A 144,179-nucleotide genomic window follows, 5' to 3' on the forward strand; every position below is an offset into this window, starting at 1 on the left:
AGATGATGTGGAGACAAAGAGGGAGAAGAAGGCCATGTGCCTGGAATCATGCATCTACAAGCCTAGGAACACCAAGGATTGCCAGTAAACACCAGAAACTTGAAGAGGCAAGAAAGGATTATCCATTAGAGCTTTCAGAGACAGTGTGGCCCTGCTGACACCAGGATTTCACACTTAAAGCCTCCAGACTGTGAGGCAATACATTTCTCTTGTTCAAAAAAAAGAAAAAGACCTAAGAGGAAAAATTGGTGCTTTTACTTATTATAATTAATGCCAAATTTCACAGGTGTCACTTCTGACATTATTGAGAATGGCTATCTCACTGTTAATTTCATTTCTGTTTTATTCTCTGCCTTTTTCTTCTAATTCTATTGTAAAGTCTATCCTTACTTTTAAAAATTAATCATCCAGCAAAACCATTGTTCTAAATGGGACATCTTTCTTCTTAATAGGAAGTCTATTCATTTATTTTTTTCTGTCGACATTTTCTCTTTCACATCTTAATTCTTCTGTTTAATCACTATTTAGTTATATGTTCTTTTTATGTCAGTTCAGCCTGGTTCTTCTGTGCTTTACAGTATCAGTTAATTTATTTTGGTTTCCAACCTACTGTGTTTAAGGAGAGCAAAGTTAAAAACAATATTGTAGAATATTTGGGAAATAGTGCATGAAACTGTAGTAGTTAAATGATAACACTGATTTTATGGAAACACAATGAAAAAAGGAATGAACACTCATGTTATCTATGACATGTTAATAGCAGGATTTCACAGGAACTTAAGTTCCACCCATGTCTTAGAACTGTTAAAACGTCAAGCAAATATATCATAAACAATGAGCTTTAAAATTTTCAGCAATTTAAGTGGAGTTAGAGGTGAACTCATTTTTTTTGGTCATGAATTTCACTCAATATATCTAGTTGCCAACATAATTAACTCACTTATTTTCTAGTAATCTGGATATCACTGAGTTTTAAACACTTGGATCTAGATGAGATTGTCATAACTCTGTATTTTTGCTTTACAGTTGGAAAGGCTGATTGTTTATTTTTTTAGCAGTGAGAACTGAGAAGCAATGAAAAAGTTTAAGGGTCTATTTCTTGTTTTCCTTCCCCAACATCACCATGTATGAGATGATTTTCAATTAGATTTTATTAATAGATGTGTTAAAACAATTTTAATGTTTCTAGTAAGCTATTTAATAGCATATTTCATCCTTGAATTTTAGGGTAACATCAAAACATGAATAATCTGGGAAAATATCATATTATTTTATGGGAGCAGGAAAATCTTTATTGAGATCTCAGAACTAATATTTGTACCATGCACTATGCTCAGTGAAAGAAAGCATTCAAATAACAGAAAACAGAGAATATTTTCATTTAGAAAAGCTTCATTTGTTGTTCCCTCTTTGAATAATTTTCTAAGTGGAAGTAGTAAGAGTTAAATAATCTCTCTTTAAATTATATATTGTGGTGGTTTTAAAAATATATTCACAATTTTTTGATACTTCTCTGTTGAAAAGGTGGAGCATATAATTCCCCTTTTCTTGAATGTGGGTCATTTAGAAACTCTGTCCTAATGACAGGAAAACCTTACAAGTGATTGTTGATGACTTCCAAGTTTAGGTAGGTTATTAAAAGAAAATAGATTCCATTTTAAGTTTTCTCTCTCTCTCTCTCTCTCTCTCACACACACACACACACACACATTCACTCACTCTCACTCACTCTATTTCTCATCATTTGCCCCACAAAAAGCAAACTTCTATTTATGAGCAGTCCTATGGAAAGGCCACATGACAAGGAACTGAGGCCTCAGGCCAACTGCCAGTGAGGAACTCAGACCTGCCAGCAACCACATAAGTGAGCTTGAAAGTGGATTCCCCAGCTTTCATCAAACCTTGAGATAGCTATAGCCTGGCCAACAACTTGACTACAACCTTGTAAGAGACCAAGAGCCAGAAATACCTAGCTAAACCAATCCCTCAGAAAGTGTGTGAGATAATCAATATCGGTTGTTTTAAGGTGCTAAATTTTGGGATACGTTGTTACGCAACAGTAACTAATGTGTGTGTGTGTTTGCATATACAGTCATACCTCATTTTATTGCACTTTGCAGATACTGTGTTTTTTTACAAATTGAAGGCCTGTGGCAACCCTGAGTTGTCAGATGATGGTTAGCATCTTTTTGCAATAAAGTACTTTTTAATTAAGGTATGTACACTGTTTTTTTAAAAAATCATACTGCTATTGCACACTTAATAGACTACAGTAGAGTACATATGAAAGCAAGTCGCTTTATTGCAGTATTTGCCTTATTGCTATGGTCTGGAACTGAACCTGCAATATCTCTGAGGCATGCCTGTATATATAGAAAGGGACGGGGAAGGAGAAGGAGAGAGAGACAGACAGAGGCAGAAACAGAGGCAGAGAGACAGAGAGGAATATTTTTCACAAATAAAATGAGATTTTGGACAAGGAGAATTCTAAAAATACAATATGTAATAATACCTATGTCTGTTTTAATCCAGTAGATAGAGATGATCGTGGAAACAAATAGTGTGCCTACTACCTAAATATCCCTAATGAAATATGAACAATTCGATAATAAAATGATTCCATGTGGTTAGCAATGAAAGATGTTTCATACCTGAAATACCCAGATGGAAATGGTGAAATTAACATAATTATAATACTTTCAGCCTTAGAAACCATATAGTTCCATCTACTGTTTTTTTTTAATTAGGTGAAGATATTAAAAAGCATTGATGGTTTCCACTCTAAGAAATTCACTGTTTGCCTAAATTTGGACTAGGTAACACCTATCTTAAGTTTGCTCAAAACACACTTTTAGACTATTTTTATATTAATCTGTGAATAGAAATCAAGAATATTTCCATATTAAACAAATACTTACAAATATCTTGAATATAAGATTCACCAAAAATACTTGCCAGTTAGTATCTTATATTTTTAACAAAGCTAGATTTATTTTGTAATATAAATACCAGTATTTTGTCTAGATAGAATAAGAATCACCTAAAACACATTTACTATAATTTCATCAGAATAAGCCTGATTATGTAAGTGTGTAAATTTCAGTAAAGTTATAATTGAAAAACAAACATGAAAAAGGTCAAACTGTTACTATTTCCTTACTCTTCAATGTTTATACAGTTTCATGTGTTGTTTCTCTGCTTTTGCAGCTCTACCTTATGCAGACGTCTCAAGGGTTCCTACTGATGAACAGAAAGACAAAAACCCAGGGATACTATTACATTTAAATTTATGTTTTGAGTCTGAATTACTGTGGATTTCAACTCCCTTGTAAAAAAAAAAAATCTTGGAAACTTTTGTGGCCTGCTGATTTTTAAATTATTGCCATATTCATTATACATAGCAGATGTAAAAGCTCCTAATATAGATATATATTTGGAGATATATATCTCCAAACACTCTTGTTTGTACCAAACGATTCCAAAACTGCTATTGCAGATAAGTAAGAGTAATATAATTTGCAGATACAAGGTTTAATACTGTCACAGTAATGCATTACAAAATAGAAGTCCTCTGGTTCATTAACAGGATTTTGGGCTCCTTTTAGCACCTTGACATTGTGTAAAGGCTTTTCTCTTCATTAAAGTCTATGGTGATGAGTAAAATATAAGGTTTTCAAGGATTAAATATACACTAATATATCCTATCACTTCCTAAGTTATTTCAAATTTTTACTAAAAATACAATTAAGGAGATAATAAACAGGTAATCTTTATTTGAAATTCCACAAAGAGAAACTCGGTTGTTATCATTATGGCTCATTGTTTCAATTGGTTAATACTCTTTATTTGGCAAACCATAAATTTGATGGACACTAATTGTTCCAAAATAGACTTTATGGTCTGTCATGTCATTAAGAGTTCAGCACATTTCTATTAATCAGCTAGAATCCCTAGTAAAAAGCACATTAATTACATGTGCTAATGATAACGAATTGAAGCATGGAACCAGTACTAGTGACTATAGAGAATTACAACAAAGATTTAGCAAATTTAGAAGAAGGAGAATTTTAGCACTATATGTACCTATATATTATGTTTTTCCTCTTTGATATATTGTAATTTTATTTGACTGCAAGACACAATAATTAACTTAAGTGTGTGGAAGTTCATGAACATGAGAAACTCTCTCTTTAGAGTACTTTTTTCACTTTCTAGTCATTCTTTAATGGTTAATTTCCTTGAATGTTCTTTCTGTCCTATACGTGGCTTTCAGTTACTTACCCTCTTACCATTAGGGCTGCAGGTATCTTATAAAAGGTATTTGCGGCTCTCTTTTAGGGGATGAGGAAATATTTCCAAACTCAGACTTACATATTCTAATATCATTCCCATTTCCAATTTATTGTTTAGTCTGTTTTCTATATATTGGGTTTGATTCTTCATGTTGATGCCTCAAGTGGACTTTCTGCCTGAATTTCCATTATAGTTTTGTCCTGATACTGTTTTTGCATTCATTCATACATTCTTTCAGGATCCATTATTCTTTTCATTCAATTGACATATATTTATTGATTTCTATGATGTATCAGATACAGTACAAATGAAGAAGACACTAACATCAATGAACAGGGCAGAAATAATCATTAGTTTTATGACACTTCAGCGAAAAAAAAATCATTTCACAAACATAATTAATTAATTTAAGTGGTAATGTGTGCTATGAAGGAAAACAGCAGAGAAAACTGAGATTATAATGTTGGGGTAATAATCAAAATATACAAGGGAAGAAAAATCTTTACTATAAAAATGATAGTTAGGCAAATACAATTATAAGTAGTAGGAATTAACCACAGGTAGGAAATAAGGAAAGGGGAAAAATCCAGGCAAAGGAAGTAACATATTAGAAAGCCTTGGTAGGCACAAACCTGTTGGAGAAACTAAAAATTGGTAATGTGTATGAAGCATAGGGAGGGAGGGAGATAACAGAAAAAGATGAGGCTGAAGAATTACAAAGTAGTTCAGATCATGTAGTGATTTGTAGGTCATGTTACGGATTTTGGATTTTATTCTAAGTGCATTTAGCTGATGGGAGGCTAGCATAGTAAAAAATAACGTAGTTAGTAATGTTTTTTAGATTTCTTTCATAATTTACTTTAAAACTGTGATCTCAGAAAACTGCATTTCTAATGAGGATATTAAATATAAAAATAGCTAAATAGCTCTAAGGATCCAAGCCTGAGTCAGTTGCTTTGGTACTCATCTGTTACAGAATCAACGTCAGATATTTATTAAATAAACTTCAAGCATCATTGCTTATAGCAAGGTTAATATAGATAGTTTAGTGATTTTATTGGCAGTTACCATTTACAATGGCATACGTAAATTCTATAACTGTGAATAAAGATTTTTTTAAGTGTTCAAGATTTGTAAAGTATTAAGCATTTAAAAAATAAAAATAAATGGATAACATCATAGTTAATGGTGAAAAACTCAAAGTTTTCCCATTAAGATTAGAGTGGGATGTTCCCTCTTACCATTCCTTTTCAACATCATACTGGAAGTTCTAGCTAATGCAGTAAGAAAAGAAAATAAAAGGTATACAGATTGGGAAGGAAGAAATAAAAGTGTCTTTGTTCAAATACAATATCATCTGTGTCAAAAATCTGAAATAGTCAACCAAAAACTCCTGGAACTAATAAGTGATTATAGCACGGTTGTAGGATACAAAGTTAATACACAAATTAATTCATTTCCTTTATACCAGAAATGGCCCAGTAGAATTTGAAATTTAAAACACAATGCCATTCTAGCCCTCCCTGCAAAAAAAGAGAAATACTTAGGTTTAAATGTAACAAAATATGTATAGGATCTATATGAGGAAAACCACAAAACTCTAATGAATTAAATCAAAGAAGAATTAAATAAATGGAGAGATGTTCCATGTTTATGGATAGAAAGACTCAATATTGTCAAATATCTGTTGTTTTGAGCGTAATCTATAAATTAAATGCAATTCCAATAAAAATCCCAGCCAGTTGTGTTGTAGATATCTACAAACAGATTCTAAATTTCATATGGAGAGTCAAAAGACCCAGATTAGCCAACACAATATTGATGGAAAACAAAGTTGGAGGACTGACACTAATTGACTTCAAGACTTACTATATAGCTATAGTAATCAAAATACTGTGTTCTCAGCAAAGAACAGACATATAGATGAATGGAATAGAAGAGAGAGCTCAGAAATAGACCAACATATACATAGTCAACCTATCTCTGACAAAGAGGTCAGGCAATACAATAAAGACTCTTTTCAACAAATGGTGCTGGAAAAACTGGACATACATACATTTAAAAAAAAAAGTGCCTAGACACAGATTTTACACCTTTCACAAAAATTAACTCAAAGTGGTTCACAGACCTAAATGTAAAATGCAAAATTATAAGAGTCCTAGAAAATAACACCGGAAAAAATCCAGATGACTTTGAGTCTGATGATGTTTTTAGAAATGACACCTAAGACTCAATTCATTAAAAATAGAAACAAAAAAAAAAACACCACCAACAAAATAAAAATAGATAAGCTGGACTTCATTAAAATTAAAAACTTCTGTTCTGATTAAAATATTATCAAGAGAAGTAGAAGACGAGGCATAGAATGGGAGAAAACATTTTCAAAAGACACATCTGACAAAGGATGCTATTCAAAATAAACACAGAACTCTTCAAACTTAACAGTAAGAAAAGAAACAATTCAGTCAAAAAATGGTACAAAGACCTTAACAGGCACCTCCTCAAAGAAGATATAGAGATAGCAAATAAGCATATGAAAAGATTTTCCATATCATATGTTATCAGGGAAATGCAAATTTAAACAACAATGAATTATCATTATATACCTAAGAGAATGGCCAAAATCCAGAACACTGAAAAAAAAAAACAAAAAACAAATGCTGTCCAGGATGTGAGCAAGAGGAACTCTTATTCACTGCTGTTGGGAATGCAAAATGGTACAGTTACTTTGGGAGACAGTTCAGTGGATTTTCAAAAAACTAAACATACTTTTACCATACCATCCAGCAATCACACTCTTTGGTGCCCCAAAATTTGAAGATATACAACTACACAAAAACCTACACATGAATGTTTACTGGAGCTTGATTCATAAATGCCAAAACTTGGAAGCAACCAAAATGTGCTTCAGTAGGTGAATGGATAAGTAATATTTGATACATCCAGACAATAGAATAGTATTCAGGGATAAAAGGAAATGTGCTACAATACTCCTCCAAAAAACTGTTAGAACTAATAAACAAATTTAGTAAAGTTTCAGGATACAAATTGAACATACAGAAGTCAGTTGTATTTCTATACACTAAGAACAAAATATCTGAAAAATAAATAAAACAATTCCATTCACAATAGCATCAAAAACAATAAGATACTTAGGAATAAATTTAACCAAAGAGGTGAAAAAGATTTGTACACTGAAAACTACAAGACTTTGATGAAAGAAATTAAAGAAGACACAAACAAATGGAAAGATACCCAGTGTTCAGGGATCAGAAGAATGAATATAGTTAAAATGTCCATACTCCCCAAAGCCATCTATAGATTGAATGTGATCACTATCAAAATTTCAATGGCATTTCTTCACAGAAATTAAAAAAAAAATCCTAAAATTTATGTGGAGCCACAAAAGGCCTTAATTGTCAAACCAATTCTGAGAAAGAACAAAGTCAGAGGCAGAATGCTTCCTGATTTTAAACTATAATAGAAAGCTATAGTAATCAAAACAGTATGGTACTGGCATAAAATATAAACACATATATCTCAAGGTAATAAAAGCTATTTACGACAAACCCACAGCCAACATAATACTCAATGGTGAAAAGCTAAAAGCCTTCCTGCTAAAATCTGGAATAAGACAAGGATGCCCACTTTCACCACTTCTACTCAACATAGTATTGGAACTCCTAGCCACAGCAATCAGATAAGAAAACGAAATAATAGGTATCCAACTGGAAGGGAAGAGATAAAATTGTCATTACATGAGGATGACATTATACTATATAAAGAAAACCCTAAGGACTCCACACAAAAACTACTAGAACTGATAACTGAATTCAGCAAGGTAGCAGGATACAAGATTAACATACAGAAACTGGTTGCATTTCTTTACACTAATAATGAAATATCAGAAAAATAAAACAGAAACAAAAACAATCCATTGTAAAATCTCATCCAAAAAAAAAAACAAAACTTAGGAATAAACCTGACCAAGGAGGTGAAAGATTTATACACTGAGAACTATAAAACATTGATAAAGGAAATTGAAGATGGTTCAAAGAAATGGAAAAATATCCCATGCTCTTAGACTGGAAGAATTAATATTGTTAAGATGGTCATACTACCCAATCTACAGATTTAATGTGATCCCTATCAAATTATCCATGACATTTTTCACAGAACTAGAACAAATAATCCTAAAATTTACAAGGAACCACAAAAGACCCAGAATTGCCAACGCAATCCTGAGGAATAAGAACAAAGCTGGAGGCATAAACCACCCAGACTTCAAACAATACTACAAAGCTACAGTAATCAAAACAGCATGATATTGGCACAGAAATAGACCTATGGATCAATGGAACAGAACAGAGAGCCCAGAAATAAACCCATACCCCTATGGTAAATTAATCTTTGACAAAGGAGGCAAGAATATACAATGGAGAAATGGCAGTCTCTTTAGCAAAAGTTGCTGGGAAAGTTGGAGGGCCGCATGTAACTCAATGGAGTTAGAACACTACCTAACACCATACACAAAAATAAACTCAAAATGGCTTAAAGACTTAAATATAATATGACACCATAAAACTCCTAGAGGGAAGGAGTTAAGATGGCAGAATAGGAGGATGCGGAATTTGTGGCTCCTCGCAAGTACACCAAGAATACATCTACAAATGGAACAATTCTCATAGAGCACCTGCTGAACATTAGTGGAAGACTTCCGACACCTAAAAGGATGCAAGAAAGAAGAAAAAGAGAAAAGAGGAATCAAAAAAGGGACTAGCAACCCTGGCAGGAAGCTGAAGGTGAGGGGAGGTCCCCGCACTCAGAAAAACTCCCTCACGGTGGGGAAGTCAGCTGGGACAGAAAAGGACCTTTGGGGGATCAAAGGAGAACACAGCAGATGGTCTGTGGAAGGAAGCACAAAGTAAGAACTGCATGCATCATCTACACCGCAGCTCTGGCACTCCAGATTGAGTCATGAGTCACCTGTTGCGGAGGGGAACTGGGTGCTGGAACGTGGGGTTTGGAGCACGGACCCAGGGAAGGGACAGCTATTGGCTGTGAAAGGACAGCCTGAAGGGACAGGAGTAAGGAGCTCCATAACTGGGAAATTTTGCAGAAAAAGCCCAGGACACCATAGAAGAAAGGTGTCATTGTTGAGAGATGCACAAGGGGCAGAGCCACCATTACAATGCCTTTCCCCACCTGCCGGCCTCTTCAGCCTCCACAGGCACTGGGAGGGGCTCCCATCTGAGCAGGCCTGGCTGCCCCTCAGGGTGGGGTCTCCTCCACCTGCATGGGCTCTGGAGGCCTGAGTGCCACCAATCCCAAAGCCTCCTAGAGGATCAGCCCTGGGTGCCCCTGCCGGGGACAGGAGTCCTCTGATGCTGGCAGGGGTTGAGTGCTAAAATGTGGGGTTGAGAGAATGGATCCAGGGAGAGGAGAGCTGTTGGCTGCATGGATACAGCAGAGGGAACAGGAGTGAGAGGATGTGTGGTCGGGAATGCGCCAAGAGGAAGTGTGGTCTGCCTGGAAAGGGAGGCACCACTGTTGAGAGGGGCGTGGGGGTGGGGCCGCCATTGCCCCCACATGCAAGCTCCTGCCTCCGTGGACACTGGGAGGGACTCCCATCAGAGCAAGCATGCCACAGTCTGTTGCAACTGCCTGCCAGCCCCCGCCACTGCAGGCAACTCACACACACCCCAGTTGTGGCTGCCATACTAGTCCCCAGCCTGAGTAAGTGTGCCCCAATCAGCTGCTGCTTTCACTCCCTCTCGCCTGGGTAAGGAACAGACAACTGAGGGTGGCTCACAGGCAGAGGTGGGGTTAAAACCAAAGCTGAGCCCCAGGGACGGTGTGACTAAGGAAGAGGAATGAAAATCTATCCATGCAGCTGCACAAGCTGTGGATTAAATCCCCACAGCTTGGTAAATTCTGTATCTGTGGAATACCTGAATAGGCAACAAGTGTTCCCCCAATGGAGACCAGTCTAGCTTTCACAGCAGTGGACGTTGGGGGCAAGTACACACAGGAGTCGGGCCAGGTCAGAGTCTGAGCTGAGTGCTCACAGCAGGTCCAGAGAACTACCCAGAGGTACTGGAAGGCCTCCTGGGGAGGAGGGGATTGGCTCTGGCTCACTGTGGGAGCAAGGACACTGACAGAGTAGGCCTCAGGAAAATATTCTTCTTATTATTATTCTTTCTTTGTTTTGTTCACTTGTTGGTATTTTTGCTTTTATTATTTTTTATCTTTTATTTTTACTTAAAAAAATTTTTTATATATTTTTATTTTTCTATTTTTACTTTCCTTTGTTGTTGTTTTATATTTTTTTCTTGTTTTTGTTCTTTGTTTTTTATTTTATTTCTTTTTTTAATTGTTTTTATGTGCATATTTTATCTTCACTTTTTCTTGTTGTTTGCTCTTTGTTTTTGTTTTATTTTTCAGTTTTTGTTTTTGTTACTTTAGTCCTTATTCACTGTTCTCATTTTTGAATTCTTGTTTGTTTGTTCTCTTGTGGTTTTTTTCCCTGTGTTTTTTTCCCCTGTTGTTGCTGCTGTTTGCTGTTGTTTTTGCTATTTGTCTTGGGTTTTGTTTGTCTGTTTCTTCTCTTTTCTTTCTTTTTTCTCTGGCCACACTGTGTGGCTTGCAGGCTCTTGGTTCCCTGGCCAGGGGTCAGGCCTAGGCTTCTGGGGTGGGAGCGCCGAGTCCAGGACACCGGACCTACAGAGAACTCCCAGGCCCAGGGAACATTAATTGGTGACTGTGCTCCTGGAGGTATCCATATCAACACAAAGACCCGGCTCCACCTAACTGCCTGCAGGCTCCAGTGCTGGATACCCCATGCCAAACAATCAGCAAGACAGGAACAAAGCCCCACCCATCAACACACAGGCTACCTAAAATTGTATTATGCTCACAGACACCCCAAAACACACCATCTGACATGGCCCTGCCTTTCAGAGGGAAAAGACTCAGCTCCAAACACCAGAGCGCAGGCACCAGTCCCTCCCAGCAGGAAGCCTAAACAAAGCCCCTGGACCAACCTCACTCACCAGGGGGCAGACAACAGAAGCAAGAGAAATTACGACCCTGCAGTCTGAGGAAAGGAGACCATAACCACAGTAGGTTACACAAAATGAGAAGACAGAGAAATATGTTGCAGACGAAGGAGCAAGGTAAAATCCCACAGGAGCAAATAAATGAAGAGGAAATAGGCAGTCTACCTGAAAAAGAATTCAGAGTAATGATAGTAAAGATGATCCAAGATCTCAGAAATAGAATGGAGGCAGGGATCAAGAAGGTACAAGAAATGTTTAACAAGGACCTAGAAGAACTAAAGAACAAACAGTCAGTGATGAACAACACAATAACTGAAATGAAAAATACACTATAAGGAATCAATAGCAGAACAACTGAGGCAGAAGAACGGATAAGTGACCTGGAAGATAAAATATTGGAAATAACTACCGCAGAGCAGAATAAAGAAAAAAGAATGAAAAGAATTGAGGACAGTCTCAGAGACCTCTGGGACAACATTAAACACACCAACATTTGAATTATAGGGGTCCCAGAAGAAGAAGAGAAAGGGAAAGGGTCTGAGAAAATATTAAAGAGATTATAGTCAAAAACTTCCCTAACATGGGAAAGGAAATAGTCAATCAAGTCCAGGAAGTGCAGAGAGTCCCATACAGGATAAATCCAAAGAGAAACATGCTGAGACACATATTAGTCAAACTAACAACAAATAATACAAAGAAAAAATATTAAAGGTAGCAAGGGAAAACAACAAATAACCTACAAGGGAATCCCCATAAAGTTATTAGCTGATTTTTCAGCAGAAACACTGCAGGCCAGCGTTTCTGGCCAGAAGGGAATGCCAGGAAATATTTAAAGTGATGAAAGGGAAAACCTACAACCAAGATTACTCTACCCAGCAAGGATCTCATTCAGATTCAACAGAGAAATCAAAAGCTTTACAGACAAGCAAAAGCTAAGAGAATTCAGTGCCACCAAACCAGCTTTAAAACAAATGCTAAAGGAACTTCTCTAGGCAGGAAACACAAGAGAAGGAAAAGACCTACAATAACAAACCCAAAACAATTAAGAAAATGGTAATAGGAACATACATATCGATAATTACCTTAAATGTAAAAGGATTAAATGCTCCAACCAAAAGACATAGACTGGCTGAATGGATACAAAAATAAGACCTGTACATATGCTGTCTACAAGAGACGCACTTCAGACCTAGGGACACGTACAGACTGAAAGTGAGAGAATGGAAAAAGATATTCCATGCAAATGGAAGTCAAAAGAAAGCTGGGGTAGCAATATTCATATCAGACATGATAGACTATAAAATGAAGACTACTACAAGAGACAAAGAAGGACACTTATAATGATCAAGGGATCAATCCAAGAAGAAGTTATAACAATTGTAAATATTTATGCACCCAACATAGGAGCACCTCAATACATGAGGCAAATGCTAACAGCCATAAAAGCAGAAATTGACAATAACACAATAATAGCGGTGGACTTTAACACCCCACTTACACCAATGGACAGATGATCCAAACAGAAAATTAGTAAGAAAACACAAGTTAAATGACACATTAGACCAGATAGACTTACTTGATATTTATAGAACATTCCATCCGAAAGCAGCAGAATACACTTTCTTCTCAAGTGCACATGGAACATTCTCCAGGATAGATCGCATCCTGGGTCACAAATCAAGCCTTGGTAAATTAAAGAAAACTGAAATTGTATCAAGCGTCTTTTCTGACCACAACGCTATGAGATAAGAAATCAATTACAGGAAAAAAAAAAACCTGTAAAAAACACAAACGCATGGTGGCTAAACAATATGCTACTAAATAACCAAGAGATCACTGAAGAAGTCAAAGAGGAAATCAAAAAATACCTAGAAACAAATGACAATGAAAACATGATGACCCAAAACCTACGGGATGCAGCAAAAGCAGTTCTAAGAGGGAAGGTTATAGCAAAACAATCCTACCTCAGGAAACAAGAAAAATCTCAAACAACCTAACCTTAAACCTAAAGCAACTAGAGAAAGAAGAACAAAGAAAACCCAAAGTTGGTAGAAGGAAAGAAGTCATAAAGACCAGAGCAGAAATAAACGAAATAGAAACAAAGAAAACAATAGCAAAGATCAATAAAACTAAAAGCTGGTTCCTTGAGAAGATAAACAAAATTGATAAACCTTTAGCCAGACTCATCAAGAAAAAGAGGGAGAGGATTCAAATCAATAAAAATAGAAATGAAAAAGGAGAAGTTACAACTGATACCACAGAAATACAAAGGATCATAAGAGAGTACTACAAGCAACTGTATGCCAATAAAATGGACAACCTGGAAGAAATGGACAAATTCTTAGAAAAGTACAGCCTTCCAAGACTGAACCAGGAAGAAATAGAATATATGAACAGACCAATCACAAGCAATTAAATTGAAATGGTGATCTTCCAATAAACAAAAGTCCAGGACAAATGGCTTCACTGGCAAATTCTACCAAACATTTAGAGAAGAGCTAACACCCATTCCCTTCAAACTCTTCCAAAATTTCCAGAGGGTGGAATACTCCCAAACTCATTCTACAGGGCTACCATCACCCTGATACCAAAACCAAAAAAGATATCACAAAAAAAGCAAATTACATGTCAATATCACTGGTGTACACAGACCCAAAAATCCTCAACAAAATACTAGCAAACAGAATCCAAGAACACATTAAAAGGATCATACAACATGATCAAGTGGGATTTATCCCAGTGATACAAGGATTCTTCAATATATGCAAATCAATCAATGTGATACACCATATTAACAAACTGAAGAATAAAAATCCTATGATCATCTCAACAGATGCAGAAAAAGCTTTCAACAAAATTCAACAACCATTTATAATAAAAATGCTCCAGAGCGTGGGCATACAGTTAACCTACCTCAACATAATAAAGGCCACATATGACAAACACACAGCAAATGATATTCTCAATGGTGAAATACTGAAAGCATTTCCTCTAAGATCAGGAACAAGACAAGGGCGTCCACTCCACCACTTTTATTCAACATAGTTTTGGAAGTCCTAGCCAAGGCAATCAGAGAAGAAAAAGAAATAAAAGGAATCCAAATTAGAAAAGAAGAAGTAAAACTGTCACTGGTTGCAGATGGCATGGTACTATACATAGAAAATCCTAAAGTTGCCACCAGAAAATTCCTAGAGCTAATCAATGAATTTTGTAAAGTTGCAGGGTACAAAATTAATACACAGAAATAGCTAGCATTCCTATACACTAATAATGAAAAATCTGAAAGAGAAATTAAGGAAACAATACCATTTACCACTGCAACAGAAAAGAATAAAATATCTAGGAATAAACCTCCCTAAGGAGGCAACAGACCTATATGCAGAAAACTATGAGGTACTGATGAAAGAAATCAAAAGTGACACAAACAGATGGAGAGATATACCATGTTCTTGGATTGGAAGAACCAATATTGTCAAAAATAATATACTACCCAAAGCAATCTACAGATTCAATGCAATCCCTATCAAATTACCACTGACAGTTTTCACAGAACTACAACAAAAAGTTTTACAATTTTTATGCAAACACAAAAGACCACAAAGAGCCAAAGCAATCATGAGAAAGAAAAACGGAGCTGGAGAAATCAGGCTCCCTGTCTACAGACTATACTACAAAGCTAAAGTAATCAAGACAGCATGGTACTGGCACAAAAACAGAAATATAGATCAATGGTACAGATTAGAAAGCCCAGAGATAAACCCATGCGCCTATGGTCAACTAATCTATGACAAAGGAGGCAAGAATACATAATGGAGAAAAGATAATCTCTTCAATAAGAGGTACTGGGAAAATAGGACAGCAGCATGTAAAAGAATGAAATTAGAACACTCCCTAACACCATACACAAAAATAAACTCAAAATGGATTAAAGACCTAAATGTAAGGCCAGACACTATAAAACTCTTAGAGGAAAACAGAGGAAGAACACTCTTTGACATAAATTGCAGCAAGATCTTTTTTGACCCATCTCCTAGAACAATGAAAATAAAAACAAAAATAAACAAATGGGACCTAATGAAACTTAAAAGCTTCTGCACAGCAAAGGAAACCATAAACAAGGTGAAAAGAGAACCCTCAAATGGCAGAAAATATTTGCAAATGAAGCAACTGACAAAGGATTAATCTCCAAAATATACAAGCAGCTCATGCAGCTCAATATCAAAAAACAAACAACCCAATCAAAAAATGGGCAGAAGATCTAAATAGACATTTCTCCAAAGAACATATACAGATTGTCAACAAACACATGAAAGGATGCTCAACATCACTAATCATTAGAGAAATGCAAATCAAAACTACAATGAGGTATCACCTCACACCAGTAAGAATGGCCATCATCAAAACATCTACAAACAATAAATACTGGAGAGGGTGTGGAGAAAAGGGAAGGGAACCCTCCTACACCGCTGGTGGGAATGTAAATTGACAGCCACTATGGAGAACAGTATGGACCTTAAAAAACTAAAAATAGAACTACCATATGACCCAGCAATCCCACTACTGGGCATATACCCTGAGAAAACCATAGTTCAAAAAGGGTCATGTACCACAATGTTCATTGCAGCACTATTTACAATAGCCAGGATATGGAAGCAACCTAAGTGTCCATCGACAGATGAATGGATAAAGAAGATGTGGCAAATATATACAATGGAATATTACTCAGCCATATAAGGAAAGGAAATTGAGTTATTTGTAGTGTGGTGGATGGACCTAGAGTCTGTCATACAGAGTGAAGTAAGTCAGAAAGAGAAAAACAAATACAGTATGCTAACACATATATATGGAATCTAAAAAAAAAAATGGTTCTGACGAACCTAGGGGTAGGGCAGGAATAAAGATGCAGACCTAGAGAATAGACTTGAGGACATGGGGAGGGGGAAGGGTAAGCTGGGACGAAGTGAGAGAGTGGCGTGGACATATATACACTACCAAACGTAAAATAGATAGCTAGTGGAAGCAGCCACATCGCATGGGGAGATCAGCTCGGTGTTTTGTGACCACCTAGAGGGGTGGGATAGGGAGGGTGGGAGGGAGATGCAAGAGGGAGGGGATATGGGGATATATGTATACATATAGCTGATTCACTTTGTTATACAGCAGAAACTAACACACCATTGTAAAGCAATTCTACTCCAATAAAAATGTTTAAAAAAAAAGAATATTTACTTGATGTGAATATTGTGGACTACAGAGAATACTCTATTAAAAGTATCAAATGTTTTAAATTCCTAACCATAAATACAATTTTAAAGAACATGACAATAAATGATATGAAAAAATCAAAATATAAGACCACATATAAATAATGTTTTCAGAAATAGAAAGTGGTATAATATTTTATTTTAATATATTTAATTGCATTATTGTAACATTTAAATAATCAATATAAACACTTTTAAAATATTTTCACTTAAGGTACAATGGCACAAAAACAGAAATATAGGTCAATGGAACAGGACAGAAAGCCCAGAAATAAACCCATGTACCTGTGTTCAATTAATCTACGGTAAAGGAGGCCAGAATATACAATGGAGAAAAGACAGTGTTTTTTTCATAAGTGGTGCTGGGAAAACTGGGCAGCTACATGTAAAAGAATGAAATTAGAACATTCTCTAACACCATACACAAAAATAAACTCAAAATGGATTAAAGGCCTAAATGTAAAACTGGATACTATAAAACTCTTAGAGGAAAATATAGGCAAAATACTCTTTGACATAAATCACAGCAATATCTTTTCCCATCCATCTACTAGAGTAATGGAAATAAAAACAAAAATAAACAAATGGAACCTAATTAAAATTAAAATCTTTTGCACAACAAAGGAAACCATAAACAAAACAAAAAGACAACTTACAGAATGGAAGAAAATATTTGCAAATGATGCAACCAACAAGGGATTGATCTCCAAAATATATTTTACAAACAGCTCATGCTGCTCAATATCAAAAAAACAAACAATCCAATCAAAAAATGGGCAGACTATCTAAATGGACATTTCTCCAAAGGAGATATACTAATAGCCAAAAGGCAGATGAAAAGGTGCTCAACTTCACTAATTATTAGAGAAAAGCAAATCAAAACTACAATGAGGTATCACCTCACACTGGTCAGAATGGCCGTCATCAAAAAGACTACAAATAATAAATGTCCATTGACAGATGAATGGATAAAGAAGATGTGGTGTATACACACACACACACACACAATGGAATATTACTCAACCATAAAAAAAGAATGAAATAATTCCATTTGCAGCAACATGGATGGACCTAGAGATTATCATACTAAGTAAATTAAGTCAGACAAAGACAAATATCCTATGATATTGCTTATATGTGGACTCTTAAAAAAATGATACAAATGAACTTATATACAAAAGACAAATAGACCCACAGACAGAAAACAAACTTATGGTTACTGAAGGGGATAAGAGGGGAGGGATAAATTAGGTGTTTGGGATTAACATGTACACACTACTATATATAAAATAGATAACCAATAAGGACCTACTGTATAGCACAGTGAACTATACTCAATATTTTGTAATAATCTATAAGGGAAAAGAAACTGAAAAAGAAAAAAAAAAAAAATATATATATATATATATATATAACTGAATCACTTTGCTGTACACCTGAAACTAATACAACCTTGTAAATCAACTATACTTCAATAAAAAATAAATTAAAAAAATGTTTATATAAGTAGCACATATTTTTATAAATAATTTTACCTTTGAAAATTTGTTTGAATAAATTTTTAATGTGTCCATTGACATAATAAAACTGATTTTCTGGTTGATAATTTATTGCCTCCATTCATTTTCAAAAGTGTCCTACTTGTTAATAATAAATCGTATGACCAACAATATTCATTTCACTCCTAGGAAACATCTTTGGTGGTCCAGCAAAATAATGGACAAAAAAGTCATTCATAAACTTCAGTAGGGATTGGGTTTAGCCCTTGACCTACCATGTATATGCATAATCTCCAGACTCAATATAAAATTATCTAGCATTTCAAATACATTTCTGGTTGACTCTGTGGAACTGTCCTCAACCTATTATACTGCCAATCTTTGTGGTTTAGTAGAGATTTCTATGAGGGTAGTATTTAACCATACTTCTTTACAGCTGCTGTTTGCTTCTCATCTTCTAAGCACTATCAGTGAACAGGGTAAACTTAATCTGCTGGCTCTGAAGCTGTCATATTGCTAGGGTGGTATGCTTGGCCTCTTCTGCCACAGGGCAGATAATTTAGTCATTAAATGCCTTTCCTTGGAAGCAGTATCCCTTCTATTCCAAGGATAATAGAAGGAGTATTCCAACGTCCCAGTGACACTCCTGGGAGCAGAGTCCTGACTTCAGATGGAGAAATTGGGTATCAGGACACTTTGTGGACAGACCTAGTCTAGAAGAACTGGATTCTTCCTTAGCTTAAGGCTTCTCCAGTGTGGATGGGTATTGCCAAGTGACACTCACTACTGCAAGGACCACTGATCTATAAAACAAAGCCTATCAATCTCTATAAACACGTATATGTGAAAAAAACTGTTTTGAATATTATTAATATTTACTGTAATTCATAGACTCTTCTGGTTGAAAACCCATGACCACATTGTACTTAGAAAACTTGAACCAGTGACTGTAAGGGTCAATTTTGATCCAAGCCTATTCAAACTCCACATGTCTCTACAATGTTGAAATTAATGTTTTCAGTATGGCTCTGTAGGTCACCCTATCCTGTCTGACTGAGTTGACAACTGCTATATTTGGGCCATATATTCCAATCTGTTCCCACACTAAGCTACCCAAGAGCTGTCTATCACCAAGACCAATTTGGAACCTTTAAAAATTTTGTTCTTCAAACTAGTGGGTAGAGGGAGGGGGAAGGGCAATATAGGGGTAGGGGATTAATAGATACAAACTACTATGTATAAAATAAGCTACAAGGATATATTGTATAACACAGGGAATAGAGCCAGTATTTTATAATAACTATAAATGAAGTATAACCTCTAAAAATTGTGAATCACTATATTGCACACCTGAAACTCATGTAATATTGTATATCAACTATACTTCAATTTTAAAAATTTGTTCTTTATGTATTGTATGTATTATGTATTATATCTACCATAGCCTGGGAAAATCACTGTCAACTTGGAATCTCATTTATGCCAGACAAGAGGGACTGACTTACTTGATAACTTAAACCTTGTCAGTGTCTTCTCTGCTAGGTAGCAAAGCTAGTATTGGTGTAGCCTCTGTATAAAGCTCAAGTCTTTATAATTCATCCTGAATGTGCAACTTTCTGAATATAAAACTTTTCCTGGACTTTAAGGCTTGCTTGGAAGGATTTCCCCTGAAGACTGTGCCTCTCAACTTCTGAACGTGACAAAATAAGTTAATACCTCCAACCAGGACAATTGGAGGACACCTTGCCTCTTGTTACTTACCCAAGCGATAATAGACAAGGGGCCTTTATGATCTACCTATTTATCTTAACTTATTTTTCCCTACCTTTTTACCAAGGTTGTTGGTATTCTACAAAAAAAAAAACATTTAAAAATAAAGCTTCGGTAACTCAACAATTTAATTATTAAGAGGAATTCTGTGTTAAATGTCCTATTGCATTTCTTTGATAGTAAGTTAAGAAGTTTAAGGAATGATTAATCCATCTTACTGTAAATGTAAATATTTATTCAAATTGCTGAGATTTATCTTCTGTCAGGGTTCAAAAGCAAGAATGATTCTGTAATAGACTACTATTTTATTAGCATATATATTTAGTTTGTTGCTAAATAGAATAAGCTTAATGTTTTTTATTTATTTATTTGCTTGTTTATTCATTTTTATATACTGAAATGTGACTACTCTAGTGGATGTTTCAAGGGGATGCTCAGTTCTTAAATTTTTTTAGCATATTTCATCAACTGACACATGGCTTTGAGTAGTAAGCTCAGCATTGTGTGAAGAGCACTATATTTGTGGGGTCCTGGCATATGTGAAAGCCACAGGAAAGCAGTTTATTCTGTTTCTACAAGTGTATCTAAAACAGAACTAAATGTGACATGTGGTTGATTTGAACAAAAGTGAAGTTTGCTTTGATGATAACATCAGTTTTTTAAAAAAACCACCTTACTTATTGATCTAATATCTTTGTTGCTTCTGTTGATCTTAACTAACAATAACAAAGTTATTAAGTTTCTTTTAGTGTATTAAAATAAACGGTTTGGGAACTGATTTATTTTGTTAAAAAAATTGTACTTTTAAAATAATACTGTTTCTATCATGTACTCTATTCCAATAAAATTTCTTATTGAAATTTCTATTGTAAGATAATTTTTACCTGCATGGAGATTCTGCAAGTCATTCAGAATTAAAGTAATACTTCTGCATTTATTTGACAGTTGATTTTTTTTTATTGGCATTATGGTGTGATTCCTTAGAGCAATTGCTATGCAAAACACTTCCAATTCTTCAGGGCCTACAGTATGACACAGTAGGAGGGCTAAAACAACTAAGGAACTTGAAAAGTCAGTACACTGAATTAGAAAGAAAAAAGAAGAAAATAAAAGCAAAATTCAGAACACTGAAAACAACACTTACATCATAAATTTTAGGGTAGGGTGCAACAAACACTGTTGTGTGGGATCTTGTTTGTGAAAGACAGTGATAAAATAGAGCATATATGATTTCTGAATCTTAAACTAAGGAAAAACAATGTATTTTCTATTTCTTTGGGATTGCCTTTAACTTTTTTTTGTTTTGAACCACACTTTAATACCTTATCAAACAGCAGTATAAGCAGTCTGAATAATATAGTCAACAACATCTAATTGAAAATGAGATTTTACCATGTTAATATGGTAATAGATTCATTCAATTCAGGAAATCCTTAGGTCTGTTGCTCACAATATGTAGCAACACAGGATCATGATTGTGTAATTTAAGGTCATAAAAGGCATCTGGTCTCAATCTCCAGCATATAAAGCGATTTAATTCGTTCATTGAAGAGTTGTTTTCCTTATTGCCTTGGAAGTATCACATATTTTTTGTAATAAAAGATAAATAATATATCCTTTTTTGTACAAGCAAAAAAATATTTTCAGCACTTTATTTTTAAAAAACTCTGTAAAAGGCATGTATTATTTCCTAAATAATCAATGTTCTTAAGAATATTTTTTAAAAAGGTCACTTTTTTTTACTTAAATAAATAGTCTCTTCCTGGATGTCAAGTAATTTAAATACTTGAATAAATTTTAAATTTTTGAAAGTAACTGATTTCTCTTCAATGAAATGTATGACATGCTCACACTTTTCCTTAACTCTTTTTTTCATTCTGACTGTATACAAAATATAATCATAAAGACATGAGACATATTTAAATATATACCATGTTTATATATAAAATAAGTTCTGTACTTAAAAGAGGCCATCTTTGAAGGCTCTGTACCCCTTCTAAAGAAAATTCCTTTGTTCAAAATATTTTTTTAGTTCCTTGGAAATAACCTCTAAATCAGTGATGTGTGTAGTTTTGTCATTCACATTTTCAGGAAGCAAAGTTCTGCACAACCTTAGGTTATTTCTATGAATCAGATTCATTTCAAAAAATGAGAGTTGGAGACCACTGAGCACCTTACAAAGAATGTATCACTGACTCTCCCTACACTGCACCCCCCATATGTCCAAAAGAGAAATTTCACAAATTACTTTGAGACTAGAATCTTTGTTCGACAAACTGGAAAGTTCTGCAATGTGATCATTTTAAAGCCTTTAAATGTAAAGTTTTCACAGACTCATTTAAAAGAAAAAAGCTAACAAAGAAACTAACAAAACAATACCTACTATACTAAAAAGTTATTCTAATATTTGAAGTTGATTATTTTTAAAATGAACCACACTTCATATTTTAATGCTGAAGAGTAAACATTTCCATTTCCATCAGTAAGTGATTATCATTCCACATGAGAAACATGATTTCTTACAATTAAGAGTAGCTTTTAAAGAAGATTTTTAAATGTTTTTCAATAAATAAATAAGAGAATCAGACTGTTTAAATATTTTACTAACAATAATGGCATTCAATTTACCATTTTTAAATACAAACTCTGAAAAATCAATTTAAAAACACCTTATTTCTTTAAGAATATCTGAAACACCTTAAATTTTTAGTAACTGCTACTGAGGGGCAAACACCGTTCAAAGGTGATGGCATTCTGAATGCAAAATATCGTTCAGGGACATGTGAGTACAGACACCAACAGTTTTCCCACGTAAGGATGTTCCCTTGTTGATTTTCATCCAAAACTGAAGGAACCCAGCACTTAATATTATCAGCATACATTCTGTATTATTCATGTGAATATTCCCTGAATGGAGATCCACATGCTGAATATAAAATGGCAATACAAAAATAATAATTCAACTTACAGATCTGGTGTGAAGATATTTTGCACAACTGTGTCACTGGAAACTGCGTGTCCTTTCAAAGTCCCCTGGAAGCCAAAAGTGGCTTTGCTAAATATCCTGCATCTGCGGCCATCGTATTTCCAGAAAAATTTGGAATCTTTGGTAAAATAAACCAGAAATTTATGCTAATGTTTAGAGTAAGTAAGTATCTGTAATTTTCATGTTAACCTACAATTCTCTATTCTAAGGGTTCAGTGGATTATACAGTACTATAGGGAAACAGCATCCTCCCAATACTACTTCTCCTTAAGGGTTTGAAGTTCAGATATGATGAATTTCTTGACAGTGTGAGGAGTGATTAAGTGGAATTTTCTGGTGCCTCAGACTTCTCCATCCTTCTCTTCCCCTTGAATTCTCTGCAGCTGTAGGTCCTTAAGCATTTCACCTATATCATTTATCAGAAACAGTAGCTGTTGTACCCCGTAGAAATATTAGTTCACAGTCCAAACAATGAAACACTTGAGGAGTAAAATTATACGAAAGAAAAAAAAATTAACTGCAAAATGGGTACAGATGGACTAAACTTTCTAAATAAGCAAGATAAATGTAGTAAAAGACATAAGGGAATATATTAGGAATACAAGAGAAAAATAACTAGTAATAAAAGAACAAAGGGGAAATATTAATACAAAAATGTAACAGTAGATGACCCAAGATAAATAGTAGGATGTACACAACTAAAGAAACATTTGTGAATTTAAAAACCAGGTTGAGAAACTCTCCTGACAGGAAACAGAAAAGAATTAAAATTATAAAAGGAAAGGTAAAAACATATGAAAGAAAGATGTAGAAATTCCAAAATCCAAATAATAGGAATCATGGATAAAGACAAATAAAAATTAGAAATATGTGAAGAAATATTGCACATATATTTCATGAAATATAATTCTGAAATATATCTATAGATTTAAAAGGAGCAATAAACAATGCCAGATTGAAAAATCCATTGAGTGACAGAGATTAATAAAGAAAAAACAAAATTTTACTAAAATTTAGTAAAACTGAATACCCAAGACAAAGAAAAATTTGTAAAGATCTTTTAGTGAGAAGGAATAGATCCATAGATAGCATTAGAGGCCTTAACTATTTTCAAGATGAAATAATGGATGATTTTTAATGATTCAAAGAATAGAAAATTTAAACAGGAAATTTGTCATTCTCAATGAAATTATCATTAAAATGTGAGATCATAATTAAAATAGTTTTAGGTATCACAAGACCACAGAAAATTTGCCACATAAAATCCACATAAAACAAATTTTCAGTAAATTATTTAAATAAGAAGAGAAAAAAATCTCCAGTTATTACTGCAAGACATATGGCAGTAATTTTGAACAAATATCTTTATTAAATTGGCTATTTAAGAATAAAGAAATAAAAATATACATACATACCTAAGAGGAAAGACAGCATATGCATAATAAACGAGCCTTAAAATTTATAAAATATTAACATAGTAGCAATATGAGAGGTAGGTGAGACCCCAGGACACGAGAGAATGAGAAAATTCTCAGCTTTTAACCATTATATAGATCATTTTTTAAGGTTTGTTGTTTAAAGAGAAACAAACTCAAAGAAAATGGAATGTTTGAATGTATAAAGATAGAATAAAGCTATAATTAAATATTACTAACTCCAAAAGCTGGTGTAGGTATACAGATACAATCACATTTAATAATAAAATTGTCAAAAACTAAAACAATTCTGAATACGTACTGCAGCGGATACCAGATGATGCCACCAGATCCTTCATCTTCCATACCAAAACACTTATTACCCAGCTCTTGGGAATATCAGTAGCTAACAGCTTTCAGGTGAGTCCATCATCTTATTATTACCCTCAACTGAGGAGTGTTGCCTTGTCTGAAGTCATGCTCACATACAATGACTGGTCAAGGCAAGAATATAAAGGCCTGGTTTCCTTTCCCAGTTTGTGTCTACCCTGGAGGGCTCATCCCTCAGAGCTCCTTTTGGGATTGACTTTGTTCTTTGTTGTGACCGCATCACAGCCTACCTTCTTCCTCTGCTAAATACTACTTAGTTCAGCCCTCCACAGACAATAATAGTAAGAGTAATTCCTGAGTGGTAATCTCCATCTCACAGTCTCCTTTCTAGGGGACCTGAATTGCAACACCTGGTGCCTGGATTATTGCCAGAAAGCAGATACTAAGGTGGTATTTTGGAACGGATCACCTGCAGCTCATCTAGCAAGGAGAACATCACTGGTGGAAGATGGAACACCGATAGCACCTGGCACATGGAGGCATGCCAGTGTTTACAACTTGCACTCATGGTGAACTGGAATGGTGTACCATAGAAGGACATGCCCTAACTAGGGTAATGTATCAGGCATATGATAAGTATAGACGAAATAATAGTTATAAGAATAGTGGAAGTAGATGGCTGTTTCTGGGGGCAATGAATTCTTGAAAGAGATGCAACAAAAGGCTGAGAGTAATTAACACAATTGAAGGGTAAGTGTGAAACTAAAAGAGCCTTACTGGCAGCATTAAAAAAGTATTTCATTTCCTGCTAGAAGAGGGGAGAACAAGTTTAGCACTGAACCTACAGCCAAGAGTAGCAGAGCTTGAGGTATATTTGACTTCTCAACCCAAACAAGTCTGCTGTGCCAGGGTCAAGCCCCTCACTGAAAAGAGCTGGACCCTAAGTATGATATGGGAGACATCTAAATTGATGCACTTGAAAATCTTGAATCTCCACATTCCCTTGAATCCTTTGGGCATGCAGAAGAGGCCCACTCTTTCCTGTTAAAGCCTATCACTCCCACTTTCCTTGATGATTATACAGAGGCCTCTGCCTTGCAAGCAACAGTTGTCCCCTTCAGAATTTATCTCTACCACTCAGGCTGGCCACTAAACCAAAAACTGGAGTTAAGTTTTATTACGAGCTGGCCAGAGAAATGCTGGGTCTCCTGCAGAAGAAAGAACATATCCCAAAGGAGCTGCATGGCTGCATGGTCTAGGCAATATATACCAGAAAGAGCCAGAAAGGTACTTCTTGAACTATATCCTGATTGTGCTAGATGAAGGGTATAGGAGGGCTGGACATAAACTTGAATAAGAAAGAGTATATTTCCCAGAGTATATAATTTAACATCCTATGGAGGACCCTGGAAAAGATACTAACTTGCTGCTAACATGACTCTTAGAAGTTTGGGAAAGTTCACTTGGGTCACAGGAAGTGAAATAGAAATGCCAGAACTGCCATGACAGAGAGAGGAAGAAGGTATCAAAGTCTCTGAGAAGAGGACATGCTAGAGTGGTGTGCTATATAAGGATGGGAATGTCACCAGATAATCTTGTTATATGAGGAGCTCAGATAATATTCTGTTTATCAGAGCAGCAAGGAATGCTCTAGTAAGACAGGCAACTGTATCACTGTGAAGCTCAGTGGTAGCTATCCTCATCAGCCAAGGCTGATGCCAGGAGATTCTGTGACCTACCTGAAACAATGAGGATGACAGCTTCCAAAATAAGAGACCACGTGATGGTGCTTAAACATCAGAGGCAAGGTTGGCACAATTATTTGAATAAACAGCAAAGTCAGAGTGACAGCAAGGGTGGCCTGATCTACAGAGATTTATAGAGATAGTTATTGCAGTGTGACATCCTTAGAGGCAAGAAAGATGAACAGCAAATAAGGTCATTGACCAATTTATAAAACTACAATAAATAAAAGATGGATAATCAAGAGACAGACACACTACAGGTCATGATTCTTTGCCTAGTTCCTGAAGCAGAACCAGTTTTTAGAACAGAAACCCCTTGACTGAAGGAGAATCTGGTTGCCAGAATAAAGGCTTCTGTAACAAGGGAATACAGTAATTATTCTCCTAGTCCAGCCCCCAAAAGACCTATGTCCTTTTACTTAGGTAATTGTGCACTGGGAAAAGAAACATTCAAATAATTCACGTACTCTTGGACATGAGGACTGAGTCTTTACTGATACTTGGAGACCTGATATTTCATCATACAACCTCTGTTGAAGAAGGAGTATATAGGGACCAGGTAATAAATGGAGTTCTGTCCCATTCAGGCTTAGAATGTTCACTAAGTTCAAGGACCCACCTAACAGTCATTTTCTTACTCTCCAAATGTATGATATAAATGGACGTACTTGGGCATTGGCATAAATCCCATATTAGTTTTTTTTTTTCCTCCCTCAGGAGTAAGACCTATTAGACTGAGGGGCCTATAAAACTTCCTCCACCACCTCCCCCAACCAGCCAGCTGAGATAGTAAAATACATAGATATAGACACACAGATATATGCTCATATAAGTGCATATATAAAACATCCAGGGGGAATGCAAGTGATAAGCACCATATATATACTATATATATATATACACACATAAAGGTTTCAGTTGTTGTGGTTCCCATCATATTTCAATTTATTCAACAGTCTGGATCCTCAACACCCAGACAAGATTCTAGATGATGTGTTAGTGAACTATAACAAATTCAACCAAGTATCAGCCCTAATTGCAGTTGTTCATACAGGTATACTTGCTAAACCAGATTAACACAGTCACAGTACACGTGGCCATTAATCTGGAGAATGCATTCTCTTTCATCCCTATCAGAAAGAGTTCACTTTTATTTGGAATCGAAGCTCTCCTACCCGCTGTTATAAAATGGTCAAAGTAGGACTGGACCATTTGGACATGCTGCAAAACACCATATTGGTCCCCTATATCAATAATATCATGTTAATTGGACTAGAATATAAAAAAGTGGCAAGTACTTTGGAGGTGCTTATAAGGCATATGCCCTCCACAGGGTAGAAGATAAACTCCATGAGTATTCAAGTTCCTGGCATATCAGTAAAGTTTGAAAGGGTCCATTCGTTTGGGGCATGTTGAGGCTTCTTCTCCAACGTGAAGAACAAATGCTTTCATCTTACACATTCCACTACTAACAAAGTAGCACAGTGCCCCGTAGGCTACTTTGGGTTCTGGAACCAACATATAACATGCAAATAGCAACCACAAGAGAACTGTAGTAGTAATACAAATAATAAATAAAATAGCATTAAAAAATATTACTTAAGGTAAAGTGGCTTGTTTTATAATGATAAAAGGGTCAATCCATCACAAAGATATAGTCATTGTAAACATATATGCATCTGCATCTGCTAACCCAATACCAAATAGATGAAGAAAAAACTGGCAGAAATGAAAGGAGAAATGGACAATTCAGCAACAATAGTTGAAACTTCAGTACCCCATGTTCCATAATGGATGGAACAACTATATAGAAGATAAACAATAAAATAAAAGACTTAGACAACACTATAATCCAAATATACCTAACAAATAATGGGATTTATCCCAAAACGCAATGATGGTTCAACATACAAAAATCAACTAAAGTAATACACTTTATCAATAGAATAAACAAAAAAAAACACCTTATCAGCTTAATTACTGCAGTAAAAGCATTTGACAAAATCCAAAACCCTTTCATGATTAAAAACAGAAACTCAACAAGTCAGGAATAGAAGGGTACTTCTTCAACCTGTTTAAGGGTGCCTATAAAATATCCACAGCTAGCATCATACTTGATGATATAGCAGTTAAAGCTTTCCCACTGAAAATAAGAACAAGACAATGATACCTACAGTTGCCACTTCTAGTTAACCTTGTATGAGAGGTATAAGCCAGGGCAATTAGACAAGAAAAATAAATACAAAGATATCCAGATTGGAAAGAAAGACATATAACTATCTCTATTTGCAAATGACATGATCTTGTATACAGAAAAATTCCAAGGAATACAATAAAAGGCTTTCAGAACTAATAAACAAGTTAAGAAAGCTACAGAATAAAATATCAATATATGAAAATCAATAACATTTCTATACATTTGTAATGAAAAATTTAAAATGAAATTAACAAAAAATTCCATTTATAATAGCATCAAAAGTAATAAAATGCTTAGGAATAACTTTAACAAAAGAAGTGCAAAACTTGTACCCTCTAAACTATAAAATATTGGGAATAGAAATTTTAAAAGATTTAAATAAATGGTATAACATGATCATAGATTAGAAGACTTAATATTGTTAATTTTCAATACTCCCCACATTTATATATGATTGCAAGGCAATCCCTATCAAAATCCAGCTGACTTCTTTGTAGAAATTAATAAATTGATTCTAAAGTTTATACCAAATTGCACAGGACCCAAAATAGCCAAAATAAACTTGAAAAAGAATAACAAAGGTTCACTCACACTTGTAAACTTCAAAGCTTATTACAAAGTAACAGTAATCAAGATAGTGTTGTACTGGATTAGGATATATAGGTAGATCAATGGAATGTAATTAATAGTCCAGAGATAAACTCACATGTCTATATTCAACTGATTTTCAACAAGTTTACCAAGACCATTCAATGGAGAAAGAATAGTGTTTTCAACAAATGGTACTGGGGCAACTGGACAGCCACATACAAATGAATGAAGTTGAACACTTACCTCCTACCATATACAAAAATTAACTCAAAATAGGTCAAAGACATATAAGTAAGAGCTAAAACTACAAAACACTTAGGAGAAAGCATAGGGGTAAACCCTCATGACCTTGGATTTGGCAATGGATTCTTAGATATGTCACCAAAAGCACAAACAGTAAATTAAATACATATATATATGTATAAATAAATAAAATGAGCTTCATCAAAGTTAAAAACTTTTGTGCTTCAAAGAACACCATCAAAAAGCGAAAAGGCAACCCACAGAATGGAAAAAAAAATATTTGCAAATCACATATCTGATAAGCAAGTTATCTAGTATATATAAAAGCCTCATACAGCTCATTAATAATAAAGAAAAACTGTACAATTTAAAAATTGCAAAGAGACAGATCCAAAAAAATATTACTGTTATTTATGTCAAAGAGTGTTCTGCCTATGTTTTCCTCTAGGAGTTTTATAGTATCCAGTCTTACATTAAGGTCTTTAATCTATTAGGGAAACAAAAGCAAAACTAAACAAATGGGATCTAATTAAACATAAAAGCTTTTGCACAACAAAGGAAACCATCCACAAAATGAAAATACAACCAACCGAATAGGAGAAGATATTTGTAAATGATATGACTGATAAAGGATTGATATCCAACATATATAAACAGCTCATACAACTCAACATACAAAAAAAGAAAAACAAACTAGATTAAAAAATGGGCAGAAGAACTAAATAAAAATTTTTCCGAAGAGGAAATGCAGATGGCCTACAGGCACATGAAAAGATGCTCAATATCACTAATCATCAGGGAAATGCAAATCAAAACCACAATGAGTTATCACCTTATACCTGTCAGAATGGTTATCATCAAAAGAACACAAATAACAAATGTTGGCAAGGATGTGGAGAAAAGGGAGCCCTCATACACTGTTGGTGGGAACGTAAATTGATGCAACCACTGTGGAAAGCAGTATGGAGGATTCTCAAAAAACTAAAAATAGAACTATCATATGACTCAGCAATTCCACTCCTAGGTTTATATCCAAAAAAACTCAAAAAAACAAAACCAAAAACATTAATTTGAAAAGATACATGCATCCTAATGTTCATAGCAGTATTATTTACAATTGCCAAGGGTATGGAAGCAAACTAAGTGTCCACCAGTAGAGGAATGGATAAAGAAGATGTGGTATATATATACAATAGAATACTACTCAACCATAAAAAGAATGAAATTTTGCCACTTGCAGCAATATGGATGGTCTTGGGGGACATTATGCTAAGTGAAGTAAGTCAGACAAAGACAAATATTGTATGATATCACCTATATGTGGAATCTAAAGAATGCAACAAACTTGTGAATAAAACAAAAAAGAAGCAGACTCACAGATACAGAGAGCAAACTAGTCATTACCAGTGGGGAGAGGGAAGTGGGGAGGGGCAATACAAGGGTGGGGGAAAAAAGGGTTTTTATGGGATTATATGAAGTGATGTGTATGAAACTTTTGAAATTTTTTTTTGAATTTTTGAATTTTATTTTATTTATTTTTTTATACAGCAGGTTCTTATTAGTTATCCATTTTATACATATTAATGTATATATGTCAACCCCAGAAACTTCTGAAAATTTTAAAGCACTATAGAATTTAAAGAATCTTACATTCAATAAAAATAGTTAAAAAATAAATATAAATAAATAAATAATTGCAAAGAATCTGAATGAATATTTATCCAAAGAAGACATAAGAAAGGCCAATAAACATACAGAAAGGTGCTCAACATTATTAGTTACCAGGGAAACGCAAATCAAAATCACAATGTGATACCACTTCACACCCACTATGATGGGTATAATCCAAAAAGGGGAAAATAATATGTGTTGGTTAGGATGTGGAAAAATGGGAACCATCATCCACTGCAGGTGAGAATGTAACAAATCTGACAGTTTCTCAAACAGTCAAATATAGAGTTACCATATGACCCAGCAATTCCACTCCTAGCTATAGATCCAAGAGAAATTAACATTCATGGCAGTATTATTTATCTTGGTGAAAAGGTGGAAACAACTCAAATATCCATAAACTCATAAACGGATAAACAAAAGTGGTATATCCATACAATGAAATATTACTCGGTCATTAAAAGGAATTAAGTATTGATACATGCTACCACATAGATGAACCTTCAAAACATTATGCTAATTGAAAGAATCCAGTTACAAAATATCACATATTATATGATTCCTTCTATAGTAAATGTCCACAATAGACAAACCTATAGACACAGAAAGTAGACTAGTGGTTGCTTAAGGCTTGGGGAGATGGGTGAATAGAGGGGTAATAGCTAAAGGGTACATGGTTTCTTTTTTTACTGTGGTAAGAAACATATAACACAAAAATTTACCACTTTAACCATTTTAAATGTATAGCACAGTGGTGTTAACTATATGCACAATGTTGTGCAACAGATCTCTAAAACTTTTTCATCTTGTAAAACTGAAATTCTATATCCATTGATATCCATTAGAAAACAACTGTCTCTTCCCCCTTCCTCTGCCCCAGGCAAAACCAGTCTATTTTCTAATAGCTTGACTACTCCAGATATCTCATACATGGTTTCTTTTTGAGGAAATGGAAATGTTCTAACACTGACTGTGGTGATTTTGCACATATCATTGTTGAATATTCACATCAAATTGTATATTTTTATTAGGTAGACTGTATGGTGTGTGAAGTAAATCTGAATAAAGCTGCTAAAAAAACTGGAACATTAGCAAGAGAGGCTAAGCAAGGCAGAGTACCTCCAAATCCTCCCAAATAGCACCATCTTATTTTTCAGAGTCCTATTTTTATCCCTATATCTTTCACTTAAGAAACATGGTGAGGCTATGCAATCAATCTGTATTGTAATTCAATAACCCACAGAAATAGACTTTGTACATGATTTTTGCTTGTGCTAATCTGAAATCTTTGAGTTAAAATCTTTTGAGGACTAATGATAATGGTGCCATGAGCTGGGAATTTAAAAAGTGAACTTATAATTTTCTTTCTTTATGGTCTTCATTACAGTTAGAAGCAGCCAGTCTCAACACTGTACCTGTATTCTTTGAACTTTTCATTAAGATCTATCACAGAAACTATGTGGTCCATCAAAGTTAGTAGATAAAGAGAGAACTGGCACTCAAACAATTAGACTAAAAAGCATTCGTATTAGAACACAACAAAAATTCTAAGTAAACATAGATATCAATTTAAAACATCAGTAGGCCTTTTTGAAATTAAAAAATGTTTAATTTTTCTGCTTTGTTTAGCTAACAGTGCCATGTGTCACCCAGTTGTCTTTCAGACAATCTCCAGATAAAAGATAAAAGACCATTAAATCAGCCAGTGGGGGGGCGGGAATGGACTTCTTCAAAACACCAGAAGGCTGGGATTAGAAATATTGCTCAAGGAAAGCCTACGGTCTTCCTTTAGGAAAGTGCATTCCCTTTCTGATGCTGAATTTGACCCGAGAACAGAGAGAGCACAAGGTTAATAAAAATTTCCTTAAACAGAAGTGTTTCACTTGTTGGTGTAAGTTATTTCTGTTGGTGACTCAAGACCTGAATCAAAAGGGGCAGTTTGATAGCAAGAATTGATCTTACCTTGCACAATCCATGTCACCAGCATCCTTGTTCCTTCTGTTAGGGACTCTGGGGACCAAGATAAGTTGTGCTGAAAATTGCTGCATCTGCTTCTACCCTAAGCTGCCACTTCACATCTGATAAGAACTTGTACCTTGAGAAAATTAAATTGGAAAGTTAACCTTTTACTCTGTGAGTGTATGATTTTGTTTGCTACCGATCCATAACACACCCAATACCCTGATCCTAAAATTTCACATATTATCCATTGAAGTGTTTACTCAGAACTCTGTGCATATTAACTTAAATTTGATTTTTATAAAATCCATTCACAATGAGTTCAAGCAAACATTTATAATTGCTTGTCTTTTGCAGAGAGCCAAGTGTCACTCTTTGCCAGCTGTTAACCTCAGGCCAGACCAATGTAATTAGTTTTGGTAATTACTTCTAGTTCTTCAGGAATAATTGAAATTATTCCATCTTTACTTCACTCTAGAATTAAATTGATTGATTCTTCTTATGTGAGAACTTGTGACCTTTAAGTCTACCTACTCACAGTATGTTCCATAACTAATGAAATATACTTTTTCAAGTCTTCCTTCTCTATAGAAAAACATAATAATCAAAATGCTCCAAAGCACACTTAACTCAGACATTCAAGTATATTACTCATATTGAGGTTATTAGTTTTAAATATTTCTGGTTTAATAAGTTTTTACTTGTCTGCTGGGATAGTTGCTCTCTCCCACACATGTGAACTTTGGCTTAAGAAATGCATGAATAGTGATGGATGGCCCTGAGAGCCTCAAGTTTTGTCAAGGTCTTTCAGTGTCAATGAACGTGTGCTCATGCAAGCAACAAAAATGTCAATTTCAACTTCAAATAGTCTCTCAAATCAGTAAGTGCATAATCAGCATATAACCATTAGTTTTTTCAGATTATTTTTCCCTCATTATTCTTGGAATGGTATACAAAAGTACTTAATAATATTGATTTTGGTGTCAAGCATAACAGAGTTTTCTAGTCTCTTCCACTTATTAGCTGTATTGCCTTGGGCTAATTACTCAATCTTTAAGCCCCTAATTTTTTATTTGTGCAATTGGAATAATGCCTCATATCATTTTTTATTGATTAAAGAAGATAATAAATATAACAGTAATCTAAACATCAAAAGCATACAAAAAAACAATTCAAAAACAATTAAGAGTATCCCTTAAAGAAAAGAGTGTAGTGTAATTGAAGGATGGTTTGCTTCCTTTTGCAATGCTTGGAACTAGAATTATCTACAGGAGTCTCAAGTTGGTAATATCATAATGATACAATCTATGTGACAAATCTATAGAAAAGATGGTATAGAGCACAACAGACAATCACTTTAATGTCAAAGGACTCTCTGGAAGTATAGATTGCATTTTTTCAATAATTTGTGTTTTCCTAAGTAATAAGTGCTCTTAAATGTGTAATGGCAAGTGTATATGTATGTACATATTTACACCCACATTTGTGTATAAAAACTGTGGGCTATTTTGAAGTTAAAATATCAATACCATAAAATATATTTTAATTTGGAAAAGATAAAGTCCAGATATTCAGGGAAAAGTGTGTCCCATTTTAATAATTATTACTAAGTTTTAGAAAGATTGGGGAACTAAGTTCAAATAACCAAGAACAGCAATTGATTCTCGTTAATTTGAGAAAGTAAGCTGTATATTCTCTAAGAAAGCCAAATTACAGCTGTTGGGTTTATTTCAAGAAAACCCCTATGCATTTGTTACTACCATTACCATTACTGAAGTAGAAATGAGAGATCAGTCTGTTACATATCATGGAAAACTTACTTGGAAAATGAAGGTGCTTATTAAATGAAAATGCTATGTCATGTTCATTGTGACACCAATGTAAGAGCCAACTCTTTCTAAGTTAATCTCTAAGTTTAATGTAATTTCATTAAAAAAAATCTCAACAAGAGGTTTATGGAACTTGCCTAATGGATTCTAAACTGCATAAGGGTAAAATAAATATCTAAGAGTAGCCACAGTCAACTTGTTGATGAATAAGGACTAAGACTATCCTACTATTAGTAAGTATTGCTATAAAGCTATAGTAATTAAAACCGTGTGCCATTAGCACAGGGGTTGTAACACTTAGTCAAAAGAACAGAATAAAAATAGCCTGGAAGCCATATCCAATAGCAACATGGGAATTCAAAATATGGCAAAAGTCACATGGAAATCACTGGAAAACTATGGATATTTCAAACAATGATGATGGTAAACATGACTGTTAAGGAATAATAGGGTTTTACTTCCTACTACACACAAGAATAAATTCCAGAAGTATTAATGACTTAAAGAGGAAAAACTCAATTTTTAAATTATTGAAAAGCACACAAGACTAGATATCAAAAGATTTGAGGCAGTTTTAACTCTGAAGTTAGCAACTATGAAATCTTATGAAAATTTTCAACTTATTGAGCCTCACTTTAGTAAGGGGAAAATATGTTTGCTTCATTTATCTAGGATTTTAATAAAACATGATTTGAATAATTATATTTGTGAATTGAAAATCAACCACTTTATTTGGTAGTGATATACTGACAGAATGAAAGAGAAATTCTACAAATAAAATCATTTATATGGCCTCTGTCTGTTAGTTTACATGTGAAAGAGTATTACAACATTTGTTCCAAATAGCCAGTGGGTATGTTCATAGACTAAGGGGTAGGATTTCTTCACACCACACTCCAGTAGAGATACCGGCTTAAAAAATCTTAATATAATGCTCAAAAGAAAGATGTATTTTTTAGGGTGCAGTGAGTGACCAAAAAATGTAGTGTCAGAAATTGCCCATTCCTCAGAGTATTTCAAATTGGTCTCCAGGCATTCTTTGCAAAGTCTAGGATTCCTTCCTTAGAATAGTTACAGTTGATTGCAGCAGTTTTGAATGCCCCCAGAGCATGGCTTGACTGTAAGAATCCTGATTTAAGAATTTAATTTAAAAAGACATTCTGGAGAGCAGCCATGTTTCAAAATATCATAGGAAAAATGAGGTGCCCACTTCTGCTGCCCTAGTCAGTGGCCAGTGTCCAACCTTCTTACAGATTTTTTTTTCCACTGCTTCTTTCATGACTAGCAGGAACGTGTTCTACACTGGTCCATTTCACCAAGATTGTGACCCCAAAATGAGAGCTCAAGCTTATTGGCTTATTAATTCTTAAGGTGAGCTTGTTAGAAATATTAGACTATATTTCTCACTCACTCTTTCTTGTCAACGCAAATGTAATGAATATTTTAAAGACAAGAAACATCTACCAATAACTACAAACAGAAAAATTGTTTTACGAAATAACTAAAATGTAGCACAAGTAAAGTTCAAGCAAGTTGTTTACGCAATCCAAAGATGATGCTTCAAAGGCTACTCTCTTTCCCTCTCACTATAAATAAAGAGCAAACTTCCCATGATGGCACATAATGCCATTGTTATTCTGACCTAATGACTACTCAGCTATAAACTAGTATCAGATGATATAGTAATGCAATTAAGTTTACTCACATGTCATACTTACCTCAGAAGACACTGTTTACACTAACCAGAATTAAGAAATGCTGAAAAACAGTATTAGTCCAACTGAAATTTGACCTATTTTATCCATATTCCAAAAGATGTAACATTTTCATGGACAGGTGACCCGATTTAAGCTGAAATTAAAAATAACAAGCAATGAGCCAACAGCTGTTTATTAAATCTATTTTTCTCATCATGGTACTGAGATAGGTGATAAAGGATAAACATATTTGCTTTCAATCCATGTTGTCAATGTGCTTACAATCTATACATAAAATGAAAAAAATCTAAAATGCATGAAAACATATAAAACGTCTATCTCCTTATTAATTTTTACCTGAGCTACCATATAAAGAGGTTCTCTTCCCAATACACAAACCCATGCTTCCTCCAGTGTTCTCCATTTTGTACAGTTCCAATGCCTTTTTCTTACTTGCTTTATTGGCCTAAAATCTTGCACTAGATTTTTTTCATTTTTAAAATTAATTTTCCCCAGCTTTATTGAGATATAATTTGCATATAGCATAGATTGTGGTGTGACTGGCTTTCTCATGGTTCATACTTTGACCAAAATGTCATTATATCAGAAAGTTCTTCCTTGACCATATTTTCTAAAGAAGCACCCCATCTACAGACAGTTTCTTTTACATCACCTACTTTAAAACACATATTTAATTATCAATTATATAATGTATATGATTTATATAATACACAGTTATGTGTATATATATTTTGTATACATATGTTAAATATATATTCAAACTTACAAAAATTATAAGAATAATACAAGAAACCTCCAGATATTCTATACCCAGAGTCACAAATCATTTATATTTTCTCCATTTGTTTTATTGTTATTGCTGTAAAAACACACATAGAGACACCTTATTTTTTTTCTGTGCCACCTGAAAGTAACTTTGGGACATTTTCCCTTTATTCATAAGTACGTTAATAGGTTTTTCTAAGGAAAAAAAGACATTCTTTTAGACAATGATAGTATGGTTATGAAAGTCAATAAATTTTAAATTGAGAAAATAGTATTCTAATGGTGTGATGGAGCTGGATGATTGTTACATTTTTAGGAATTTTTCAAGCTCTTTGTTAAACTCTTTGTAGCTTGAAATCAGCCATGGTGGCAATATATAGTCCATGGAAATTGACAAACACTAAGATTTAGGGCTTCTATTTCGGAGTTTCCATTTAATAGCATACTGCTAATACCCCAGAGCCCATATTCAAATTTTGTCAATTTTCCCCATATTATCCTTTAGAGCTATTTATTTTTCTCTGTCTTAAGTTTGATTCAGGATCACACATTGCATTTATTGCCATACCTCTTTACTCTGTTTTACTCTGGAACACTTCCTCAACCTTTCTTTATGTTTTTGACCTTGACATTTTGGAAAGTGTAGTTATTTTGTAGAATATACTCAGTTAGGGTTTGTCGAATGTCTCCTCATGATTAGGTTAGGCTGTGCACTTTTTGGAAGAATACCACAAATGTGCTGTTTTATCTTTTTCAGGACATCATTTATAAGATACACATGAGGATAATGGTAGCCTAGAAAAAAATTGATAATGGTAGTCTAAAACATATGGTTAAGGTGATGACTGCTGGGATTTCTCCCTGAAAATTTGCTATTGCCTCTTATAATTAATAAGAAATTTATGTGGAGTTACTTTAAGACTACATAAATATCCTCTTGCTTATCATCATTTTACCTATGAGTTTCAGCATTCATTAATGATTTTCTAACTTCATATTTTTTCCTATATTTAGAATTGAAGAGCTATATTTAGTAAAGAACTTCCCTTATCATTCATTTATTCACTCACTAATTCACTTATTTAATTATTCATTAATTCAGTAATGTGTATATATAACAGTATTTTTTTATTTTATTCATGTTATCACTTTTAAGATCATAATTAATTTTGAGGTATGTTTTGCTTCAGATTTGGGAACTGGGATCACCTTAAAGTGGTTTCCAATGAGATTTGAGCAATTTCTTACTTTCTGAAACAGAAACAAATTCTGGGCTCATTTTATACTTTTCCTGTCCCAACCATAGAATCAGGCATATCTTTAAGTAACCCTGGTAACATATGGAGCATGGAATTTAGAAATCAAGATCTGGGAGCTGAGTATGTTCATTGCTAATGATGTGTCATTGCTTCTATGCTCTCTCAGTAAACAGATAAGAAATACAAATTTATATATTTTTCTATGTGTTATTTACATCTATTTCTCAATCTATATATATATATTTCTCTCTCTCTCTCTCTCTATATATATATATATATATATCTACACAACTCTATATAATTAAATGAGTACATACTGATCTCTCCAAATCTAATCTCACAGCACAGAGCATATTCAAGTCTTCCCTCTTTCCATGTATGTACATCACTTTCCCAATAATGAGAAAACTAGCTTTCATTATGTTCTATACATTGATGAATTCCTCAAGGACAAAATATACATAAATTAGTTCAAGAATAGGTACTCAGGAGACCTTCAAGATGGTGGAGGAGTAAGACGTGGAGATCACCTTCCTCCACACAAATACATCAGAAATACATCTACATGTGGAACAACTCCTACAGAACACCTACTGAACGCTGGCAGAAGACCTCAGACCTCCCACAAGGCAAGAAACTCCCCACGTACCTGGGTAGGGCAAAAGTATAAAGAAAAAACAGAGACAAAAGAATAGGGACGGGACCTGCACCAGTTGGAGGGAGCTGTGAAGGAGGAAAGGTTTCCACACACTAGGAAGCCCCTTCACGGGTGGAGACTGCGGGTGGCGGAGGGGGGAAGCTTCAGAGCCACAGAGGAGAGCACAGCAACAGGGGTGCGGAGGGCAAAGTGGAGAGATTCCCGCACAGAGGATCGGTGCTGACCAGCACGCACCAGCCCGAGAGGCTTGTCCACTCACCGGCCAGGGTGGGCGGGGGCTGGGAGCTGAGGCTCGGGCTTCGGAGGTCGGATCCCAGGGAGGGACTAGGGTTGGCTGCGTGAACACAGCCTGAAGGGGCTTAGTGTGCCACAGCTAGCTGGGAGGGAGTCTGGGAAAAAGTCTGGACCTGCCGAACAGGCAAGAGACCATTGTTTCGAGGTGTGTTAGGAGAGGGGATTCACAGCACTGCTTAAATGAGCTCCAGAGACGGGCGCGAGCTGCAGCTATCAGCGCAGACACCAGAGACGGGCATGAAATGCTAAGGCTGCTACTGCAGCCACCAAGAAGCCTGTGTGCAAGCACAGGTCACTATCCACACCTCCCCTCCTAGGAACCTGTGCAGCCCGCCACTGCCAAGGTCCCGTGATCCAGGGACAACTTCCCCGGGAGAACACATGGCGTGCCTCAGGCTGGTGCAACATCACGCAGGCCTCTGCCCCCGCAGGCTCGCCCTGCATTCCGTACCTGCACCCCGTATCCTCCCCCCAGCCTGAGTGAGCCAGAGCCCCCGAAGCAGCTGCTCCTTTAACCCTGTCCTGTCTGGGTGGGGAACAGACACCCTCAGGTGACCTACATGCAGAGGTGGAGCCAAATCCAAAGCTGAACCCAAGGAGCGGTGGAAACAAAGAAGAGAAAGGAAAATTTCTCCCAGCAGCCTCAGGAGCAGCGGGTTAAATATCCCCAATCAACTTGATGTACCCTGCATCTCTGGAATACCTGAATAGACAACGAATCATCCCAAAATTGAGGTCGTGGACTTTGGGAGCAACTGCACACTTGGGGTTTGCTTTCTGCATCTAATTTGTTTCCGGTTTTATATTTAACTTAGTTTAGTATTTAGAGTTTATTATCATTGGTAGATTTGTTTACTGATTTGATTGCTCTCTTCCTTTTATTTAATATACAGATATATATATATATTTCCTTTTTCTCTTTTTGTGAGTGTGTATGTGTATGCTTCTTTGTGTGATTTTCTCTGTATACATTTGCTTTTACCATTTGTCCTAGAGTTCTGTCTGTCCGTTTTGTTTTTGTTTTTAACTATAGTTTTTAGTGCTTGTTTTCATTGGTGGATGTGTTTTTTGGTTTGGTTGCTCTCTTCTTTTTTTTATTACTTTTTAATTTTTAATATTTTTTAAATTTTTTATTTTAATAACTTTATTTTATTTATTTATTTATTTTTTTTTTCTCCCTTTTCTTCTGAGACATGTGGCTGACAGAGTCTTGGTGCTCCGGCTGGGTGCAACTCCTGTGCTTCTGAGGTGGGAGAGCTGAGTTCAGGACATTGGTCCACCAGAGACCTCGAGCTCCACATAATATTAAACGACAAAAGCTCTCCCAGAGATCTCCATCTCAACGCTAAGACCCAGCTCCACTCAACAACCAGCAAGCTGCAGTGCTGGACACCCTATGCCAAACAACTAGCACGACAGGAATACAACCCCACCCATTAGCAGAGAGGCTGCCTAAAATCATGATAAGGTCACAGGCACCCCAAAACACACGACTGGACACGGTCCTGCCCACCAAAAAGACAAGATCCAGCCTCATCCATCAGAACACAGGCACCAGTCCCCTCCAACAGGAAGCCTACACAAGCAACTGAAACAACTTCACCCACTGGGAGCAGATACAAAAAACAACGGGAACTAAGAACCTGTAGCCTGTGAAAAGGAGACCCCAAACACAGTAAGATAAGCAAAATGAGAAGACAGAGAAACACACAGCAGATGAAGGAGCAAGGTAAAAACACACCAGACCAAATAAATGAAGAGGAAATAGGCAGTCTACCTGAAACAGAATTCACAGTAATGAGAGTAAAGATGTCAAAATCTTAGAAATAGATTGGAAAAATACAAGAAACATTTAACAAGGACCTAGAAGAACTAAAGAGCAAACAAACAATGATGAACAACACAATACATGAAACTAAAAATTCTCTAGAAGGAATCAATAGCAGAATAACTGTGGGAGAAGAACGGGTAAGTGACCTGGAAGATAAAATAGTGGAAATAACTACCACAGAGCAGAATAAAGAAAAAAGAATGAAAAGAATTGAGGACAGTCTCAGAGACCTCTGGGACAATATTACACGCACCAACATTCGAATTATAGGGGTCCCAGAAGAAGAAGAGGAAAAGAAAGGGACTGAGAAAATATTTGAAGAGATTATAGTTGAAAACTTCCCTCACATGGGAAAGGAAATAGTCAAGTCCAGGAAGCACAGAGAGTTCCCTACAGGATAAAACCAAAGAGAAACATGCCAAGACACACAATAATCAAACTATCAAAAATTAAATACAAAGAAAAAATATTAAAAGCAGCAAGGGAAAACAAAAAATAACATACAAGGGAATCCCCATATGGTTTACAGCTGATCTTTCAGCAGAAAATCTGCAAGCCAGAAGGGAGTGTCAGGACATATGTAAAGTGATGAAAGGGAAAAACCTACAACCGAGATTACTTTACCTAGCAAGGATCTCATACAGATGTGATGGAGATATTAAAACCTATACAGATAATCAAAAGCTAAGAGAATTCAGCACCACCAAACCAGCTTTACAACAAATGCTAAAGGAACTTCGCTAGGCAGGAAAAGACCTACAAAAACAAACCCAAAACAATTTAAAAAATGGTAATATGAACATACATATCGATAATTACCTTAAATGTAAACAGATTAAATGCTCCAACCAAAAGATATAGACTGGCTAAATGGATACAGAAACAAGACCCATATATATGCTGTCTACAAGAGACCTACTTCAGACCTAGGGACACATACAGACTGAAAGTGAGGGGATGGAAAAAGATATTCCATGCAAATGGAAATCAAAAGAAAGCTGGAGTAGCAATTCTCATATGGGACAAAACAGACTTAAAATAAAGACGATTACAAGAGACAAAGAAGGACACTACATAATGATAAAGGGAGCAATCCAAGAAGAAGATATAACAATTATAAATATTTATGCACCCAGCATAGGAGCACCTCAATAAATAAGGCAAATGCTAACAGCCATAAAAGGGGAAATGGACAGTAACACAATCATAGTAGGGAACGTTGACACCCAACTTTCACCAATGGACAGGTCATCAAAGATGAAAATACATAAGGAAATAAAAGCTTTAAATGATACATTAAACAAGATGGACTTAACTGATATTTATAGGACATTCCGTTCCAAAACAACAGAATACACTTTCTTCTCAAGTGCTCATGGAACATTCTCCAGGATAGATCATATCTTGGGACACAAATCAAGCCTTGGTAAATTTAGGAAAATTGGAATCGCATCAAGTATCTTTTCCGACCACAATGCTATGAGACTAGATATCAATTACAGGAAGAAATCTGTAAAAAATACAAACACATGGAGGCTAACAATACACTACTAAATAACCAAGAGATCACTGAAGAAATCAAAGAGGAAGTCAAAAAATACCTAGAAACAAGTGACAATGAAAACATGATGACCCAAAACCTATGGGATGCAGCAAAAACAGTTTTAAGAGGGAAGTATATAGCAATAAAATCCTACCTCAAGAAACAAGAAACAACTCAAATAAACAACCTAACCTTACACCTAAAGCAATTAGAGAAAGAAGAACACAAACCCCAAATTAGCAGAAGGAAGGAAATCATAAAGATCAGATCAGAAATAAATGAAAAAGAAATGAAGGAAATGAAAGCAAAGATCAATAAAACTAAAAGCTGGTTCTTTGAGAAGATAAACAAAATTGATAAACCATTAGCCAGACTCATCAAGAAAAAAAGGGAGAAGACTCAAATCAATAGAATTAGAAATGAAATAGGAGAAGTAACAGTTGACACTGCAGAAATACAAAGGATCATGAGAGATTACTGCAAGCAACTATATGCCAATAAAATGGACTAATTGGAAGAAATGGACACATTCTTAGAAAAGCACAACCTTCCGAGACTGAACCAGGAAGAAATAGAAAATATAAACAGACCAATCACAAGCACTGAAATTGAGACGGTGATTAAAAATCTTCCAACAAACAAAAGCCCAGGACCAGATGCCTTCACAGACGAATTCTATCCAACATTTAGAGAAGAGCTAACAACTATCCTTCTCAAACTCTTCAAAAATATAGCAGAGGGAGGAGCACTCCCAAACTCATTCTACGAGGCCGCAACCACCCTGATAACAAAACCAGACAAAGATGTCACAAAGAAAGAAAACTACAGGCCAATATCACTGATGAACATAGATGCAAAAATCCTCAACTATATACTAGCAAACAGAATCCAAAAGCACATTAAAAGGATCACACCCCATGATCAAATGGGGTTTATCCCAGGAACGCAAGGATTCTTCAATATATGCAAATCAATGAATGTGATAAACCATATTAACAAATTGAAGGAGAAAAACCATATGATCATCTCAATATATGCAGAAAAAGCTTTCGAGAAAATTTAACACCCATTTATGGTAAAAACCTCCAGAAAGTAGGCATAGAGGGAACTTACCTCAACATAATGAAGGCCATATATGACAAACCCACAGCCAACATCATTCTCAATGGTGAAAAACTGAAACCATTTCCTCTAAGATCAGGAACAAGACAAGATTGTCCACTTTCACCACTATTATTCAACATAGTTTGGAACTATTAGCCACAGCAATCAGAGAAGAAAAAGAAATAAAAGGAATCCAAATCAGAAAAGAAGACGTAAAGATGTCACTATTTGAAGATGACATGATACTATACATAGAGAATCCTAAACATGCTACCAGGAAACTACTAGAACTAATCAATGAATTGGGTAAAGTAGCAGGATACAAAATTAATGCACAGAAATCTCTTGAATTCCTATACACTAATGAAGAAAAATCTGAAAGAGAAATTAAGGAAACACTCCCATTTACCACTGTAACAAAAAGAATGAAATACCTACGAATAAACCTACCTAAGGAGACAAAAGACCTGTATGCAGAAAACTATAAGACACTGATGGAAGAAATTAAAGATTATACAAACATTTTGAGAGATATACCATGTTCTTGGATTGGAAGAATCAACATTGTGAAAATGACTCTACTACCCAAAGCAGTCTGCAGATTCAATGCAATCCCTATCAAACTACCAATGGCATTTTTCACAGAACTAGAACAAAAAGTTTCACAATTTGTATGGAAACACAAAAGACCCTGAATAGCCAAAGCAATCTTGAGAAAGAAAAATGGAGCTGGAGGAATCAGGCTCCTGGACTTCAGACTATAGTACAAAGCTACAGTAATCAAGACAATATGGTACTGACACAAAAACAGAAATATAGATCAATGGAACAGGATAGAAAGCCCAGAGATAAACCCACCCACATATGGTCACCTTATTTTTGATGAAGGAGGCAAGAATATACAGGGGAGAAAATACAACCTCTTCAATAAGTGGTACAGGGAAAACTGGACAGCTACATGTAAAAGAATGAAATTAGAACACTCCCTAACACTATACACAAAAATAAACTCAAAATGGATTAAAGACCTAAATTTAAGGCAAGACATCATAAAATTCCTAGAGGAAACCATAGGCAGAACACTCTATGACATAAATCACAGCAAGATCCTTTTTGACCCACCTCCTAGAGAAATGGAAATAAAAACAAAAACAAATGGGACCTAATGAAACTTAAAACTTTTGCACAGCAAAGGAAACCAAAAGCAAGACGAAATGACAACCCTCAGAATGGGAGAAAATATTTGCAAATGAAGCAACTGACAAGGGATTAATGTCCAAAATTTATAAGCAGCTCATACTGCTCAATATCAAAAAAACAAGCAACCTAATCCAAAAATGAGCAGAAAACCTAAATAGACATTTCTCCAAAGAAGATATACAGATTGCCAACAAACACATGAAAGGATGCTCAACATCACTAATCATTAGAGAAATGCAAATCAAAACTACAATGAGGTATCACCTCACACCAGTCAGAATGGCCAGCATCAAAAAGTCTACAAACAATAAATGCTGGAGAGGGTGTGGAGAAAAGGGAACCCTCTTGCACTGTTGGTGGGAATGTAAATTGATACAGCCACTATGGAGAACAGTATGGAGGTTCCTTAAAAAACTAAAAATAGAACTACCATATGACCCAGCAATCCCACTACTGGGCATATACCCAGTGAAAACCATAATTCAAAAAGAGTCATGTACCACAATGTTCATTGCAGCTCTATTTACAATAGCCAGCACATGGAAACCACCTAAGTATCCATCGACAGATGAATGGATAAAGAAGATGTGGCACATATATCCAATGGAATATTTCTCAGCCATAAAAAGAAGCGAAACTGAGTTATTTGTAGTGAGGTGGATGGACCTAGAGTCTGTCATACAGAGAGAATTAAGTCAGAAAGAGAAAAACAAATGCCGTATGCGAATATATATATGTGGAATCTAAAACGAAAAAAAAAATGGTTTTGATGAACCTAGGGACAGGACAGGAATAAAGACACAGATGTAGAGAACGGACTTGAGGATACAGGGAGTGGGAATGGTAAGCTGGGACGAAGTGAGAGAGTGGCATGGACATATATACACTACCAAATGTAAAATAGGTAGCTAGTGGGAAGCAGCCGCATAGGACAGGGAGATCGGTTCGGTGCTTTGTGACCACCTAGAAGGGTGGGATATGGTGGGTCGGAGGGAGATGCAAGAGGGAGGAGATATGGGGATATATGTATATGTATAGCGGATTCAGTTTGCTATAAATCAGAAACTAACAAGGAAAAAACAGATGAAAGAGTTATAGCAATGATCTAAGGCATATATGCTGGCTTAGGTTGTGTATTAGTAAGGAATTACCTTAGATTGTGGTAAAAGATGTTGGAAATAACAGGGGGTTAAGACAGAAGTTTATTTCTGACTCACACAAAAGAAGTTGGAAGTAGATATTTCAGAACTTGTATCTTTGGTGTGCATCATCACTATGAAAAGGAACATACATTAGCAAATACTTTCTGAGGGGCAGAATTTACCTCAACATAATAAAGGTCATACATGAAAAGTTCACAGCTAACATCATACTCAATGTTGAAAAACTAAAGTTTTTTCTCTAAGATCAAAAACAAGACAAAGAGACCCCCTCTTGCCACTTCTATTCAACATGTTACTGGAAGTCCTAGCCAGAACAATTAGACAAGAAGAAAAGTCATCCAAATCAGGAAGGAAGAGAAGTTCTCTCTCTTTGTAGATGATACAATCTTATATAGGGTACAAAATCAACGTATAAAAGTTAGTCGTATTTCTATACACTATTAACAAACTATCCAAAAAGGAAATTGAGAAAACAATTTCATTTCCCATATCATCAAAAGAATAAACTTCTTGGGACTTCCCTGGTGGCGTAGTGGTTAAGAATCCACCTGACAATCAGGGGGCATGGCTTCGATCCCTGGTCCGAGAAGATCCCACATGCTGCGGAGCAAGTAAGCCCATGCACCACAACTACTGAGCCTGCGCTGTAGAGCCCGTGAGCCACAACTACTGAGCCCGCGTGCCACAACTACTGAAGCCCACGCACCTAGAGCCTATGCTCTGCAACAAGAGAAGCCACCGCAATGAGAAGCCCGTGCACCACAATGAAGAGTAGCCCCCGCTCGCCACAACTAGAGAAAACCTGTGCACAACAATGAAGACTCAACGAAGCCATAAATAAATAAACAATTAAAAAAAAAAACTTCTTAGGAATAAACTTGGCTAATGAGGTAAAACTCTTGTACACTGAAACCTACAAAACATTGAAAGAAATTAGATACAAATAAATGGAAATACATCCTGTGTTCATGAATTAGAAGATTTAACACTTAAAATGTTCATACTACCCAAAGTGCTTTACAGAATCAATGCAATAGCCATTACATATCAAAATTTTAAATTCATTTTTTGAACTTATCCCATAAAGATAATCACAAAGCACATAAAGATGTATTATCATCACAATGTTTTAGAATGGGGAGAAATGAAAAACAATCTGTGTCCATCACAATGGTACGATGGAATAGTGTGTAGTCATGAATGTGTTTACGAAGTTGTACATTAACATATTAAAATGTTCACAGCAAAAAAAAAAAAAAGAATACGTAACTCACACAACTGTGAAAAGTACACCTACAACTACTAATTAGACAATGATAATAATTTTTAACAGTTCTGAGGTAAAATTTACACAGTCCAATGCACATATATTCAATATACAAATTAATGAGTTTTGACAAACTTATGCAGTTATTTATCATCCTCAAAAGCTTCCTCCATACATCTTCCAGCGACCACCTCCAGAAGAGTCTTCTGATTTTTGTCATAATAGATTACTTTAGATTATTCTAAAATTTCACATAATTGGAAAAATACAATATGTACTTTTTATGCCCAGCTTCATTTTCTCAGCATGATATCTGCTAGCTTCATGTACAGTTTTACATATATATATATATATACACACACACACACACACACACACACACACACACATAGTTCATTCAACTTTAAATGTTGAGTAGAGTTAGTTTATGGATTTTCCTGTTCGTGGCCATATAGGTTGCTTTCAGTTTCTGACCACTTTGAATAAAGTTGCTATGAACATTTATGTGTAATTCTTTTTATGGACATATATTTTGGGTTCTCTTGGATAAATACGAGGGTGCAGATTTGTGGAGTCATAACATTAAGTGTATGATTATTTTTTTAAATTAAGCTGTTAGCTGTGAGCTTTTCATAAATGATCATTATTATTTTGAGGAAGTTTCTCTCTATTCCTAGATTGCTGAGTGTTTTTATTATGAAAGTTTGTTGAATTTTATCAAAATTTTTTTCTGCATTGAGATTATAGTGTTTTTGTCCTTCCTTCTCTTCATATAGTGTATTACATTTATTGATTTTTGTATGCTGAACCATCCTTTCATTCCAGAAATAAATCCACTTGGTAAGGTTGTATAATCATTTTAATATGTTATTGAAATCAGTTTGCTATTATTTTGTTGAGGATTTTTGCATCATTATTGATCAGGAATATTGCAGTTCTGTAGTTCTCTTTTCTAGTAGTGTCTTTGGCTTTGGTATCACGGTAGTGCTGACCTCACAGAATGAGCTTGAAGTGTTCTCTCCTCTTCAGTTGTCTCAAAGAGTCTTGGGAAGATTGGTGTTAATTCTTTAAATGTGTGGCAGAATTCTCTGGTGAAGCTATCTGGTCCTGAGCTTTTCTTTGTCGGGAGGTACATACTATGGGTTTTGACAAATGTATAATGTAATGACATGTATTCACCATTACAGTATCATACAGAATAATTTCCCTGCTCTAAAATTCCCCTGTGATACAACTATTTATCCCTCTTTCCCTCCCCTGGTTCCATCCCTGGAAACCACTGATGTTTACACTATCTTCAGAGTTTGGCCTTTTCCAGAATGTAATATTGTAATTACCCAGTATGTAGCCTTTTGAGATTGGCTTCTTCCACTTGGCAATATGCATTTAAGGTTTCTCCTTGTCTTTTCATGGTTTGAGAGCTTATTTCTTTTTATCACTGAATAATATTCCTTCGTATGGATGCATAATAGTTCGTTTATTCATTCACCTATTGAAGGAACTATTAGTTGCTTCCAAGTTTTGGAAATTATGAATAAAGCTGCTATAAACATTCATGTGCAGGTTTTTGTGTGGATGTAAGTTTTCAACTGATATGAGTACATACCTTGGAGCATGGTTGCTGGATCATGTCGTAAGAATATGTTTAGTTTTGTAAGAAACTGCTAAAACATATTCCAAAGTGGTTGTACTGTTTTGCCTTCCTACCAGCAATGAATGAGGGCTCTTCTTGTTCTACATCCTCACCAGAACTTTGCATTGTCAGCTTTTTGAACTTCAGCCATTTTAGATGTGTGGTGGTATTTCATTGTTGTCTTGAGTTGTATTTCCCTAATGCCATATGATGTTCAGCATATTTTCATATGCTTCATTTCCATCTGTTTAACTTCATTACTAAAGTGTCTGTTCAGATCTTCTGCCTATTTTTAAATTGGGAAGTGTCTGTTATTGTTGAGTTCTATGTGTTAATCGTATATTCCAGATACAGGTACTTTGTCAGATATGTGATTCACAAACCTTTTCTCCCTGTCTGTGTCTGTCTTCTCCTTGACAGTGTCTTTCATAGAGCAGAAGATGCTAATTTTAATAAAGTCCAACTTATCAATCTTTTCTTTTATGGATTGTGCTTTTGTGTTGTTTCTAAAAAGTCATCACCAAACAAAAGGTCACCTATATTTTCTCTTTTATCTTCTAGAAACTTTCTAGTTTTGCATTTATATTTAGGCCTATAACCTATTTTCAATTAATTTTTGTGAAAGATGTTAGCATCTTGAGCAGTTTTTTCATATGCTTCATAATTACCATTTGAATAGCTTTGTGATGCATATATATAGGTCTTGTGAACATTTTTATTGCTTTCTTTGTTTTTTAATTATGTAGTTTAAACCATTTTTATGTATTATTGTTACAAGAACTTAGTCAAATACATGTTTTGCTAGTATTTTTTCTCAATATGTGGCTTGCCTACTCACTTTTAATACTATAATATCTTTTGATAAGAAAACATTTCATGAAGCTTATTTCTTTTTTCTTTTATGATTATTATTTTCTTTGTCCTGCCTGAGAAATATTTACCTCTCTCAAGGTAACAAAGACATTCTCTTATAATTCTTTAAAAGTTTTAACTTTAACATCTAGGTGTCATGATTCATCTCAAATTAATTTTTCTGTATAGTAGCACTTGAGGTTTCATTTTTGCCCCCCTATGACTATCTAGTTTTGCCAGAAATATTTATTGGCAAGTCTTTGCATTCCCCATTCTATTGTTTTACTTCCTGTCTTGAAAATGAATTGTCAGTATGACAGTGGTTTATTTCTGTGCTCTTCTGTTGCAATTAAACTCTTTACATGTCCTTATGACAATATTGCACTGTCTTGATTATAGTTGCTTTGATGCCACATATTATAAAGTCTTGTATCACTGTTACCCTTTTAAAATACAGTTTTGGCTATTATAAGTTCTTTAAATTTTCATATACATTTTAAAATCAGTTTCTCAATTTATATTTATAACAGCCTCTCTCTCTCATTGACCCTGGGCAACCAGTAAGCTGTCTATAATATTTTTCTTCTGAAGAATGTTATTCAAATGGAATCGTACACTATGTATCTATTGGTATTGGCCTTTTTCACTCCTCATAATTTCCTTACGATACATCTAAGTTGTTGCATATACGAATAGTAGTTACTTTTTATTTTTTAGTAGTATTCCATGGTATGGACATACCACTGTTTGTTGAACCATTAACCAATCGAAGGACATTTTGGGTTTTATTTTCTTTCATTTTTTGGCTATTATAATAAAACTTCCATAAACAATTGAATTGTGCATAGGTATTTGTGTGGACATAGCTTTTACTTCTACTTCTCTGGGACAAATGTCTAGGCGTACATTTGCTGGTGCACATAATTTTACATTTATTTTTTTTTTTTTAATGAAACTACTCAACTACATTCCAGAGTAGCTTTACCTGTTTAAATTCACTCCAGCAATGAAAGAGAGACTTAATTTCTCCACATCCTTGAAGGCTTTGCCTTTTTTACTAAAATTTTTTTTGTAATGATTCTAGTAGGGAATGGTGTTATCTTGTTATGGTCTTAATTTGCATTGCCTTAATGGTGAGTGATGTTGGCCATCTTTACATGAGCTTATTTGCTACTTGCATATCTTATTCAATAAATAAGATATATCTCATCACTTTCTTTGATCACATTTAATTTTTTACTATTGAGTTTTGAGGATTCTTCATATGTTCTATATGTGAGTTCTTTACCAGATATGTGGTTTGCAAGTATTTTCTACTAGTCTGTTATATGTTTTTTCATTCTCTTAAATATGACTTTCACAGAGAAAAAGTTTAAAATTTTAATGAACTCCAATTTAGCTACTTTTTAATGAATTGTGCTTCTGCTGTCATGTTTAAGAACTCTTCACCAAGCCTAGATCTCCCAATTTTTTTCCTAGGGTATCTTCAAAACATTCTATACTTCTATACTTTACCTATAAATCTATTATCTATTTTGAGTTAATTTTTGTATAAGATGTGAGGTCTAGGATGAGACATTTTTCCCACTGTAGATATCCCAAATGCTTCAGCAACATTTGTTGAAAATATTACTCATCCTCAATTGAATTGATTTTGTGTCTTTGTCAAAAAATAAATGAGCTGTACATTGGGGGCACTATTTTTGGGTTTTCTGATCTGTTCAACTGATTTCTGTGTCTATCCCTCTGCCAATATCACAGTCTTGATTACTGTAGCTATAAAATAAATTTTGAAATCATGTGGACTTATTACTCCCTTTTAATTCTTCTTTTACAAAATTCTTTGCCCATTCTAGTTCCTATGCCTTTACATAGAAATATTAGAATAATTTTGTCATGTCAAAAATGTCTTGCTGGGATTTTGATAGAAATGCATTAGACATGGATAAATTTTGTAGGAGAATTAGTATCTTTACTGTGTTGAGTCTTCCAATCCATGTACACAGTATGTCTCTCCATTTAATTAGTTCTTGGATTTGTCAGTGTTTCGTAGTTTTCAACATACAAGTTTTATATGTGTTATGTGACATTTACATCTAAGTGTTTATTTTAGAGACTATAAGTTATATTGTCATTTTAATTTTAGTGTTCACATGTTCCTTGCTAGTAAATACAAAAAAAATTGGTTTTTATATGTTGATCTTGTATCCTGAAACAGTGCTAAATTCACTTCTAAGAGTGAGTTCTACAGGTTTATTTTGTGTGTTGATTAGTTGGAATTTTCTATGTAGAAGATCATGTCATCTGCAAATAGGACAATATTTTTTCTTTCTATTCATTCTGTATGCCTTTTATTTCCTTATTAAACTACCTAACATTTTTAGTCCTATTTGAAAAGCAGTGGTGAGAACAGCATACTTGCCTTCTTCCCAGCCTCAGGGGAAATGGATTCAATCTTTCACCATTAACTGTGATATTAGCTATAGTATTTTCATAGATGTTCTTTACCAAGTTGAGGAATGTACGCTGTATTCCTATTTTTTAAATTTATGAACACAGTTGAATTTGTCAAATACTTTTTCTGCATCAGTTGACATTATCATGTAAATTTTTCATCTTTTGCCTGTTAATATGATGAATTACATTGATTGATTTTCAAATATTGGACCAGTCAGCACCCCTGCAACAAAATACTCTTAGTCATGCTCTATCCTTTTTTAAACATTTTTGATTTATATTTGATAATGTTTTATTAGTTTTTTTTGCATTGATATTCATGAGGGATATATACATATATATATATGTGTGTGTGTGTGTGTATATATATATATATACACACACACATACATATCAGGTTTTGGTATCAGGGTAATACCAGAGTCATAAAATGTGTTGGGAAGTGCTCTTTTCTCTTGTATTTTGTGTTAATGATTGCATAGTTGATATGTAATTGACATGTAACATTGTGTAAGTTTAAGGTATACAGTGTGTTGATTTGAGATCTTTACTGCAATATGATTAATATTGTAGTGTTAACTAACAACTATATCATGTCACATACTTATTTCCTTTTTGTGGTGAGAACAATTAAGATCTAATTTTTAGTTATAATACAGTATTATTGACTATAATCACTATGCTGGGCATTAGATCTCCAGAACTTATTTATCTACTAGTTGCAAGTTTGTACACTTAAATAAAAATTCCCTAATCCCCTTTCCCTTGCCCTTGGTACCTGCCATTCTACTCTCTGTTTTTATGAGATTAGCTTCTTTAGATTCCACATATAAGTAATATCATACAGTATTTGTATCTCTCTGACTTATCTCACTTAGCATAATGCCCTCAATGATGATAATTTTTTTTAATGGTTTTAGAATTCTCAAGTAAAACCATCTTGGTTTGAATATGTTTGGTTTTTATTTATGATTTTTAAAATAATAATTCAATTTTATTAATAACCATGCATTCATTCCAATTATCTATTTCATATTGAGTGGGTTGTGGTAATCTGTACTTTTCAAAAAACTGGTCCATTCATTTATGTTGTCAGATTTATCTGTAGATTTGTTCATACCTTCCTATCTTTTCGATGTCTTGAGGGTCTGTAGTGATATTTCCATTTCATTCCTAATATTGGTCATTTATGATTTCTTTCTTTTTTTCTTTGTCAATCTAGCTAAAGGTTTGTAAAACCATCGATCTATTCAAAGGAGCAGCATTGTATTTCACGTCATTAATTTCTGCTATTATCTTTATCATTTAATTTTTTCTGCTTGCTTTAAGCTTAAAGTTTCTTTAGCTGGGAGCTTAGATTATTGATTTGAGACTCTTTATATTCTCCAAAGTAAGCATTTAATGTTATAAATTCCCCTCTCAGCACAGCATTAACTATGTCCAACAAATTTTGGCATGTTGTATTTTACTTTTATTCAGTTCAATGTATTTTTTGATTTTCCTTAAGACGTCTTCATAGGGGAGGTGCTTAGAAGACGGCAGAGTAGGAGAACACTGAGCTCACCTCCCCCTACCAACACATCAAAAAAACATCTACATGTGGAGCAAGTCTCACTGAAAATGAACTGGAGACTGGCAGAAAGACTCTTATACAACCAAGACTGTAAAGAAAGATCAATACGGAGTTGGGTAGTAAGGGAAGAGATGTGACCAGGTCAGAACCTATGCCTCTAGGAGGGGACACAGAGGAGAAGGGGGATTATACAGGTTTGGAGATCCTCTCTGGGGAGTGAGTGGTTCAAACCACAGCTCTGGAGTCCGAAACCAGGAAGATGAATCTCTTTAGCTGGTTTGAAAACCAGTGGAACTAACAGAGGAGGGCTATAAGAAATCTAGACTCAGCTTGTGAAGAGTGTGCAAATGCTTATTTACTCCTGGGAAGAAGATGGAGGAAGTAGATTGGAACTTACCAGGAATCTGACTGGTTTTCCACCACTGTCCCAATACACACGCTGACTGACACTGAGCGCTGCCTCAGGCATCTCTAGCTCAGGTGCAGCTCCCCACTAGGGTGAAGGCTGTGTCTGCTGAGGAGAGTGTACAGCTGGGGGTGGGGCACAGCCAGCTCAGACCTGGTACTGCATCTGAATGGGGCAAGGGAGGCCTTTACTGGTGCTCATGGAGGCTGCAGATCAGGAACTGTCTCAAGCTCTGAGTGGTGTGTGGGGTTCACATCAGCGAGTTCCCTGGCCTGCACTGGGCATTCGCTCCAGCTCCTCTTACTCCAGTGCTGCTCCTCTCTGGAGCAAACATGCCATTGCTGGGAGGGAGAAGAGCTCAGACTTGGAGGGAAAGAAACCAGCTCAGACTTGACCCTCATGGCTTCTGCCTCAGTACCTTGGGACATGACCCCACCCCTGATAGGGTGGTGACAGCCACTGAGCATAGGAGAAGCTCTGCTCACACCTGGCTCTGGATTTAGCCCCTCCATCTCCAGCCCCACCTCCCAGCAAGGTGATAAACTGCCAGAACTCCCTGAGGGAAGACATAACCCACGTTCACTTCAGATCCATCTCTCCCAACAAACCACTGGGCACACACAGACTGCATATAGAGATTCCCACACAAGCTCACTCATTCAAGACCTGTATAGGTAACTGTTTAACCTAATTTCATAGAGACAGAGAAACTTAAGCAAAATGAGATGACAGAGGAATTTGTTCAAAATGAAAAACGATAAAAAAAACCATGAAAAAAAATAACTAATAAAACAGAGGTAAATAATTTACCAAATAAAGAGTTCAAGCACTAGTAATAAGAATGCTAACTGAACTAGAGAAAAGAATAGATGAACACAGTGGGAATTTTAACAAGGAACTAGAAAACATAAAAAAGAACCAGTCACAGCTGAAGAATAAAACAACTTTAATGAAAAACACATTAGAAGGAATTAACAGCAGACTAGCTGATACAGAAGAACACATAAGTGATCTCTGGAAGATAGAATAATGGAAATCACCCAATCAGAACAGTAAAAAGGAAAACAAATTTAAAAAATGAGAACAGTATAAGAGACCTCTGGAACAATATCAAGTGTATTAACATTCACATTATAGGGGTCCCAGAAGGAGAAGAGAGAGAAAAAGGGGTGGAAAATGTATTTGATGAAATTATGGCTGAAAACATTCTGAACCTGAAGAAGGAATCAGATATGCAGGTAAAGACAGCACAGAGTCCCAAACAAGATGAACCCAAAAAGACCCACACAAAGACATATCATAATTAAAATGGCAAAAATTAAAGAGAGAATTCTAAAGGCAGCAAGAGAATAACAAAGAGTCACATACAAGGCAACCCCCATAAGGTTATTAGCTGATATTTCTGCAGAAAATTTGCAGGCCAGAAGGGAGTGGCATGATATAACTGAAGTGCTGAAAGAAAAACCCTACAACTTAGGACACTCTACCCAGCAAGATTATCATTCAGAAATGAAGGAGAGATAAAGAACTTCTCAGATAAGCAAAAACTAAAAGAGTTCATCAATACTAAACCAACCCTGAAAGAAATGTTAAAAGGTCTTCTCTAAGCGGAAAAGTAAAAGCTACAACAAGAAGTAAGAATTTATAAGGAATGGGGATTCTCTTGTGGTACAGTGGTTAAGAATCTGCCTGCCAACGCAGGGGACATGGGTTCAAGCCCTGGTCCAGGAAGATCCCACATGCCGCAGAGCAACTAAGCCCATGCACCACAACTACTGAGCCTGAGCTCTAGAGCCCATGAGCCACAACTACTGAGCCCGCATGCCACAACTACTGAAGTCCGTGCACCAAGAGCCTGTGCTCTGCAACAAAAGAAGCCACCACAATGAGAAGCCCATGCACCACAACAAAGAGTAGCCCTCACTCACCACAACTAGAGAAAGCCCGCTCACAGCAACAAAGACCCAATGCAGCCATAAATAAACAAATAAATAATCAATCAATAAATAAATAAAAAAGAATTTATAGGAATGGAAAAAATCCCGCTAGTAAAGGCAAAATATAATAAAGGCTGTGGATTAACTACTGAAATAAGATAGTATGAAGATTAAAAGAGAAGAATTGTAAAATCAATTATAACTACAACAAACAGTTAAGGGATAAACATGAAGATGTAAAATATGACATCAAAAACACAAAATGTGGGGGAGGAGTAAAAAAAATGTAGCTCTTTTAGAATGTGTTTTAACTTAAATGACTATCAATTTAAAATGAGTAGATATAGGGGCTTCCCTGGTGGCACAGTGGTTGAGAATCTGCCTGCTAATGCAGGGGACACGGGTTCGCGCCCTGGTCTGGGAAGATCCCACATGCCACGGAGCAACTAGACCTGTGAGCCACAACTACTGAGCCTGCGCATCTGGAGCCTGTGCTCCGCAACAAGAAACGCCACGATAGTGAGAGGCCCGCGCACCGCGATGAAGAGTGGCCCCCGCTTGCCGCAACTAGAGAAAGCCCTAGCACAGAAACGAAGACCCAACATAGCAATCAAGCAATCAATCAATCAATAAATTAAAACTTTAAAATGAGTAGATATAGTTTTAGTTCAACATATATGAACCCCAAGTTAAACACTAATCAAAAAAACCACAATAGATACACAAAAAACAGAGAGAAAGAAACACAAGTCTCTTCAATAAGTGGTGCTGGGCAAACTGGAAAACTACACGTAAAAGAATAAAATTAGAATATTTTCTCACATCATACACAAAAATAAATTCAAAATGGATTAAAGACCCAAATGTAAGAGTGGAAATCATAAAACTCCTAGAAGAGAACAAAGGCAGAACACTCTTTGACATAAATTGTAGCAATAGTTTTTTTGGACCTGTCTCCTAAGGGAAAGGGAACAAAAGCAGAAATAAATAATGGAGACATAATTAAACTTAAGAGCTTTTGCACAGCAAAGGAAACCATAGACAAAATGAAATGACAACCTACTGAATGGGAGAAAATATTTGCAAATGATATGATTGATAAGGGGTTAATATATGAAATATATAAACAGCTCATACAATTCAATATCAAAAAACAAACAACCTGATTTAAAAATGGTCAGAACATAGTGCTGCAGTGAACACTGGGATGCATGTGTCTTTTTGAATTATGGTTTTCACTGGGTATATGCCCAGTAGTGGGATTGCTGGATCGTATGGTAGTTCTATTTTTAGTTTTTTAAGGAACCTCCATACTGTTCTCCATAGTGGCTGTATCAATTTACATTCCCACCAACAGTGCAAGAGGGTTCCCTTTTCTCCACACCCTCTCCAGCATTTATTGTTTGTAGATTTTTTAATGATGGCCATTCTGACCAGTGTGAGGTTATACCTCATTGTAGTTGCATTTCTCTAATAATTACAACACTATTTACAATAGCCAGGACGTGGAGGCAACCTAAATGTCCATCAACAGAGGAATGGATACAAAAGATGTGGTACATATATACAATGGAATATTACTCAGCCATAAAAGGGAACGAAATTGGGTCATTTGTAGAGACGTGGATGGACCTAGAGACTGTCATACAGAGTGAAGTAAGTCAGAAAGAGAAAAACAAATATCATATATTAACGCATATATATGGAATTTAGAAAAATGTTATAGATGATCTTATTTGCAAAGCAGAAATAGAGACACACACATAGAGAACAAACGTATGGACACCAAGGGGGGAAAGGGGGTGTGGGATGAATTGGGAGATTGGGATTGACATATATACACTATTGATATTATGTATAAAATAGATAACTAATGAGAACCTACTGAATAGCTCAGGGAACTCTGCTCTATGTTCTGTGGTGACCTAAATGGGAAGGAAATCCAAAAAAAAAGGGGATACATGTATACGTATAGTTGATTCACTTTGCTGTACAGTAGAAACTAACACAACATTGTAAAGTAACTATACTCCAATAAAAATTACTTAAAAAAATAAAAATGGGCAGAAGACCTGAAGAGACATTCTTCCAAAAAAGATATACAGATGGACAACAGGCACATGAAAAGATGCTCAAGAAAAATGCAAATTAAAACCACAATGAGATGTCACCTCACACCTGTCAGAATGGCTATCATCAAAAAGCCCACAAATAACAAATGTTGGGGAGGATGTGGAAAAAAGGGAACCCTCCTACACTGTTGGTGGGAATATAAATTGGTTCAGCCACTATGGAAAACAGTAAGGAGGTTCCTCAGAAAACTAAAAATAGAACTTCCATATGACCCAGCAATTTCACTCCTGGGTATATATCCCAAGAAAACAAAAATAATAATTCAAAAAGATATATACACCCTAATGTTCATAGCAGCATTATTTACAATAGCAAGATATGGAAGTAACCCAAGTGTCCATCAACAGATGAATGGATAAGGAAGGTGTTATATATATATAACATCTTAACATTATAATATTGTATATATATATATACTCACCCTTACAAAAGAATAAAATTTTGCCATTTGCTCAACATGGATGGACTTGGAGGGTATTATGCTTATTGAAATAAGTCAGACAGAGAAAGACAAATACTGTATGTTATTACTTATATGTAGAATCTAAAACATAAAACAAACGAATGAATATAAGAAAACAGGAACAGACTCTCAGATATAGAGAACAACCTACTGGTTACCAGTGGGGAGAGGAAAGGGGGGAGGGACAAGATACTGGTAGGGGATTAAGAGGTACAAACTACTACGTATAAAATAAATAAGCTACAAGGATATATTTACAGCACAGGGAATATATCCAATGTTTTATAAAAACTTTAAATGGAGTATTATTTATAAAAATATGGAATCATTATGTTTTACAACTGAAACTAATATAAATTGTAAATCGACTATTCTTCAATTAAAAAAAAGACTTCCTCATAGAAGCATGTTGGTTATTTTCCAAGTATTTGGAATTTTTCCTGTTATATTTCTATTTGATATCTAGTTTGATTCCATTGTGGACAGAGAACACACTCTGTATTATTTCAATTACTTTAATTTTGTTAAAGTTCGCTCTGTGACGCAGGATATCTTCTACTTTGGTATATATTTCATGGATGCTTGAAAAGAATGTGTATTTTGATGTTGCAGGGTGAAATACTCCATAAATATAAATTAGATCTTTTTAGTTGATGGTATTGTTGTATTCTTCTATATCATTGCTGATTTTATGTTTTGTCAACCTAGTGATTGTTGATCCAGGGGTAATGAAGTCCCTAATTATAATTTTGGATTTGTATATTTGTCCTTTCTGTTCTATTAGTTTTTGATTCATATATTTTGTGGTTCTCTTGTTTGGCATATACACATTCAGAATTGTTATATCTTCTTCTTGGTGGACTGATTTTTTTGTCATTATGTAATGTTCCGTCCCTATCTTTGATATTTTGTCTTAAGTCTACTTTTCTGATATTAATATACCCACTCACACTTGTTTTTGATTATTTGCATTCCATTCATATATATATATATATATATATATATATATATATATATATATATAATGAGATACTTGAAGTCAAGAAATGGTTGGGTCATTTTTAAAAATTTTTTATTGGAGTATAGTTGATTTACAATGTTGTGTTAGTTTCAAGTGTACAGTAAAGTGAATCAGTTATACATATACATATATCCACTCTTTTTTAGATTCTTTTCCCATATAGGACATTACAGAGTACTAAGTAGAGTTCCCTGTGCTATACAATAGGTCCATATTAGGGTTGGGTCATTTTTCAAATCCACTTTCACAATCTCTGTCTTTTAAAGGTGTATTAGATTATTTATATTTACTGTAATTATTGACATGTAGGGCTTAAATCTGCCATTTTATTTTTCATTTTCTGTTTGTTTTCTCTTTCCTGGCTCCTGCAGATTTGCTGAACATTTTTTTTAGAATTCTATTTTTATTCATCCATTTTTTTAAAGTGCATATATCTGTATAGACTTTTGTGTGTGTGACTGCTATAGTCATTACATTATTAATATATTCTTCCTCAGTCTCCTGGTGTTGACATTTCACTAGTTCAAGTGTAGTGTGGAACTCAAAATTATTCCTGGGTGGACTTCTGCTTCTGGAAAAATGCAGTAGATACACTATTCCCTTTTATTCTCATTAAGCACAACTAAAACCCCTGGACATTACATATAAAACAAACATAAGAAAATACTGATAGCTGAGAGAAGAAGGCAGACTGGCCAGGGACCTTGGAATCTGCTATGGACTAAATTGTGTCTCTCCCAAATATGTATGTTTAATCTCTAACCCTCAATGAAAATTGATCTGGTGAAAAATCTTTAAGGAGGTTATTCAGGTTAAATGAGGTCATAAGGGTGGGGTTCTAATCTGATAGGACTGTGGCCTTATAAAAAGACTGAAGAAGATTGCTCTCTCTCAATCACTGTCTCCTTCTCTCTCTCTCTGCCACATGAAGACATAGCAAGGTGGCAGCCATTTGTAAGCCAGGAACAGATCTCTCACAAGAACTTGGCCATGCTGGCACCCTAACCTCAGACTGACTCCCAGTCTTCAGAACTGTGAGAAAATAAATTTCTGTTGTTTAAGCCATCCAGTCTACAGTATTTTTTATGGCAGCTTGAAACAACTAATACAGGGCCTAACAACATGGTGAAAGTAATCTTGGAACATCAGAAGGAAAAACAAAGAGAAAATATATGGTTAAATAAAATTAAATAGACTTTCTTTTTCCTATTGAGTTTTCTAAATTATGGTTTTGGGTGAAGCAAAAATCATAAGTGTCTGATGTGGCTCTCACTGTATGTAGAGGAAATATTTGACAATTATATTATAAATTAAAGAGAGCAAAATGAGGCACTGTAGCCTTCATTTTTAAAATAACAGCTTTATTAAGATATGATTCACATACCATATGTTGGGGAAATATAATTAAAAATAAAATCTGTTAACCCAAAAAACTTCTCCACAAAAATAGAAGAGAGAGAAAACTGTTTTATTATTGGATAAGCATTAAACTATGATGTGATGCATATTACAGGCAATCTGCTAAAAGATTGCAAAGACAGAAAGAATTTTTATCCTTTTATATAGCCAAGCAGATACATCCCATTGCATACGTTTTCTCCAGATAAATGATAAATTATTCCTCAATTAAAAGAACATTGCGGCCCCAATTGTCACACGATTTATTCTAAGCTCTCCTTGTTATTGGGGTAGCCACCTGTATTTATTAATTACCACTAAAAAGGAAAATAAACTACTCATATCTTTATGATAGGAGGTAGATTCGTAACTTGGAGCCAGGCACCAGCTAAAGTTAAGCTCTTATCTTCCCATGGAAAATAGGAGATATGGGTGCTATCTTCTGTAGTGATTACATTTCAAAGCTATGGCTGCCAAGTTTTGAGAAAAATACTTCTGGGTTGTAAAGCTAGTGAGGAGATTATTTAGCTTTTAAAAAGATTCACATACCTGTCTAAGTGGCAGAGGGAGAATTCACAATTATTTATTTATTTTTTTAAGTAAATGTTCTAAGAAAAGGGAAGGGCTAGAGTCTTTTCCTTTTTTTTTTTTTTCTTTTCCTTTTTGTACCAGGAGGAATTAAAGTTTATTTTTCTTACTTTTGTGTTTGCCATATACATCTGATTCACCCATTTAAAGTGCACAGTTTGATAGTTTTTAGTTTGTTCACAGCAATTAAAAATCACTGTGGTCAATTTAGAACATTATCATCCTCTAAGAGAAGCCAGTTCCCCATTAGCAGTCAATCTCCATTTCCCTCTCAGTGACCCTCCCAGACCTAGGTGACCACTAATCTACCTTCTGTCTATATAGATTTGCATATTCTAGACAGTTTATAGAAAATAAATCACACAATATGTGATTTTTTATTACTGGTTTCTTTCATTTAGCATAATGTTTTCAAGGATCATCTTTTATTTTTAATTTTTTATTGAAGTATAGTTGATTTACAATTTGTGTTAGTTTCAGGTGTATAGCAAAGTGATTTGGAGATATATATATATATATATATATATATATATATTCTTTTTAAAATTCTTTTCCATTATAGGCTATTACAAGGTATTGAATATAGTTCCCTGTGCTCTATAGTAAATCCTTGTTGTTTATTTTATATATGGTAGTGTGTATCTGTTAATCCCATACTCCTAATTTATCCCTCCTCCCCTTTCCCTTTGTAACCATAAGTTTGCTTCCTATGTCTGTGAGTCTGTTTTCAGCTTTGTAAATAAGTTCATTTATACTATTTTTTAGATTCCACATATAAATGATGTCACATGATATTTATCTTTCTGTCTGACTTATTTCACTTAGTATGATAATCTCTAGGTCCATCCATGTTGCTGCAAATGGAATTATTCTTTTTTTATGGGTAATATTCATATATATATGTGTGTGTATATATATATATATACACACACACACACACACACATACATACTACATCTTCTTTATCCATTCATCTGTTGATGAACACTTAGGTTGCTTCCATGTCTTGGCTATTGTAAATAGTGCTGCTATAAACATTGGGATGCATGTATCTTTTGTCTCTTTTGGATATATGCTCAGGAGTGGGATTTCTGGATCATATGTTAACCCTATTTTTAGTTTTTTAAGGAATCTCCATACTGTTGTCCACAGTGGCTTCACCAATTTACATTCCCACCAACAGTGTAGGAGGTTTCCCTTTTCTCCATGCCCTCTGCAGCATTTGTTATTTGTAGACTTTTTAACGATGGCCATTCTGACCAGTGTGACGTGATACCTCATTGCAGTTTTGCATTTCTCTAATAAGTAGTGATGTTGAGCATCTTTTCATGTGCCTGTTGGCCATCTGTATGTCTTCTTTGGAGAAATGTATATGTAGGTCTTAGCTGCCCATTTTTTTTTATTGGGATGTTCTTTGCTTGTTTGTTTTTGTTTTTCACATTGAGTTGTATGAGCTGTTTGTATATTTTAGAAATTAAGCCATTGTTGGTTGCATCCTTTGTGAATATTTTGTCCCAGTCCATAGACTATCTTTCTGTTTTGCTTATGGTTTCCTTTGCTGTACAAAAGCTTATAAGTTTGATTAGGTCCCGTTTGTTTATTTTTCCTTTTATCTCTTTTGCCTTTAGAGACTGACCAAAGAAAACATTGCTATGATTGATGTCAGAGAATGTTTTGCCTATGTTCTCTTCTCTTCTAGGAGTTTTATGGTGTCATGTTATGTTTAAGTCTTTAAGCCATTTTGAGTTTATTTTTGTCTATGGTGTTAGGGAGTGTTCTAACTTTCTTGATTTACATACAGCTGTCCAGCTTTCCCAAAGCCACTTGCTGAAGAGACTGTCTTTTCTCCATAGTGTATTCTTGCCTCCTTTGTCAAAGATTAATTGACTGTGGGTGTGTGGGTTTATTTCTGGGCTCTCTATTACATTCCATTGATCCATAAATCTCTTTTTGTGCAAATATCATGCTAGTTTTATTACTGTAGCTTTGTAGTATTTTCTGAAGTCTGGAAGGGTTATACCTCCAGCTTTGTTCTTTTTCCTCAGGATTGCTTTGGCAATTATAGGTATTTTGTGGTTCCATATAAATTTTAGGATTATTTGTTCTAGTTTTGTGAAAAATGTCATACAATGTCTGTATGTTGTTGCAATAAATCTGTAGAGTGCTTTGGGTAGTATGGTCATTTTAACTATATTAATTCTTCCAATCCAAGAACATGGGATATCTTTCCATTTCCTTGAGTCATCATCAATTTGCTTTTAAATGTTTTACAGTTCACAATGTATAAATCTTTCACATCCTTGGTTAGATTTATTCCAAGTTATTTTATTTTTTGATGTCATTTTAAATGGGAATATGGTTTTAATTTCTCTTTCTGATATTTGTTAATGTAAAGAAATGCAATAGATTTCTGTATATTAAATTTGTATCCTACTACCTTAATGAATTAATTTATCAGTTCTAATAGTTTTTGTTTGCAGTCTTTAGGGTTTTCTATATACAGTATCATATCATCTGCATATAATGACAACTTTACCTCTTCTGTTCCCATTTGAATATGTTTTATTTATTTTTCTTGTCTGATTACTGTGGGTTCATCTTCCAATACTATATTGAATAGAAATGGTGAGAGTGGACATCCTTATCTTGTTCCAGAATTTAGTGGGAAGGCTTCCAGCTTTTCACCATTGAGTATTATGTTGGCTGTGGGTTTGTCATAAATGGCTTTTATTATGGTGAGATATGTTCCCTCCATACTCACTTTGAGAAGAGTTTTTGTCATGAATGGATGTTGAATTTTACCAAATGCTTTTTCTGCATCCAGTGAGATGATCATGCGGTTTTTGTCTTCTTTTGTTGTTAATGTGGTGTAGCACATTGATTGATTTGCATGTGTTGAACCATCCTTTGGACCCTGGAATGAATCCAACTTGATCATGCTGTATGATCCTTTTTATGTGTTGTTGGATTCTGTAATTTTCTTTTTTGATAGTGTCTTTGTCTGGTTTTGGCATCAGCATGATGGTGGTTTCATAGACTTTGGGAATGTTCCCTCCTCTTCAATCTTTTGGAAGAGTTTGAAAAGGATAGGTATAAGTTCTCCTTTGTATGTCTGGTAGAATTCCCCAGTGAAGCTATCAAGTCCTGGACTTTTGTTTGCAGGGAGTTTTATTATTGTTATTGTTATTATTATTATTACAGATTCTGTTTCACTTTTAGTGTTCAGTCTGTTCAAATTATCTCTTTCTTCTTGATTCAGTTTTGGCAGGCTGTAAGTTTCTAGGAACTTGTCTACTTCTTGCAGGTTTTCTATTTTGTTGACATAGAACTGTTCATAATATTTTATAATTTTTTGTATTTCTGTGGTATCAGTTGTTATTTCTCCTCTTTCATTTTTTATTTTGTTCATTTAGGTCCTCTCTCTTTTCTTCTTGGTGAGCCTGTCCAGGGGTTTGCCTATTTTGTTTATCCTTTCAAAAAACCAACTCTTGGTTTTCTTGATTTTTTTCAATTGTTTTTTAAATCTCTATTTTATTTATTTCCTCTGTGATCTTTATTATTTCCTTCCTTCTGCTGACTTTAAGTTTTATATGTTTTTTTCTAATTCTTTTAGGTGGTATGTTAGGTTATTTGGGATTTTTCTTGCTTTTTGAGAAAGGTTTATGTTGCTATGAACTTCCATCTTATGACTGCTTTTGCTGCATCCCATAGATTTTTTTATGGTCTTGTTTTCATTGTCGTTTGTCTCCAGGTATATATATTTTTTATTTCCTCTTGATTTCATCATTGACCCATTGGTTTTTCAGTAGCATGTTGTTGAGTCTCCATGTAATTGGTTTTTTTGTTGTTGTTGTTTTTCCTCATTTTTCTTTCTCTGGTTGATTCCAAGTTTCATGTCTTTGTGGTCAGAAAAAGATAATTGAAATAATGTCTACCCTTTTAAGTTTGTTGAGGCTTGTTTTGCATCCTAGTATGTGGTCTACCCTAGAGAATGTTCCATTTGCGCTTGAAAAGAGTGTATATTTTGGTTTGTTTGTTTGCTTGCTTGTTTGTTTATTTATTTATATGTAGTGTCCTGTAGGTATCAACTAAGTGTAACTTTTCTATTCTATCATTTAGGATCACTATTGCCTTAATGATTTTCTGTCTGGAAGATCTGTCCATTGATTTCAGTGGAGGGTTAAAGTCTCCTACTATTACTGTATTCCCAGCAATTATTCCCTCGTGTCTGTTAGTATCTGTTTTATAAATTTAGGTGCTCCTTTATTAGGTGTATATATGTTAATGAGTGTGATATCCTCTTATTGTATTGATCCTTTTATCATTTTACAGTGTTTTTCTTTGTCTTTCTTTATGGTCTTTGTTTTAAAGTCAATTTTCTCTGATATAAAACCTACTCCTGCTTTTTTATCATTTCCATTTGGAAGAAATATCTTTTTCCATTCCCACACTTTCTTTCCTTTTAATTAATTTTTATTGGAATATAGTTCCTTTACAATGTTCTGTTAGTTTCTGCTGTATGGCAAAGTGAATCAGTTATAGATATACATATATCCCCTCTTTTTTAGATTTCCTTCCCATTCAAGTCACCAGAGAGCATTGAGAAGAGGTCCCTGTGCTATACAGTAGGTTCCCATTAGTTATCTATCTTATACATAATACTACATATATGTCAATCCCAATCTCCCAATTCATCCAACCATGCCTCCCCCCTTGGTGTCCAAATGTTTGTTCTCTACATCTGTGTCTCTATTTCTGATTTGCAAATCAGTTCATCTGTATCAGTTTTCTAGAATCCACATATAAACGATATTCTACAATATTTGTTTTTCTCTTTCTGAATTCACTCTCTATGACAGTATCTAGGTCTATCCATGTCTTTCACTCCTTTTTTGGGCCGAGTAATATTCCATTGTATATATGTAACACATCTTTATCCATTCTTCTGTTTATGAACATTTAGGTTGCTTCAATGTCCTGGCTATTATAAATAGTGCTGCAATGAACATTGGGGTGCATGTATCTTTTTGAATTATGGTTTTCTCTGGATATATGCACAGGAGTGGGAATGCTGGGTCATATGGTAGTTTTATTTTTAGTTTTTTGAGAAACCTCCATACTGTTCTCCATAGTGGCTGTATCAATCTACATTCCCACCAACAGTGTAGGAGGGTACCCTTTGCTCCACATACTCTCCAGCATTTTTGTTTGTAGATTTTTTGATGATGGCCATTCTGACCAGTGTGAGGTGATACCTCATTGTAGTTTTGATTTGCATTTCTCTAATAATTAATGATGTTGAGCATATTTTCATGTGTTTGTTGGCCATCTGTATGTCTTCTTTGGAGAAATGTCTATTTAGTTCTTCCCCTCATTTTTTCATTGGGTGCTTTTTTAAATTTTTTTTTTTTGATATTGAGCTTCATGAGCTGTTTGTATATTCTGGAGATTAATCCTTTGTCAGTTGCTTCATTTGAAAATATTTTCTCCCATTGATAGGGTTGTCTTTTTCTCTTGTTTATGGTTTCCTTTGCTGTACAAAAGCTTTTAAGTTTAATTAGGTCCCATTTGTTCATTTTTGTTTTTATTTTCATTATTCTAGGAGGTGAGTCAAAAAGGATCTTGCTGCAATTTATGTCAAAGAGTGTTCTGCCTAAGTTTTCCTCTAAGAGTTTTATAGTCTCTGGCCTTACATTAGGGTCTTTAATCCATTTTTAGTTTATTTTTGTGTATGGTGTTACAGAGTGTTCTAATTTCATTATTTGACATGCAGCTGTCCAGGTTTCCCAGCACCACTTATTGAAGAAACTGTCTTTCCTCCATTGTATATTCTTGCCCCCTTTGTCATAGTTTAGGTGACCATACGTGTGTGAGTTTATCTCTGGGCTTTCTATCCTGTTCCATTGATCTATATTTCTGATTTTGTGCCAGGACCATGTTGTCTTGATTATGGTAGCTTTGTATTATAGTCTGAAGTCAGGGAGCCTGATTCCTACAGCTCTGTTTTTCTTTTTCAAGGTTGCTTTGGCTATTTGGGGTGTTTTGTGTTTCCATAAAAATTGTACAATTTTTTGTTCTAATTCTGCGAAAAATGCCACTGGTAATTTGATAGGGATTTCATTAAATCTGTAGATTGCTTTGGGTAGTATAGTCATTTCACAATATTGATTCTTCCCATCCAAGAACATGGTATATCTGTATATCTGTTTGTGTCATATTTGTTTTCTTATATCAGTATCCTATAGTTTTCTGAGTACATGTCTTTTGTCTCCTTAGGTAGGTTTATTCATAGGTATTTTATTCTTTTTGTTGCGATGGTAAACGGGATTGTTTCCTTAATTTCTCTTTCTGATTTTTCATTGTTAGTGTATAGGAATGCAAGAGATTTCTGTGTATTAATTTTGTATCCTGCAACTTTATCAAATTCATTGATAAGCTCTAGTAGTTTTCTAGTGGCCTCTGTAGGATTTTCTATGTATAGTATCATGTCATCTGCAAACAGTGACAATTTTACTTCTTCTTTTCCAATTTGGATTCCTTTTATTTCTTTTTCTTCTCTGATTGCTGCGGCTAGGATTTCCAAAACTAAGTTGAATAATAATGGTGAGTGGGCATCCTTGTCTTGATCCTGATCTTAGTGGAAATGCTTTCAGTTTTTCACCATTGAGAATAACGTTTGCTGTGGGTTTGTCGCATATGCCCTTTATTATGTTGAGGTAGGTTCCCTCTATGCCCATTTTCTGGAGAGTTTTTGTCATAAATGGGTGTTGAATTTTGTCAAAAGTTTTTCTGCATCTATTGAGCTAATCTTGTGGTTTTTATTCTTCAATTTGTTACCATGGTGTATCACATTGATTGATTTGCCTATATTGAAGAATCCTTGCATCCCTTGGATGTATCCCACTTGATTGTGGTGTATGATCCTTTTAGTGTGTTGTTGGATTCTGTTAGCTAGTATTTTGTTGAGGATTTTTGCATCTATATTCATCAGTGATATTGGTCTCTAATTTTCTTTTTTTGTAGTATCTCTGTCTGGTTTTGGTATCAGGGTGATGGTATCCTCATAGAATGAGTTTGGGAGTGTTCCTTTTTTAAGAATTTGTCCATTTCTTCCAGGTTGTCCATTTTATTGGCATATAGTTGCTTGTAGTACTTTCTTATGATCCTTTGTATTTCTGTGGTGTCCATTGTAACTTCTCCTCCTTCATTTCTAATTTAATGATTTGAGTCCTCTCCCTTTTTTTCTTGATGAGTCTGGCTGAAGGTTTATCAGTTTTGCTTATCTTCTCAAAGAACCAGCTTTTAGTTTTATTGATCTTTGCTATTGTTTTCTTTGTTTCTACTTCATTTATTTATGCTCTGATCTTTGTGATTTCTTTCCTTCTACTAACTTTGGGGTTTGCTTGTTTTTCTTTCTCTAGTTACTTTAGGTGCAAGGTTAGGTTGTTTATTTGAGATTTTTCCTGTTTTTTGAGGCACGATTGTATTGCTATAAACTTCCCTCTTAGAACTGCTTTTGCTGCATCCCATAGGTTTTGGGTTGTTGTGTTTTCACTGTCATTTGCTTCTAGGTATTTTTTGATTTCCTCTTTGATTTCTTCAGTGGTCCATTGGTTATTTAGTAGCATGTTGTTTCACCTCCATGTGTTTGTGTTTTTTACAGTTGTTTTCCTATAATTGATTTCTAATCTAATAGCATTGTGGTTGGAAAAGATGCTAGATATGATTTCAATTTTCTTAAACTTACCAAGGTTTGATTTCTGATCCACAGTGTGATCAATCTCTCCTGGTGAATGTTCCTTGTGCCCTTGAGAAGAAAGTGTATTCTGCTACTTTCGGGTGGAATGTCCTACAAGTATCAATTAAGTCTATCTGGTCTAATGTGTCATTTAAGGCTTGTGTTTCCTTATTAATTCTCTGTCTGGATGATGTGTCCATTGGTGTAAGAGGGGTGTTAAAATCCCCCACTATTACTATGTTACTGTCTATTTCCTCTTTTATGGCTGTTAGCATTTGCCTTATGTATTGAGGTGCTCCTATGCTGGGTGCATAAATATTTACAATTATTATATCTTCCTCTTGGATTGATCCCTTGATCATTATGTAGTGTCCTTCCTTGTCTCTTGTAACAGTCTTTATTTTAAAATCTATTTTGTCTGATATGAGTACTGCTACTCCAATTTTCTTTTGATTTCCATTTGCATGGAATATCTTTTTCCATCCCTTCACTTTGAGTCTGTACGTGTCCCTAGGTCTGAAGTGGGTCTATTGTAGACCACATATATGTGGGTCTTATTTTTGTATCCATTCAGCAAATCTGTGTCTTTTGGTTGGAGCATTTAATCCATTTACATCTAAGGTAATTACGATATGTTTGTTCTTGCCATTTTCTCAATTGTTTTGGGTTTGTTTTTGTATGCCTTTTTTTTTCTTCCCTTCCTCTTCTGTTGTCTTCTCTTTCGTTTTTTTGCCAAGAGAAGTTCCTTTACAATTGTTGTAAAGTTGGTTTGGTGGTGCTGAATTCTCTTAGCTTTTGCTTGTCTATAAAGCTTTGATTTCTCCGTTGAATCTGAATGAGAGCCTTGATGGGTAGAGTATTCTTGGTTGTAGGTTTTTCCCTTTCACTACTTTAAATATATCCTGCCACTCCCTTCAAGCCTGCAGAGTTTCTGCTGAAAAATCAGCTGATAACCTTATGGGGTTTCCATTGTATGTTATTTGTTGCTTTTAATATTTTTTCTTTGTATTATTTTTTTGTTAGTTTGATTAATATGTGTCTCGGCTTGTTTCTCCTTGGGTTTATCCTGTATGGGACTCTCTGTGCTTCCTGAACTTGGGTGATTATTTCCTTTCCCATGCTAAGGAAGTTTTCAAGTATGATCTCTTCAAATATTTTCTCATGCCCTTTCCCTTTTTCTTCTTATTCTGCAACTGCTATAATTCGAATGTTGGTGTGTTTAATGTTGTCCCAGAGGTCTCTGAGATTGTTTCCATTTCTTTTCATTCTTTTATCTTTATTTTGTTCTGCAGCAGAGAGTTCCACCATTCTGTCTTCCAGGTCACTTATCCATTCTTCTGCCTCAGTTATTATGCTATTGATTCCTTCTAGTGTATTTTTCATTTCAGTTATTGTTGTGTTAATCTGTTTGTTTGTTCTTTAGTTCTTCTAGGTCTTTACTAAACTTTCTTGTATCTTCTCAATCCATGCCTCCATTCTGTTTCCGAGATCTTCAATCATCTTTACTGTCATTACTTTCAATTCTTCTTCAGATAGATAGCTTATCTCCTCTTCATTTAGTTGTTCTTGTAGGTTTTTATCTTCCTCCTTCATCTGCAACATAATTTTTGTCATCTCATTTTGTCAAACTTACTGTGTTTGTGGTCTCCTTTCCGCCAGGTGCAGGATCATAATTCCTCTTGCTTCTGGTGTCTGCCCACTGGTGGGTGAGGTTGGTCCAGAGTCTTGTGCTGTTACCTCCTTGATAGGGGGTTTGATTGTTGTTGTGTTGATTAGAGCCTGCCCTGGATATTGAGTGTGGCCTCCCCTTTGCTCTGTGGTTGTCACTGCCCTGTCAGGGGCAGGGTCTGCTGCCTAGTTATTGGAGTAGAGGCCCCCAAATCTGCTTCTTAGTTGTGTTTCTGATCTGTGGTGTGAGGTAGGCAGGGTTGGAGCACTTCCGCTGGGAGGGAAGCCACTGAATATTCCTCCTCTGGAGCTGTTCACCTGTGGTGTTCTCCATTGTGTCACCTTTCACCTGTTGTGCAAGCTCTCAGATTACACTGATGTTGGCACTGCTCTCGGCCCCACCTTAACTGTGGGTATGCCGGCAATTGGCCCTGGTGTCTCTTAGACGTTGCTTTCACCAGACCACCAGAGTAGATCCACTGAAGTCAGGTCCCAGGATTGCAGTAATCATGTATTTGGACCTGTTGTGGGTGTTATGGGGGCAGCTGAGGCTTTAGCCTGGCACCACCCCTACATGTATGTGCTCACAGAGTCTACAGCTGCTAAAGCTAGGCCTGTCTTGGCTGCAGGACCACTCATCCATTCAGATGTTTTGTAGGCACTGAGTTTTTACCAAGCCAGTCACGGGGGTGTCAATTCGTGGTTTGTGCAGCTGTGAGGAGAGATTTCAGCTTTTATTCCTTGGTTGCATGGCCCCTGGGGCTTGGCTGTGGTTTTAGCCCCGCCTCTACATATGGGCTAGCCACATGGGTCTGCTCCAGAGACTGCCTTGGAGCACTTGGGTCTGCCCCAGTGAGGACAGGGTGCGGAGGTGGCATGGCTGCCGGGCTGCCAGCAGCGACAGGTGTGCAGGGGGATTGGAGGTTGTGAGAGCTCCACCCTCATCAGTGACAAGGCGTGCAGGGGAGCCAGCGGCCATGTGCCTGAGAGATCTGGCCCTGGTGGGAGGCTTTCCTAGCTCCTGGCCATGGGCACCTCCATTCCCTCACTTTCAATCTATCTGTTTTTCACCTTAAAGTGGGTCTCTTGTAGGCAGCATAGTGTAGGTTCTTGTTTCATTATCCAATCTGCCTCTCTATATTTCTGATTGGAACATTTAGTCTAACATTGACATTTAAAGTAATTATTGATAACTATATGTTTATTGCCATTTTAAACCTGGTTTTCCAGTTGATTTTGTACTTCTTCTTTGTACCTTTCTTCTCCTTTTTGTTTTCCCTTTTGTGGTTTGATGGTTTTCTTTTGTGCTTGAGTTCCTTTCTTTTTGGATTTTGTGAATCTATTTTATGTTTTTGATTTGTGATACGTTTTTGATTTGTTTTTGATTTTCAAGTATGTTAATCCATAACTCCATCTCCTTGCTTTCAACTGATAGTCATATGAGCTCAAACACATTCTAAAAGATGTATATTTTCTCACTCCCCTCCATACATTTTGTAATTTTGATGTCCTCTTTTACATCTTCATGTTTATTCTTTTACTGTTCATTGTAGTTGTAATCGCTTTCACAGAATTTTTTTTGGATAGTTTTTTAATCTATATACGGCCTTATTTAAGTGACCTTCAATCCTTTTATATATTTGCCTTTCATATTGTGATTTTCCCTTTCCTGTAGATTCTTGTTTCTTTTCTATTTAGAGAAGACCTTTCAATATTTCTTTAGGATAGGCTGGTATTGCTGTATTCATTTAGTTTTTGCTTGTTTGAGAAATTCTTTATTTTTCTTATTCTAAATGGTAATCTTGCTGGGTAGAGTGTCCTAGGTTGCAGGTTTTTCCCTTTCAGGACTTTGAATATATCTTCCCATTCCTTCTGACCTGCAAAGTTTCACTAGAGTAATCAGCTAATAGCCTAATGGAGATTCCCTTGTAACTGACTCTGTTTTTCTCTTGCTGCCTTTAGAATCCTCTCTTGATCTTTAACTTTTGCCATTTTAATTATGTTAAGTCTCAGTGTAGGTCTATTTGGGTTCATCTTGTTTGGGACCCTCCATGCTTCCTGTACCTGGATATCTATTTCCTTCTTTAGGTTTGGGAAGTTTTCAGCCATAATTTCTTCAAATACATATTCAACCCCCTTTTCTCTTTCTTCTCCTTCTGGGATCTCTATTATGTGTAGATTGGCATGCTTTATATTATTCCATAGGTCTCATATGTTGCCTTCATATTCTTTCATTTGTCTTTCTGTCTGCTGTTCTGATTGGGTGATTTCAATTATTCTATCTTCCAGATCACATATTCATTCTTCTGCATTATTTAGTTTGCTATTTATTGCCTTTGCTTGGTTTTCATTGTGGCAATCGAGTTGTCTAATTTTGATTGGCTCCTCCTTATAGATTCTAGTTCCTTGTTACAATGATTTGCATTTCTATTGATACTGTTTCTTAATTCCTTCAGCATTTTTATTACCTCCTTTTTGAACTCAGGGTCTGGTAGAATGGAGAGGTCCCTTTCATTCTTTGTTCTTTCAGAGGATTTCTCTTGTTCTTTTAATTGTGACTAATTCCTCTACTTCTTCACTTTACTTATATTTCTCTGACTCTACAATTTTAGGAAAAACTTATTTACTGTGGTCTTGAAGGCCTGCTTTTATGTGGAAGCAACCCTATGTAGATTGTGTGAGTCCAATATTTTTGGTGTGAGGGCTGTTTTTGTTATGGATGCTTGCCAGGTCCTTTCCTCAGGGTGTGCTTATCCTTATCCCCTTTATAGGAGTGTTTATGGCATTGTGGTGACTAGAGCCTGCCCTGAACTTTGAGTGGGGCCTACTCTTTGCTCTGTGGTTGTCACAGCCCTGTCAGGGGCAAGGCCTGCTCCCCAGTTGTTGGAGCAGAAGACCCCAGATCCAGTTCTATGCTGTAGTGAGAGGTAAACGGGACTGGAGTGCTCCATCTGGGAAATGAGCTGCTGCATGTTCTTCCCCAGGAGCTTTCCACCAGGATATGTGACCCTGTTATGCCACCTGCTACCTGGTGTGCATGCCCACAATGATCACTTTTGCTGGTGCTGCCCTTGGGGACTGCCTCATCTGTGGGGGTGGCAATAATCGGCTTGGACATCCCTTATCCCTTACAAAGCCACTGGTGTGAAACCTGCCGAAGGTGTGCCTCAATGCCTGCTCTGGGAGCGCCGTTAATCAGCTCATATTTCAGCCCTGCCTCCGAATGTGTGGGCCCACAAATTTCGCTGCTGCTGGTGCCTGGACCCCTCTCTGTTGCTGGAGCACTGCTAATCAGCTTTGATGGCCCTCACGTGCATGTGCGGTCCTGGTCCCAAAATCTGCGGGCATGAGAACCTACCAAAGTCATTCCCCCATGTCCGCATTTGGAGTGAAGGTGATTGGCTCAGATTTCAGCCCTGCAGTCCCATGTGCATGCCCACAAAGTTCACAAAACCTGAGGCAACTGGAGCTGCATCCTGCTGTGAGCATGCTGATAATGAGGCTACTATGGCAGACCCTTGACCCTCCCTTCCTGTGCTGACAATGGGACTTCTACGGTGGACCCAAGCTCAGTGCTGCATGCACCCCCAGTTGTGGAACAGGCCACACTCCAGGCCCTTGGGGCTGTCTCTGTGCAACCAAATGAGTCCTTTCCCAGCATCTGTCCACCGAAACCTGAGTTTCAGCACTTAGTCACTGCGCACATCAGTAGGCATGTGTCTCATGCTGGAAAGGGCAGCAACGTGGGAAAAACCATCTCTGCTGGTTTCTCTCTATCCTTCCAGGACTTCAGAGCAGCTCCTGTACTCTGCTCTCAAGCCTCTGAAGCCCCCTATCTGTCCCAGCAGACCTCCCATCCAGTGAAGGAGGTTCCCAGGGTGAGGAACCTTTGCTTTTTCACAGCTCTCCCCCAGGAACACAGGTTCCATCCTGATTCCTCTTCTTCTCCCTTTTTCTTTGTCCTACCCAGTTATGTGGGGATCTTTCTTTCAGCTTTGCTTATATGAGATCTTCTGCAAGCTTTCAGTAGGTAGTCTATGAGAACTGTTACACATGTAGATGGATTTTTGATGTATTTGTGGGAGGAGGTGAGCTCCACATCCCTCTACTCCACCATCTTTATCTCCTCTCTCAAGGTTCATCTTGGTTGTAACATATGTCTGTACTTCATTCCTTTTATTGCTAAATAATATTTTGTGGTATAGATATACATTTTGCATATCCATTATCAGTTGATGGCAATTGGGTTATTTCCACTTTTTGACTATTAAAAATGCTGCTATGAACATGTATGTACGAGTTTTTGTGTGGGCATATTTTTAAATTTTTCTTGTATATATACCAAGGAGTGGAATTTCTGGTTCACATGTTAACTCTATATCTTTCTGAGGGACTGCCAATTGTTTTCCAAAGTGTCTGCACCATTTTACATGCCCATCTACCATATATGAAAGTTCCAATTTCCCCACATCCTTGTCAACATTTATTACCAGGATTTTTTATTTTAGCCATTCTTGTAGATAGGAAGTTCTATTTCATTGTATCTTCTCCTTTCCCTGGCAACTAGTGATGTTGAGCATATTTCCATGTACTTATTGGCTATTCGTATATTTTCTGTGGAATATTGTATATTCAGATCATTTTTCCATTTTAATTATTTGTCATTATATATTTTAGTTGTAAGATTCCCTTTTATACTTTATATACAAGTCCTTTATCAAGACTTATTAGGATAATATGCTTTAAAAATATAAATGAAATTCAACTTTAAGACAGAAAAAATTTACTTAATGCAAAAGAAGCCATTAAAACAAATGTATCAAGGGATATATAGAAAATAAAAATAAACTGTCAGATGTAAATCTGACAGTATAAGTAATAACACTGAAGGTGAATGGATTAAATCCTCCAATCAAAAGGCAGTAATTGTCAGGCTGGATGAAAGAAACATAACATGATCCAACTATATGCTCCTTAGAGGAGATGCATTTTTTATTCAAACATACAAATAAACTGAAAGTAAAATAATAAAAAAAGACATCTGATGCAAAAAGTAACCATAAGATAGTTTGAATTACTAGATTAATATCAGAAAAAATAAACTTTAAAACAAAAAATGTTACTAGAGATGAACAGAGACATTTTATAATGAAAAAATAGTCAATCCATCAGGAAGATATAACAATCATAAAAGTATATGCACCTAACTAGACAGTCCCAAAATACATGAAGACAAACAGAATGGAAGGGACTAGAAAACATAGAGGAGGCAGAACTGTGGGAGTACTGGAGGTGGTGTCTGCAATTCTGGCCTTCCAGGCAGGGCAGTTGAGCCTACAGCCCCAGAGGACCTGGTAGCAGCAAGGGAGGCAGCACACACAACTCTGGCCTCCTGGCTGCAGTGGCACCCATGGCCACAGGCAACTGGGCAGCAGAGACAGTGGGGCCTGGGGCCCCATCCCTCCAGCCACTGAGGCACCCAGGACTCTGGTCCCCTATCCCTTAACCAGCAATGGTAGAGTCCATGAATGTTACATCACTGGACATGGAAGAGGTCCCTACACGACCCCAGCTCCCCCCACCTATCCTTCCTTGCCCCTTGCAGCAGCTAAGCCTGTGACTCAAGGTATCCCAGACGTGAGGAAGAGCCCGCCATCCTGGTGCATCACACAGTGACATCAATGACACTGGCAAAAACAAGGTACTAATGACCCTGGAGGGAGAAGGAGTGATAATGAGGGTGAGGGGCCACACCCCTGACAGAGGCAGTGGAGGGTAGACAGTGCCAACTCTCAAATATAACCAGAGGCAGCTCAGGTAAGAGACACCAAAAACATGTGCTACAGCATCACCTACTGTAAAACAAAAGAAAGACCTCTAATTTCTAACCTGTTGCTATTTCAAACGTGCCAGCTGAGGAGCAACTCCAAGCACCATGAAGAACCACAGTAACGTTGTACCACAGAAGAAAATGCCAATTCTCCAGAAACCAAACTTAAAATCATAGAATACTGAAATCTAATTGATAGAAAATTCAAAATAGCTGTCATGAAGAAACTCAATGAACTACAAGAAAACTCAGAAAGGCAGTTCAATGAGCTCAGAAATAAAATTAATAAACAGAAGGAATACTTTACCAAAGAGATTGAAAATAAAAAAGAACCAAAGAGAAATTCTGAAGCAGAAGAGCTCATAAATGAGATGAAAAATGCATTAGAAAGCACTGGAAATAGAGTAGACCATATGGAAGAAAGAATTAGTGAGCTGAAAGACAGAAATCTAGAAATGATACAAGTAGAAGAGGAAAGAGAAATAAGATATTAAAAAATCAGGAAATTGTATGACAGCTATCCAACACTTCTAGGAAGAGCAAAATTAGGGCAATGAGTATCTCAGAATGTGAAGAGAGGGAGAAGGGAGCAGAGAGTTTACTTAAAGAAATAATACCTAATAATTACCCAAACCTGGGGAAGAAACTGGAATATAGAACCTGGAATATACAAGTGCATGAAGCTAAGAGAACACCTAATTACTTCCATGCAAAAAGACCTTCTCTGAGATATATTAAAACTGTAAAAAGCAAATTACAAAGAAAGAGTTGTAAAGGCAGCCAGGGATAAAAGGATGGCAACCTACAAAGAAATCACCATTAGGCTATCAGCAGATTTCTCAGGAGAAACTCTACAGGTCAGGAAGTAGTGGAATGACCTTTTCAAAACACTGAAAGATAAAAACTGTCATCCAATAATACTGTATCCAGCAAAGTTATCATTCAGATATGAAGGAGAAATAAAGACTTTGCCAGAAAAACAAAAGCTGAGGGAGTTCATCAACACTAGAACTGCCTTACAAGAAATATTGAAAGGAGCTCTTCTACCAGAAAAAAAGGCACAAGTACACAAAACTTTGAGTAAGTGATTAAATAGGAAGACAGAATCAGAAAATTGAAACTCTTTATCAGAAGAGGTGTTTAAACACTTTATAATAGCAAAAAGGTCAAAGGGGGAGAAAAGCAGAAAAAAATAACTATAGTTACTTCAATTTGGTAACAAACTCACAACATAAAGAGGGATACTTTGAGACAACAAAAACACAGACGGGGAAGAAGTAAAGGACAGAACCAATATAGGAAAATGAAGATAAGACATATCAGCAGAAAAATGACTATTTTGAAATAGTCAAATGAAACTTTTTTATGCAAACCTCATGGCAACCACAAAACATAAATTTAGAGCAGAGACACAAAACATAAAAAGGAGGAAACAGAAAAATATCAGAGAAAACCATGAAACCAAAATGGAAGGCAGAAACACAAGGAAAAAGAAACAATGGAGATATAGAGTAACCAGAAAACAAAAAAATAAAGGCAGTGCTAAGTCCCCATCTATCAATAATCACCCTAAATGTAAATGGATTGAATTCACCAATCAAAAGACAGAGAGTGGATGGATTAATTAAAAAACAAGTCCCAATTTTATGCTGCCTCCAGAAGACTCATCTCAGTTCTAAATACAAACATAGATTAACAGTGAAGGGATGGCACATGATACTTCAAGCAAATGGCAGTCAAAACAAAGTAGGTGTAGCCATACTCATATCAAACAAAATAGACTTCAAGCCAAAAAAGGTAACAAGAGACAAAAGTGGACAGTATATGATGATAAAGGGGACGATTCATCAAGAAGACACAACAGTGGTAATATATATGTACCTAACATAGGAGCACCAAAATATATAAAGCAATTATTAACAGACCTAAAGGGAGATATTGAAAGCAGCAGAATAAAAGGAGACACTAACACCCCACTTACATCAGGGATAGATCATCCAAACAGAAAGCCAACAAGGAAACAGTAATCTTAAATGAAACATCAGACCACAAGGGTTTGATAGATTTGTAAAGAATATTCCATCCAAACGCAGCAGAAAAACACTCCTCTCAAGTACACATGGAACTTTCTCAAGAATAGACCATACGTTGGAACACAAAACAGGTCTCAATAAATTTAAGAAGACTGAAGTCATACCAAATGTCTTTTCCAATCACAACAGTATGAAACTAAAAATCAACTACAAGAAGAAAGCTGGAAAAATCACAAATATGTGGAAACTGAACAACATCATGCTACTGAGCAAGTTTGGGTCAACGGAGAAATCAGAAATTACTGGAAGACAACTGAAAATGAAAATACAGCATACCAAAATCTATGGGATACAACAAAAGTGGTACTACAAGGAAAGTTTATAGCAGTAAAGGCCTACCTCAGGAAACAAGAAAAAACTCAAATAAACAATCTCACCTTACACCTAAAGGAACTAGAAAAAGAAGAACAAACGAAGTCCAAAGTCAGCAGAAGGAAGGAAATAAGGATCAGAGCAGGATTAAATGAAATATAGGCTAAAAAGACAGTAGAAAAGCTCAATGAAACTAAGAGTTTGTTCTCTGAAAATTAAAGAAAATTGACATATTTTAAGTAGACTCACTAAGAAAAAAAGAGAGAAGGCTCTGATAAATACAATCAGGAACAAAAGAGAAATAACAGCAAATACCATAGAAATATAAATGGTTATAAGAGAATATTATGGACAACTAACTATCTGCCAACAAGCTGGACAACCTAGAAGAAACAGACAAATTTTTAGAATCGTACACTTTCAAGGAATGAATCTTGAAGAAATATAAAATGTGAACAGATTGATTACTAGTACAGAGATTGAAACAGTAATCAAAAAGCTCCCCCAAAATCAAAAGTCCAGGACCAGATGGCTTCACAGGTGAATTTTACTAAATATTCAAGGAAGATTTAACACTTATCCTTCTCAACTATTCCAAAAAATTGAAGAGAAAGGAATGCTTTCTAACTAATTTTACAAGGTTAACATCACCCTGATACAAAACCAGGCAAAGACATGACATAAAAAGGAAATTACAGGCCAAACTCTCTGATGAACATAGATGCAAAAATCCTCAACAGAATATTAGCAAACTTAATACAACAATGTATAAAGGATCATACACCATGATCTAGTGGGATTTATTCCAGGGATGCAAGGATGGTTCAACATCTGAAAATCAATCAGTGTGATACACCATACTACAAAATGAAAAATAAACACCATATGATCATCTCAATAGATGCAGATAAAGCATTTGACAAGATTCATCACACATTTATGATAAAAACTCTCAATAAGTAGGTATAGAAGGAACATACCTTAACATAATAAATGCCATATATGACAAAAATCCAGCTAACATCATACTCAATGGTGAAAAACTGGAAGCTATCCCTCTGAAATCAAGAACAAAACAAGGATGTCCACTCTCACCACTCTTATTCAACATAGTACTGGAAGTCCTAGCCAGACCAATTAGGGAAAAAAAAAGAGATAAGACATTCGAATTGGAAAGGAAGAAGTAAAACTGTCACTATTTGCAGATGACATGATTTAATATATAGAAAATCCTAAAGACACCACAAAAATTATTAGAAATAATAAATGAATACAGTACATTTGCAGGATACAAAATCAATATACAAAACTCTATTTTGTTTCTATACACTAACAGTGAGCTAGCAGAAAGAGATATTAAGAAAACAATCCCATTTACAATCACAACAAGCAGAATAAAATACCTAGGAATAAATTTAACCAAGGAGATGACTGACCTGTACACTCAAAGCTATAAGACATTGTGGAAGGAATTGAAGAAGACACAAATAAATGTAAAGATATTCTGTGCTCAAGAATGTGAAGATATTCTGTGCTCAAGAATGGGAAGAATTAACATTGTCAAAATGTCTCTATCACATAAACAAATATACAGATTCAATGCAATACCTACCAAAATACCAAGGACATTTTTCACAGAAATAAAACAAAAACTCCTGAAATTTACATAGAACCACAAAGACCTGAATAGCCAAAACAATCCTGAGAAGAACGAACAATGCTGGAGGTACCACACTTCCTGATTTCAACTATATTACAAAGCCATAGTAATCAAAACAGCTTGCTCTTGGCAGAAAACCAGACACATAGGTCAATGGGACAGACCCAAGAACCAAGAAATAAAGCCACACATATATGGACAATTAATTTTCAACAAAGAGCAAAAAAAAACATACAATGGAGAAAGAGTAGTCTCTTCAATAAATGGTGTTGGGAAAATTAGACATTCACATGCAAAAAAATGAAACTAGATCACTATCTCACACTGTATCCCAAAATTAACTCAAAATAGATTATATATTTGAATGTAAGACCTGAAATCATAAAACTTCTAGAAGAAAACATAGGAGCTATGCTGTTTGACACTGGTCTTAGCAATATCTTTCTAGATATGTCTCTTCGGGAAAGGGAAACAAAAACAAAAACATACAAATGGGACTACATCAAACAGAAAAGTTTCTGCACAGCAAATGAAACAATCAACGAAATAAAAAGACAAGATACTGAATGGAAGAACATATTTGCAGATGATATATTGAATATGGGGTTAATATTCAAAATATTAATATATAAAAAAGTCATAAAACTCAACAACCAAAACCACACAACCCTATTACAAAATAGGCAGGGGGGCAGATTAGACATTTTCCCCAAGAAGATATACAGATGGCCAACAGGCACATGAGAAGATGTTCAACATCACTAATAGTTATGGAAATGCAAATCAAAACCACAGATCACCTCAGGCCAGTTAGATTGGCTAATTTCAAAAAGGCAAAAAATAACAAATGTTGGTGAGGATGTGGAGAAAAGAGAACCCTAATACACTGTTGGTGGGAATGTAAATTGGTGCAGCCACTATGTAAGACAGTATAGAGATTCCTCAAAGAATTAAGAATAGAACTACCATATGATCAGACATCCTACTACTGGGTATTTATCCAAATAATTCAGAAACACTAATTTAAAAAGATATATGTACCCCTAAGTTCATCATGGCATTATTTTCTACAGCCAAGATATGGAAACAACCTAAGTGCCCATCAATGTATAAATGGATAAAGAAGATGTGGTACACACACACACACACACACACACACACAAACACAATGGAATACGACTCCATTATGGAATGGAATTCCAATGGAATACTACTCCATAGAAAAGATGAAATCTTGCCATTTGCAACAACATGGATGGACCTTGAGGGTATTATGATAAGTGAAATAAGTTAGAGAAAGACAAATACCATATGATTTCACTCAATATGTAGAATATAAAAAGCAAACAAAAACTGCAAAATAAATGAACCAAACCAAACAAAAACAAACATGTAGGTGCAAAGAACAGAGTAGTGGTTTTGAGAGGGGAACAGGCAGAGGGGAGAGAAAAATGGGTAAAGAGGATCAACTGTATGGTGACAGATGGAAACTAAATTTTTGGTGGTGAGCATGCTATAGGGTATACAGAAGTAGAAATATAATGTTGTACACATGAAACTTTTATAATATAAATGAATGCTACCTCAATAAAAAATAAATCTAAAAAAACACTCAGCAAACTAGGAATAGAAGGTAACTTTCTCAATCTGTTAAAGGGCATGTGTGAAGAACCCATAGCTAACATCATAGATATACATGTAAACCTTTATGATTTCATTAAGGCAAAGCCTTCTTAGACATGACACAAAAAGCATAAGCAATCAGAGAGAAGATAAATAAATTATACTTCTATATGAAACATTTTACTCTCCAGTATACCCTATCAACAAAGTGAAAAACCCACAAAATAGGAGAAAATGTTTGCATTTTATATATGTCTTGAATGTGTAGCTTAAGATTTTTCATCAAATTTGGTGTTTTTATTTTTTCTAATATTTTTTCCACTTGTTCCTTTTCTTCTAATTCTGATACATCCATTATGCATAAGTTGGTATGATTAATAGTGTCCCATATTTTGCTGAAGTTCTGTTCATTTTTCTTTCTTTTTTCTCTCTGTCCTTTGGATTCCATAATCTCTATCAATCTATGGTCGGAGTCACTGATTTTTTCTCTTGCCAGTTCAAACTGACTGTTGTGACCCTAGTGAATTTCTCATTTCAGTTTTTTATTTACAACACATGAAATTGCATTTGGTTTTTAAAAATAATCTCTATCTTTTATTGATATTCTCTATTTGATGAGACATTGTCATCAAAACTTCCTTTAGTTCTTTGCCTGTGATTTCCTCTAGTCCTTTGAATGTATTTATAATGACTGCTTTGAAGTCACTGTCTGTTAAATCCAACATCTGGGCCCTGTCATAGGCACTTTCTGTTGCTGCTTTTTTCCCTATGTATGGCTTACATTTTCATGTTACTTTGCATGCCATCTAATTTTTTTTGAAAACAGGACATGTTAAATAATATTGTAGGAAATCTGAATATTCATCCCCTCCCTGGATCTTGTTAATTTCATTTTTTAAAGTGACTTGGCTGGATTTTTTAGTCACATCTCTTTCCCCTACACTGTGGAGTTTCTGATGTTGTTCCTTAGCGGGTTCAGCCTTGGGCATGTCCAAGCCACCTTAGCATGACAGTGTTTTTTGTAGGGCTTTCTTAGGCTGTCTTTTTCCTGCTCACTATATTGTCTTATCTCACTCAACTGTTAGACTCTACTAATTGTCAGTTGATTGTTCTACAATAGTTAATCTTATGTGTCAACTTGACTGGGACATGGGGTACCCAGATATTTGGTCAAACAGTATTATGGGTGTTTCTGTAAGGAATTTTTTTAATGAGATTAACATTTAAATTGGTAGACTAAGTAAAGTAGATGGCCTTCCCTAATGTGGGTGGAACTCATCCAATCAGCCTAAGGCCTGAATAGAACTAAAAGGCTGATCCTCCCTCAAGTTAAAGAGAATTCTTTCTAGCTGGCTATAGCCAAACTAGTATATCAACTTTTTCCTGACTTTGAACTTGAACTAAAACATCAGCACTTCCTGGGTCTCAAGTCTGCTGGCCTTTGGACTACACCATCAGCTCTCCCGAGTCTCCAACTTGCCAACTCACCCGGCAGATCTTGGGATTTGTCAGCCTGCATAATTGTGTGAGCCAAATTTTCATAATAAGTTTCTTTGTACATATATACATTCTATTGGTTTTGTTTCTCTGGAGAACCCTGACTAATACATCCTCTATTGTTTTCAACAATGCCCTTGGGCATAAAATGTTAAACAATTTGATCCAATTAAACTTGAGTCCCTTTGCAAAAGCAGTTTTTGTGGTCAATTTTTGAATTTTATTGACTCCAAGAAGACTTTCCTTACGGGTCTTTTTTCCTGGATTTGCTGATAAATTTCTTGGCCTACAATTAAATTTGTTACCCTCATGGAGTGACCAGCCTCTTCTTAATTGCTTACCACTCAAACGTACATTGTTTCTGAGATAATTCCTAGCTTGAAGTTTCCCACACCCTCCCCCAAATAAACTCAGATTCCTTTGGGGAACATTTGACAGATGTTGGGGAAAAGGGAGTCCTGTTTTCTTGGCCACACCACTAAGAGTGGAGCTTCCATTATGCTAAGCTGGGAGGGGAGTTGGAGCAGGTTGTGGCTCAAGGGCCAAAGAATCTAGCTGTTTTTATTGAGATTTAGTAAATTTTCTTGAATCAATATTTCTTCATTTAATGTACGTCCTTAGACTGTTTTTTTTCTTTCAGCATTTAAAATATATCAGTTGAATATTTTCTGGATTCCATTGTTTCCGATGAGAACCAAAAAATATTCATATCATTATTTTCTTGTATATAATATTTCATCTTACTCTGGCTGTTTTCAAAATTTTTTCTTTACCTTGGGTTTTCTGTAGTTTGGCAATGAAGTGTCTATTATTTAATTATATTTCTTATCCTGCTTGGATTTTGCTGAGCTTCATGGATCTGTAAGTTCATATTTTTCACTAAATTTGGGGAACTTTTATCCATTACCTCATCAAACATTTACTCTGCCAATTTTCTCTCTCTTTTCTCATAGAGAGTCAAGTATACATATGTTAGACCACTTAAAATTTTCCCATGTCTTATTAAAGTTCAGTTCTTTTTTTTTCCTCAGCATTTCTCAGCATTATATAATATAATATATTATATAATATATATAATATATATTATATATAGTATATATTATATTATATATTATATATTATATATTATATATTATATATTATATATTATAATAATAGTAATATTTATAATATAATTTTAAGGTCCTGTGTGATCATTGAAACTCCTGCCTCATCTCAAATTTTGTTTATTTTGACTATTAATTTGGAAATGAGTCACTTCTTTGCACACCTATTAATTTTTTATAATGTTCCGTGTATTTTAGATTTCGTATGTTGAGAGTCTGGATTTGGAGTTCTTCCTTAAGAGATTACTGAGATTTGTTCTGGCAATCAGTCAATTTACTAGCGGATCAGTATGAAGCTTTTAAGGCTTGCTTTTAAGCTTTATTAGAAGAGGTCTACTGTAACTGTTTCTCAAGGGCTTTAGCACCCCAACTCCTAATGTGTTGTTATTCTAGGGCAATCACTGAATGCCACCAGTGTCATTAAGGTCTCTAAAATCCAGCATGACAAAACTTCTGTGCCTTATAGCACTGTGTGATTTAGTGAATAGCACTGTACTTCCAGTAATTCAACAACCGATTATAAAAAGGGAACCAAGTGACATGTCTCATGCTGAAGGTCAAGATAGAGAAATCAAAAATGAGTGAGAAAAAATGAAAATAAGTTAGAAGTTACTATAATCAAACATGCCTGAAGAAAAGGTAATACAATGTCCACAATATTTGTTTCTGTGTCCATTTATAGAGAGCATTGGAATTACAGCAATTAAATAATTTCAAAACAACTTACACTATGTATATATATAAAATATAAAAGTCTATCAATTTAAATACATTTATGTATATAATTTATATATACAAATATAGACTATTTTTAGTAGTTTTAGGTTTACAGAAAAATTGAGCATAAAGTACAGAGTTCCTATTTACCCCCTCCTCCCTGTCCCCCCCAGTTTCCCCTACTTTTACATCTTACAATACTGTGGCACATTTGTTAAAATTAATGAATGAAGATTCATATATTTCTATTAACTAAATTCCACAGTTTATACTAGGTTCACACTTTGTGTGATGACTGGTATCCACCATTACTGTGTCATATAGAATATATTCACTGCCTTAAAAATCCATTGTGCTCCACCTATTTACCTCTCCCTCCTTCCCCCTAATCTCTGGCAACCACAGATATTTTTACTATTTCTATAGTTTTCCCTTTTCCAGAATGTCATATAGTTTCATATTGGCTTCTTTCACTTAGCAGTATGCATTTAAGGTTCCTCTGTCTTTTCATGGCTTGATAGCTCATTTCATTTTATCACTGAATAATATTCTATTATATAGATGTATCACAGTATTTTTTAAAAATCCATTCACCTATTGAAAGACATCTTTGTCACTTCCAAGTGTCAGCAATTATAAATGAAGCTGATATAAACATTAGTGTGAAGGTTTTTGTGTGGATGTTAGTTTTCAACTCACTTGGGTAAAAACCAAGGAGTATGACTGGGGGATTGTATGTTACAAGTGTATTTAATTTTGTAAGAAATTCTTAAACTTTCTTCCAAAGTGGCTGTACCATTTTGCATTCCCACCAGCAATGAATGAAAGTTTCGGCTGCTCCCCATCTTTGCCACCTTTGATGTCAGTGTCTGGATTTTAGCCATTCTAGTAAGTTTGTTATGGTATCTTATTGTTGTTTTAATTAGCAACTCCTTAATCACGTATGTTGTTGAGCATCTTTTCACATGTTTATGTTCCATCTATATATCTTCTATTGTGAGGTGTCTGTTCAGATTTTTGTCCAATTTTTAATTGGGAAGCTTATTTTCTTGGTGTTTAGCTTTAAGTGATAATTGTATATTCTGGATAAAAGTACTTTGTCAGATATGTGATTTGCAAACATTTTCTCCTAGTTTGTAGCTGTCTTTTCATTCTCTTAACAGTGTCTTTTGCAGAGTAGTTTTCAATTTTAATGAAGGCTGACTTTTATTTTTTTTTTTCTTTCACGAATCTTGCTTTTGGTGGTGTATCTAAAAAGTTATCGCCGAACTCAAGGTGAAAACTACATTTTAATAGGCTGCTTTGATTTTGCTTCTTGTCATGCTCATTGTTTTCAATCAAAAAATGTTTTTACCCTCTAAATCTTATGGAATATTTTCAAAGATTGAACACCTCTTAAAATATTTCAAGAGTCAAATGTTACTTCATAAATGCTGAATTTAAGCTAATAATAATAAATATTTTAATTTACATTCTCTATAAATTTAAATAATTAAGGATGCCTTTATTTATTTTTATTATTTGAAAAAATGAGAACAAATGTAACAAAACTACAAAAATGTTTTGTAAACATTTCTTGAATCCTAAAAAAATTAAACTTGAATAGCATATATTTAATGTAAAGTAACTTTTTTGAAATAATGTTGAAATTCACCCTCATGCTTTTTTCATTTTCCCTGTTATGACTAATCTTATGAGGAAAAAATAAATTAGTAGAATAGATTGAGATTAAATAGTTTATATATATTCCCCTCTCCTTGGAATCCCAGGCTCACATTTATAGCATTAGAAAGTGCTTTCATCTTCACAGTCCAGAAGGGGATTTACAAATTACAAATGAAATACTCTAGTGCCTGCTGAAGGACAGCTATCTGAAACATGTAAAAGGTTCAGCAGGCTGGCAAGAAAGTTTTACATGAGGATGCTTTGAAATCATAGTAAAAAAAAAAAACTCTAAAATTTGAGGAATATATGTTTAATTGTTTAAAATAGGATGCCTTCAAGATGGATATTTATCAGAGATCATGATCACTCTAATATTGTGTTGGAGGATTTGGTTTTGTATAGAAATGCTTGAATTATTATTATGGCAAAAATTTATAAAAGCAAATGTCACATATTTCTCGCCCAGATCATGAACAGAGTACCATTTTTCAAAATCCTTTACTTCAAATGATACAAAGATGTTTAGATCTATGAACTCTACAGGAACTTATTCTGCTGGGATTACACACATGTATTGTCTTTCTGCTTTTGTCAAGATATAAGATTAGAAGCCAAAATTAACTAATTTTGGAAATATTAACTTACCAAGATTTTAGATTGCCCAGCATTTAATATTATAATGATCTATTTTCATTGTATAGATCAGTGGGTACAGAAAACTTCAGAGAAAAGGAGAATGAGTCAAACACATTTCAGTCTCTCTCTGAACTGGGAAGACCTGACATCTAAATGTCCTACACATACCCAAGGCTAGCTTATCACTGCTCCCTCTCCTGCACCACATACAGGGCTGATGGTTGGCACAGGAATTATCTACTGAAACTTTTTTCAAAACTCCCTCCCTTCATTCTCATCAGAGAAATTGTACACATGGCACTCGTATGTTAAAATATCATCCTCAAGTTTCCTGATAGAACTGAGTCTGAATTAGGAGGTAATTTTGCTTTGCTTCAATATTGGGTAATTTTGCTTTGGATTGATCCTGATTACCTTTTTCTGATGACCTTCAGTCCTCAGTCTGCTTCAGTAGTTGCACCAAGTGCTGGTTTTGAAATTACCTATTATCTTGGTTGCCTTAGCACACTTAAAACATGCCACTCTTTTTAGGGTCCCAGAAGACCATGCAAAGTTAATGTCTTGCCTACCAAAGTTCTAAGTGTTGACACAACAGAATTCACCACCACTCTATGCATCTGTCAGAAGAGATCTCACTGGCCATCTTATGAAGTACCCACCCTTTTCATGTAGAGTGATTTTCATTGCCAAGATTTGCACTGAACTACCTGACCCAGTACCTATCCTATTTTACAGAATAGTCTAACCTATTCCATCTCATTCTGCTGTGGGAGAGAATGCTGAATTTTGGCAGAGTGCAAGCAGGGTGATATTAAATTATGAAACTATTATCTAACTCATGACCTTCCTAAAAACTGTAAAACACAAACATTCTAGAAAAGACTTTCTCCTTTATTTGTATTTCCTCATTAAATTTTGAAAATTGCTTTCCACAGAATTCTATCTCAACTATAGTCAACAGCCCCTAGAAACTAGCATTTTGTATCACTGAAATAAATAAATATATAAATGAATGAATAAATAAATAGTTTTGGCTTATGTCATAATTTACATGAACTACTTACTAACATTGAGTTTATATTTGGTGGATCTTCAGATTAATATTTCTACCTTCCATGTGACCCAAAGTTCAGCTAGCACCTCTGTTATCAATAACAGCAATATTCTCATAATTTTCTATAATTGTGATTGTCAGTATTTACTCACCTTGGCTTTTCCACAGTCATTACTCCTTTGAATAAGTGATATTTCATTCCATTTGGAGTTTATTCAAGTTGGTTTTTCACTATGGTCTATAAAATTATATTCACCTTCTCTACCCAAGCCTTTAATTTCTCTCACTCAGCTCTGTATGTCTTTTTTGAGACTTAGTAATACTCTTTGGAGGTCAAAAGCACATAAATGTAGTCGCCAAATATTCTCTTAATATATATAATTCAGTTCTTTTCCCTAACTTAATTATTCCTGTTTAGTCTGGTGATAAGGCCAAAGCCATTTACATAGTTCTGATTATCTATACATATATAGTAATTATATGTTACATATATTGTTTATTACATATATAATTATTGTTGTGTACATATATACAGTCAATTCTCATTATTCATGGATTTATATTTGTAAATTTTCCCACTCACTAAAATTTACATGTAACCCCAAAATCAATACCTTCAGGGATCTCACGGTAATTTGTCGACATGTGCAGAGCAGTAAAAAAATTTGAATCAACCAATGTGCATGTTCCCAGCTGATATCTAACAAGGCCACACTCTGCCTTCTGATTTCAGCTCTCATACTGTAAACAAGTGTCCTCTGCGATGTATTTAGGACCACCTTTTCCTTATTTTGTGCTTTTCTTTTGTTGGTTATTTTGTTGTCTAAAATGGCCCCCAAGTGTAGGGCTGAAGTGTTATCTAATGTTCTTAAGTGCAAGGAGGCTGTGATGTGCCTTATGGATAAAATAAGTATGTGAGATAATGTTTGTTTAAGCATCAGTCACAGAGCTATTTGTTGGGAGTTCAATGTTAATGAATCAACAATAGATATTAGATAAGTTATCTAATATAAACACACAGATACACATAAAACAAGGTTATTTATTAATTGGTTAACAAAAATGCTGTGACCAGAGGTTTGCAGGAACCTAACTCTATTTCACCTAGGAGCAACCTAACTCTGGTTTCACCTGAATTAATGGTATTCATTAATTCAGTGTTTGCATACACCTTATAGAATATAACTAACATGAATAATGAGAAGTGACCGTATACGCAGTGAGGACAAGACAAGTACCTGTGTCTTGGTTCATATCAGTTGCTGTGGATTCACCAGCGGAAAACAAAGTAATCTGTTTTCTACCTACAAATTGAGAAAAAGAATGGAAATCCTTAGAAATCTGAGCCTTCCTTACAGCTTCCTACTCCCACTCCTTCTGACAACCAGTGAATAGAATTTATGTTTTAGAATCATTAATGAGAAAAATTAATGAAAAATCATTAATGAGAAAATAAACTGTTTTAGCCCTGAGGTGGAGGAGAAGATTAAAGTTTTGAGTTTAAGAGACCGAAAAGCTCAAACTTGGGTGTGGCTTCCATGATACACATGGGAAGAGGATTGTGGTGGAAGGGGACTTATGCCCAGTTTACACACAGCAATCCAGGATGTGGCCAGGTCTCTAATGTGATAATGCCTGAGATCTGAATACTAAACATTGGTAGATTCAAAAGAAAAGATTTCCATGGTCAAAAGTGACAGGATACAGTGGCGCTTCATGCCGTGAAGCAGATAGCTAATAAAGGCTCGGACAAATAATCTTGGGAAGACTGCAATAGCTTGAACATACGAGACAGTTCTCCTTCTAAATTTTTAAATTTTCTTGTATTATTTCACATGCTGTTTAAGCCCTCCAGGACTTCTGTGTGGCACTAGTGAGTTCTAGATTTACCTGATTCAGAAAAAAAAAAAATCTATTGTTCTGGAAAACTGTAGAGCAAAATTATACTTATGTATACTTGTGTCTCCATTTGCCATTTGCTCCATTTGCCATTTGCTCCTTGTTTTTTAAGTTTACTTTAGACATTTTTCCTCTGGTCTCATCAACTTTTAAAGCCAATAAACTGGACGCTTTTCTTGTTGAAAGTATAGAGAATGAGGACATCTAGCTGAGCCTTGACAACTATCACAGCTCTTGAGTGAAGTCTACACTTTTTTAGGGTTCCATGCAGACCAGTTTAAAATCAAGCACTTTTAAGTATATCTCATCCCCTCCAGTAAAAATACATAATGATGAAGAGTGTTTCTTGTAATTCTTTTCCCCCTTCAATTAGGACCAGCCCATTTCCTGGGTAAATTATTTTCTCACATGATTCTGCTCAATTTCTTTAGTGACAAACAGATGCTGCACAGTTTTAGCTAATGAATTCTTTCTACTGCTTGAGTGTGAATAATTAATGTACAACTTCTTACGCCTATACTACAGCTTGAGAAAAATAAACTGTTTGGTCCCTATAAAGTCTACCAAAATAGAATGATAATGTTTTTATTATTTTCTTGCAAATATTTATTTAATGTCATGATAACCTTAAAACATCCAGTATAGCCATTTTATTTGAATTCTTTCACTTACGGGAACATACGCAAGAGGACATCCATCAAAATAGAGACAAGCCAAACCACAGGACTTAATCTTAATGCCAATTCTCCAGAGATTCATTTCTCTTGGTAAGTTGAGATAAACTCATTGAGCTTTTCTGTTGGGAAACAAGCAAGTTTTATACTAAACAACCCATCAAGGTGACCAAAGACCATATTGTGATAAAATTTTATTCTTTTGATGAGGGGCAAATATTTTTAAATATTTTGCATAAGCAAATTTTTGAAGTACCTACAAAATATATTAAATGTATGAAGTATTAACAATGTAATGGATAAACTTAAGCCCCGCAAGCCAGGTCTAAACATTTTACTTTCTCTCTAATATCAAAAGCAAATTTATATTTATGTAAACAATCACATATAAAAGTGGAAATAAATCGCTTTCTATGAAAAGTGTCAATAAACCAATATTTCATTACTATTGGTTTACATATTAAGAGGAGCTTTAGAAATAAATGACTTTTGAATGGGTACAGCTGGGAAATGCTCAAATAATCTAAAACACAATTTATTTGTTGTATATATAAACAATATGGAAGGAAAAAGTAGGTATTTTTGGTGACTTACAATGTACTATATAAAAGATACTTGCTTTAAAATGAATTTTTCTTGTTATTTTCCCTTTTCTTAAATTTATTGATTTATTTGAAGTAGCCAGGAAGGGATTGTGACATATCCATAAAGGATGAAAAATCAGTTTTTAACAAAACATATTTGAGTGAAATTATGAATGTATTTTATCAATGTTTCTTCGTAATTGTTCTCTAATTTTTTAGTTGTACCAATAAGAAATTAATGCTCATTTACATAAATTTACATGTAAATTTATACGGCACTTGATCAGCACAAAAATGTTTTCAAAAATAAACATGGAAACTATAGCCAATAGTCCAATATAATATTTTAAAACATTCCGACTGTATATATTTATATAGAATGCATATTTATATATAATATATACAAATGTATACATGTATATATAATGCATATATATAATATTCTGAATATGTGTATGTGTGTGTGTATATATATATATATATATATATATATATATATATATATACATAAAACAAACTAAATATGGTCTTACTCATATAACACATTGCCTGAATAAATACCGTAATATGTTCAATTGTGTTAAAACCATAACTACCGATAAAACTAGAAATTATTTCATCAAATTAATCTCATATTTATTTTGTGACTGTGCTAGGGCAATTTAGGCTACACAGAACAGTTGGAATTCAATTTGTGCAAGGCCACCTCTTTGAGCAAACTTGTTCTCTGTAGCACTCTCAGGAGTATGTAAATGCTGGTGCATGGGATAAGATTATTTTATCCAACAGAATGCAAAAAAAGTTTACTTGGCTTCTCAGAATTGCATTTTAAACGCACCCAAAGGACTTTCCTTTGAGAAATCAAAAGATTTCTCCCAAAGACTTTCCAATCACTAATGTCTCTGAACCTGGCACTGTCACCAAACATCCCTACATAAATTTCACATACTTTCATTAAAATGTATTTGATCATTAGGAAATTCTGTTTAACCAATATATCAATTTAAATCTGCAGAACAATCTCTTCAGACTCTTTAAAGTATTGTAGATAATTAAATTGGTCAGTTGTCAGAAACATATAAAATAAAGTTTCTATGACGACAGTCAAACAGTTAACGCTGTTCAATAATGGAATAGGTTTTGGGGGAAGATAATAAAACAGTAATCACCTTGTCACTTGTATCCAAGCAGAACCTGAATGGTTTACCAGGGATCCACTGACTGGATATTAAATGCTATCATTTCCAATTCTATGATTATATAATTACATAGTAAGGCAGATTATAAACAGGACTAACTTTCTTGGATTAAAATATAAATCCTGAGCTTTAAAATAGGTACTAGTCTGCATTATTGTGGTAAATAGGCACACCAGAGTCACTATTATTGTCCCTATTTTGGGAAGGAAGTTCTCTCTACTGCTTTCAGGAGGATTGTAGCTTATTCTCATCTCTCCAAAAAAAAAAAAAAAATCAAAAGAATTTACTTGAAAAAGATATCCACTCTATTTCTTGCAGGTTTCTCTCTTGGTAATGTGAACCACCACCCATGTCTTCCTGTCCTTTTTTCCTCCATGATCCACATTCCTTTTGAAAGAGTTTTTATTAAGATGAGCATTGATCCTTAGACTAGGTCATGTCTTTACTCAGCAGTGTTCTGCTAGTTATTTTGACCTGTAGAGAAAAAAATATACGTTAGAGGGGCTTGGATTTGACAAGATAAACTAAAGAGGCTTACTTGAGTCCCCTAAACATGGCAGTGGTATGCTAAAACATTGTTTGTGCCAGATAATTTTGGCCACTATATTGCGCTGATAAAAGTAGTGACAAACCGAAGGCAAAAGTCAACCACAACCGGCAGCTGCTGGAGTTCAAACATGAACTGATAACCAAGAAAGGACAATGAGTGATTTACTTATTGCCTTTTATAATATATACTTTATTTTGTATATAGCTAGTTTACCTTTTCTCTGTAATAAGGTGAATATATTTTTTCCATTTTGATTTAAACTGTACATGTCTATAATTAATACAAAAGTATAAGAATGAATCATGGGCCCAATATACACTCTGTGAAAAAAAGAAAAAGAGGAATACTAGCATTAGCATATTAGCTCTATAATCAGCGTATGCAACGAAATCTTACAGTTACCTATAGGCATTGAACAAACTTCAGCCAGCAGGCCTGGCGATAAATGCATATTCTTACCTCACCTATCATTTGCTTGATGCTCTTGGGGTGTTTTAAGGAGAATAGGCAGTGAGGTATTACAGAATTGGAGGATTTGATGTGAGAATATAGAACCCATACTTTTTAATTTATAATAAAAGAAATATAAAAGGTTAAAATGGAGAAAGTGCGAGGTTGATAATTTTGATGATTTCTCTTTTCAATTTGAGGACCTCAGAAAATTATTTGTGAAATGCTCTTAATCTAAGTCAGTGATTCCAAAAACTGGTTCCTGGCTCAGCAGCAACATCATCACCTAGGAACTTATTAGAATAACAAATTCTCCCTGGCCACACATCTGCAGAATAAGAATATCTGAGGGTGAGGCCCAGGAATCTGTTTTAACAAGCCCTCCAGGTGATTCTGATGTACTCTCAAGTTTGAGAACCACTGTTAAGGTGAACAAATAATGCTTCGTAAGAGTTTAGCTTTTCAGGGATCTGAGGCACAATAAACGAATATCAAACTGAGGATTTTAAACTTTAGGTCTCAACTTCTTCCTCTACGATAGTTTCCATATTATTCCAAAATCTACATACTGTATAAGAAATAGTGATGAAATTAATGCTTCAACCTCACCCCCAAAGAGTAAGCCTCCTTTTGACCACCTTCATCTATTTCCCATCACCCCACCCCCACCTCTGGCAACCTGATCTGTTCTCTGTTTCTATTAGCTTGGGGTTTTCTTAGATTCCACATGTAAGTGAGATCAAACAGTATGCCTTTCTCTGTCTGACTTATTTTACTTAGCATAATGCTAATAATATTTGTTACCATATATTGAAAGTTGCTAAGAGGGTAGATCTTAAAAGTTCCCATCTCACACACAAGAAAGTAACTATGTGAGGTGATGAATGTGTTAACTTATTGTGGTAAGCATATTGCAAAATATACATGTATCAAATCATTATGTTGTACACCTTAACCTTACACAATGTTGTATGTCAATTACATCTCAATAAAGCTGGGGAAAAAAACAGTGTGCCCTCTGAGTGTATGAGTAAACTGCTGGGTTAACTGTGCAGTTTGCTATCAGCGTAATTTAACCTGACATGGGTGGAGGTAACTTAATACTTATAAGTACTACAGAAATCATGCACACAAAATATTCTGAGCACTTCTGATAAAGAAGTGTATACATTAATACATTAACTACTCTTTTCTTACCATATCTTTAGTTGGTAATACAACATAGATATTCCAATTCCATGTACAATATGTATTTATAATGTATGTATTTTCTGTGTTCTATGTAGTACACAAATGTACTCGCTATAAAATGTAGCCAAGTAAGGAGGCTTATAATTGGTTTTTAAGCTTGTTTGAAACTAACCATCTCTTTGTGTCCATTTTTTTCCAGAAGCCTCCATACACTTCTTTCAACCTTTTAAAGAAATTTACCAAAATAATTTTGGTCATCTTTCTAAAATTAATTTGGCAGCTTTTTGCAAGTATGGTTGGGACAAAAGGATAAGACACAGAAGAGCACACCATACACAGCAAATATCAGAGTGAGAAAAATCTGCATGTGGTAATTCCATTTGCATGTAACTGCAAAAGGAAAAAAAATGTGATTCATTCTTACTCTTGGTTTTCTTTTCCTTTTTAAAGATTTTTTCTTAATGTGGACCATTTTTAAAGTCTAACTTGAATTTGTTATAATATTGCTTCTGTTTTATGTTCTAGATTTTTTGGCTGTGAGGCATGTGGGATCTTAGCTCCCTGACCAGGGATCGAACCCGTGCCCCCTGCATTGGAAGGCAAACTATTAACCACTGGACCGCCATGGAAGTCTCACCCCTGGTTTTCTATCCTCATGAAAGACACTTTAGAAATTACTGGTTCCCTATTATAAAAAATAAAGTCCTGCTGGGAGGACGTTCTTCAGAATGACCTGGAGGCTTATTTTGGGCAGGTCTCTGATAATCATTTCACCTTGACTTCTCCCAACCTTCTTCCTTTTTTATTATTACTAAGACACTTCAGTACATCAGCCTGACTTTTGACTTTCTTCTACTATTCTGGCCCCAGAAGGACTTGTGTAGCTCAGTTTGTTTTGGTTCTGAGTGCTACATTAATGCTTTGGGCACTCCAGTTAAACTTTAGCCATGATGGTAGACATCAGACTTGTTCTTTTAGGGATTTCACTTTTCTTAATCCCTAGAGTATAAAGAGAGGAAATCAAACAGGGGTGTCTGTATGTCACTATGTATTACAGGTTGTTTTCCCTGGAGCCTGCTTGACCTCAGAGCCTAGCATTCCTGCCTTCCTGCCATTCGTTTACTCTACTGTTTTGTGAAATTTTAAAAAAGTAAAAAAAAAAAAAAAAAAAAAAAGCAACTCACATATTTCTTTATTCTCTGCATACATTGTTACTATTATAAAAAATCAAAGAAATAATTAATAAAAGTAATAAGTAATAAATATACTTACATATGAGTGTAAATATGCATTTATTACACATATATTTAATACATATTATTACATATGAATATGAATATAAATATATGCATATTTTTGCCTTAAATCTCTAGTACAAGAAAGCAGATTCTATTTACTCTGGTCTCTATAAAATTGGAAAACACTGTAGTGCAACTTTAACAAGCTCTATGCTTAAAACACTAATAGTATAAGTGGCTTATGAGTGAAATTGAATATGTTATCTATGCACAATATAATAGACTTTCACTGGTTAACCAATGGGCTGACTAAGCATGTATTGAGGGCACCTGCAAAGCAGAGGCACCTAATACAATATTTGGATATTATATAGTATTTGCTATATTTTAAAGTTCTAATTTAGTCATCAATTTAAATGTTAGACACTTTTGGATACTTGTAAATTTATTTTATGGTTTAATTTCTTAATACCTCATAGTGACATGTTGGCAGTAGGGAATGAGAGCAGTTGGCAAATGATATCAATAGTATTTTAGTGCTTATAGCTTCTAACATACGAATCCATCTCTGGACAAAACGTGACCAGTTTATTCCTATCTAACTCTCTACTCCATGAACTCATTTTCCAAGGAAAAATAAATCAGATAGAATACTCTAAAGTTGGGAAATAAAAATGTAAATATATATCACATTAACCATATTGAATTTCTACTTCTCAAAAAACATGACGTGAGGATGATACGAAGGTATTTTTTTCATTACAGACTACTATTTTTAAAGGATTTACACCAGTATGTGGATCCCTTGCTTAACTTTTTGTCATGTTTGTGAAGTTCTCAGTTTGTGGATTAATTGGTTTATAGATTTGTTGTTATAAATTTATAAACAGAAAGCTCCTAGAGTCTGAGATAGGTCATTTAATTTACCTCAGACAAATCTCAAAAAAGGAATAACAGTAGTAACAGCTAATGTTTACTGATTTATTTCTATGGGCTAGTCATGGTACTAAACATTTTGCTACAGTAACTTATTTGGTCTTCAAAGCAGTCCTATATGCTCATGAAGAAACCAGTATGAAGAGTTCATACAATGTTTACTGTAAAGAAGAGTTGCACCTGAGGTTTTTACCCATACAGACTGGCCGCAGCACCTATGAATTTCAAGTAAGGGGCTTCTTTCAAAGGAAATCTAGTTAAATATTCTATATTCAACATGTAAATATAAACATACTTTGACTGTCATTTTACCTATCATCAATATCATGTGGTAGATTCTCCCAGATACTGCGCTCCTTTCCTCAGAGTGAAAGGTGACCTTAGTCCAGAAAGAACTTTAAGAAATCACCTCTACATCATTCTATAATACCTAATTCATATGCCACCTTATTGGTGAATTGTACTTTTCAAAGATAGCTTCAATGACAAGTATCTTAACTTATACGCTCTCCTTAAAATTTAAAGTTGACACTCCTCCATCAAGAAGTGGAGTATGTGTTTCCCCCATGAACCTAGGTTGACTATTAACTGCCTTGATGAATATAATTTGACAAAGGTGATGATGCATGACTTGCAATGCTAGGACATAAAAGGATATGTGACTTCTGTCTGGTTCTTTGTTTATTCTCTCTCTCTCTCCCTCCCTCCCTCCCTCTGTCCTCTCTATCTCTAGCCATTCCTTGAGAATCCTGAACCAATACATAAGAATTTCAGCTACACTGAAACCACCATGCTGCACAGATCATGGAGAGAAATCCCATAGACATAGAGATAGCTGAGGAGCCCCAACTCTTCCAGTCCTAGCTGTTCTGGCCCTGCCAACTCAGGCACTAAACACAAGAGTGAAGAAGCCTCCAAGATGACTCTAGTCACAGCCACTGTCTGACTTAAACTTTCTGAGATACCCTGAACAAGAACCACTCAGTTTAGCACCCCTTGAATTCCTAAAAATTACTGTTCTAAACCACTAAGTTTGAGGGTAATTTTTTATAGAACATTACATAAATAGAATAACCTCCTTTGCAAATCCTCCACAGATCCCTCCATTATTAGACAGCATTTTATCAATCAGATAGCGTTTTTCCCATATAGATTTCCTAAAGAAGACAATGCAAGTTTAGAATGCATAATTAGGCACATTTTACTAGGTGGACATGTAATGCTGGTGGAGAACAAAAAACAGAATTGGTTGAAAATTTAGAGCTTAGAAAGTCACTGGAGCTGCGTGGAGCCTGAGCAAGCATAATAATTAATGCTTGCTATGGCACTGCATGAGGAAGCTCAGTGAGACGATTTCAGAGAAAGGTTAGACTCTGAGAACTGACCAGGATCTTTGTAGAAGAAAGAGATTGGATAAGGAAAATGCATGGGAAAAAAATCCAGAAAATCTGGTGAATCAATTCTACTTGCTACCAAGGCAGATTTAGTTTTTTGTTCATAAAATGAATAAAAGAAATAATTCTGGCCTAAGACTTGAGTAAGAAGTATAAATAGAAATAACCAAGGACTTTTTGATGATGGCCATTCTGAGTGGTGTGAGGTGATACCTCATTGTAGTTTTGATTTGCATTTCTCTAATAATTAGTGATGTTGCACATCCTTTCATGTGCCTCTTGGCCACCTGTAGGTCTTCTTTGGAGAAATGTCTATTTAGATCTTTTGCCCATTTTTTGATTAGGTTGTTTGTTTTTTTGATATTGAGCTGCATGAGCTGTTTGTATTTTTTGGAGATTAATCCCTTGTTGGTCGATTTGTTTGCAAATATTTTCTCCCATCCTGTGGGTTGTCTTTTCATTTTGTTTATGGTTTCCTTTGCTGTGCAAAAGCTTTTAAGTTTAATTAGCTCCCATTTGTTTATTTTTGTTTCATTTTCATTACTCTAGGAGGTGGAACAAAAAAGATATTGCTGTGATTTATGTCAAAGAGCGTTCTGCCTATGTTTTCCTCTAAGAGTTTTATAGTATCCAGCCTTACATTTAGATCTTTAATCCATTTTGAGTTTATTTTTGTGTATGGTGTCAGGGAGTGTTCTAATTTCATTCTTTTACACGCAGCTGTCCAGTTTTCCCAGCACCACTTATTGAAGAGACTGTCTTTTCTCCATTGTATATTCTTGCCTCCTTTACCATAGATTAGGTGACCACAGGTGTGTGGGTTTATCTCTGGACTTTCTATCCTGTTCCATTGATCTATGTATCTGTTTTTGTGCCAGTACCACACTGTTTTGATGACTGTAGCTTTGTAGTATAGTCTGAAGTCAGGGAGCCTGATTCCTTCAGCTCTGTTTTTCTTTCTCAAGATTGCTTTGGCTTTTGTGTTTTTTTGTGTGTTTCCATACAAACTGTAAAATTTTTTTGTTCTAATTCTATGAAAAATGCTGTTGGTAATTTTATAGGGGTTGCATTGAATCTGTAGATTGCTTTGGGTAGCAAAAAATCTACAAACAATAAATGCTGGAGAGGGTGTGGAGAAAAGAGAACCCTCCTATACTGTTGCTGGGAATGTAAATGGGTACAACTATTATGCAGAACAGTATGGAGGTCTCTTAAAACTAAAAATAGAGCTATCATATGATTCAGCAATCCCACTCCTGGGCATATATCCGGAGACAACCATAATTTGAAAAGATACATACACTGCCAATGTTCATTGCAGCACTATTTACAATAGCCAGGACATGGAAGCAACCTAAATGTCCATCGACAGAGGAATGGATAAAGAAGCTGTGGTACAAATATACAATGCAATATTACTCAGCCATAAAAAAGAATTAAATTATGCCATTTGCAGCAACATGGATGGACCTGGAGATTATCATACTTAGTGAAGTAAGTCAGACAGAGAAAGACAAATGTCATATGATAGCGCTTATATGTGGAATCTAAAAAAATTGTACAAATGAACTTATTTACAAAACAGAAATGGAGTCACCAATGTAAAAAACAAACTTATGGTTACCGGGGGGAAAGGGGGGGAGGGATAAAATGGGAGATTGGGATTGATATATACACAACTACATATAAAATAGTTAACTAATAATGACCTAATGTATAGCACAGGGAACTCTACTCAATACTCTGTAATGACCTATATGGGAAAAGAATCTAAAAAAGAGTGGATTTATATGTATGTATAACTGATTCACTTTGCTGTACAGCAGAAGCTAACACAACATTGTAAATTAACTATACTCCAATAAAAAGTAATTTTTAAAAAAGTAATAAAAAAAGAAAGAACCATAAAAGCTTGAGTCTTTTGGCAATTTATAATGCAAAATAATAGGATAACATTAACTGAGGGGACCATATACAGATGAGGAAATTGAAGTCTAGCGATATTAATTAAATTGCTTGAAGTGATGCAGAATCTGACCTTGCTTTACCTTTCTGGGTCCTGATTCATAGCCCCAGAACTATCTTTGAGAGACTAACTTAGTAGGTTGCCTTTCCAACTTAGCTTGAAGTGGGAATTTAGGAGTGAGTCAAGCCAAAGTTTTGAGTGTGAGCTTAAGTTTAGAAGCCAAGGCAACAAATGCAATGCCAAATCTGGAAAGAAGGGAAAAAATAATTCATGAAAGACTAAACCAACTAAACCAAGATTCAGAAATGAGACTGGAGTAAAAGTAGGGTATAATACAAAGAAGAGGGTAATACTACAAACTCATGGGTACTCTCCAAGCTCATGTACACATATTGATAAATAGGTACCATTATGGTATATCTGTTAGCTGAAAGATAAGCTATCAAGATACTCAACCAAAAACCTAGAAGGAGAGCTGAGACTGGAATCCAGCTTTCCTAAATTAGAAGAAATTATTATGGATGATGTTAAAACCCAAGACAAAGGGTGTGGATTTTCGTTTGCAAATCTTTGTGGCCAACCTTTTTTTGCTTTATATTTTTATTATTTTTCATGGTCCCATGTTAAACTATTTCCCATGCATAGCTCATCCTTGAATAAGAAGAGACTTACTTATATAGACTTACATATAAAGAAATAATGAGATTAACCTAATAAACATTAAATTTTGGAATATAAATTTACCATATGACCCAGCAATTTCACTCCTGAGCATTTATCTCACAGAAATGAAAATTTACATCCACAGAAAACTGTACATGATTATTTATATCAGCTTATTTATAATGGTAAAAAGCTAGAAACAATAAAAATATTCTACAATAGGTGAATGGTTTACAAACTATGATATATCCATATCATGGGATACTACTCAGCTTTAAAAATAAATGAACTATTGATACACAAGTTGGATATATCTCAAGGGTGTTATGATGAGTAAAAAAAGACAACCTCAGAAGGTCACATACTGTATGATTCATACATAGCATTCTAGAAATGACAAAATTATAGAGATGGAAAAGAGATTAGTGGTTGGCAGGGGTTAGGAATGGTAGAGGGGAGCATGATAGGTGTGACTATAAAGGGATAGCCTGAGGTAGATCCTTGGGGTGATGGAATAACTATTCCATAACTATTAACTGTGTTAGTAGTTGCACATATCTACATATGTGAAAAAATGGCATAGAACTCTACACTCATTGTGCCAATGTCAGGTTCCTGGTTTTGATTTTGTACTATATTTGTGTAAGACATAACCATTAGAGGAAACTGGATGGAAGGTACATGGGACCTCTCTGTACTATTTTTGCAACTTCCTGTGACTTTACAATTATTTCAAAATAAAAAGTTAAAAAATGTTTAGAAACACACAGGAGTTGTTAAAATAAATCAGCAATTTTTAATGCTTTTTGTGTCAATAAGGAACAAGGGAAGCAAATGGAAAATGGACGTATGGAACAAATTTGTTCCATCAGGTTCCTTTTGCAAACTCAATTCTATTGCCCTCTTCATTGTCTGCTTTCAAATGCAAACATCTCAGTTTATTCTTTATAAGGGCTCGTCTTCATGACAACAAAACCCTACTCATTTTATACAATCAATACAATCAGGTGAGGATCATGAAGATTATATGGCCGTCTCTTTTAATGTATAAATGTGTACTCGTTTGAATGTGACTTCCACCAGAATTTTGAACTTGATCTTCAAAACCCAAGATATTTTTAATTTGAATTTGATGCCATGGGATACCACAAAAAAACTCATTGACAATTCGTAACTTCTGTGAAAACAGTGTTAATTTGTCTAACCTTCGTTAACTGTTAAACTTGCAGTCTTCTCTAACTAGGTTTGCATCAGAAGCATCAATTTGAAAAGAGCTTGCTCACTTTTTACCTCTGTTGATGGTAGAAGATTAAAAATCCCTATGAGTCAAAACCATCTACGCTTTTAGGATTATTATCATTATTATTATTTTGCCATCACTGTATTTTCTCCCTGAAGCAGCTGGGAAAATAAAAGTGCTCTTCAATCAATTTATCAATAAAAACACAGAGGTAACTTTGGAGCCAAAAGACGACCAAAATAATGTTTCAACTAGGAATTCTCAAACACCGAGACATCTGTTACAATTCTTAACAGAGCATGGTAAATGTAGATAATCCATTTCAATGTTATATGTTGTTATGCATAAATTAGTGTAAGGAGTAGATGGACATGTTCAGTTTTAATTACATTACTACTATGAGGAAAAAGAAAAAAAATATCTAAAGGTTATTTTTGTTTGATTGAATTAGTAATACTCAGTTCAATTTCAGTCTTTTCCCTTTATTAGTTTTTTAATTTAGTATTTTCCTCCTCTCTTTTAATCTATAAATACCATTTCACCTTCCTAGTCTACAAGTTACCCATAGACAGCATATATACATATATTTGAATAATCATGTATCTTAGATGAAATATAGTGTTTATTGCTTCACTTCACAATAATTTCTAATGTTGCTGAATGTACATTTATTTAACTGCACCTAACCAGTGCATAGTATACATCCTCATTTTATTTTACCTTTCCCTACAGATGGACACTCAGTTTTCATAATGCTCTATTGCTACCATGAATACAGTAATGAACACACATATATGTCCCTATATTGACTGATCCTTTAATTTCTCTTGGATATATTTAGGATGGGATTGATGTAATACATTGGGTGACTATGTATCCCAGTTTATCCAGAATAATTCCAGTTTATGCCAATTATTCTAAAATAGTTTTGAAGTGTCACAGTTTGTATGAAAAATTATAAAATCATTCTAGACATAGAGTGTGTTCATACTTAAATGAGTACTTTAAAAAAATCTCTCCACATTAGCTCTAACATTTTGTACTCCTTCCTTCAGAACATGTGGGTTCTTATTTCAACACATTCCATCAAGATTTAGCATTAGCTGACTTTCAGATTTTTGCAACGCTGATAGCTATAAGTGGTCTCTCTTTCTATTTTAATTTCCTTTTTTTCTAATTGCCACTGAGATTTGATTGCACTTGTATTTATTTAGTTTTAAGCCTTTTAGGATTTTCCATTTGTGAGTTAACTACTTACTGCTTATGCCCATTTTACATTGGAAGTTCTTATAGCCTACACATTTTTTCTAGAAACTTGTATTTTTTCTTACATTTTTATTGAGATATAATTGACATACACAGCTGTATAAATTTAAGGTGTATAGAATAATGATTTGCCTTACACATATGATGAAATGATTACCACAATCCATCATCTCACATAAGAGAAAAAGAAAAAAAGTATTTTTCTTTGTGATGAGAACTTTTAGGATTTATTCTCTTAACAACTTTGACATTTAACATACAGCAGTGTTAATTATGTTTAGCATGTTGTACATTACATCCCTAGTACTTATTTATCTTATAACTGGAGGTTTGTACCTTTGACCACATTTATCCAATTCCTCGTCCTCCAATCTTGCCTCTGGTAACCACAAATCAGATCTCCTTTTTTTAATTGAATGAAAGATTCTTTAAATTCTATAGTGCTTTACAATTTTCAAAATTTTCACACACCTGATTTCATATAATCCCACGATAACCCTTTTTCCCCCACCCCTATATTGTCCCTCCCCACTTCCCTCTCTCCACTGCTAACCACTAGTTTGTTGTCTATATCTGTGAGTCTGCTTCTTTTTTGTTTCACTCTCTAGTTTGTTGTATTTTTCAGATTCCACATGGAAGTGATATCATACAAATTTGTCTTTCTCTGTCTGACTTATTTCACTTAGCATAATGTCCTCCCAAGTCCATCCATGTTGCTGCCAACAGCAAAATTTCATTCTTTTTTATGGCTGACTAGTATTCCATTGTATGTATATACCACATCTTCTTTATCCATTCATCTGTTGATGGGCACTTAAGTTGCTTCCATACCTTAGCAATTGTAAATAATGCTGCTATGAACAATGGGGTGCATTCATCTGTTTGAATTAGTGATTTGATGTTTCTATATATTTCAAAATGATCACCACTGGTCTAGTTACCATCTATCACCATACAAACACATTACAATATTATTGACTATACTCCCCACACTGTACACTTCATCGCCTTGACTCATTTATTTTGTAATTGGTAGTTTGTACTTCTTTATTTTCCTCACCTATTTCATTCATTCCCTCCAACCCTTCCACTTTAGCAACTACCTATTTGTTCTCTGTATCTATGACTCTTTTTCTGTTTCTGTTTTTTTGTTTTGTTTTGTTTTTGGATTCCACATATAAGTGAAATCATACATTATTTGTCTTTGTCTGACTTATTTCACTTAGCATAATACCCTTTAGGTCCATCTATGTTGTTGCAAATGGCAAGATTTCATTCTTTTTTATGGCTGAGTAATATCTGTTGTGTGTACGTATGTGTGTGTGCACACCAAATGGTCTTTATCCATTCATCTATCAATGGGCATTTAGGTTGCTTCTATATCTTGACTATTATGAATAATGTTGCAGTGAACATAGTGAACTAATTCATATCTTTTCGAATTAGTATTTTTGCATTCTTTGGGAAAATATCCAGGAGTGGAATTGATGAATTGTATGGTAATTCTATGTTTAACTTTTTGAGAAATCTCCATACCGTCTTCCATAGTGGCTGCATCAATGTACATTGCCACCAAAGGTGCACGGGGGCTCCCTTTTCTCCACATCCTCCCAAACACTTGTTATTTGTTGTTTTTTTGATGACAGCCATTCTGACAGGTGTGAGGTGGTATCTCATTATAGTTTGATTTGCATTTCCTTGATGATTAGTGATGTTGAGAATCTTTTCATGTGTCTGTTGGTCATCCTTATGTCTTCTGTGGAGAAAATGTCTATTCAGTTCCTTGGCATATGTTTTTAATCAGGTTTTTTTTTCTTGAATGTTGAGTTTTATGAGTTCTTTGTATATTTTGGATATTAACCCCTTATAAGATGTATTTTTTGCAATTATCTTCTCCCGTGCAGTAAGTAAGTAGTCTTTTCGTTTTATTGATGGTTTCCTTTGGTTCAAAAGTTTTTTAGTTTGATGCAGTCCCATTTGTTTATTTTTGCTTTTGTTTCCCTTGCCTGTGTAGACATATCAAAAAAAATATTGCTAAGATCAATGTAAAAGAGCCTACATATAAATACCCTTAAGTTTTAGATATTACAGATACTTTTCTCAGTCTGTTATACATTTGTAAGCATTGAATACAATGTTCTTTATTGAAAAAAACTCTGTAATTTTTGATGCATTCAATCAAGGTCATCAAAATTTTGACTATTTTCTCCTGTTTAGAATATTATTTAAGAATTTCACATCCATCCCTAGCTCACAAAATCATTTTCCTACAATTTAGTTTATTGTTTCAATATTTCTACATTTCATTTTCAGATCTTTAATCCACCTGAAGTAAATTTTTAAATAATGGTAAAAGTTAGAGGTAAAATAATTTTTTCTCTATATATTGACACAGATTTCCAAAACCAACTAGCTAACAAACAATGCAACATTTCCACACCAGTTTGTGGTGGCCCCTTTATAATATATTAATTTTCTATATGTACACAACACTGCTTTTGAGCTTTCCATTCCATTCCATTCCATTGCTCTACCTGTGCATTCATCCATCAATGTCACATTGTTTTGTTTTGTATTTTGCTATGACTTTGTAGATTGCTGTGATATATATTGTACAGATCCTCTATTCTTGGAACTTAAAATTTTTTTCAATAAAAATTATTTATGTGTAGCTAATATGAATTCTATAATAAGGATTTTAAGTGCATCAAAACTCCATCTCTTAATATAGATGTGGAATAGAAGAAGATCTTGTACTGAGCAACTTTACTAAACTCTCTTGTTAGTGCCAATAGCTTACCTAATATTTTGTTCAATTTTTATATAGATAATCACATTATATGAAAATATTTGAGGGTTTTTTCTTTCTCTTTTAATTCTTATAATTTTGGGCTCTATTTCTTGCATTGGCCAGAACCTCCAGTTTTATATCAAACAGAACTGACAGGAATTATGTTTATGTTTGAAATCTTACAGGTGTTAGTTTTAAAGATTTTACAGTTGTTCCTTTGTTTACTTGTTTCAATATGATTTTTAAATATATAGTTGAGTTTTTGTTTTATGAGAGCTCTTATTGCAGTGAGCAAATTTCTTTTTGATCATAGTTTTCGTTTAAGAAAGGAAACACTGAGGTCTTTGTTGTCATTTAAAGTAATAACCATTTATCTATTGGTTTGAACATATTAATCTTACATTAACCTTCTTTATTCTTTCTCATACGTATTAATTTCCAAGAAAAATAATTAAAAATTTTAACTATAATTGTTGATATATCCATTTCTCCTTATATTTTCATAGTTGTTGCTTTGCATAATTTGAGGCTGTATTATTTGCATATATACTCATCACTATCTTACTTTATTCATCTCTATCCCTGTTATGCCATTTTCCAAATCATTCTCCATTTGTATAACCCTTAACAAATTCAATTCCATAGGTAACCAGCAATGTCAGTTCCTGAGGATTCAAATGTGTATGCCAAATTGATTATCAATTTTGCCTATTATATCAAAACCAAATCAATTTCCACTCATCCATCTGTCTCTCAGCTTTCAAAATTGTGTTGCTGTTTTCTTCTTTTCTGTGCTACCCTCCTTGTCTTCTTATATCTTTGAAAAAAATCTTTACCATTTAAAAAATTTATGCAGAATGTCAGGAGGCAGAATTATTATATACATTTTTTTCAATATGCTATTAGTCTTAGTCAGTTCAGGCTGCTATAACAAAGTCCCATAGACTAGATGGCTTCTAAAAAACAGAAAATAATTTCTCACAGCTCTGGTGGCTGTAAGTCTAAGATCAGGGTACCGGCATAGTTGGGTTCTGGTGAGAGCCCTCTTCCCAGCTGCAGACTGCTGTCTTCTCCTTGTGTCCTCACAGGGTAGAAAGGGAGCTAGCTAACTCGCTCATCTCTTCTTATAAGGGCACTAATCCCAATCATGAGAGCTCCACCATCATGAACTAATTACCTCCTAAGTGTCCACCTCCAAGCACCATCACATTGGGATTAGGGTTGCAACACATAAATTTTAGGGGGACATAAACATTCAGCCCAGAGCACTGTTTAACCAGGAAGCCCCCAGAGTTGTTTTTTCCAAATGTTCTCCTCCTGTCATCTTTATTTTTTATTTCTTTCCTGGACTTTAAATATACCAATATTAAATTTTCTAATTTTATCCTCTATGTGTCTTACTTTTTATTTCCCATTTTTATCCCTTCCTTTTATTCCTCCTGAGAGATATGCTTGAATTATTCTTCCATTTCTTGATGTAATTCTGAACTGTGTGAAATCTGTTATCTATCCTATTTTGGAGGTTTTTTACTTGTTATTTTTATTGCTAATTATCTATGTTTGATTTTTTTAATTCTTTCTCCACTTCACATTTTTCATACTCTTCTGTGTTTCTTTAAACTCATTTGTTACTCTCATTGTAACTCATATTCTTGCTGGTCTATTGAATATTATATTTCTGTTTGTTTTGCATTGTCTTTCTTTAATAATTCCTGGGTTCTTCATATATAGTATTGTTTTTGTTTTTGTTTTGTTTGTTTTGTTTTGTTTTCTTGGCCTATGGGTGTATATTATCCCTGGGTATTTCTACCTTGTCTGATAATGTAATGTGTAACTGCAGGGAAGTTTGATAGCATAGAGCCTAACTTGAGACCCGTCTAGAGTTTAGGAAGGGAAGCATTCCCTTCTGGGCTGCTTTTATGCTTCAAACATCATAATCAGAAGTAAATATGTCAGGAAAAATGATAATGATTGCAAGCTAATTTATCTTGTTTCCTGCAAATGGTCCCTTTGACCACACATGCTATGCTGAGTAGAGTTCTGTGGAGAGGAGACTATTATGTAAAGGAGACTTGGAAAATTATGATTTTGGACTTAAAAATATTTGTGAGAGTATCTCGCTCTTAGTGTTTGCCTTATTTTGAGACTTATAGGTGCCACGATGATTTTCATTGTTTTAACAAATTTTGTTCATTTACATTTTTTCCCATGATGGTCAAAGTACATTCTCATTGTGGAAAACTTGGAAAATCTGGAATGCTTAAAGAAGAAAATCAAATGCTCATGAAAAGCAAACCCAAAGATTTTGCAATTGAATAATATACTACACTCTACTTAAAATGATGCAGATAATTTGGAGTACTTCCCTATGTCATTATATTTCTCCAAATTACATATGTAATTATCAATATAAGATGCATAATTTCAAAGAAACATATGTAATTTAACAATTATATTATTGGTGAAAATGTACGCTTTTTCCAAATTTTTACCATTATAAATAATGTAGTAATGCTTTTGTATACAAATATTTGGCAATAGTTTTATTATTTTCTTAGGAGACATTCCTAAAATTGAATTAAAGTGTATGAGTTGCTTTATAGACTTTTTGTATAACAAACCCAGAAACACATTTGCCCTTATATGCAAATTATAGAAATTGTTAATAAATTATGGCTTTTTTCTTTGCAATGAATCTAGATGTCTACTCAGAATGCTTCCCAACACAGCCATCAACTTATTTGAAATAAAACATATAAAGATTATTTTTAGTCTGAATTGTTAATTGAGGACCTACATTGAGGTTTTACAAAATATTCACCAATTTTCCAATATTTTAGTAATTAATCCATATTCCATCCCCATTCTTGGTATTTCTGCTATAATTATTAAGTTCTTATATATGTTTAGTACCATCCCTTTTTGACTATATATCGTGACCAATTAATTTTCCTAGTGAACCTTGCATAAACGATCCACTGCTTAAAGTAATGCAGTTTTATAGTACTTTTAAGTGTTGATTTGGTCACATTTTTGTTACTCCTTTTCTCTAAAGTAGTCTTGGCTGCTTCTTTTTTCTAGCAAATAAAAGTTAGAACTACTTTGCTAGTTTCTGAAATTGACTCAATTGTGATTTTGATTAGAATTGCTTATTTAGAAAGAAATTGTTATTTGTTTATCCATGCTCCCATACAAGAACATGTTTCCATGGGAAGCCATTTTTCATGTTCAAATGATGTATCTCAATACATTTTTACATTTCTATTATTCAGGTCATTTATACTTCTTTTCAGGAGTAGCTATAGTTATATTCTGCATTGTTAGCATAATAAAATAATTATCTATAATATTTTCTAAATAGGTTGCTTATATCAAAACACTCAATTTAGTATATTTGTCAAATGCTATCAAGCAAAGGTTCAATAAGTTCTACAGAACCCAAATGAGATAAGTAAAATGGAAACATATCCCAGCACACAGCACATAATGGTAATACTGTTACAAATCAAAACAAAAAAAGAGAGAGAGAAAATATTAAATCCAGAGAAAAGAGATACATTACTTTCAATGAAGCAACAATAACAAAAATTCCTAATTGACTTCTCAATAGGAAATATAGAAGTCAGAATGGGTTTATATCATTAAATTACTGAAAGAAAATTATCTAGAATTCTGTATTCAGCAAAAATAGTATTAATAAATTACGAAGGTATGAAGAAATTTACACATGAACAAAAACTAATAAAGTTTGTCACCAGCAAAAATAATCTAAAGGAAATATCAAAGAGTACTCTTTAGGCAGAAAGGTAATATTTCTTTCAGAAATTTGGAGATATAAAAAGTACTAAAAGAGCGGAAATATAAATGCGTGGGTAAAAATCTGTGTATGCTGGTCACATGAACAATAATTGTGCTTTATTTGGGGATTTAAAATAGAAATAGAATAAAGCACACAAAAAAGCAGGGATTGGATACATTAAGGTAAAAGTTTTTAAGGTCTTCTAAAAAGTGGTAAAAATTTAAATTTATTTTATAGTTGGATGAGTCCATGATGGACTCATTGTCCTAGACTGAAATCTCTAGGGTTCCAAAGAAAATACTTTTCAATTACTCTAAAATAATAAAAGCATCATGGAGAGAAAAGGGAATACAAAACACATAAGACAACTAGAAAACCAGTGAAAAATGGTAGATTTAAATTAAAATATATAAGAAATTACATTAAATAAAAATGTATTTAATCATCGAGTTACAATACAAAGGTTGTGTCATACTGGATATATACACAAACGTGTTACTCACCCTCATCCTAACTTGTTAATGCTGCATGGGGGTAGAAGCCCAGGCTTTCTACATGGTCTCCACTCACTGCTGGGCATGGGAGGGGTATATCCTTACTGCCAGGTGAGGGTGGAAATCCAGGCAACCCACTTGGTCTTCATTGACACTACTCTGTTGGAGAGAGGAGAGGGCACCTCATTACCAGTATACAAGGATGAAGATATAGGCTCCTTATTTGACATAGCAAATACTGTGGGTAGGGGGAGGAATGTCATGTTACCACTGGGCAGGGGTGTAAGTTGTGGATAAATATCACTGATACCATGATGATAGGGAGAAATAGTGGCACCTTGTTACCACTGGGTAAGGGTGGAATTCCAGGCTCTCCACTCAGTGGTATTTTGACACCACTCCAACAGTGAGCTGTTGTTACTGATTCTTGTTACTGCTTTGTAGTGAGTGGAAGTCTAAGCTCTCCAAGTGACCATGAGGTTTGGCTAGGAGGGGTTTCTCATTGCCTCTGGGCAATGGTGAAAGTATAGACCCACCCCACTTAGCCTCCTCTGAAACCATCCTGGTGGGGAGAAAGAGAGGCATCTTGTCATTGTAGGGTGAACGTGGATGTTCATGTTCCATATTCCGCCTTTGCTGAAAGTAATGGGAGAGGCCATGGTGTTTGGCTGAAGTAGGATAGTTACTGTCAAAAAATGTCTCTGTCATATTAGGATTCCCATTTCCAGATCCATTGCTAATAGAGAGCAAGCATCCCTTGAGGCTTTTTGTTTTAAATCATTGTTCACTAGTTATTTCTGAGTTGTGCACTTCTCCACCACCCAGTCCAGAATATATAGACAGCAAAAGAAAACCCAGGAAATGTGCTGTCATTTCATTTCTTAAAGCCCAAGATTTCTAGCCAGTCCATCTTCTTCATCTTTCAGAATTTGCTTATGTTTGTTTTATATATAATTGCTAGGGTTTTGGGGTTTTTTTCATGTACATAGCAGGGGAAATAGGAAGACCCAGAAGACCATAAACTTTTGTTTTCTTAACATCTCATATTTTTTTTTCATTTTGTTCAGAAAATGAGACCTGTGACATTTCTATTTTTTAATACAGTGAAATTTGTTGTTGCATCATTTATGAGAGTGTTTTCCCATATCTTATTAGTACTTCCATTACACCTTTGCTCATTGCTATTTCCATGTTTTACGACACATTTTAGTGAGCTTTGTAGTTTGTCTTTTTACTTCTTAGATTTCCATAATTTTTCTCATTCAATATTTCTGATTATTTTTTCTTTTAATACATCTCATTACACAAGTAATTCAAAAATTCACAAATGTATTCCTGGTTTAAAAATATAAACAATACAGACATATACAGAGCAAAAGAGAAATGTCCATCTTCACACTCCACCTATAATTATACATGTAAACATCTTTTCATGATCTTTTCAGTTTAATCAAATATAATCATCCTCTATGTTCATTACCTTTCTCACTTTTTTCTTGAAGAACTTCCTATGTCAATACATACAAATTTAACCTTTTAAAATTCTATATTGTAGCTCAAAGTACCATGTTTTTAAAGTGTTATCTTCTAAGATAATGCCTTTTACATGTATCTTTGAAATTAAATTCAATATAGTTTATACAAAAAGGGAAATATATTGCTTTGTGTAACTGAGAAGTCCAAAGATGAACTAAGGCATGGCTGGATGCAGAATCTTAGGCAATCTTAACAACGTCTATACCTATCAGTGTTCTATCCATCTAAATGTTGTGCTCATTCTCAGACAGGTTGGGAAAGACACCCCTTCAAAGCCCCAAGTCCACATCCTCTCATCACTTTCTCTCAATAAAAATATATAAAATTTCATGAAAGGCCTTTAGGTAGCTTTAACTTGGATATATGCTATCTTGTGTTAGGAAGTCTGGGTTGCAATCACCAACGCCCAGACTAGAACCACATGCACTTAGGGAAGTAGGGTTTTCATCAAGAATGGATTGTTGATAGACACAAGTCCAAAACAGTTGATCAGAAAGAGAAAAACAAATACCGTATGCTAACACATATATATGGAATCTAAAAAAAAGGTTCTGAAGAACCTAGGGGAAGGACAGGAATAAAGACGCAGATGTAGAGAATGGACTTGAGGACACGGGGAGGGGGAAGGGTAAGCTGGGACGAAGTGAAAGAGCGGCATGGACATATATACACTACCAAATGTAAAATAGATAGCTAGTGGGAAGCAGCCACATAGCACAGGGAGATCTGCTCAGTGCTTTGTGTCCCCCTAGAGGGGTGGGATAGGGAGGGTGGGAGGGAGACGCAAGAGGGAGGAGTTATGGGGATATATGTATATACATAGCTCATTCACTTTGTTATAAAGCAGAAACTAACACACCATTGTAAAGCAATTATACTCCAATAAATATGTTTAAAAAAAAACAGTTGATCAGCAGAGTATTTTTGTAAAATTGTTAAAGTGATTTCTTGAAGCAAAAATGATAAGTGATTTTCACATTTCCAATTTTGATATATTCTATCAATTTACCTTCCCCAAATGCTTTATCCATTTACATTTCCATCAATAATGTAAAAGACTGTATGTTTCTCCGTATGTTTACAAACACTGCACATAATCTTTTAAAATTGTGCCCATCTACTGGATAAAACTGATATAGCTTTGTTGTTTAACTTTCTCTTTTTCTGATTACAAATTATATTAAACATAGATATGTATAACAGAAATAACATATTTCTACTACAGTAATATTTTAATTTTACTACTTCTATCTATGCTTCCAGTGATTATTTTATAAAGCATTTCTTCTTGAGGGAGATGCAAATCAGATGTTTTTTTTAAAATTTACTCCATTCACTTTAGAAAATCAATTTTAGAGATTTGTTCTTACTTTAAGTCTCCATGAAAAATCTCTCTTTTCTGTGTCCCTTGTTAGATGATTTCCCTTGTATTGCAAATCCTTGAGTAAGGAGGGATGTACACAGTCCTAGTAGACACTGCCATATTTTGCTTGTAGAATCTTACTTCTAGATGTAAAACTGAGAAATGTGTTTCCAGTATTGATTATTTATATAACTAATGGAGTTCTGTAGGATTGTGGTGGGATTTTTTCCTCTCCAGATAGTTGGTTCCCTGAATCTTTGAGAGATGGAATGTAGAAAAATAAAATTAATTAGATACACTGTAATCAGAGATCTGTCTTTTCTTTTGTCTCTAATGCTCTACTTGTGGGAATTGTATCTCCCAGGATAACACCTACAATGGGTCTTCCTCTACTACATTTTAAAATTAACAATGACAAAAAAGATTCATATCAATCCCTTTTAGTAACAAACCTGCTTCCCACAGCAAGGGCATATTTTGCTAATGCTTTGCTGGACCTCTCTTGGATATTGTCATTCTTCCTAACATATGGCTGTTATACCCTTAAAGTAATTTAACAAGGTTATAACTAAGATAGATGGCACCATGTTGATGTACCTTCCACATATTTTCATACATATACAATATAAATATACTTTCAACATGTATATAGAGGCAAGTCTGAGTACGGTGGAAGACATGAGAGGAGGGCTCTCAAAGCATAATTCAGCCTCTCCTTTATTATCCTCAATAATTCTTTCCTAGCCCCCAATCTTTATGGTTGATTCATCCAAACAAAAGCCCTGTAAAATCAACTGGGATCAATATTCCCAGAAAGCAATTTATCAACTAAAAATTATTCCTTGAGCTTGTAGCTAGGAGAGGGCTTATTATATTTCAAACTCTACCCTAAATATCCTATCAGAATATTCTGCCTGACAGGTGTTCAGATAAATAAAATTTTTGGCATATCCTTACATTTCCTGCAATGTTTGAGTGCTAATAAAGAACTGTCGGGGGGAGCTTCAAGATGGTGGAAGAGTAAGATGTGGAGATCACCTTCCTTCCCACAAATACATCAGAAATACATCTACGTGTGGAACAACTCCTACGGAACACCTACTGAACGCTGGCAGAAGACCTCAGACCTCCCAAAAGGCAAGAAACTCCCCACGTACTTGGGTAGGGCAAAAGAAAAAAGAAAACACAGAGACAAAAGAATAGGGATGGGACCGGCACCAGTGGGAGGGAGCCGTGAAGGAGGAAAGGTTTCCACACACCAGGAAGCCCCTTTGCGGGCGGAGACTGCGGGTGGCGGAGGGGGGAGGCTTCGGAGCCACGGAGGAGAGCGCAGCAACAGGGGTGCGGAGGGCAAAGCGGAGAGATTCCCGCACAGAGGCTCGGTGCCGACCAGCACTCACCAGCCCGAGAGGTTTGTCTGCTCACCCGCCGGGGCGGGCGGGGGCTGGGAGCTGAGGCTCGGGCTTTGGAGGTCGGATGCCAGGGAGAGGACTGGGGTTGGCGGCGTGAACACAGCCTGAAGGGGTTAACGCACCACAGCTAGCCGGGAGGGAGTCCGGGAAAAGGTCTGGAGCTGCCGAACAGGCAAGAGACTTTTTCTTGCCTCTTTGTTTCCTGGTGCGCGAGGAGAGGGGATTCAGAGCGCCGCCTAAAGGAGCTCCAGAGACGGGCGCGAGCTGCGGCTATCAGTACGGACCACAGAGACGGGCATGAGACGCTAAGGCTGCTGCTGCCGCCACCAAAAAGCCTGTGTGCAAGCACAGGTCACTATCCACACCTGCCCTCCCGGGAGCCTGTGCAGCCCGCCACTACCAGGGTCCCATTATCCAGGGACAACTTCCCCAGGAGAACGCATGGCGCGCCTCGGGCTGGTGCAACGTCACGATGGCCTCTGCCGCTGAAGGCTCGCCCCACATCCGTACCCCTCCCTCCCTCCGGCCTGAGTGAGCCAGAGCCCCTGAAGCAGCTGATCCTTTAACCCCGTCCTGTCTGGGCAGGAACAGACGCCCTCAGGCGACCAACACTCAGAGGTGGGGCCAAATCCAAAGCTGAACCCCAGGAGCTGTGCAAACAAAGAAGAGAAAGGGAAATCTCTCCCAGCAGCCTCAGGAGCAGCGGATTAAAGCTCCACAACCAACTTGATGTACCCTGCATCTGTGGAATACCTGAATAGACAACGAATCATCCCAAACTAGAAGAGGTGGACTTTGGGAGCAACGATATATATATATTTTTTTCTTTTTTCTCTTTCTGTAAGTGTGTATGTGTATGCTTCTCTGTGTGACTTTGTCTGTATAGCTTTGCTTTTACCATTTGTCCTAGGGTTCTGTTTTTTCTTTTTCTTTAGTATACTCTTTAGCGCTTGTTATCATCGGTGGATTTGTTTTTTTGGTTTGGTTGCTCTCTTCTTTCTTTCCTTCTTTTTTTTTTACTACTTTAATTTTTTTTTATTTTTAATAATAATAATTATTATTTTTTAATTACTTCATTCTACTTTATTTTGTTTTTCTTTCTTTCTTTTTTTTCTCCCTTTTATTCTGAGCCGTGTGGATGACAAGGTCTTGGTGCTCCAGCCGCGAGTCAGGCCTGTGCCTCTGAGGTGGGAGAGCCGAGTACAGGACACTGGTCCACCAGAGACCTACCAGCTCCACGTAACACCAAACGGCAAAAATCTCCCAAAGATCTCCATCGCAATTCCAAGAACCACCTCCACTCAACAACAAGCAAGCTACAGTGCTGGACACCCTATGCCAAACAACTAGCAAGACAGGAACACAACCCCACCCATTAGCAGAGAGGCTGCCTAAAATCATAAAAAGGTCACAGACACCCCAAAACACACCACCAGAAGCGGACCTGCCCACCAGAAAGAAAAGATCCAGCCTCATCCACCAGAACACAGGCACTAGTCCCCTCCACCAGGAAGCCTACACAACCCACTGAACCAATCTTAGCCACTGGGAGAAGACACCAAAAACAACGGGAACTATGAATCTGCAGCCTGCAAAAAGGAGACCCCAAACACAGTAAGTTAAGCAAAAATAGAAGACAGAGAAACACACAGCAGATGAAGGAGAAAGGTAAAAACTCACCAGACCAAACAAATGAAAAGGAAATAGGCAGTCTACCTGAAAAAGAATTCAGAGTAATGAGAGTAAAGATGATCCAAAATCTTGGAAATAGCATGGAAAAAATACAAGAAACATTTAACAAGGACCTAAAAGAACTAAAGAGCAAAGAAACAATGATGAACAGCACAATAAATGAAATTAGAAATTCTCTAGAAGGAATGAGTAGCAGAATAACTGAAGCAGAAGAACGGATAAGTGACCTGGAAGATCAAATAGTGGAAATAACTACTGCAGAGCAGAATAAAGAAAAAAGACTGAAAAGAATTGAGGACAGTCTCAAAGACCACTGGGACAACATTAAATGCACCAGCATTCAAATTATATGGGGCCCAGAATAAGAAGAGAAAAAGAAAGGGACTGAGAAAATATTTAAAGAGACTATAGTTGAAAACTTACCTAATATGGGAAAGGAAATAGTTAATCAAGTCCAGGAAGTACAGAGAGTCCCATACAGGAAAAATCCAAGGAGAAACACGCCAAGACACATATTAATCAAACTATCAAAAATTAAATACAAAGAAAAAATATTTAAAGCAGCAAGGGAAAACCAACAAGTAACATACAAGGGAATCCCCATAGGGTTAAGAGCTGATCTTTCAGCAGAAACTCTGCAAGCCAAAAGGGAGTGGCAGGACATATTTACAGTGATGAAAGGGAAAATCCTACAACCAAGATTACTCTACCCAGCAAGGATCTCACTTAGATTCGACAGAGAAATTAAAATCTTTACAGACAAGCAAAAGGTAAGAGAATTCAGCACCACCAAACCAGCTTTACAACAAAAGCTAAAGGAACTTCTCTGGGCAGGAAACACAAGAGAAGGAAAAGACCTACAATAACAAACCCAAAACAATTAAGAAAATGGTAATAGGAACATACATATGGATAACTATCTTAATTGTAAATGGATTAAATGCTCCAACCAAAAGACACAGACTGGCTGAATGGATACACAAACAAGACCCGTATATATGCTGTCTACAAGAGACCCACTTCACACCTAGGGACACATACAGACTGAAAGTGAGGGGATGGAGAAAGATACTCCACGCAAATGGAAATCAAAAGAAACCTGGAGTAGCAACTCTCATATCAGACAAAATAGACTTTAAAACAAAGACTATGACAAGAGACAAAGAAGGACTCTACATAATGATCAAGGGATCAATCCAAGAAGAAGATGTAACAATTGTAAATATTTATGCACCCAACAGAGGAGTACCTCAATACATAAGGCAAATACTAACAGCCATAAAAGGGGAAATCGACAGTAACACAATCATAGTAGGGGACTTTCACACCCCACTTTCACCCATGGACAGATCATCCAAAATGAAAATAAATAAGGAAACACAAGCTTTAAATGATCCATTAAACAAGATGGACTTAATTGATATTTATAGGACATTCCATCCAAAAACAACAGAACACACTTTCTTCTCAAGTGCTCATGGAACATTCTCCAGGATAGATCATATCTTGCATCACAAATCAAGCCTTGGTAAATTTAAGAAAATTGAAACCGTATCAAGTATCTTTTCCAACCACAACGCTATGAGACTAGATATCAATTACAGAAACAAATCTGTAAAAAATACAAACACATGGAGGCTAAACAATACACTACTTAATAACCAAGAGATCACTGAGGAAATCAAAGAGGAAATCAAAAAATACCCAGAAACAAATGACAATGAAAACATGACGACCCAAAACCTATGGGATGCAGCAAAAGCAGTTCCAAGAGGGAGTTTATAGCAATACAATCCTACCTCAGAAATAAAAAAATCTCAAATAAACAACCAAACCTTACACCTAAAGCAATTAGAGAAAGAAGAACAAAAGAACTCCAAAGTTAGAAAAAGGAAAGAAATCATAAAGATCAGATGAGAAATAAATGAAAAAGAAATGAAGAAAACAATAGCAAAGATCAATAAAACTAAAAGCTGATTCTTTGAGAAGATAAACAAAATTGATAAACCATTAGCCACACTCATCAAGAAAATAAGGGAGAAGACTCAAATCAACAGAATTAGAAATGAAAAAGGGGAAGTAACAACTGACACTGCAGAAATACAAAGGATCATGAGAGATTACTGCAAGCAACTATATGCCAATAAAATGGACAACCTGGAAGAAGTGGACACATTCTTAGAAAAGAACAACCTTCTGAGACTGAACCAGGAAGAAATAGAAAATATAAACAGACAAATCACAAGCACTGAAATTGAAACTGTGATTAAAAATCTTCCAACAAACAAAAGCCCAGGACCAGATGGCTTCACAGGCGAATTCTATGAAACATTTAGAGAGGAGCTAGTACCTATCCTTCTCAAACTCTTCCAAAATACAGCAGAGGGAGGAACACTCCCAAACTCATTCTACGAGGCCACCATCACCCTGATACCAAAACCAGACAAAGATGTCACAAAGAAAGAAAACTACAGGCCAATATCACTGATGAACATAGATGTAAAAATCCTCAACAAAATACTAGCAAACAGAATCCAACAGCACATTACAAGGATCATACGCCATGATCAAGTGGGGTTTACTCCATGAATGCAAGGATTCTTCAATATATGCAAATCAATCAATGTGATACACCATATTAAAAAATTGAAGAATAAAAACCATATGATCATCTCAATAGATGAAGAAAAAGCTTTTGACAAAATTCAACACCGATTTATGATAAAAACCCTCCAGAAAGTAGGCAAAGAGGGAACTTACCTCAACATAATAAAGGCCATATATGACAAACCCACGGCCAACATTGTCCTCAATGGTGAAAAACTGAAACCACTTCCACTAAGATCAGGAACAAGACAAGGCTGCCCACTCTCACCACTATTATTCAAAATTGTTTTGGAAGTTTTAGCCACAGCAATCAGAGAAGAAAAATAAATAAAAGGAATCCAAATCGGAAAAGAAGAAGTAAAGCTGACACTGTTTGCAGATGACATGATACAGTACATAGAGAATCCTAATGATGCTACCAGAAAACTACTAGAACTTATCAATGAATTTGGAAAAGTAGCAGGATACAAAACTAATGCAGAGAAATCTCTTGCATTCCTATACACTAATGATGAAAAATCTGATATTGAAATTAAGGAATCACTCCCATTTAGCATCGCAACAAAAAGAATAAAATACCTAGGAATAAACCTACCTCAGGAGACAAAAGACCTGTATGCAGAAAACTATAACAATGATGAAAGAAATTAAAGATGATACAAACAGATGGAGAGATATACCAGGTTCTTGGATGGGACGAATCAACACTGTGAAAATGACTCTACTACCCAAAGCAATCTACAGATGCAATGCAATCCCTACCAAACTACCACTGGCATTTTTCACAGAAGTAGAACAAAAAATTTCACAATTTGTATGGAAATACAAAAGACCCTGAATAGCCAAAGCAATCTTGAGAATAAAAACGGAAATGGAGGAATCAGGCTCCCTGACTTCAGACTATACTACAAAGCTACAGTAATCAAGACAATATGGTACTGGCACAAAAACAGAAATATAGATCAATGGAACAGGATAGAAAGCCCAGAGATAAACCCATGCACCTATGGTCACCTAATCTATGACAAAGGAGGCAAGAATATACAACGGAGAAAAGACAGTCTCTTCAATAAGTGGTGCTGGGAAAACTGGACAGGTACATGTAAAAGAATGAAATTAGAACACTCCCTAACACCATACACAAAAATAAACTCTAAATGGATTAAAGACCTAAATGTAAGGCCAGACACTATCAAACTCTTAGAGGAAAACATAGGCAGACCACTCTATGACATAAATCACAGCAAGATCCTTTTTGACCCGCCTCCTAGAGAAATGGAAATAAAAACAAAAATAAACAAATGGGACCTAATGAAACCTAAAAGCTTTTTCACAGCAAAGGGAACCTTAAACAAGACAAAAAGACAACCCTCAGAATGGGAGAAGATATTTGCAAATGAAGCAACTGACAAAGGATTAGTCTCCAAGCATTACAACCAACTCATGCAGCTCAATATCGAAAAAACAAACAACCCAATCCACAAATGGGCGGAAGACATAAATAGACATTTCTCCAAAGAAGATGTACAGATTGCCAACAAACACATGAAAGGATGCTCAACATCACTAATCATTAGAGAAATGCAAATCAAAATTACAATGATATATCATCTCACACCGGTCAGAATGGCCATCATCAAAAAATGTACAAACAATAAATGCTGGAGAGGGTGTGGAGAAAAGGGAACCCTCTTGCACTGTTGATGGGAACGTAAATTGATACAGCCACTATGGAGAACAGTATGGAGGTTCCTTAAAAAACTAAAAATAGAACTAGCATACAACCCAGCAATCCCACTACTGGGCATATACCCTGAGAAAACCATAATTCAAAAAGAGTCATGTACCACAATGTTCATTGCAGCTCTATTTACAATAGCCAGGACATGGAAGCAACCTATCTGTCCATCGACAGATGAATGGATAAAGAAGATGTGGCACATATATACAATATAATATTACTCAGACATAAAAAGAAACGAAATTGAGTTATTTGTAGTGAGGTGGATGGACCTAGAGTCTGTCATACAGAGTGAAGCAAGTCAGAAAGAGAACAACAAATACCGTATGCTAACACATATATATGGAATCTAAAAAAAAAAAATGGTCATGAAGAACCTAGAGGCAAGATGGGAATAAAGACGCAGACCTACTAGAGAATGGACTTGAGGACATGGGGAGGGGGAAGGGTAAGCTGGGACAAAGTGAGAGAGTGGCATGGACATATATCCACTACCAAATGTAAAATAGCTAGCTAGTGGGAAGCAGCCACCTAGCACAGGGAGATCAGCTCGGTGCTTTGTGACCACCTAGAGGGGTGGGATAGGGAGGGAGAGAGGGAGGGAGATACAGAGGGAAGAGATATGGGGATATATGTATATGTATAGCTGATTCACTTTGTTATAAAGCAGAAAGTAACACACCATTGTAAAGCAATTATACTCCAATAAAAATGTTTCAAAAAAAATGGTAAACGGGCAGAAACAGAGTAAGATAAAATACGAAAAAATCTGAGTGCACTGCATATAGCAAAAGTAAGTTTTCTTTGTGAAACTTTTGTTTCAAATATATGTGTGTGTGTATGTATGTATATGAATGCATATGCATTTTGGTTTGTAAAATAAAATGTATTTTACACTCAGCATCACAGCCAAAAGTTTAAAAAGTGTGCAAAACACTGATTTGAACTATTTATTTTCTCTCTCAGAGCTTCGGATTTCTCATCTATAAGGTGGAAATAAAAATAACAGCAAATAATATGCATGCGCCTACTGTGTTAAACTCTTTCTATAGAGTAACTTACTTAATCCTCTCAAGAATAGAAGTTATACCTATTTTACACATGAGTTATATAACTTGCCAGGGATAAAATTAAAATTTGATGGGATCAAAATTGGAAACCAGGTGCTTTCCTAAGTGGAGGACCTAATTTATAAAACTAATGTAGGAGGATTAACCAAGATGGCGGAGTAGAAGGACGTGCTCTCACTCCCTCTTGCGAGAGCACCAGAATCACAACTGGCTGCTGGACAATCATTGACAGGAAGACCCTGGACTTCACCAAGGAGGATACCCCACGTCCAAGGACAGAGGAGAAGCCACAGTGAGACGGTAGGAGGGGCGCAATTAGAGTAAAATCAAATCCCATAACTGCTGGGTGGGTGACTCACAGACTGGCGAACACTTATACCACAGAAGTCCACCCACTGGAGTGAAGGTTCTGAGCCCCACGTCAGGCTTCCCAACCTGGGGGTCTGGCAACGGGAGGAGGAATTCCTAGAGAATCAGACTTTGAAGCCTAGTGGGAATTGATTCCAGGACTTTGACAGGACTGGGGGAAACAGAGACCCCACTCTTGGAGGGCACACACAAAGTAATGTGTGCATCGGGACCCAGGGGAAGGAGCAGTGACCCTGGGGGAGACTGAACCAGACCTACCTGCTGGTGTTGGGGGGCCTCCTGCAGAGGCGATTGGCGGCTCTGTTTCACCGTGGGGATAAGGACACTGGCAGCAGAGGTTCTGGGAAGTTCTCCTTGGCGTGAGCCCTCCCAGAGTCTGCCATTAACCCCACCAAAGAGCATGGGTAGGCTCCAGTGTTGGGTTGCCTCAGGCAAAACAACCAACAGGGAGGGAACCCAGCCCCACCCATCAACAATCAAGTGGATTAAGGTTTTACTGAGCTCTGACCGCCACAGCAACAGGGAGGGAACCCAGCCCCACCCATCAACAGTCAAGTGGATTAAGGTTTTACTGAGCTCTGACCGCCACAGCAACAGGGAGGGAACCCAGCCCCACCCATCAACCGTCAAGTGGATTAAGGTTTTACTGAGCTCTGACCGCCACAGCAACAGTCAGCTCTACCCACCACCAGAGCCTCCCATCAAGCCTCTTAGATAGCCTCAACCACCAGAGGGCAGACAACAGAAGCAAGAAAAACTACAATCCTGCAGCCTGTGGACCAAAAACCACAGTTACAGAAAGATAGAGAAGATGAAAAGGCAGAGGGCTATGTACCAGATGAAGGAACAAGAAAAAACCCCAGAAAAACAACTAAACGAAGTGGAGATAGGCAACCTTCCAGAAAAAGAATTCAGAATAATGATAGTGAAGATGATCCAGGACCTCGGAATAAGAATGGAGGCAAAGATTGAGAAGATGCAAGAAATGATTAACAAAGACCTAGAAGAATTAAAGAACAAACAAACAGAAATGACCAATACAATAACTGAAATGAAAACTACACTAGAAGGAATCAATAGCAGAATAACTGAGGCAGAAGAACGGATAAGTGACCTGGAAGACAGAATGGTGGAATTCACTGCTGCGGAACAGACTAAAGAAAAAAGAATGAAAAGAAATGAAGACAGCCTAAGAGACCTCTGGGACAACATTAAACGCAACAACATTCGCATTATAGGGGTCCCAGAAGGAGAAGAGAGAGAGAAGGGACCAGAGAAAATATTTGAAGAGATTATAGTCGAAAACTTCCCTAACATGGGAAAGGAAATAGCCACCCAAGTCCAGGAAGAGCAGAGAGTCCCATACAGAATAAACCCAAGGAGAAACACGCCGAGACACATAGTAATCAAAGTGGCAAAAATTAAAGACAAAGAAAAATTATTGAAAGCAGCAAGGGAAAAACGACAAATAACATACAATGGAACTCCCATAAGGTTAACAGCTGATTTCTCAGCAGAAACTCTGCAAGCCAGAAGGGAGTGGCATGATACACTTAAAGTGATGAAAGGGAAGAACCTACAACCAAGATTACTCTACCCGGCAAGGATCTCATTTAGATTTGATGGAGAAATCAAAAGCTTTACAGACAAGCAAAAGCTAAGAGAATTCAGCACCACCAAACCAGCTCTACAACAAATGCTAAAGGAACTTCTCTAAGTGGGAAACACAAGAGAAGAAAAGGACCTACAAAAACAAACCCAAAACAATTAAGATAATGGTCATAGGAACATACATATCGATAATTACCTTAAACGTGAATGGATTAAATGCCCCAACCAAAAGACATAGACTGGCTGAATGGATACAAAAACAAGACCCATATATATGCTGTCTACAAGAGACCCACTTTAGACCTAGGGACACATACAGACTGAAAGTGAGGGGATGGAAAAAGATATTCCATGCAAATGGAAAACAAAAGAAAGCTGGAGTAGCTATACTCATATCAGATAAAATAGACTTTAAAATAAAGAATGTTACAAGAGACAAGGAAGGACACTACATAATGATCCAGGGATCAATCCAAGAAGAAGATACAACAATTATAAATATATATGCACCCAACATAGGAGCACCTCAATACATAAGGCAACTGCTAACAGCTATAAAAGAGGAAATCAACAGTAACACAATAATAGTGGGGGACTTTAACACCTCACTTACACCAATGGACAGATCATCCAAAATGAAAATAAATAAGGAAACAGAAGCTTTAAATGACACAACAGACCAGATAGATTTAATTGATATATATAGGACATTCCATCCAAAAACAGCAGATTACACGTTCTTCTCAAGTGCGCACGGAACATTCTCCAGGATAGATCACATCTTGGGTCACAAATCAAGCCTCAGTAAATTTAAGAAAATTGAAATCATATCAAGCATCTTTTCTGACCACAACGCTATGAGATTAGAAATGAATTACAGGGAAAAAAACGTAAAAAAGACAAACACATGGAGGCTAAACAATACGTTACTAAATAACCAAGAGATCACTGAAGAAATCAAAGAGGAAATCAAAAAATACCTAGAGACAAATGACAATGAAAACACGACGACCCAAAACCTATGGGATGCAGCAAAAGCGGTTCTAAGAGGGACGTTTATAGCTATACAAGCCTACCTAAAGAAACAAGAAAAATCTCAAGTAAACAATCTAACCTTACACCTAAAGAAACTAGAGAAAGAAGAACAAACAAAACCCAAAGTTAGCAGAAGGAAAGAAATCATAAAGATCAGAGCAGAAATAAATGAAATAGAAACAAAGAAAACAATAGCAAAGATCAATAAAACTAAAAGTTGGTTCTTTGAGAAGATAAACAAAATTGATAAGCCATTAGCCAGACTCATCAAGAAAAAGGGAGAGGACTCAAATCAATAAAATCAGAAATGAAAAAGGAGAAGTTACAACAGACACCGCAGAAATACAAAGCATCCTAAGAGACTACTACAAGCAACTTTATGCCAATAAAATGGACAACCTGGAAGAAATGGACAAATTCTTAGAAAGGTATAACCTTCCCAGACTGAATCAGGAAGAAACAGAAAATATGAACAGAACAATCACAAGTAATGAAATTGAAACTGTGATTAAAAATCTTCCAACAAACAAAAGTCCAGGACCAGATGGCTTCACAAGTGAATTCTATCAAACATTTAGAGAAGAGCTAACACCCATCCTTCTCAAACTCTTCCAAAAAATTGCAGAGGAAGGAACACTCCCAAACTCATTCTATGAGGCCACCATCACCCTGATACCAAAACCAGACAAAGACACTACAAAAAAAGAAAATTACAGACCAATATCACCGATGAATATAGATGCAAAAATCCTCAACAAAATACTAGCAAACAGAATCCAACAACACATTAAAAGGATCATACACCACGATCAAGTGGGATTTATCCCAGGAATGCAAAGATTCTTCAATATACGCAAATCAATCAATGTGATACACCATATTAACAAATTGAAGAATAAAAACCATATGATCATCTCAATAGATGCAGAAAAAGCTTTTGACAAAATTCAACACCCATTTCTGATAAAAACTCTCCAGAAAGTGGGCATAGAGGGAACCTACCTCAACATAATAAAGGCCATATATGACAAACCCACAGCAAACATCATTCTCAATGGTGAAAAACTGAAAGCCTTTCCTCTAAGATCAGGAACAAGACAAGGATGTCCACTCTTGCCACTATTATTGAACATCGTTTTGGAAGTCCTAGCCACGGCAATTAGAGAAGAAAAAGAAATAAAAGGAATACAAATTGGAAAAGAAGAAGTAAAACTGTCACTGTTTGCGGATGACATGATACTATACATAGAGAATCCTAAAACTGCCACCAGAAAACTGCTAGAGCTAATTAATGAATATGGTAAAGTTGCAGGATACAAAATTAATGCACAGAAATCTCTTGCATTCCTATACACTAATGATGAAAAATCTGAAAGAGAAATTATGGAAACACTCCCATTTACCATTGCAACAAAAAGAATAAAATACCTAGGAATAAACCTACCTAGGGAGACAAAAGACCTGTATGCAGAAAACTATAAGACACTGATGAAAGAAATTAAAGATGATACCAACAGATGGAGAGATATACCATGTTCTTGGATTGGAAGAATCAACATTGTGAAAATGAGTATACTACCCAAAGCAATCTACAGATTCAATGCAATCCCTATCAAATTACCAATGGCATTTTTTACGGAGCTAGAACAAATCATCTTAAAATTTGTAGGGAGACACAAAAGACCCCGAATAGCCAAAGCAGTCTTGAGGCAAAAAAATGGAGCTGGAGGAATCAGACTCCCTGACTTCAGACTATACTACAAAGCTACAGTAATCAAGACAATATGGTACTGGCACAAAAACAGAAACATAGATCAATGGAACAAGATAGACAGCCCAGAGGTTAACCCACTCACCTATGGTCAACTAATCTATGACAAAGGAGGCAAAGATATACAATGGAGAAAAGACAGTCTCTTCAATAAGTGGGGCTGGGAAAACTGGACAGCTACATGTAAAAGAATGAAATTAGAATACTCCCTAACACCATACACAAAAATAAACTCAAAATGGATTAGAGACCTAAATATAAGACTGGACACTATAAAACTCTTAGAGGAAAACATAGGAAGAACACTCTTTGACATAAATCACAGCAAGATCTTTTTTGATCCACCTCCTAGAGTAATGGAAATAAAAACAAAAATAAACAAGTGGGACCTAATGAAACTTCAAAGCTTTTGCACAGCAAAGGAAACCATAAACAAGACGAAAAGACAACCCTCAGAATGGGAGAAAATATTTGCAAATGAATCAACGGACAAAGGATTAATCTCCAAAATATATAAACAGCTCATTCAGCTCAATATCAAAGAAACAAACACCCCAATCCAAAAATGGGCAGAAGACCTAAATAGACATTTCTCCAAAGAAGACATACAGACGGCCACGAAGCACATGAAAAGATGCTCAACATCACTAATTATTAGAGAAATGCAAATCAAAACTACAATGAGGTATCACCTCACTCCTGTTAGAATGGGCATCATCAGAAAATCTACAAACAACAAATGCTGGAGAGGGTGTGGAGAAAAGGGAAACCTCTTGCACTGTTGGTGGGAATGTAAATTGATACAGCCACTATGGAGAACAATATGGAGGTTCCTTAAAAAACTAAAAATAGAATTACCATATGACCCAGCAATCCCACTACTGGGCATATACCCAGAGAAAACAGTAATTCAAAAAGACACATGCACCCGAATGTTCATTGCAGCACTATTTACAATAGCCAGGTCATGGAAGCAACCTAAATGCCCATCAACAGACGAATGGATAAAGAAGTTGTGGTACATATATACAATGGAATATTACTCAGCCATAAAAAGGAACGAAATTGAGTCATTTGTTGAGACGTGGATGGATCTAGAGACTGTCATACAGAGTGAAGTAAGTCAGAAAGAGAAAAACAAATATCGTATATTAATGCATGTATGTGGAACCTAGAAAAATGGTACAGATGAGCCAGTTTGCAGGGCAGAAGTTGAGACACAGATGTAGAGAACGGACATATGGACACCAAGGGGGGAAAACTGCGGTGAGGTGGGGATGGTGGTGTGCTGAATTGGGCGATTGGGATTGACATGTATACACTGATGTGTAAAATTGATGCCTAATAAGAACCTGCAGTATAAAAAAACAAACAAAACAACTTAAAAAAATAAAAAATAAAAAAAAATAAAACTAATGTAAAAGGTAAATGATATGAAAAGTGTAAGACACTATAAAAATGTAAGATGTTATTATCTAGACAAAAAATTTGTACAAATTCAAGTCCTAGTATAAATTGAACAACATGATTTGACCCTAAGAATGATATTGATATTTATATATCTTAATTTAAAACAAACAATTTTCCACATATGGTTAAAAGCAATTATATTCCAATAAAGATGTTAAACAAAATTAAAAATATAAAAATAAAAGAACTGTCATTACAGAAACCCACCCAGCTATCTTATTCCTTAGTTCACATCTGCATAATAGGCAATGGAAAATTGAGACCAGCCAAGAGGAGTACATAACATATTTATATTAGTTAGCCAGATCAGTGATTCAAAAAAAATAGAAGCAGCAGAAAATATTTTTTCAAATGAAATATTATGTAAAATCCCAGTATGTAATACAAATTAAAAAAGAAATTCTCTCTTACAATTTGAGATGGGGCGGGGGTGGAATGCTGAACTTACTTCCCAACCTTTCACTCCATCCTTATTTAAAACCATTGAAATCTTCCAATTCAGATAATTTCACTCTTTTCAAATTATTTTTAACGTTATCATCCCCATAACAGACCTATAACATTACCCCGTCACCAGTGTCTCCTCATCTCATCCACCTTGTAAAGTTTTACAGACTAACCTTCACAGAGGACAGATATTGATCCCTCTCCTAATCATTCAATAGCCCCTCTGTAAAACTGAACACAAAATTCCAAATGTCTCATCAAGGATTTTCAAACAGTAAATTCCCAAATTCTTAGCTGTTGACTACCTGTCGTTCACTGAAAAGTGTCTCCATGTTTTACTGTATCCATGTTTTCGCCCTTGCTTTATATTCTGATTGGAATGCCATTCTCTTTGACATACTTCACTTGTTACTTTTAAGTGTGTCCTTTAGACATGTCTTTTAAGGCATATCTCAAATAGTATGGACTCTAAAATCTTTCCTCACTTCTTTCCTTTCCAAATTGAACATATTCTCTTCTTCAAACCCCCTCTAGTGGATGTCTACTGTTTTCCCTATCCATGCTTTCTTCTCCTGCTTAGAGAACCCCAATTTATCATAAGAAGTCATATCTCTACCTCTGCCTTTACACGGCTTTACAATATAGATGCCCAGAGCTGGTCAATAAAGGCATGATGCAACCCTGATTACAGTAACTACCTCTTGCATGGGTACAGAAACAAATCTGTCTTCATAAGATTAAGTTTGGGAGTAAAGTATTAGGAAGAGGGATACTGTCGTTCTGCTCTTCCTTCTGTGATGACAGAATATTAGCTTGGTCCTGCTAGTCGCCCTTCTCTTGAAGAAGGAGAGAACCTAAGATGGTTGCAAAGGGAGCCAGCACAGAAGAAAGCAGATCCTAGGGATGGAGAATGTGAGAACAAGTATTGAAGACATCATTCAAGCTTCAGTCATCCCTAAAGTCCCTTATATCTCTAAATTTTCAGGTATGTTCATCATTAAAATTTGTATTTTCCTTAATCCATTTTGGTTGGTTTTCTATCACTAGCAAATGATGTAATTCTTAAGGATTTTCTCACGGAGTACTTTGTGTTTATATTGGGGGTCCTACTCTAACTCTAATGCACATTATAGTCAAATTTGCATATATTTCCATTTCCATTGCCTTATATTTTTACCCTCCTACTATAGCCTCCCTCACTTTCTATGAAACTTCTTATAGGACATGATTTTTATTATTCCATATCAAATCTGGCAAACATCCTAAAACATAGTAGACGACTAATTGATGCCTGAATTTTAAAAAGTGCAGCTACTCCATTTATTTCTTAGCACGTGAAGACAGACTAAAACAGCAACCCTCCTTTTGAGTGAAGTGTTTCAATTAGAATAAAAGATATCTTGATGACATAGGTCCCATTTTTCTAGTAATTTTTTATACAAAGAAGAAAAATGTGCTATTCACATGACTATAAAAGTTTTTGTTTTTGTTTTAGAATTTTAAAAATTTACCAGCAAACTGATATCAATTAGATTCCATTTCAAAACCATTACTGGTGGAAAATTTTCCCTATCCTTTTGAAGTTTTTCTGAACCTTCCCTTATGGTAAATTAGCAGTGGTGTGTGGTGCCTGCATCTTTAAGTTAAGGAAAGTAAAATTAAAGTCCACTATGTCTGGTGCTTCTATCTTATGGAATTGATATTTATTTCAGAATAACCATAGATTAAACAAAGAATCAAAATAATCGGGTAAAAAATAGCCAAGTCTCCCTGCTGGTAGAATCATAGAAAGCACAAATATTTAGTAGTTAGATGTGTAACAAGAGAATTAACCATATGTTGTCTTCTTTCTCTACTGTCTAGAACATCAAAAGCAATTAAGAGAATAATTTAATAGGCTGACTCTTCAAAAAAGGGAAAATTCTTTTTTTTAATAAAAGGTTAACCAAGTTCTTGCACACCATTTGTGAAAAATTGAGCAGTTTGGGCCATTGAGAAATTAACTCCCTGTAGTTTGTGTCAGTAAAATGAGTCTACTAGCTATAATTTTTAAGAAATACAGAAGTCTGGATGCATGTGATTTGTATTGGTAAAAAATAATGCAAGTTCTTCATATGCCTGAAAGTTTTTTAAGAAGAAGATACGGATGTCATTTTTCATTCTTCTATTATGATATTTGGAGTGGATTCCATTGAAACATATAAAATAGAACCATGAAATGAAAGCAAAATAAAATGGTCAACAAAAGAAAGAATTGGCATTTTACTCTCCCTATCCCGTGCTTTTTGTTAATCCCATACTTCAGAAGGTATGTGATTTTCTTTCACAGTCAGAGTGGGACTATCAAGAAATTATCCAACCAGAAAGTGGCTATGAAAGTAATGGGAGGAAATTCTCTACCTTGTAAACCATAAGGAAATAATATTTTATAAAACTATGCCAAAAATTCAGCAGAGAAAGCCTTTATGTTTACAATATAGTGTTAATAACTTTAAGCTTTACAATAGCTAAAATACTACATTTACGCTATATCTGCTATTTCATTATAAGTTCTTGAATTTACATGAAAATTCCAGCTAAAATTCTAAAATGAAGAACCTACTAGATATTCAAGTTATTTTCATTCTTTAAATTAATTGGGATGGAAACAATATCAAATATAAAGCTAGAGTTTGTCAGTTAAACATTTTGTCTATTGTAGTTCAGTTGGAGCTAGTACAATCAACATGATGTCAATGAAAAAAAAAAGTGGCAAATAAGATTTCCCAATATTATAGATTGATAAATTCGTTAAGAAATTTGTTATTTTTTGCTTCCAATTTTCATAAAATGTTAGTTGAATGAAGAAGGGGAATAGAAGTGTTGTTCTTTGCTCATTAGTTCTGGGGACCTGGGGAAGTAGGTCTATGAGGGTTTCAATTAGGAGTCATTTACAGTACAGTTTATTACACCAGCCAACAGCTTAATTCAAGTATGCTTGGAGAACACTGACATTGACCCAAAGGACTTTTCATATTTCACCCTCTGCAAAATTACAATACTAAGAATTTTTATTTCCCAAGGCCAAGATTCCAGAGTCCAAAGCTATAAAAAAAATACTCGTAACAAGTAAGTAATCACTTGGTAAATTGATTTTAATTTATAGTAGTTTACAAGACAAGCTAGAGGGTACCACAGTTTCTGTCAAGGGACACTTGGCCTTAGAAGTGGGTCTGCTTGGGAATTACATGAGTACTTTAGTTTATCTAATGCAGATCCCAGTATGTTAGAACTTTCTTAGGCAAACTCAGGAATTTTCATTACTATTTGTTTTGAGAGCTTCTCATTTCTTAGTAATGAAGCTAATGTGTTTAATCAATGACAAAACAAAAAAGTCACTTTAAAATCCAGCCTTCAGAAAGACTGTTAGAGTTTACAATATGAAGATATAATATATATAATCACATCTTGTAAGTCTGGATGTGTGATATTTTATTCATAATCATGTGCATTCCCCCATATGCAGATAATTACACATAATTATTTATAAATATATACTATGCATATACAATGTGCATGTAGATAATATTCAATATATTTATGAATAAATGTGCATGTCTTTGAGGTAAGGATGGTAAGCCACTATGTAAGCTTATAGTTAATTTACTTTTCATTGTGTTTTGATTTCCCTTTTAAACATTTTATGTTTACTTAATATTTAAGATATGTATGTAGGAGATTCTATAACTTATAAAATGCTAAATGGTATTTTTGGAAGATTGAGGTGTGAAAATTTAGTTTTTAAAACTTTCTTCAACATTTCTGATAATAAAGTCAAGTCCCAATTTTCTCACTTCTTAAGTATAAGAATATTTTGTTATGGGCAAAAGCATAATTTTTAAAATTTTCTTCCAGGGCAAAACATTCTCACTTCTTTCTTCTTTTCTTTTCTCTTTTTGTGGGAAGATTGTTACAAAATTAAAATTTCAAAAAAATAATCTGATGCGTATTAATCCCCTAGGTAACAAGTAGTATAGATTTATAAAGACTGTGGCAGCCTTTGAAAGCAGCAAAAATTAGATATGAAAATAATTCCGAAAGTATGAAAAATATATCTTCTGGTGAGGATGTGGAACAATAGGAACTCTCATTCGTTGCTGGTAGGAAGGTCAAATGGTACAGCCACTTTGGAAGACAGTTTGAAGGGTTCTTACAAAACTAAACATACTCTTGCCATATGATCCAGCAACTGCACCCCTTGGCATTTACCCAAAAGAGCTGAAAACTTATTTCCACACAAAGACCTGCACATGATGTTTAGAGCAGCTTTATTCATAATTGCCAAAACTTGGAAGCAATTGAGGTGTCCTTTGGTAGCTGAATGGATAAATAAACTGTGCACAACCAGACAATGGACTATTACTCAGCGCTAAAAAGAAATGAGCTATCAAACCAGGAAAAGGCATTGAAAAACCTTAAATTTATATAACTAAGTAGAAGAAGCCAATATAGAAAAGCTACATTTTATATGATTCCAACTATATGACATTCTGGAAAAGGTGAAATTATGGAAACAATAAAAAGATCAGTGGTTGCCAGTGGTTGTGGGGAGAGATGAATAGGAAGGGCATAGACCATTTTAAGGGCAGTGGAAATATTCTGTATAACATTATGATGATGGATACATTTCATTATACATTTGTCCAAACCCAGAGAATGTACACCACCAAGAATGAACTATGGACTTTGGATGATTATGATGTGTAAAAGGAGGTTCATCGTGGGTAAACAATGTACCATTCTGGTGGGTGATGTTGATAACAGGGGAGGCTATGCATGTGTGGGGACAGGGAGGATATGGGAAATCTCTGTACCTTTCTCTCAGTTTTGTTATAAACCTAAAACTGCTCTAAAAAAATAAAGGCTTTAATAAGAAGTAACTTTAACACAAGCTTCCTTTAATTTAAAAAGTGTCTGGAAGGTGTGAAAGAGTAAAAAAAAAAAAATCTAAAACTTTTATTGTAAACCAAGAAAATTATCACTAAAGGAAGAAGAATCCATCAAATCTAAGAATATTCTGAATGCTTAATTTTCTTCTATCAAAGCCCTCTACAGATCTCAGAAGGTCATGAACTATGTATGAATAACTTTAATGATGAATATGGCGACATCACTCCCTGATTGATCATTCAATTCCAGTTTGTATACTGCTAATATGAAGTTATTTTTTAATATTAAACCAAAACTATTCTACTGGCCTTTTCTGTTCAGTGTTTTTGATTCCACCTTTTATAGACATATTGTTTTGTTTCAAGTCCCTGCATAGGCATCTCACCTTATCATGTGCCCCAGGTTGTGCATTTCCCTATAAAAATGTGGCACACAATTTCTGCTCTGGGAATGACTGGAGCTGATGAGAAAAAAAATCACCCTCCAAGTCCTCAATTTTTAATTTCTACTAATACAGTATAAAATATATATTTTTAAAATTTTGTGGCCATTTTACATTTGTTTCATATTTAGCCAAACAAAATTTTGAGGAAGAAAATACTCTTTATTTTTTAAAGGTTATTGAACAATGAATTAAAATAAAATATATTTTGAGATTAGAATTTAGATTTATTAAATTACTGGGAGCATACAAGGAGAGCCAATTACATGTTTTTACTTTTTTGTCATGCCTTTAAAAAGGTTTTAAATTATTATTTCTATAAAATAAGTATTTTGCCAGACTGATTTATTAATTGAAGAAACTGTGACACATTATAAAGGAAATGGTATAATTAAAAAGTAAAAATGTTAATAATGATAACTTACTATAAATTATCAAATTTTAGTATCATATTTAAATATTACATGAAATTTTAATTAAGCTCAGTGTAAATGTGCCATTTAAAGTAACTGAGGAATTAATTTGATAAAAATAGCAGTATTTAACTATGATCTTGCAGTAAATACAGCCCATTCTTATTACCATGAATGAACTCCTAAATGGAAAGTAGGTAGATCAACTCAGAAATTTTAAAATAAAATAATTTTATTTGTTGCTGATACCCTTCAAAAATTTTTTGTTACTATATAAACTGTGTAGTAATCTCTTTTCAATATTAAATTCTCTTTTCATTTTGTCTGTAGTGATTGTAGTAGCCTATTATAAGTCTTTTTTTCCTTTTTTAAAATGCCATGGTGGTCTCCATCTGTAAGATTGTTTATCAATGCATAAAATTATTGTATGTAAATAGGCCTAAGAGGGGAAAAAGGCAATCTAGATTTAGAATGGTCAGAAATGAAAGGGTATTTGAAGTATCACAGAAGACCTGGAACAGAAACAGAGAAAGTCCCAGAACATTCTGCCTGTAAGATAAACTGTAGAACATCTTTAAACATTCTTCTTTTGTTCAAGGATATTGACATACAGAAAGAATGTGATTAAAGAAAGCTCCTGTCTAAAATAACATATGTGTTTGAAGTTTGAGAAAATTCTAATAATACATACTGTCTAAAGTAATATCAGATTATTTTAAATGTGTATTTTCTTAATTTTCTTGTTAAAAATTTCCTTATATTTTAACTACAAAACAAATATATCTATATTTCTATATTTCTTTAAAGTTCCAAACATATAGCTCATTTTCAACCTATAGAGCCTGCCATAAAAAACTAGCATCTAGGCCAGCACTGTCCAATAGAATTTTCTATTATGAACAAGCTAGAACAGCTAAAATAAGAGGACTGTCACCTCCAGAAGTTGACAAGGATTTAGAGCACCCTGACTCTCATATATTGTTGGTGGGAGTATAAAATGGTAAACCAACTTAAAAGTCAGTCTGGCAGTTTGTCATAAGGTTAAACATATGCCTACACTATGATCAAGCAATTCCACTCCTAGATATTTACCCAAGAGAAATAAAAACATGTGTCCACAAAAAGACACGTTTAAGAATCTTCAGAGCTATTTTATTTTCAAGAGCTCTATTACTTTTTTAAAACACAGATATGATTGCTTTCTCAAAAACCCATTGCTTGTCATTTTACTAAGAGGAATAATCAAAGTTTACATCTTTATTGTTTTATTGCCAATGAGATTATAATTATCTCTTTTTCTCATAATAGTATGTCTAATGAAATCAAGGTTCCTTCACACTAATTATATAAGGAAATAAATAATCTGTGTATAACTAACTAATATTGATTTCTGCCTTGTTACATGATGACTATCTCCCTAGAAAGTTGTAGCTGTATTGATATCATAAGTTCATTATCAGTAACACAGAAAATTTGCAAAGGAGAAACCCAGGAATAAAAAATAACAGGAAACATAAGCAAACTAATAAAATTTTAAGATTCATGTGAGTTAGTATAATTTTATGCCCTTATTTATCAATAAAGGCTAATTCTTTAGAAGTAAGTTATATTTTTATAAGTCTTTCGGGCAATAACATTTCATGTTCAAAATAGAATTATATATTTTTACTTTAATTTTCACTTGAGTAGTTTAAAGTATTATGAATATTCATTTATAACCCAAATTCTATCTGACTCTAATTATGACACTTGGATTGAATAAACTATTCCTGTTTTCCTGGATAGAAGTCATAATCGTATACGGTTGACCATTTGCATTTATATTCCAACATACCAGTAAAATATCAGACGCAGCTTTACTAGATTTGAGGACACTTTGGGGGCTGAGGTATACCAGGAAACAACAATCCTTTAAACTACCTGGATTTGGAACTGATTGAGACATGGACAAAAAAATCAGTTGACTGGTGATAAACAATGTTTACATTATTAACACAGTTACTAAAGAATGCATCTAAATTGGGGAGCAAAAAAACTGGTCTTTACAGTTTAAGGCAGAGTATTATCAAAGCATTCTCTGAATAAAGATTTCCTTTTGCCTCTTGCATGCAGCTACTCTAGAGGCACTATCAGTGTCAAATCATTTTTAATCCAGTTACATATTTATGTAATTCAAAGGTGAATTTCAATCACCGTGTGAGTTGGTCTATTTCTATGTCACTCTTATTTTGTAGAGTCCTACCACAACTATAGGCTATGATGCTTATAGCAAAGAGATGAAAATGATCAAATCTGTGGTATAAAATGATCATCCTTGTGACTATGTGGAAAATGGAGTACATAGGAGATAAATTGGAGGCAGGATACCAGTGAGTAAGTTATTGCACAAAAGATGAGTGTGAATTAGGAACAGTCGAAATAGAGATAAGATGATAAGGTCTTGTTTTTAGATATCTTAAAAATAGAACCAACTGGTGATTGAATAAGAGATGAGAGTTTATGTCAGTCCTTACCTTGTGGACACAAAATGATCCTGAGCTTGAAAAACTGAGTACATGGTGATGCAGTTTTCCAAGCCAAGAAAATAAGTAGGAAAAGTAGTCTTTTTCAGGGAAGATAATATGTTGGATTTTGAGCTTGTTGAGTCTGAAGTTAATAGAACCTTATGAAAAGTGGAGAAACTGAGGGTAGGAAGACAAGTTCACAAGGTATTACAATAGGCCCGGGTCCAATTTTCTAGTGACCCATTTCAAGTTGAAGTTCAATGTAATGCCATAAGCACTTATTAAGCTCTATGCAAAATAATAAGCTGTATGTAAAATACTGTGCTAAGTACTATGAGATATATTACCCGTTTTCAAAATATTCTAAAAGTAGTAGGTAGGTTTGGAGATACATTTAAACAAAAAATCATAATGAATTGAAATTTTCTGATTCCTAATTTAGTGGTCTTTTCCCCTATGCCATGAGATGTGTGATTGGAAATTGTTGGGTTAGATATAATAAACACTATAAAAGTAAAATTAACGTGTGTAATCACTGAGAGGTTATGGGGAAGAAGTTAGGGCCTATTTAGAGAGAGAGAGAGCATTACTAAAAGTAATTTTTAAATAATACAAATACATGAATATAATCTCAATGGAAGAGAATAGTAGTGAAAAAAGAGGTGGTATATCCTTTTCTGAGCCAGCAACTTTTGGAGGTCCAAATAAATCTCTACATGGACATCAGTCACAGCAAAAGGGAAATTTATATCTAGAGCTCAGGAAACCATGATTACCTTATAGAAGGTATGGTTTGACGAACTATGTAATGTTTACTTACCTTATTTTGGATGCTATAAATATTTATGTAGTCTATTTTGCATCTTTTGGCAAATATATCACACGGTTCCATATCAGGCAAATAAAACCAATGGTTCTCTTTCAATTAAATACCTGATAAATTGATTCTTAAACAATCTGTGCATGTAAACTTTGGGTTTCTGAACCTGAATTAAGGGCATGCATCTCTACATCAAACTTTAAATTGTTACTTTACCAATGTGTTTCCTACTTTTAAAGATATTGAGTGAAACATTATGCCTCGAAGTGCTTGATCAACCCTGAAAAATGACTCCTAAAATATGCCAAAACTCTCAGCCTCATTTTTTGAAAAAAATATGAAGAAGTCTTCAAAGATGAGACTACACGTAATAGAAGATTTTAAAAATAGATATTGAAACAATAGATACATGAAACCAAAACTATCACTGGGTGTGAAGAGATAAATTTCCATCACACATATGGAAACAATACCACATTTCTGGTGGGAGGAATGCCCTGATGTGCTAAGTGCTCTACATTTATCCCAATCCCCATGTGCTCATAAAACACCAATGAATGATGAGACTGTCTTTAGGATATTTTGTAACTTCATCAGTTCTCTGGAGGGTCTGACTTGTGCATTCTGTCAATCAACTATTAGTGTGCTTACTGCCTACAAAAATGGACACATATTGGCATTTCAATTTTTAACCAGTATTTCTAGGCTGCCACTGACTATGATGAAATGTTTCCTGAGCTCATGAATCACTATAAAGATACTTTCTAATGCCACTTTCTAAAGTCACCTCAATGTTGCATCATTCTAAAGCAACCTAATCACAAACGTTGACATGGGAGAATTAACATAAAATAGCCATTTAATTTCTAGGATTGGGAATTATAAGTATCAGTAGGGTGGTTCTATATATTCCAACTGGTATTTTAGAAAAGCCACTCTGGATTACCTTAAGCAGTCAGTGGTTAGATTCACATTTGCCTTTTTAAGTGTAGTTTAATTTGTACTGAAAAGTCTTCCCATAAATTGGGAAATGATGCTAGTCTACATTTATTTCTATCTTCTACCGGCTCTGACTACAGCTGCATGATTCTAACTTTGCCTCTAGGGTCAATTTTAAAGAGTCCATTTGCCATGCTGATACAGACAGGTATAATCATAGTTAAATATAATTGTCCTCTGGGAAAATAAGGAAAATTATCCTCCAGAGGTTAGCACTAGGGATAGTGGTAGAAGATGATGGTAGAAATTAGAGGGAGAGAGATTATGTCTCTACCTATGTACAACAAGTTTAGCAATTTGAATTAAAAATGAAATGTGGTGCTGTTTGGCATGGTGGATTACCATCACTGGGCATTTTCAAACAGAAGTTGAATCACACACTATTTCATTCACTATTTTATCTCCAACACCTTGCATATTGCCTATTCTTAGTAAAGGTCCAAAAACATTTTTAAATCAAAGAATAGATGACTAACAAAATGAGTGAGTAGCAGTGAATGAACAAATTTGTAGAAGAGATTCCTATAAGGAGAAGACAATGGCAAGAGGTAAGCTTCTACAAGTTTCATACAGTCGTGAGGTGTACGAGTCAACATATGGGATTTGGAGACCCAGGTGTAAAATCTAGAAATAGGAATGCAGGTTCAAAAGCAATGATGCTTATGCTGAGAGCTTCAAGTTAGTCCTACACTGAGTTTAAAATATGGGAAATGTAGGCAGAGAAATAGAGTTGTATGACAAAGACAGACAAAGATAGAAACACAACTGTCATAAAGGTGACAAAAATTAGATAACTTGCCCCAGAGACTAACATTACTTTTACATTCTTTGTCAGCAGCAAGATATCCAAGGCCATACTGAGAAATAAAGCTTAAAGCAATACTGGAACAATGGCAGTGAAGCCAGTAGGGAATTTTCCCCTATGTAAAGATTACTCTGTTGGGTCTGGTTGAATAGTGCTTTTTCCCTCATACAGAAAATTAATTCTAACAGGGAACTAAAGTTTGAAGTAAGATTGAACACCAGAAATTGTCAAATTCTTGTTCCAGGTCCTCATTTATCAGAGGGAAGGATTTCAGCTTGGGCCATGAACAAGAGGAAACTTACCACTGCCTGAAATGAACATTATATAAGCTGTCACTCCCAAATCGCAGGTGTAGATAGAACTGAAAAATAACTGTGTGAGAAAACAACTTGCAATAAACAATGTCACTTAGATAATCAGTCTAGTACTCAAATACTTCCTGCCTAAAGAGACCTAGCAGCAAATCTGTTCATTACAGCACTAAGAGTTTTGATAAAGGATACTCACTCAACAAATAAAATGAGACTCCTTTTTCAAACTATAATGAAATAAAAATATATGTCACATATTTGGTAAACATTGACATTTCCGATGTCTTTTCCCCTACAAAGCCATAGATAGTCACTAGCATTCTGAGAACACTCTGTTACATTTAGAATTTTCTATAACCGAACTGATCTCTAGTTCTCTGGCTATCTAAATTTTTAGAATCCCTAGTGCTTTGATCTAGGTCATCCAGAATTAAATATAATGGTTTTCACACTATGGTCCTCTACTGACAAACATGTTATATTACTTAATGTTCACAATAATCCTGTGATGTCATTAGTCCTAATTTATGTATGTAGAAATGTAGGAGAATGACTGCTTAAGATCAAGTTGATAAATGGCAAGAATTTCCACTTCTGATGAAGAAAGATTAACAAAGACCAGTTTTATTTGCTGCCTGAAACATGTACAAAATGGGCAAAAGACATGAGTCAACAATTTTCAAGGCACTGTTCATTAGGCTAGGAAGGAAGGACAATGATCTCACTGAGATGGGAATCAGACACAGTGAGCCCTAAGATTGCCCCAGATTACTGCCTAGAGAGACTTCTCTGGGCAAATTCTTGGCCAAGAAATAGGTGATTGAAATGTGATAGAAGAATTTTGTGGTGTTTCAACTTACTCTTGTTCCAAGACCCTCCCTGGCTTGGAGACAGTCTTGATGATGACAGTTCATGGTCCTGGTATATGTGTCTAGTTCTAGAGGGAGCAGAGTAAACCTTGATTTCAATGAATTGTATTTGTCTGTTTTGATCTGTCTGGGGGCTCCCTGTAGTACTGATGTAAGAGGCTTGCCTTTATTAACCTAACTTGGAAATTTCCCAGTGTGCAAAAATGGTTACACAGAGCATATCCCTCAAAAATGTTGAGTGGCAAATGAACAAGCCACTGCCCTCTGGGGCAAAAGATTATGTTTGTGTCAAACAATAGACATACTGAAAGACTGGGAGGACAAGCTGGGGAGTGAGATGCTTTGGAATATAAGAGTTTGAAAAGTTCTTACATTTATCATGGACTCTAGAAAGCCACACATATGCCCAGGATAAGATGCATGCTCCGAAAAGACCTGAGAAGACTTTAAGATTTCACATATGGCTGATCAGTAGGCTCACTGAAAACAGGAAGTGAAGGCTAAGCCACTGTTACAAATGGCCTGGTTAAGCAATGAAGGAGTGCCTCAATACAGAAACAATCAGCACATTCCAAAAGGTTTTTTTTTGTTGTTGTTGTTCCAGGTGTTCACGGAAATTCATCAAACCACTTGATGACCATTAAGCTAAAAGAAATAGAGGGACTTCTCAGTAGTTAAGAATCCGCCTTCCAATGCAGGGGACATGAGTTCGATCCCTGGTTGGGGAACTAAGATCCCATATGCCACAGGGCAAATAAGCCTGTGCACTCTAGAGCCTGCGCATCACAACTAGAGAGAAGCCCGCATGCCACAACAAAGGGCCCGCGTACCGCAACTAAGACCTGATGCAGCCAAATAAATAAATATTTTAAAAATAAATAAATAAAAGAAATAGAGATTTCAGAGATCATACACAACAGAGAATGCACTCCTAACAAAAACAGTTTGGCTAAGTCAGTAAATGAAAAATAACTAAAACCTATAAAAAAGCAGCAACAACAAACACTGGGAGGGAGAGAATCTGATCTCCAGAATTACCATGTTATAATATCAAACTTCCCAGTTTTTAACAAAAAAATACAAGGCATGAAAAGAAATAAGAAAGTATGGAATAAACACAGAGAAAAAAAATAAATTAATAGGAATTTCCCCTGAGGACAATTTGACTTACTACACAAAGAGTTTGAACCAACTGTCTTACATATGCTCAAAGACACAAAGGAAACCATGAAAAGTATAAATTTAGGAAATGAGGGGGAAAAATCTCAACAAATAGAGAATATTAATAAATAGACAGAAATTATGAAGAGGGAACCAAATAGAAATTCTGAATCTGCAAGTACAATAACTGAAATGAAATCTTCACTAGAGGTTTTCAATAGCAGACTGAGCAGACAAAAGACTCAGTGAACTTAAATATAGGTCAATTAAAAATATCCAGTCTGAGGAGCAGGCTAGTGGGAGTCTCACAAGGAGAGGGGAAAAAAAGGGGCAGCAAGAATTTTTGAAGGAAGAATGGCCAAAAACTTCCCAAATTGGATAAAGATAGAAATATACACATCCAAGAAGCTCAATATCTCCAAGTACAAAAAACACAAAGACATTCACACTGAGACACATTATAATTAAACTACCGAAAGCCAAAGACAAAAAGAAGGAATTTTGAAAGCAGCAAAAGAGAAATGACTTGTCATATATGAGGCATCCTCAATCAGAAAATAGCTGATTTCCCATCAGAAATCATGGAGGCAAGAAGGCAGTGGGAAGGTATATTTAAAGCACTGAAGGAAATAAATCTGTCAACCAAGAATTCTATTTCTGGCAAAACTACTTTTCAAAAATAAAGGAGAAATTAAGACATCACCATATTTTTTTTTAAATGAAGGCGTTCAGCGCTAGTAGGCCTGCCCTACAAGA

This window comes from Balaenoptera musculus, chromosome X, assembly GCF_009873245.2.
Source record: "Balaenoptera musculus isolate JJ_BM4_2016_0621 chromosome X, mBalMus1.pri.v3, whole genome shotgun sequence".
Taxonomy (NCBI): Eukaryota; Metazoa; Chordata; class Mammalia; order Artiodactyla; family Balaenopteridae; genus Balaenoptera; species Balaenoptera musculus.